This window comes from Bos javanicus, chromosome 11 (genome assembly GCF_032452875.1).
Source record: "Bos javanicus breed banteng chromosome 11, ARS-OSU_banteng_1.0, whole genome shotgun sequence".
In the NCBI taxonomy this organism is placed as follows: Eukaryota; Metazoa; Chordata; class Mammalia; order Artiodactyla; family Bovidae; genus Bos; species Bos javanicus.
The window spans coordinates 72784526-72926855 of NC_083878.1; the positions used below are offsets into that span (position 1 = coordinate 72784526).

General features: G+C 48.7%; 3 protein-coding genes and 1 non-coding gene across 9 annotated transcripts in view; 2 read left to right on the forward strand and 2 right to left on the reverse strand.

The window, feature by feature from the left end:
* Positions 1-24867: 24867 nt before the first annotated feature.
* TRNAE-UUC (transfer RNA glutamic acid (anticodon UUC)) lies at positions 24868-24940 on the reverse strand. Its single transcript has one exon. It is a non-coding gene; the product is annotated as a tRNA-Glu (tRNA).
* Positions 24941-25269: 329 nt separating this feature from the next.
* On the forward strand, positions 25270-78281 carry CIB4 (calcium and integrin binding family member 4). Of its 3 annotated transcripts, none has more exons than XM_061433063.1 (7): positions 25270-25327; positions 27395-27429; positions 36782-36878; positions 69019-69160; positions 75620-75729; positions 76595-76683; positions 78085-78281. In XM_061433063.1, exons 1-7 carry the CDS (start codon positions 25295-25297, stop codon positions 78113-78115), a joined length of 537 nt encoding a protein of 178 aa, XP_061289047.1. In that variant the 5' UTR covers positions 25270-25294; the 3' UTR covers positions 78116-78281. The 3 variants fall into 3 exon arrangements, with proteins under 3 accessions (XP_061289047.1, XP_061289048.1, XP_061289046.1); XM_061433062.1 differs by lacking the exon at positions 25270-25327 and adding an exon at positions 26827-26968; XM_061433064.1 differs by lacking the exons at positions 25270-25327; positions 75620-75729; positions 76595-76683 and adding an exon at positions 26760-26968.
* Positions 78282-79967: 1686 nt separating this feature from the next.
* Positions 79968-97523, reverse strand: CIMIP2C (ciliary microtubule inner protein 2C). The gene is made up of 4 exons (XM_061433060.1): positions 97377-97523; positions 83882-84155; positions 82213-82325; positions 79968-80174 (listed from the first exon to the last, which is right to left on the reverse strand). The coding sequence occupies exons 1-4, from the start codon at positions 97448-97450 to the stop codon at positions 80030-80032; spliced, it is 606 nt and encodes a 201-aa protein (XP_061289044.1). The 5' UTR covers positions 97451-97523; the 3' UTR covers positions 79968-80029.
* A 4125-nt stretch (positions 97524-101648) lies between these two features.
* The window catches only part of OTOF (otoferlin), an 89621-nt gene continuing 48939 nt past the window's right edge, over positions 101649-142330 (forward strand). For 2 of the 4 annotated variants that reach the window (XM_061433065.1, XM_061433066.1), the window contains exons 1-5: positions 101649-101906; positions 116453-116511; positions 128903-128991; positions 136146-136245; positions 138993-139174. In XM_061433065.1, coding sequence (XP_061289049.1) covers positions 101828-101906; positions 116453-116511; positions 128903-128991; positions 136146-136245; positions 138993-139174 — 509 coding nt within the window. In that variant the 5' untranslated portion in view covers positions 101649-101827. The remainder of the gene's footprint in view (positions 101907-116452; positions 116512-128902; positions 128992-136145; positions 136246-138992; positions 139175-142330) is intronic. The other 2 variants (XM_061433067.1, XM_061433068.1) reach the window with 1 other exon arrangement.

The window sequence follows — 142330 nt, forward strand, 5'->3', positions numbered from 1 at the left end:
GGTGGGGAAGGGAGGACACAAACGAAGTCCGACAGGGGTAGCCTCAGCCCGATCCCACGGGGCTCAGGGTGTGAACTCTGCCGGGAGGGGTCGCAGCCTAGACCAGGGGACGACGCCGTGGGTTAGTATGTGCTTTGCTGGGGTAGTGTCTGGTGCACACATTAGCCATGGAATGAACGCCCTGCCTCTAGACCCGCTCCACCGCCCCTTGCTGCCGTGTGATTCTGTGATCCACAGCAAGCTGCGCTTTTCCCGTGCCTTCCCCGTCCTCTCATGCTGGGCCTCTCTGCCCCTGCTGTTCCTTCCTAAAACACAACCTCTCCACTGTTCTCCCTGGAAAATTCTTAGTCATTCTTCAAGTCTCAGCTCAAATGCTGCCCCTATGTCTGTGAAGACTCTCGCAGGACTTCTTGGGGGCTTGCTTCTGTGTAACCTCTGTAATGGTCATGACCACCAGTGAGGCAATTGTTCAGTCGCTAAGTAGTGCCAGACTCTTTGCGACCCCATGGACTGCAGCACGCCAGGCCTCCCTGTCCTTCACTATCTCCTGGAGTTTGCTCAAACTCATAGCCACTGAGTCAGTGATGCCACCCAACCGTCTCAACCTCTGTCGCCCCCTTCTACTCTTACCCTCAATCTTTCCCAGCATCACGGAAATTTGCCTGTTCACAAGCCTGTCTGCCCACTAGGCTGGGACCTCCCTGACAACTTGGAAAGGTTTTTTTCAGCTCTGGGTCTCCAGAATGTTGGACACACAGTAGGGCCTCAGAAAATATTTGCTGAATAAGTAAATGGCTCTGTCACTTAGTAGCTTTGTGCCCTCTGGTGAGTCAAATAATCTCTCTAAGGCTGAGTCTGCCAATCAGTAGTTGTAACTACATCTAAATTATCGTGTCTTTAGGAGGCCAAATGAGATAATGAATATAAACTCTGAAGGATTATCCAGATGTGATTTTTTTTTTAATAAAACGGTAGAAGAGGAAAGGTCCATTTTGGAGCTCAGCATCAGCTGCAGGGACCCCAGGGACCCAAATTGCTCCAGAAGCCTGTGGCTCAGTCTGGAAGACTTCTGGAGAACATTCCAGTAGAAGACCTCTGAGCAGGTGTCAGATTAGCACTTTGCCTTCTCTGACACTTTCTCTCCCATCAGCCAGGGCTTGAAACTCTGGTTCTGAGAAGGAGATATAACACCCATGAATCCTCTTTCTCTGCTTTCAGTAACTCAGTAATAATAATACACATGCAAGCCATTGAAATCAAGAAGAGTAGGAGTTTCTACTCTTGCCAATTGGACACAGGACTCATCTGTGGTCACCACTGCAGATGAATCTTGCACAGGGATGTCTCAACTCTGTAAACCTTGATCCAGCCCATATCCAGTCTCTTCCAAGGCTGTTCTTCTTTTCCTGACTCTCCGAGAAGACTGTCTTCCCTTACCAGGCCCACCTTGTTCTTCCATGTTATCTGCCTGATACAGAAGAACCATCCATTATCCTGGTCTCCAAGAAACCAGAAACAGGACCTTTCCTCCATTGTCCCCTGGCTTCAAGTTCTCCGGAATCCTCAGTGTTGTTTCCCCTTTGGTCCCATCTTGATGCCATCCAGGATTTGGGGGCCTTTATATCAGCACATGGAAGAATTTAATGTCTCCAGAGTCCCTCCCTCAGCCAAGTATATGGCCTAAAGTACTTTCCTTTACATATGAGATAGTTATTTATCCTTTAATATATCATCGTCAAACCACTCCTTAACTCCAGGTGGCCTGTCTTGCTTTCCCACCATTCTGAAATACTTTTCTTGCTCTTTCTAAGATACCTATGAGCTACTCAGTTAATTATCTGATACAGCCTGAGCCTTCAAGTTTTAGACCCACTCCCAAGCCATTTAGCTAGTCCCCAATACAAATGAATCCTGGTGAAGATCCAATATTGTAGAGACATAAATTCTTTCCAAATTAATCTATAAATTCAGGGAAATCCCAATAAAAACTTAATAAGGTTTTAAAAATGGAAATTTACAAGCAAGTTCTAAAAGTCAACTAGAAGGAAAAATGAATAAGAATAGCCTGGTGAATTTTGACACAGTAAGAACAAGAAGGAAAAAGCTCTTCCACATATAAACATTTGTTATAAAGTGAGACCCGGATTTGATCCCTGGGTCAGGAAGACCCCCTGGAGAAGGAAATGGCAACCGACTCCAGTATTCTTGCCTGGGAAATTCCATGGACAGAAGAGCTTGGTGGGCTACAGTCCATGGGGTTACAAAGAGTCAGACACGACTGAGTGACTGACGTTGATAAAATGGTCAATTCAGAGTGATACTGCTATATGAACAGATAATCCAATCAATGGAAGAGAGTAAAGAATAGATGCATGGAAATCTAGTGTATGAGAAAAGAGCATTTTAAATCATTAGGAAAAGACTGAGTATTCAAGAATGGTTTTGAGACGATAGATCACCCACTTTGGAAGAAATTAAATTAGATAGTATATTGGGTTTGGTTTTACTTTCTGAAAAGAGAATTCATTTTACTATTTTAAATCAGAAAGATATTTATGGAATCTATGTATAGCTGCCAGAAATGTAAGGAGTGTTGGAGGAAAAGACTTTAGGATGAGCTTACCAGAATAACTTCCAAAGTCAGTGCAGAAGTGAGCCACTGAAGAGATGTCATTGCTGCAGTCTGGAAGCTGTCAGATAGTAGTAAGTTTTTGCCATGGATGCTATTCTAAAACTACACCATCTCTGCCAGGATCTGTGCTAGTAAAACGGAGGCTGTGCTGCCTTTTTCTCTAGGTGTCTCAAAGTTTCATGTGAGCTGTATCTGCTTAGATCTTTTAGGAAGTAGACATCAAGATGGAGTTAGAAGGCCAGGGAATTTGTTAGGACAATGCATGTAAAAGATAAAGCGGAAAAGGAGCAGGAATGTAGGGAAAACCTTCAGAGTATAATTTAGATGTGACATCTGCGAAAGGAAAGGAAGAAGGAAAGAAGGTTGGGTAGAAAAAGCTTCAGACTTTTTCTAAAACTAAAATCCAAAGCACTGACAACATCAAATGCTAGCGAGAATGTGGAGACGTGGGAACTCCCATTCACTGATGGTGGGAATGCAAGGTGGGGCAGTCATTTTGGAAGACAGTTTGGTGGTCTCTTGCAAAGCTAAACATAGGCTATTGTACAATTCATCCATCCCAATCCTAGGTATTTACCCAAATGAGTTCAAAACCGCAAAAACCTGCACATAAACCTTTAAAGCAGCTTTGTTCATTAACTCAGTAACTGGAAACAAACCCTGATATTAGTATCTTTCAATAAGTGAGTGGATAAACAAACTAGGGTACATCCTTACAATAGAATATTATCCAGTAATAAAAAGAAAGAAGCTATCAAGTCATGAAAGGACATGGAAGAGTCTTAAATGCGTATCGTTAACTGGAAGAAGCTATATACTATATGATTCCAACTGTATGATATTCTGAAAAGGGCAAAATTATAGAGACAGTAAAAAAATCAGTGATTGTCAGAAGTTCTGAGGGAGGAAGGGAAGGATTAATAGATGGAGTGCAGAGCATTTTTAGGGCAGTGAAACTCTTCTGTATGATACTGTAATGTTGGATGCATGACTTATGTATTTGTCAAAACCCATAGAACTATGCAACACAGAGAGCCAACCCTAATGTAAACTATTCATTTTAGTTATTAAAGGTATTGATATTGGTTCATAAAGTGTCACAAATTACCATACTAATGCAAGATGTTAATAAATAGGGAGCCTTTCTGCTCAAATTTTCTGCAAACCTAAAACTGCTCTAAAAATAAAGTCTATTAAAAATTTAAAAGTAATGAATATACTTGGAGAAATATACTTGGCAGTAAATATAACAGATCATAGTATGGTGGCCAAACACTCTAGTTTTCTCAGGATGGCTTTTACAGTTAAAAACTTTGGCTCTGTTTATACCTGCTGTCATGGTGTCCCATCTGCTTTAGCATTTGTCAGTCTCAAGGTGTCTTCTTGGCTTGAGTGATACATTATGTGGTCACTCTAGACAAAAGGCTATTTTACATATATGTGTGTATGTATATATTTATATACATAATAAAATAAATATATAATGAACTCTTATAAAGCAATAAGAAGATACATTGCTCAAGAGAATAATGGGCAAGATATATGAATATGTGTATATTCACATGTATTCATAGTCACACGATTATGTGTATATTGCTAGCTCTGCCATAAGAAATTATCACATATGGGGTGGCTTAAACAGCAGAAATTTATTTTCTTGCAGTTCAAGAGGCTAGAAGTCCAAGATCAAGATGTTGGCAAGTTTGATTTCTTCTGAAACCTCTTCCTTGTGCTTGCAGATGGCTGCCTTCTTTATGTGTCCTCACATGATCCTTCTGAGCACACGCAAGTCTGTGTCCTAATCTCTTCCTATAATGACCTCATCTTACCTTATTTCTTTGAAGGCACTGTCTCCAAATATAGTCACATCTGAGATGCTAGCGGTTTGGATTTCAACATATGAATTTGCAGGTGCAGGGGGTGGGGGGCGAGGGAACACAACTCTGACGATAACAATACACAATTCACAGAAGAAGTACATATGTCCAATGAATAGATGTCAATATGTTTAATATTATAAAAAAACAGAGACATGGAAATTTAAAATAATAATAACTGACAACATCCTCCAATAGAATGACTAAAAATAATAAAATAAAATTCTATCTAGGGTTGCCAAGGAGGTGAGCAATTATTCTTTGTTGGTGGAACAAATTGATACAGATTTTTTGGAGGGCAAATTGACAGACTCCATCAAAATGAAAAAATACATATCCTTTGACCTATAAATTATACTTCTGAACTTGATTATACAGAGATACTCAAAGCACAAAGAGACATACATAAAAATGTTAATTAACAGAACTTTTTGTAATATTGAAAAATTGAAAAAATATTTAAATTCCTATTAATAGTTAAATAAGCTATGATACATCCACATTATGGAATATTACACTGGAGTTAAAAAGAAGGAGGTAGACCTATGGTAAAATGAATAGCACATAATATCCTATGAATAAAGTAGATCTATGATAAAATGGAATCACAAAACACAGTAAGTAGCTCAAAAAAGTGGAAATTGAGAACAAAGAACAGACAGAACACATAGAACTCAAGTAGCAAAATAGTAGATTTAAACTCAACAATATCAACAACATTTACATTAAGTGTAAATAGTCTAAATGTCCCAATTTAAAAATATAGATTATGAGATTTTTTTTTTTAAAGTATGACCCAATGGATATTAAGAAACTCACTTTAATTATATCCATAATAGGTTCAAAGTGTAAAGTTAGGGATTCCCTGGGGGTAGTGGTAAAGAATATGTCTGCCAATGCAGGAGACACCGGTTCAATCCCTGGTCTGGGAAGATCCCACATGCGGCAGAGCAACTAAGCCCACGCACCACAACTACTGACCCTGTGCCCTAGAGCCTGGGAGCCTCAGCTACTGAGCTTATGCGTGGTAACCACTGAAGCTTGCATGCCCTAGAGCCGTGTGCTCTGCAGTAAGAGAAGCTACCACAGTGAGAAATCCGTGCACCGCAACTGGAGAGCGGCCCACTCGCCACAACTAGAGAAAAAGCCTGTGCAGCAACAAAGGCCCAGAACAACCCCTCAAAATAAATAAATGAATAAAAAGATTTTTTGGAAAAGTGAAAGGTTAGATAGATCAGATCAGATCAGATCAGTCGCTCAGTCGTGTCCGACTCTTTGCGACCCCATGAATCGCAGCACGCCAGGCCTTCCTGTCCATCACCAACTCCCGGAGTTCACCCAGACTCAAGTCCATCGAGTCAGTGATGCCATCTAGCCATCTCATCCTCTGTCGTCCCCTTCTCCTCCTGTCCCCAATCCCTCCCAGCATCAGAGTCTTTTCCAATGAGTCAGCTCTTCGCATGAGGTGGCCAAAGGTTAGATAAAGATATACCTAGATCTGTTAATACTAGTCAAAAGAAAGCTGGAGTGACTATATTAATATCAGACAAAGTAGATTTCAGAGCAAAGACTATTTCCAAGGATAAAAGGAGTTATTTCATAGTGATAAAGGGATTAATTTACCTAGAGAACATAGTAATTCTAAGTGTATATGCACTTCATAAAACTTCAAAATGCATGAACTGAAATGCAACTGCAAAGAGAAACGTACAACTCACAGTTATAACCAATATTGCAAATCCTCTTGTCATTATTTCATAATTTTCTACTCTTATTATATAGGCCTTTCTTTATCACTCTAAACTCTTAAGTCACCATTCAGATCATTTTTTTTTAGTCTTTAGTTCCTCTGGTGTTAATTAACCCATTTGTTGGGTCAGTGGAATATCCATCTTGGCACTGGATTTCCTCACATATAATTTTGTAGTTTTTGTCTGTGAGCTCATCTTTAACAGGGGTTATTTTCCACAAGAGTCCTGTAAGTGCTCCCTGCATTATTAAGGCTTCTCTTGGGGTGATTTCACTATTGCTTCCATCTACTCTTTTTGGGGTTTGTCCCTTCTGATGCTCTATGGCTTTAGGTTTGTGTTTCATTTCTGGTGTCTAGAAATTTTCTTTTTTTGCTTTTGAGTTTAGCTGTGCTTTAAAATAAAATTTAAAATAACTATGCAATGTTTCACTGTTTGGAGCAGGTCTGGGAAATTCCCACATCTGTTCATTTGTATGTTTTTATTGGATGTCTTGATATGGCTCCCTTGACAAAACTTTGAAATCAGTCTTCACCAAATCTCTTTCCTTGTTGTCCTTTGTCCTGGAATTATAAAATTACATTTTATAATTTATAATGAGTTTATAATAAGTTGGATTTGCTTTTAAACTGGAAAAAAATGAAATTTTAGGATTGCAAACTACCTGTCTTTTAGGATGGAGATTAAAATTTGATTTATGGAAGATGTTCCTTTGTTTTCAAATGCCCAGTTGAGTAGGCCCTTTTAGTTATGCTAATACAAAGCAAAAATCTATCATTCTTGGTGAGAATGGGAACACACTTATGGGGCCCTAAAGGAGATTTCTTAATCTAAAATGTTAATACTCTTTAGTAATATACATTGAATGATTTGTAGAAGTCTGCCTCTGAGCATTGTTTTGTTTAGAGCACCACCATCTCCTAATTTGGAATCAGACTACACTATGCTTGAAGCTGGTGTGTTCTTGCAAAGTGGTGTGTGTTACTCTGCGATCAGTTGTTTGTACAAGATAAGGAGCTGAGATGGAGAAGAATGTGGGAGAAAGTGCTCACTTCTTCAACTTGGGCTGGAGAAAGCAACTGTGCAAAGAAACGCGACCGGGAGGGCCTGGCGCAGCCCAACCTAGACCCGGGACTTGGCGTCCCTCTCAAAGCGCTGCATTAACCTGACCATTCTGACTTTTGGAAAGTGTTCTGGCAGATATTTTGTTTTGATATTCCTATTGCCAGTAATGTATAGAAGAGGCAAATTCTGGGGCAGGACAAGAGGTCTTGGGAGGCAGATCTTAGCTGGGAGTGAGAGGGGAAAAACTACTTTCAAGAGCTGGGATGAGGGTGGGGTCATTGCTTAGACCTGAACTCCAAGGAAGAGGGATACTTAGAAGGTGCCTGAGGGTGGGAGGAGAGTCAATTCTGAGGGCAATGATAGGATGCTTTCCGGTGTGTACTTCTCTTCCTCCCTAAGATTTCAGGCAACGCTGTTGACTTGTGTTTTGCTGTGATGTAGAGAATTAGGAACGGAGAAAGCAATGGCACCCCACTCCAGTACTCTTGCCTGGAAAATCCCATGGATGGAGGAGCCTGGTGGGCTGCAGTCCATGTGGTCGCTAAGAGTCAGACATGACTGAGCGACTTCACTTTCACTTTTCACTTTTGTGCATTGGAGAAGGAAATGGCAACCCACTCCGGTGTTCTTGCCTGGAGAATCCCAGGGACGGGGAGCCTGGTAGGCTGCCGTCTATGGGGTCGCACAGAGTTGGACATGACTGGAGCAACTTAGCAGCAGCAGCAGAGAATTAGGAAAGAGCTTAGCCCATGTATTAGGCAGAGGGACCAATATCTGCCTGGCTCTGGGTGTAATGGTAACTTGGGGAGAGATCTGGGCAGAGTGGTAGGAGGTGCAGCTGAGCAGGGAACCAGGGGCAGAGCATGAAGGGCTTTGTAAGTCATTTGAAGAAATTGGACTTTATCTTGTAGATGCTGGTGAGCCACTGAAGGATATTGAGCAAGATGGTGATGTGATCAAAGTTGCATTATATAGAAAAAAACCCAGATGCATATCTCATAAATTTGTAGTCAGCTGGGGTGGACTTGTGCTATTTTGTCTGGCCAGTACCTCTCCTATCCTCCTGTGGTAACAGACCCCTTCTTTCCTGTGGGGGAACCTATTCTGTTTGAGTAGGACAGAGCTGATTGCCATCTTCTAGGAAACAGAGAGTGTTCCACTCCTGAAGCCTACACAATCCTCTCTTTCACATGAACCAATATTTTTTTTTCTTATTTAACCAAATATGCCACATTTCTCTTGCTCATAAGGGAGAATTCTCACTGATAGTTGTGTGTTCTCCCTGACTTTCTCTTCCTTAGACTCAATATCTTCATTTGACATTTGAGATGGTTTCTAGACCCCTCCCTGCAGGGTCTTCCTCCTCTAGAAGGAAGAAGTGTCCTCCCCACCAATGTCTCTGGGGATCCCCCCTCTCAGGGTTGTATTACAGTCTAGGACATGATGGAGTCTCCTCTGTAGAAATCAAGATAAAAGGTTGATACCCAAGGATCAGGTTCTGGGGGGAACTTTTAGGGGAGCCTGATCATGGCAATTCATGACTTGAGGCATCTACTTCTATAAAGAATGAAACATCTTCCTGTCACTCCCCTGAATTCCCTGTCAATCACAGGGAATTCTCAGAAGCCAGCACCTTGAATGACTTCAGTTTCTAAGTGGAAAGGAAAATAGAAAGGAGGGTGTCCTCCTGATTGGCCAAAAGGATCCCAAGGCTTGCCTGAAATATAGATGGAACCACTCAGTCATCTTAACTGGCCATTAATGAGCCGATTCATAATTTAAAAGAGACTTCAAGAAAAATCAAGGGGAAGAGTGCAGGGAGACAGGCTAAATGTGTCCATTTCATTATCTGAAGGGGTGTGCGTGTGTGTGTGTGTGTGTGTGTGTAGAAAGGAATAGTGAGCCCACTTCCTTCCAGATCTCACAAGAGTTTCCATAACCCTCTTGGTTACAGTGAGCCAAGGGCCTTCCTTCAACAGAACAGGCTTGGATTCTAAACTCCTAGTTGATGGATCTTCTCAAGAGCCCTTTAGAGACTGCTTGAGCCCTCACCAGGCCCTGCTCAGTTTCTTCTTCCCCATCACTTAGTAAGTTACACACAAGATTAAAACTCTCTGTCTACCATGGTGGGTGTACCCAAGTCCTATGGCCATATGGGGTCACCTGGCCTTCTTTTAAAAAAGTAATTACTCATTTATTTGGCAGCACTGGGTCTTAGTTGCAGGACATTCAATATTTGTTGTATTCTGCAGGAGCTTTTTGGAGAAGGCAATGGCACCCCACTCCAGTACTCTTGCCTGGAAAATCCCATGGATGGAGGAGGCTGGTAGGCTGCAGTCCATGGGATTGCTAGAGTCAGACACGACTGAGCAACTTCACTTTCCCTTTTCACTTTCATGTACTGGAGGAGGAAATGGCAACCCACTCCAGTGTTCTTGCCTGGAGAATCCCAGGGATGGGGGAGCCTGGTGGGCTGCCGTCTATGGGGTCGCACAGAGTCGGACACGACTGAAGTGACTTAGCAGCAGCAGCAGCAGCAGGAGCTTTTAGTTGCAGTCTGAGAACACTGTTGTGGTATGTGGTATCTAGCTCCCTGACCAGGGATCCAATATAGGCCCCCTGCATTGACAGTGTGGAGTCCCAGCCACTGGACCACCAGGAAGTCCTCACCTTGCCCTTTACTCTCCAAAGGAAAATGGATCAAACTCTCAACCCACAGTAGAGGGAAATTCAGGGTTTTCTGCAAGACTTTCAGGGGATTTGTTCCCAATCCCCTCTTATCAGTTTCTATTGAATTATTTGTAATTCCCCTCCTTCCTTGCTTCTTCCCTCCTTTCCTTTCTCTCCCCCTCTTTCTCTTTTTTTTTTTCTATTTTTGCCCCATGAAGCTGTTTTCCTCTCTCTGCCCTGTGTCAAGACAAACCTGAAGCACAGGTACTTTCCCTTGATTTTCCTAAAGTAGCCCTAGCATAGGGTCTCTGTGACACATTTTCCTCCAAGTGGTAAGAATCCACCTGGCAAAGCAGGAGACCGGGAGACGTGGGTTCGATCCCTGGGTCGGAAGATCTCCTGGAGGAGGAAATGGCAACCCACTCCAGTATTCTTGCCTGAAAAACCCCATGAACTGAGGAGCCTGCGGGGCTACCATCCAAAGGGTTGTAAAGAGTTGGATACGACTGAGCGACTGAGCATGCGTGCGCACACACACACAACTGGGAGAGCTATGTTGCATCTTCTCACAGAAACCCCTTCAAGGTGAATATCAGATATTCCCTTGCTCTTCCCCACCCCAACAGCATCCATATGTTTCCAGCCTCACTCCCCCTCCGCCCCTCTGCCCTCCCACCCTGAGCCAGTCTCCCACAGCATCATTTCTCCTAGGAGCAGCTCACCCCAACCCTCTGCCCAGACCACCTCAGGGCCAATCTCTGCCTGCCCAGAAGACATTAAGGGCCAGTTTGAAAATTATCTTTTTCCTCAACACAATCAAATTATTAGTCTTAACTCCTTCCTCCGCTAGTCTCTGCAGGCAGGTAAAGATTCACCATCCCTTTGATATGAATTATGCCACCCCCTTGGAAGGCAGAAGTGCTGGAATAATTTCGTTGGTTGTTTAAATCACAGCTTTTGCCTTCCTGCTGCTCAAGTTTAAGTATAGCCCAGAGATGTTTTCATTGGCTCCACCTGCCTAGTTTGAAATATCTTCCCCGCTCTGGCTCCACCCCTCCCTCGTCAACACCTCCCGAGCCCTATCCTATGACCCTGATACACGTGCTTTCTCAAAACAGCTCAGGCCTGTTTCCTTATTTCCCAGTCCTTGCTGTTTCCAAGTTGGAGAACCAGCTATGGGGACCATAGGAAGGCCCTATTCTCACTCCTCCTTAGAAGTCCTAGGATCCTTGCTGTATACTTGGGTCACTCTGTCTCTATGAGGCTGAGGGTTTCACAGTGTGCGATTCCAACCCAGGGCCCCTGCAGCCTTACATGGCCAAAGAATCGTGAGCCCCAGCAAGTCTCACCACCGGGGCACCCAGCTGATGCAGTCTCAAGAAATGTTCACAGGTCTACATCAGAGCTCCAGAGCCTTCTGGACCCTGGAGGGAAGCAGTCTGAATGGAATTTGGTCCCCCAAATGTTACAGCCACATCCTGAGTGACTCTCCCTCCGTCACGGTGGCCCAGCCACACCGGCCTTCCTCCAGCCCCTCAGAACCCCAGCATCCTAGACCACCAAGGCCAGGAGCCGGGACAGCCTCTGCCTCCACAGGTAGAGAAACGTGCATGGATTCAGGGTATGTTTGGAGGCAGAAATGGTCAGTTGTTGCAACAAATATGGCACTGGTGAGGGTGCTAAGCCGGCGGGAACCCTCTAGTCTAGTCTAGGGCCGTCCTCACCAGCACTCAGGCACTTCTTTCTGGCCCTATACATGTCATTGAGGCTCAGCCAGCCTCGGGGGAAGGATGCTCAGGGAGAATGAAGACTCAACCGAACTTTGCTACCAGTTTCAAAGACTCCCTCACAGTGATGTCAGAAGGGTAAGAACTGGCGGGAGCAGAGGGTGGGGGAGACCGTGGCAAAGGAGTGGCACTGGGCTTCCCCACTGGATCACTGTGGGGGTAGGACACCCCAAATGGCAGTGGTCTCCAGGCCCTGAGCCGTCCTCATCAGCTGCCCCTTCTCTGCATCAGTGAGGAACAGCTCCCAGCTGGGCCCGCTGATCTAATTTCAGGAACCCCCTCTTCTAAGAGACCGTTCATACTCAGCTTGTTCTCCAACTCCCAGAGGCCTTCTGGCTGTTTTCCTGCTTCAGATCTCCACTGACCAGCCCCGGCAGGTGGGTGATTCAGTTGATTGGGTCTTCCTGGAAGGAGACTGGGGGCACACTTTGGGACTGGAGAAGGAGGCAGGGTCAGGTGGGACAGCGGAAGAGACAGAACAGCGAGTGGGGGCTTGGTGTTAGAGGGATGGGCTATTTGCTAAATAAAATTTAAACCCTTGCCAGCTTTTCTGCCAAGAAGAGAGAAGTGGCTGATGAAAACCATATGTCTCTAAGTAAGTGGAAGTGAGGAGCCCGGCTTTGTTGTGCGAGTATGTTGATATGGCTCCTGGTCTCCCGTGCAATGGAAAATCTCTATTTTAAAGAATACAATGTTTAAGAGGCACTCTGAGACAAGCCACATTTCGCAATTAAGTAGTTTACAAGGTCAGCAAAGGAAGGACAAAATAAACCAGCTGAAAAAGGTCTTGCTCAATACCAAAATTTGTTTAGAAGTTCAATGCTACAGTCCGAAACTGTAATATAGGCTTGTTATGGAGTGTTACAAAAATAGCCCAAAAGATGAGGCTCTTTGTGGATGGAGAAACAATTAAAAATGTTTTAAGTATTGGTTCAGATACTGATTTCTTAATGTTTAAAAAAAGTAACTTAAAAATGCAAACTACATCATTTCTTTTTTTTTTTTTACTTTTTCTAAACTGACCCTGGAGGCAAAGTAAACCCAGAGACACAAACAGAACGAACTACTGTTCACTCTTTGCGGAACAAGATTCAAATTTCTTCATCCAGCATTTAAATTCCAGCAGACTGTGGTTCCAACTGGCCTTCTCTGAATTTTTTGCACAGAATGCTGCCGCTGGCCCTGCCAGCCCCACACCCCGCCCTCCATCCTGTTTGCAGGCTGCCAACTGTGAGGTTTCACAGGGCACTTACCTGCCCCTGAGGTGCCCTTCCTTCTGGCTGAATGAAAAAATGTTAGCTGTTCTTCGAGGGTATTAATTGCTGAATTCTATCCATGCCACTTTAGTTTCCATTTGATTCTGGTGTATAGATCGCAGTTCTCTGGTGAAATTCTCCTTCTTGTAATCGATTTTCTTGACCATTTAAATCACAGTTATTTAAAAGTCTATCAGATAACTCCACTATCTGGATCACCTGTGGGCCTGTTTCTATTATAGAGATACTCTTTTTTCGGACTGTGCTGGGTCTTTGTTGCTGCATGCAGGCTTTCTCTAGTTGTGGCAAGTAGGGGCTGCTCTCTCACTGTGCTGCACAGGCTTCTCACTGCAGTGGCTTCTCTTGTTGCCGAGCATAGGCTTGGAGCACAGGCTTCAGCAGTTGTGTTGCCCAGGTTTAGTTACCCCACAGCGTGTGGCATCTTCCCGGACCAAGGATCAAACCTCTGTTCCCTGCATTGGCAGGCAGATTCTTAACCACTGGACCACCAGGGAAGTCCAGAGATATGTTTTTGGCTCTGACCGATGTTGTTTCATCAGAAAGGATTTACTTCGGCTTTCTGGAAGGCAGTTCAAGCATTGGAAGGCCATCTTTATCCAGCCCGGGGATGAGCTGGCTTGAAGCTGGTGATCAGACTTTGAAGGCTCTCTGTTTCTGACTCTGTTTCTGACTCCTAGCGCTTCACTCTTCTGGGGTTCTCCCTGAGAATCTGGTTGTGTTTTAGAGTCCCTCCTCTTGGGTGGCCCTTTGAGTTCCAGTTTACTTCCCCAGCCCCATCTTACTGCCCCAACTCCATTCAGCTTTCTGGTCTCTCAGTCATGCCTTCCACTCAGCCTTCCCTGCTCCAGCCGATGCTGCTTCTGAATCGGCACATGCCTTCCGGGAAGAGGGACTGGGAACTGGGAACCAACCTACTGTGCTTCTGTTCTCTTTCTCAGACATCTTGCTCCTTAAGTCCCACTTGCCTGGGTATTTTGAACTCCAAATTTTTCTCCTTACCCTATGAGATCTCCAAAACCTCTAACTCAAGTTCTCTAACTCAGTTCACCATCACTTTCTGCTTGTTTTTAGTCTCTTGGCCCCATGCTGCTCATGAGCCAGGGAGACCTTAAGGGTAAATGTAGCACCAAATGTCACCTCCATATGCTCCCAAGTCTCTAGGATCCTGACCTTTCAAATCCCAAATGCCTGTAAGTAGATAGATTTTGGATTTTGTCCAGCTTACTCTTGGTGAGAGAACTGGTCTCTAAAGAGCCATCCTGATGTTACAAGAAGTGCATCCTCTAATCGCTTCTTTATAATATAAGCTCCCTGAGGGCAGAGAATGTGTCTCCATCACAACTGTGGTCGCAGGAGGATCTCATTCACAAGATCTGAATATCACCTACGCTGGAACATTTCCAAATGTCTGTCTCCAGCTCAGAGATCTGTTTTAAGCTCTTAGCCCCATGGACCAAACTGCCACTTGTCATCTCCAGGAAGCTGCTTCATAGAAACTCAAGACATCCAAAGTCATGTTCTTCCCCGACATCTGTTCTTCACTGGGGCTCCCAGGCTTGGGAAGGGGTGTGTCCTCCATCTACCCTGCTGCTTATGTCAGAATCCCGAAGGTCCCCACTGGCAATCCGCACCTACCCCCCGCCCACATCCGACCCCCCCCAGTGCTGCTGATTCCACCTGAAAATGTCACACAAACTCATCCAGCTCTTTCTCGCCACTGCTGCCCTGTCCCGGCACTGTTCCCCCCTCCCTCGTTACTCAGGAGTCTCCTCACATTCCTCCACAGAGCCAGGCTGGCCTCCGTCCAGCATGTTCGCCAGCCACCCTAGGAGCAGAATGACCCCTTGAACACAAAAATCTGATTATGTCATTCCTCGGCATAACACCCTTCAATGACGTCCATTGCTCTGAGGAAAGCTTTGAAGATAAACCCTCATGGAGTCACCCACCCCGTGTGTTCAAACCCCAACCCCTCTTCCAGTCTTGCTTTTCCTGACTCTTGCCCTTGACACACATTCCACCCTTAAGCCCTTCTCAACTCTGCCAGCACCTTCTTGAGATCCTTTCTGCCTGGTGGCTCCCCTGCCAGAAGACACCCTTCTCGTCTCCTGATTCTCTTCTGTGCATCCTTCAGGTCTCTGCTAAATGTCCCCTTCTCAAAGGAGCCTCCCTGACCCCTAGGATTGGTTAGGCGTTGTCACTGTGTCCTGCACTCTGTTCGCAGCGCCGGCACGGAAACAACTGCAGAGTTAACCAAGCGATTACTGATTACGCTCCTCCCCATCAGATGCCAATCTCCTTAAGGCCAGGGCTATATTTGTCTTGATCACCACCACACGCTCAGCACCAGCAAAGTGCCTGAGATGTCTTAGAAGATTTGTAAATAATTTTTTGAATCAGGGAATGAAAGATAGAAGTCCGCCGGCACCCCGCCACCCCTACCCTGCCAGCCACCAGGCAGAACGTGGTGTAGGGAGAGAGAGGGAGGCTGGAATGGGGCTTCTAGTTAGCAAGTGTCTCTGAGAGCGTGACTCTAAAAATAAAGAATGCTAAATTACTGTCTAATGCCTCTTCTTATTGCTGGGCTTAACGCACTGGCCCGGGAGCCAGTAGATTCGGGTTCCAATCCCAGGTCTGGCACAAATCATGACAAATAGCATTTTTATAATGCTTCACAGTTTACAAGACATTTCCACAGATAGGATCTCATTAAACCAGCTCGATGACCTCGGGAAAGCGGCTTTTAGAGGCCTGTTGGGAGGGAGGAGACCTGGGAAAGAGCTGGGTTCCAGAACCCACTCTGCCTCAACTCCCCAAGGGATCTCGCGAGAGTTCCCTGCCCAGCCCCAAGTCTACTGTAAAATGAAGGGGACCAGCGAGGTGATCTTTGAGGTTTGTCTATAGGAATTTAGAACTAAAAATTCAAGACGGCTCCCCGGTCAGAATGCAGAATCTTTGGAGTGTCCTTTTTTCTCATGTAGCAGGGCAGCGTCCCAAGAGGTTCCCAACAATGCCTTGGGTGTCCTGGCGAGGTGTCCTTAAAAGTGGGACTGAAACCAGCATTTTTGTGCAGTTAGTTTACTTGAGAGCTGATCCCAGGACACACGAGTGAGGGGCTGAGGAGAGAGATGGACAAAGAGGAAGAGCCCAGTTGGGAGTGTTTGTCCAGATCACTCTGTTTCAAGGGCTGTGACCTCGACCTCATCAGGCCCTGCTGAGAAGCCACAGAACGCTTCCCACAGCTGTCACCCAGCCATGCTGGCAGGGGACCTTTCTTTATCAGTTCCCACCTTGACTGGTGGATGGTCGCCCCCACCTTGGAATGTCACCCTAAACTTCTGGGCTATGCTTACCCCAGGGCAGAGGAAGCTTCTCATTAGAGCAATTCTTGGACAGAAAACAGAGAGTCTTTGAGGCAAGACTCTGAGATGGATCAAGCTCTTTTAGACCTGACCCCAGAGCAGCCCTGGAAGTCAGAGTGGAACCCAGGTCACTAGGGCATCTGATACAAGTTGCAAAGGGGCAGGGGTGCCACTGTCCAGCCCCACGAAGGAACAGGAGCTGGGGCTTTCCTTACATACCTTTCTCCCCAGTCCTCGACCCTCTGAGTGCCCAGGTCCCCCACCCTCTTTTCTGCGAAGTTTTGTGGTGTCCTGGGACATTGAAAATGGGATTGGGAGTGTCTGTCAACCTGAGCAATTCAGAGGGGCTCAGCAGAGCCTTGGGAAACAAAGTGTTGTTCTATTGGCCCCTCCTTGAGTGACAGCTAGGCTGGACCCATGAGTCTCTGGTGTGCCTCCTCCTTCTGGGCAGTGAGTGGTGCTCCCTCAATAGTGAGCAAACGCTTTGTCTGCAGGCTCGAGCTCCCCAGCCTTGGCAGTGGCAGTGGTCCCAGCCCTGCGAGATCTTTGCCCCACCTCCCTGGTGGCATAATACTTCTTCTCTGTCCTTTTATAAACTCTGGACTCTGCTTCCCTCAGCCTTCTTTTGGGATTCTCAAAAGCCTGATTTGTTAATAAGAAAAAGGGATATTGGCTGTTTCTAGCTCTTTTCCTCTACTGTAACAATTTTACTTTTCCCCCAGGCAATGTGAACGGGAGACTTAAAAAAAAAGTCTCTCATGATAAGGTGGAAAAAGAACACAAAGATTTAAATTTCAAGATATTCTCTGTCCACGTTCTTCCTCTGGATAAATCTGTTTAACCCCCAAATAAATTTCACTCTTTCTTTGGGGAGGAAGTGGTCTCTTTCTTTTCCAAAGACTGGGTCTAGTTCTTCAGTTCTCTAACTGTACTCCAACCCACCCCAGATTTCCTAGTGTTGTGTAATAAAGAATTCAGATGGCTTATGTCCGTGGCTCAAGGGAGGGAACTACTATACCCTTCGGATTTCCCAAGTGATAGGAGTGCGTATCTTTGCTCTTCCTGGTGGGCTGTTCAGACCATGTCTGAGCTCATGCTAATGAGATGACTCAGGGTGGGGGCTGGCTGTGCCAGAAAGACCAACCATGCAATTAGAGGGTTGAGTTTTGAGCCAGCTGATGTCAGCCCGACCTCTGCGGAGGAGTGGAGGGCTGGAGAGTAAGTTCAGTCACGTGCCTGATGATTCAATCAACCATGCCTATATGATGAAACCCCAATAAACATGCTGAACTCGGGCTCGATGAGCACTTCCTGCTCAGTGTTACATATCAATGGTCCAGGAGGTGGGTGATGCGTCCTGAGGACACACAAGCTTCTTATTGGAGACTCTCTGAGACTTGACACTCACTCTGTGTCTCATCCTTTGGCTGGTCCTGATTGGTATTCTTTATAATACTAGACATCAGTATACTGCTTTCCTAAGTTCTGTGAATTGTTCTAGCAAATCACCAAACCTGAGGGGATAATGGCCCCTTAGTTAGAAATGCAGATGGCCTGGGAACCCCCAGAATTTGCACCTCATATCTGAAGTGAGGGGAGTCTTGGGGAGGACTGTGCCTTTCACCTGTGAAGTCGGCACGAACCCCAGGTAGTTAGAGTCTACCTGGGGTTTGTGCAAACTTGCACTGTGCCCACATGTGCATACCTGCTTCCTACCTCACCTGGGAAGCCTTGCTCATCTGTCATGGGGCTGGGTCTTCTCCAAGCATAGGCCCATGTCCCAATATCATCCCAGAAGCTGGACCCAGAGGCAGGAGAACTGCCCTTGAGTTGAAGGTGACATGTGGTGTGGTGAACAGCCATCTTGCTTGAAGGCAGTGGGCAGTGCTGGGGAGTGCCTGTCCAGAATTCTACACTCTTCTCTCCTTTCTCCACTGTCAGTGTCCAGGCTCCTTCACTGGGCTGGTGAAGGTCACCAGGGCCCAAGGATCCCCCTCAAGGCTGGAGCTCTCCCTGGCTTCCTAGGTCCCCTCCAGGCACTGTTACTTCAGTGTTCTTCTCCTGGCCTGGCCATGGAGTCTTTCCTGGGTGTGTGCAAGGTAGAGTTTATTCTCTGAAAAATCCCAGATCTTCCTCTTGGACTTCCGTTCCCTAGACTTGCCATTAATCATATTTCAGTATCTTCCAAGTTGGATTTCTTTCCCGTATAAATGTTCCATCTATTTGAAGCCCTACTCTGTTTCAGGTCCCCCACTCTTCATCCCTACATCAGCCCTACTGCCCCGCAGATGATGTAAATGGGAAACAAAGAACAGGTTTAAACAGTCTCTTTGGATGAGCCGGTCCCTCTGTGTAAATATTCAGTGTTTCAGTTGTGGTCACCCCTTTCCCTGGGTCCAGAAGATCTTCTAGAAGAGGGCGTAGCAACCCACTTGAGTATTCTTGCCTGGAGGATCCCATGGACAGAAGAGACTGGTGGGCTACAGTCTATAGGGTAGTGAAGAGTCAGACACGACTGAGTGACTAGCAGTTTCATTTTCTTCTTTCTTTACCCCGAGCTGTATCAGGGTGCTTGAGTCAGGCTCACTGGCCGTGGGGAAGAGTCCCTGTTTGTGCATTTTTGCTGGGGCCCAATAAAGCATGACAGTCACCTCTAGCCTTTGGGGTAATGTGCTGACCCACACTGTGGAGGTCCATGGTTTCCCATTGCTCCTGGGGAAAGTGCTTTCCTGGGCTCTGCATCCTGGCTAGGCCTTTGCCTGAACTCTCAGTACTCTCAGTCCCTCTGGTGGTCTCCTTAGGGCATGAGGGAGCTTCTGGGTCCCCTGCATGGCCAGGGACACCAAGAGCCCTGCTGTGGTCACACCTCCCCTGCCACTGGGGCACCTGTACTCTGCACTGTGCTGGGAAGGGCCGAGACCATAGGCAGAACTCTAGAGACATGCAGCCCTACCACCCTCCCCTTCAGTGAGCTGGAGGAAGGGTGACTCTAATACCAAGATTCTCAGCACCCAGGAGTCCTCACTACTTTCCTCATCCCTTCTGTCCCCAAGACGACAAGGCAGGCCTTCCACCCTTTTTCTTCCTGCCTCCCAGGATGCCCCAAGGTCTGCACCCCCAGACCTGCCTCTTGCCACACCAAAAGAATTGAGAAAGTCCTTTCTCCATGCAGAGGGTGACTTTGCAGTCTGCTTAGCTGTGGGGAATTCAAACAAAAACCTAGCTGATGTTCAGAACTTGGCAGCTTGCTCCAGCAAGATTTCCCCTCCTTGCTTCCAGTGCTGAATAACTACAGTGGGTGGAGCCCCCTGGGCCACAAAACTCTCTGCCTGAGGAAATGGATCTGAAACTATTCCAAAATCTTATGTCTCATGTATACATTCCTTTAATAACATTTATGGTGGGCCTACTATGTGCCAGGCACTGACACACTCCTTAAAATAATTTTTAGTAAAAACCTTATTAAGATCTAATTGACCTTCTATACAGGGAAGCCTGGCGTGCTGCAGTCTATGGGACTGCAGAGTCAGACATGACTGAGCGACTGAACAGCAGCTATACAATTGGGTCTACGTGTACAACTCGATATTTTCCAGTGTATTTACAGAGTTGTACAACCATCAGCACCATCTAATTTTATTTTTAGGTATTTATTTTTAAGAGGAAACAAATGTAAACAATTTGTTTTCTCCTATAAAAGATGACTCTGATCTCTGGCCCTGCTCCACTTTGTCAACTTGGTGGTGCCAACTGGTTGTAAAATGAACTGTTCCAAACAGAAACAGAAAACAAGCACAGATTGCATGATGTGCACACCTATGGGGCCTGCATCCAGGCAGTTTCCTAGAAGAGGATGCTGGTGAGCCCCTGACATCTCATATCCTGGCATGGGTGAGCAGAGAGGGTGTCCCTGACCCTGGGGATTCACAGAACTGTGTCCCTTTCCTTTATTGACTTACCTCTGTTTCTAATACTACATTTCTTAGCACCATCTAATTTTAGAATATTTTTATCATCCCCCAAAGAAATCCTATATCATTAGCAGTAAACCCTCTCTGCCATACTCCCCTCCCCCAAACTCCTGGCATCCATTAATCTACTTTCTGTCTCTATGGATTTGTCTATTCTGGACATTTTATATAAATGAAATCATACAATCTGTGGCCTTTTGCAAATAGCTTCCTTCATTTAACATAATATTTTCAAGCTTCATCCACATTGTACCATGTATCAATACGTCATTTACTTTTATTGTCGAATAACACTCCATAGTATGGATATGTCACATTTTATTTATATATTCATCAGTTGATGAACACTTGGGCTGTCTCTGCCTTTTGGCTGTTACGAATAATGCTGCTATGAACACTCATGTATAAGTTTTTTATGTGAACAAATGTTTTCATTTCTTTTAGGTATATACCCAGGAATGGAATTGGTGGGTTGTATGTGTTAAAAAACAAAATTCATCTGAGTAAGTTTTAAAGTTCTTATTGGCTTTACTTAAGGATTCATGTGGAAAAGGAAATGGCAACCCATTCCAGTGTTCTTGCCTGGAGAATCTCCATGGACCCTGGAGCCTGGGGTCGCAGGATCGGACATGACTGAAGCGACTTAGCAGCAGCAAAGATTCATGAATCAAGTGGCATTCAATCTAGCAGGGAGAAAGGAGATCTGAGGAGCTCTACAAAAGGGAAAGTTTTAAAAAATATTTATTTTATTTATCTGGCTGCCCTGGTCTTAGTTGCAGCACACCAGATCTTTGGCTGTGGCATGTGGGATCTAGTTCCCCAACCAAGGATCGAACCTGTGAACCCTGTATTGGGGGTGCAGATTCCTAGCCACTGGACTACCAGGGAATTCCCAAAGGGAAAGACTTTTATAGGCAGAGGGAAGGGGAATAAGATAGGTATAGTAGCAAAGTGTGGATTGCTGTGCTGCTGCTGCTAAGTCGCTTCAGTCGTGTCCGACTCTGTGCGACCCCATAGACAGCAACCCACCAGGCTCCCCCATCCCTGGGATTCTCCAGGCAAGAACACTGGAGTAGGTTGCCATTTCCTTGTCCAATGCGTGAAAGTGAAAAGTGAAAGTGAGGTCGTTCAGTCGTGTCCGACCCTCAGTGACCCCATGGACTGCAGCCTTCCAGGCTCCTCCGTCCATGAGATTTTCCAGGCAAGAGTACTGGAGTGGGGATTGCTGTGACAAGGTCACTTTTCCTTCAGGGATGCAGGGGTCTGTCAGCCTTCACTGGTGCTGATTCCTGATTGACAGGTTTAAGATTCCATTTCCGGGAGAGCTGAAACTGTAATTAAGTTTCAGTTTGGTGATGTGGGGCTTAGTATGAGCGACTCCATTTTGGGCATGTTGTCTTGCTTTTAACATATGGTAATTCTGCTTAATATTTTGAAGAACGGCCAAACTCTCTTCTAAAGTGGCTGCATCGTTTCACAGTCCCACTAGCAGTGTAGGAGGACTCCAATTTCTCTACATCCTCACCATCCTAGTGGGTGTGCAGGGGTACCTCACTGTGGTTTTGATTTGCATCTCCCTCGTGGCTGATGATGGTGAGCATCTTTTCATGTGCTCCTTGGCCATTCACATATTTCTTCTTTGGAGAAACATCTATGCAAATCCTTTGTGCATTTTTTTAGTTGGGCTTTTGTATTTTATCATTGAGCTGTTAGCTTTCTTTCTGTATTCTGGATACAAGTCCCTTCTCAGTCCTTTTTGAATTTGAAGAGACATCTAAATCAAGGTTGGAGTAGGGGTGACCAATTTAACAGTTGGTGGAGTTCATTGGCAGGTGACAGAAACCTTGCGAAGAATTCTTTTTATCCCACTCAGAGGATTCCTGCAGGGAGGGACCCTGGAGGGGAAGCATGCAGAATTGTCTGGGCAGGACTGGGCCTGCTTTCTGTTCAGTTCAATCGCTCAGTCATGTCTGACTCTTTGTGACCCAATGGACTGCAGCATGCCAGCCCTCCCTGTCCATCACCAACTCCCGGAGTTGACTCAAACTCATATCCAGTGAGTCGGTGATGCTATCCAACCATCTCATCCTCTGTCGTCCCCTTCTCCTCCTGCCTTCAATCTTTCCCAGCATCAGCATCTTTTCCAATGAGTCAGTTCTTTGCATCAGGTGACCAGACTATTGGAGTTTCAGCTTCAGCATTAGTCCTTCCAATGAATATTCAGGTCTGATTTCCTTTAGGATGGACTGGTTGGATCTCCTTGCTGTCCAAAGGACTCTCAAGAGTCTTCTCCAGCACCACAGTCCAAAAGCATCAATTCTTCGGCGCTCAGCTTTCTTCACAGTCCAACTCTCACATCCATACATGACCACTGGAAAAACCATAGCCTTGACTAGACGGACCTTTGTTGGCAAAGTAATGTGTCTGCTTTTTAATACGCCATCTAAGTTGGTCATGACTTTCCTTCCAAGGAGCAAGTGTCTTTTAATTTCATGGCTGCAGTCACCATCTGCAGTGATTTTGGAGCCCCCCAAAATAAATTCAGCCACTGTTTCCCCATCTATTTGCCATGAAGTGATGGGACTAGATGCCATGATCTTAGTTTTCTGAATGTTGAGCTTTAAGACAACTTTTTCACTCTCCTCTTTCACTTTCATCAAGAGGCTCTTTGGTTCTTCTTCCCTTTCTGCCATAAGGGTGGTGTCATCTGCATATCTGAGGTTATTGATATTTCTCCTGGCAATCTTGATTCCAGCTTGTGCTTCATCCAGCCCAGAGTTTCTCATGAGGTACTCTGCATATAAGTTAAATAAGTAGGGTGACAATGTACAGCCTTGACGTACTCCTTTCCCAATTTGGAACCAGTCTGTTGTTCCATGTCCAGTTCTAACTGTTGTTTCCTGACCTGCATACAAATTTCTCAAGAGGCAGATCAGGTGGTCTGGTATTCCCATCTCTTTCAGAATTTTCCAGAGTTTGCTGTGGTCCACACAAAGGCTTTGGCATAGTCAATAAAGAAGAAGTAGATGTTTTTCTGGAACTCTCTTGCTTTTTCAATGATCCAGCAGAAGTTGGCAATTTGATCTCTGGTTCCTCTGCCTTTTCTAAATCCAGTTTGAACATCTGGAAGTTCATGGTTCACATACTGTTGAAGCCTGGCTTGGAGAATTTTGAGCATTACTTTACTAGTGTGTGAGATGAGAGCAATTGTGGGATAGTTTGAGCATTCTTTGGCATTGCCTTTCTTTGGGATTGGAATGAAAACTGACCTTTTCCAGTCCTGGGTCCACTGCTGAGTTTTCCAAATTTGCTGGCATATTGAGTTCAACATTTTCACAGCATCATCTGTTCATTTGCACCCTTTTCAGAATCCCTGCCAAAGAGCAGTTTGAGAGATTTAACTAGCTGGAGGAAGGTAAGGATGCTGGTTGGTTAGTGTACTGGGGCAGAATTGCATGGGGATTTTTCTTTCTTTTTTAAGGAGCATGGGCTTTTATCTCTTGAGCAGAGGAGATGGCATGTAGAAAAGCATTTTGGAATTACAAAGTGATGCAATGCAAATGTGAGGTGACATTCTTGTGGTTACTATTGTTAATTGTAGGAACCAGTGAAAGCCCTTTCTAGGTTGAGAGCCTGTGTGTAGGGAGGGGTGGAGTGGGCAGGAGTTGCGAAAAGGGTCATGTAAGGACATGAAAACTAAAGGAGAGAGGAAGGTAGCAGAGTTTGCAAACCTTGGTTACCTGTGTGTGAAGTGAGGCAGAGACATTTTTGTGATTTCTGGCATATTTCTTCACCACCTGTCTAATTATTTACTTAATATTTTTCTTTAAATTGTCTCCTATTTCTTTTCACCAGGTAATACTTGTGAAGGGAACATATCACAGTTATATATGGCAAGTGAAAGTGTTAGTCGCTCAGTCGTGTCCGACTCTCTGGGACCCAATGGACTGTAGCCCACCAGGCTCCTCTGTCCATGGGATTCGCCAGGCAAGAATACTGGAGGATTGCCATTCCCTTCTCCAAGGGATCTTCCCAACCCAGGGATTGAACCCAGGTCTCCTGCATTGCAGGCAGATTCTTTACTGTCTGAGTCACTAGTGAAGTTTGAATCTTTTTCAAAGTGGAGGAAACAGTATAAATAAACATAAGGAAAGCCAAACAGTGTCATTAAATTCTAGCTGGATGTCGTTGCTTTCTGGGTATGGAAAACTCCACAGACTTAGTCTGGTTCCCTCTCCTTGTGGCTCAGGTCTCTGCTCAGATGGCCGCTCCTCAGGAAGCCTCTCCTGCCCACTTTTCATTCTTGCTTTATTTCTCTCATAGCCCTATCACAATCAAAGGGGTTGTTAGTTTCCCTATGGGCCTCTGGTTCCATCAAGGTAGGGCCTTGTCTGCCTGGCTTAATCATTCTGTTTCATTGCCTGGCTCAACAAAGAGTTAAGTAAGTAAGCCACACCATGCAGCTTGTGGGATCTTAGTTCCCCGATCAGGGATGGAACCTGTACCCCCTGCAGTGAAAGTGCAGAGTCCTAACCACTGGACCACCAGGGAATTCCCTCCAGTGTGTTTTTGCTCTCCTTGTAGTGTGTGCCAACCAGGTGTTAAGGGCACGTGCCAGTGCCTGCCGCCACTTACACCTCCTAGGACAGGAGGGCTGAGAGAGACTTGAGAAGGAAGCAGCCTTCTGGGGTGCAGCCTGGCAGCTCTCCTGGCTCCCAGGCAGCACTGGGGAGACCCCTAGGCCTGCAACCTCAATCCAGGCTTCAGATCCTCCTTTGGCCCCTGGCCAGCCAAATGACCCTACAGCATCACAGAACCTCACCAACTTCCATCTTCCCCAGGGCCTCTGTGAGGACAAGGGACAGTCACTATGGACACAGACTAGTGAAAGAAGCTGCTCAATAAATGAGAACAGAAGCTCAGACGGTTTACCAGAAGGTGAGATGTAATTACTGACTGTGTCTGCTCACGTCCTACCCTTTCTTTCAGGCCCAACTTTAAAAAGTAATAATATTGTTTCCCCTTTAATAAGAATTTATTGTGCCAGGCACCTTTCTAAATTAGAGGTTTGTATATCTATCATTTAATTTTAGCCTTGCAATAATACTGTAAAGTAGAGATTTATTATTCCCATTTTACAGATGAGGGAACTGAGGCTCAGAGTAGTTTTATGACTTGCCCAAGGGGATACAGCAAGAAGTGATGCAACCTGTCCACATTCTTAACTATGACATTGTAACAACCACCTAAATGCCACCACCTACATGAAGATTTCCTGCCTAGGGTTCTCCTCTTCTAAATATTCGTAATTCATATTACCTCTCTGATCACATCTACCCAATCTCCCATGGTGTGTGTGTGTGTGTCTGTGTATGTGGCAAATATTAATTTCTTGAAGGCTGAGACCACATTCACCCGTCTCTTCCAGGGTCAAGCTGAGCACCTGGCATCCTGTAGGTACTTTACTTGTGTCTGTTTAGTAAATAAGGATTGAAGGCTCCTGGGTTTCTTCTGCCAGTCTCCATCTCCATGGAGGGCAGATGGCGAAGAATAAGCAGCCACATTTCCAGGGATATAAACTAGCTCTATGAGAAAGTTTCTGAGCTGTTTACCTGGGAAAGTGTGCGGAATGAGGTGGGTACAAAGACCAGGAAGCTAACACTGGCACTGAGACCAGGAGGAGACGGCTTCGGAAAGATACTCCTGGATAGCAATACTGAGGTCTGTGCTAGACTTCATCTTTCTAGATTCACTTTCCACTCTCCTGTCCATCCCCATGGGAGATTGGAAGAAGTGGAAGGGATGGTACAGGGGTACTGATTCTGTGTGTGTTGGGCCAGGACTGGTAGCGGCTCTGTGGTTACTAGCCTGGATTCTGTGCTATCCTGAGTGGTTTCCACACACCCTGACCTTGTCTTTGGAGAGTCCCTTTAATAGACCCTCTTTGTATCATCCTGATTTGATTGTGCCCTTGGCTTCTGCAGGGAGAGGATGGATGGGGTGGAATGCCCTTTACTGTGCTCTGTGGGCCACTTCTTGATGTCAGAGTCTATGCTTACTCATCTCTGTGTTCCTGCACCTGGCATAGTCCTTGGGCCGTGGTTCTAACAGCTAACACTTATTGAAAGCTTATTATGTACAAGGCGTTGTTATCTGTATTGACTCAAATAATCCTCATCACAATCCCATGACCATCATCCTCAGTTTACAGATGAAGAAACTGAGACACAGAGAGGCTAAGTGGCTTGTCCAGGGACACATGTCTTGTCAGCCTTTGGCAGATCTAGAAGGTTGGCTCATGACTCTTGAACCTGCTACTGGGCTGCCTTTCTGTTCGCTGTTTTGGGGATGATGTCCATTAGCCTCTGGAACCAAAAGAATCTATTTCTTTGCCCACTCAGGGACTCAGGTAGAATGGGCAGAAGGTGGAATGCAGGTTACCATGGCAACAGATTACTTGGTGCACAACTGGTGAGCTCTTGGGGCTGAGGTTCTGCTGCTGGCAGACAGAAGGGTGGGGTTGGCATGGGGCAATGTCTGAGGTACCAGATGCACTGGGAGGATTTGGAAGAATACCAGGTGGGTAGATCAGGCAGGAGATTCTGGGCAGTGGTGGGAGCTTCCTGAGGCAGGTGGGAGGGATGGGAAAACTCTCACTGTGGTCCCTGCTTTCACTAAACTTACATCCATGTGACCCAGACTGGCCCTCAGAGGGCCCCTCCCCATTTGTTTCCTGCTCCAGATCCCAGGGCTTTCGCCTTGTCTCCGATCCTTTCTGTAGGCCTGTACCACTATGCTCCCTCCCAAGGCCATCAGAGACGGGGCACTGTTTCCTCCTCTGCCACCACCTCAGGCATCTGCTGCTGAGGGCTGGGAGCCTCCATTCCCTGGTTGTTCAATGAGAGCATCAGCTTTTCCTCCCAACCCCCGAAGTTTCCCACTCCCCAGAGGGCCAGGGCAGGGCTGGATGGAGTGGGCAAATCACCTGTCTGTGGTTTGTTTCAGGCCTTGACCTTCTTGACCAGGAATGAAATCCTGTGGTGAGTAGAGGGGGCCCCCTTTCCCTCCCCTTGGAACTGAAATCTTACCCTGGTACAGCCTCACTCTGGTCCCTGAATGTGGTCCCTGCCCAGAGCTACAAAGTCCTGGAGACGAGGCTGTCAGCAGACAGGCAGAGACAGACCCCAGTCCTGGAGGGTCCAAGGTCACGATTCCCAGGGCCCTACTACAGTGAAATGTCAGATTGTAGGTTGCTATGGGATCCATGGCAAGGTTTCTTCATAGAACCACAGAGGTGGACAGGGCCTTCCTGGGATGATGAGGACAAGGAGGAGAGGACTTAGGAAACAGGTCTGCAGCGCATACAGCGAGGTGGTCCTCTATCTGGGTAAAGCTGATGCCCCACTGAATCTCTCTTAGTCTTCCCTTCCCTCCCAAGCTTCGCTTCACTGCCTCCAAGCATGGTGGGTGTAACAGTGTGCAGTCCACCCCCTGTTCTTACGCTGGTGATGGCCAGAGAGGAAGGCTCCGGGTCAAGACAGCCAACATGAGGATCCCTCATGGGACCGCAGAGAGGGTAGACAGCATAAGAGATGTGAGAGCACTCAGCCTGGGCCAGGTGCTCATCAGAAACTCGTTAGAGGAGGAAAGGGGGTCTCTAGGGCATTGTTGGTGGGGTGAAGGGAGGTTGGAGTGAGGAGACTGCCCTGAGACCCACAGAACCCTCTCGCCTCTTTGTCTCTGCTGGACTCACCCTCCCCAGACAACACCCAGCCTGGAAGCTGCACTTCCCACTCAGGGTCCCAGGCAGGGCAATGATTCTGCCCCAGGCATGAGACTCTCCCGGCACAGGGGTGGGGGGCTGATGGATGTCCAGGGCACAGTAAGTGATGGAGACCAGGGACAGTCACCAGATTACATCGCTTTCCTTTTAAAATGAGTGTTTGCTCATTTTAGAAATAAAGAAAAATATAACAAAACTCTACATCCTACTACTTATACATCTCATTGATATTTTCTAAAAAAGGAACACTTGCATAAAAATGAAATAAAAATTGAAAGGTTATATGTGAGCATGGCCAGAAAATTCAAATAGCATAAATATCCTAAAAGAAAAGTAAGTGTCCCTCTCCTTCCCAGGCCTTCTCCCTGATGATAACCCTGTTCACAGTTGGTTTCTCATCAAGGCTTCCATAAAAATTTTCATAGATAGATCTAAATAAATATCCTTCAAAAATTTTATCTCATTCACACTGCAGCATTTACCAATTTATAGTGTAGCATTATACTGTTCTGGACCTTTTTTCTTTTTAAGTTTTCATGTTGGCTATCTTTACATAAAGCACATAGAGATATGTCTCATTCTATGACTATGGGACATTCTTTCCTATAGAGGAAATATCATTCATTTTACAACCTCCCCCCATAACATACACTTAAGTTGTTTATGACTTTTAGTTCTATCAATAACGTTATAGTAAACATTTATGTAAAAATAGCTTATTTAATTGATAAGCTTTTGAATTGTGGTGCTGCAGAAGACTCTTGAGTGTCCCTTGGACTGCAAGGAGATCAAACCAGTCAATCCTAAAGGAAATCAACCCTGAATATTCATTGGAAAGACTGATGCAGAAACACCAATATTTTGGCCACCTGAGGCAAAGAGCCAACTCATTGGAAAAGGCCCTGATCCTGGGAAAGATAGAAGGCAAAAGGAGAAGAGGGAAACAGAGGATAAGATGGTTAGATAGCATCACCAACTCAATGGACATGAACTTGAGCAAACTCCAGGAGATAGTAGAGGACTGGGAACCCTGGTGTGCTGCAGTCCTTAGGGTTGCATAGAGTTGGACATGACTTGGCAACTGAACAAAAACAAACCTTATTCAACAAGTGAGAGTAAATCCATAGGAGAGATTTCTAGCTGTAGAAATGGTGGGCAAATGGTGGACATGTCTAAAATGTCAACAGGAAGGACAGGATTGTTCTGCACTAATTTATTCTCTCTCCACTTCAGCATGACCATGCCTGCTCCTCTTTCCATCTAGAAAGTTCAAACATTCTCAGATGGCCTTTTCTGGATCCCTAGGGCCCCTCACATGTGCCCCATTCCCACCACCAATTCGGTGGTGGGAGTTGAGGTGGGAAAATCAGTCAAAAGAGAGGAGGATGGGAGGGAAGCCCTTCCATCTCGTGTGTTCTCTATTGGTCTTTGAGAAAGATGTTCTAGTAGGGAGCTGTCTGTAGGGACTCCTCTTTTCTGAACTGCCCACACAGGCCATGAGACAGCCCCTGCCTACCTCCTGTTTCAAACTTCTCTCCACTCCTATTGAAAGTGAGCCCCTCGTGGAGGGGCCTCACCTCATCTGTTTGTACTGGGGAGGCAGGTCCCAGTGAGTGAGGCCAGCAAAGGCTCCACTTCAGCCCAACTTCTCTAACCAACTTCTCTCAAAGCCACCTCCTGCCAACCCTGTCTTTTGTCTGTGCCATGCCTAAGCATGAGGGCCTGGTGCCTGGCCCTTGGGTAGCCTCTGCCCATGAGACTCAACCCTTTGGGCTCTAGAAGAACAGGATGGGTCAGTGCTGGAGGAAGGATGGGGATGGCAGTGCTCCAGGAAGGCAGAGAGGAGGTGCAGTGGCTGGGTGTCTACTCTGTTTGTGTTTCACCATCATGGAGACTTTCAACTGAGGCAGAGCAGGACTAGCATGAAGTGGGGACAAAAATGCTAAGATGTGTGGGGTGATACCAGGGAGAACTTTTTGCTGCTTCAAACCAAGGTGAGTCTCCAGATTAGGAAGACCACACTCTGGGGAGCAGCTGAGGGTGTAGAACAGCTGTCAGGAGCTGTGAAGAACGGAAGAGAACAGGGGAAGGACTGGAAGCCTGCTTCAGGACGGGAAAGGCACTTTGACCTGGCCATTGCACTTGAATCAAGAGGGCATGGATGAAATAAACGTGGATGGACCCATCCATCCGTGGCACTGTCCTTGGAGAGAAGGAGAAGTTTTATGTTGGGTGTGGATTAGTGTCTTCAAGGCATATTGTAAAGTTAAAAAAGCAATGTGCCATAGTTTCCAGTGAATGTGGAGAACTGAGCATTTTCTTTTATTTATTTTCCCTACTAAAAGGACAGCTAGGATTAGAAAAAGAGAAAGAAACCCATAAGGGAGAACTCAAGAGATGAAAGCAGATGAGAGAGAGAAACAATTTTCAAAGTGGAAAACAAAGAGATCCACAATACGGACTTAGAGCTGAAAGTTGAAAGCAGATTGCTGGAAAACAGGGGTTGGGGTGATGGAGTCAAGGACCCAGAAAGGCTCCTTTCTGAATGCCAGGATGAAGGCTCGGGTGAAAACAAAAAGATGGCTTTACATGATTCTCCTCTTGCCCTGCAATCCACTCAGCACCCCTTCCCCAGCCCAGCAGAGGACAGGAGCTCGCCATGTGGAGAGAGCTAGCCATGCAGGCTTCTGACTCAGGACCACCAGGAACAGAGATGAGCACGGATGAGCTGCCAGTCAGCTCGTTACAGACTTGGCAATTGCACATGAATTGAAAGCTGAGAGACACTACGTATTTGAAGGAAAAAAAAAATGTAAAGCCTACATTAATTTATTTCAGGACACCAGAGGTATTGAGAAGATCTTAAGAATGTTCACAGAGGAAGAAAACAGAATACATACAGAGGATCGGAAAGTAGAATTTTAGACTTGTGCTGGAAGATGGTGGCTGAACAGCTTCAAAATTCAAAGGAAAAAATTCCAATGTAGGATTAAGTCATAGCTAAACTATTAATCAAGAGTGAAGGTGAAACAATACTTTTTGACATGTGACTTCTAAAAACAATTACCTCATGCAGGCAGCTTCTGCAGTGTCTATTAAAATTATCAAGTAAGCTAAGTTCTTCATTAACATTAGTGAGTAAACTAAGAAAAAGAATTCCCTGGTAGCTCAGCTGGTAAACAATCTGCCTGCAATGCAGGAGACCCTGGTTTGATTCCTGGGTAGGGAAAATCCTCTGGAGAAGGGATAGGCTACCTATTCCAGTATTCTTGGTCTTCCCTGGTGGTTCAGACGGTAAAGAATCTGCCTGCAGTGCTGGATACCTGCATTCAATCCTTGGGTTGGGAAGATCCCCTGGAGAAGGGAACGGCTACCCACTGCAGTATTCTGGCCTGGAGAATTCCATGGACTGTGTAGTCCATGGCATCATAGTCCATGGCATAGCAAAGAGTTGGACACAACTGAGCAACTTTTACTTTCAAACTAAGGAAAAAAGAAGACGTAAGAACCAGAAAACAGAGGGCCGCAACACATGGAATTTCAAAAATGAAAGTGAAGAGAAACCCGAAGATGACAATGCAGCAGGCATGAAAAGCAATGCATCCAGATTAGAATTAAGGAGTCAGGAATTCCAGGAGTGATACCTCCAAGAAAACAAAATGAACCTATGGATGATATAAGGTATACAAACATATGAAGAGGAACTTCACAGTTCTGCAGAAAGTTTGGGAAAGAAATAATAATAGAAACACTGAAACCTAAGCAAAAGAAAAACAAACAAAGAGTCTTGCAAGAAAGAAAATGTAATCACGTTGTACTAGGGAACTCAGCTGTGAGCAATGTTTGAATCATACATATATAATATGTAATAATACATACATATAACAATAATATAAATACTGAATTTTGATTCAGGAAAATCATTTTATTTTGGGATGTTAGGGGAAGAACTAGTATATATGTGCTGTGCTGAGTCTCTCAGTCGTGTCTGATTCTTTGCAACTCTGTGGACTGTAGCCTACCAGGTTCCTCTGTCCATGAGGATTCTCCAGGCAAGAATACTAGAGTGGGTTGCTACGCCCTCCTCAAGTGGATCTTCTCAACCCAGGGATTGAACCAAGGTCTCCCAATTTGCAGGCAGATTCTTTACCACCTGAGCCACCAAGGAAGCCTAAAGTAGGTTATGCTGCTGCTGCTGCTAAGTCACTTCAGTCGTGTCCGACTCTGTGTGACCCATAGACAGCAGCCCACCAGGCTCACCCGTCCCTGGGATTCTCCAGGCAAGAACACTGGAGTGGGTTGCCATTTCCTTCTCCAATGCACAAAAGTGAAAAGTGAAAGTGAAGTCGCTTAGTCATGTCCGACTCTTAGCAACCCCATGGACTGCAGCCCACCAGGCTCCTCCATCCATGGGATTTTCCACTCCAGTACTGGAGTGGGTTGCCAGTGCCTTCTCTGTAAGTAGGTTATAGATAGAGATAAATTCTCTCTTTTTTAGCAGTAAGAGGTCACAACATAAAGTCTGCAATGAAAAAATACCAAGTGGCAGTATCAGCACCATCTCTAGAAACACTATGCAAATATTAAGTAAGAACCAAGAGAAATAGAAAAACACTAAAAAAAAATTCAGCTTCTAGAGAGCAGGGGTAAAGAAGTGGTATAGAATACTGTGTATTAATAATATTAATTATAGTGCTGTTGGCTTTTAAAAACCTATTTCACTCTTACTTTGGTAAACTAGTCTGGTACATATAGGGTGCTACTTTTAGTAAAATAAAAGGCTGTACGTGCATGCATATGTACACACACAGAGAATATCTTAGGAAGGATACACACACACATATAAGCTGATCCTAGGTTAACTCCTTGGAGGGACAGGATCATGGATTACATTAGGGTTAGTGTCCATGCCTTGTCTGTAAAGGGAAGGGGCAGCTTGGATATGGGTTCCAAGCAACACCGGCCGTGGCTCAGGAGGCAGATGGCTGTGATGCTCAGGGGAGACAGCAGACACCCTGGGCTGCCAGGGCTAAATCGGGCCAGACTAAGCCCTGATCACTTCTGAACAAGTTTCCAACATCACCTTTGACACTGTGTTGTGATTTTCCTATGAACGTGACAAAGAAATGTGGCTTGGATGACAGTACATCTGGATAGATTTAGCCAGTTGAAAAAAAAGTATCCAAGAGACTGATAAGCAGGGGAGCAGGGTGGCTCTGCCCTTGTCTAACGCTTTCCCACCTCCTTATCTGTGACTTGCATGAGACAGAAAGGCCTGGTCACTGGATCCGCAGATGACACCTAATGAGAGGGGCAGACCACATGTGACAGCTTCTTCCCCATCCAGGGCTGCCCTGATTCAGCTCTCTAAGAAGGGGTCTGTCCACCCTAAATGTCTAATCTGTGGGAGTCTTCTTGCACATCCCGTTGGTCTCTGAAAGAGCAGGGTCCCCTTTGTCCTCAGCTTCCAGGTTAGCCCTCTCCGACTTTGGTTAAATTGCTGTTACATTGCCCCCACCTTCCAGATGTCTCTATGGAATCAGTGCACAGGCCCTCTGGGGCCCTTATCTTCACCTGAGGCTCTGGACCCTGAGTCTGGGACTTGACTCAGGAAGGGCACATGTGGCTTCCTTTAGATCTCCATGTCTGAGGCTGGGTCAGCCTGACTCAGTTCGAGCTATTTCAGGGTACATTACATTGCTCAGGGATGGCTCCTGACATGATCTTGGGCTGGATTTAGGTCTGGTAAATGGGATCCTGAAGCTTTGCCCCAGTTCCTGCTCAGGCTAACCTGACCATGAGGCCCCTGGATCCTCTGAGCACTCTTGAGGTCCCCAAACCTGCCAGTCTCCATGCCCTGTCCTGGCTGTTAGCTCCTGGTCCACCTGGAGCACCAGAAGGTCAGCAGACAGAGGCTTGCTTCCTAGGAGTCAAAGGCCAGAGTCTGAGGCTCAACTTTTTCACTTACTTGCTGTGTGACCTTGAGTGAGTTTCTTACTCTCGCTGAGCCCCAGTTTTCACACATACAAAAAGTATGTATTCAACCTAATTGTTATTAGGTCAGTTAGATGATCAGATCTGCACAGGAATTAAAGCAGTGCCTGGCACAGAGGTCAGTGCTGAGACTGTGGTAGCTGTCATTTTCATGGTATTTTCATCTCCTTTTTGTGAATGAGGAAACCAGCTCAAAGAAATGAAGCTATTTGCCCAAAGTCACACAGCTTGGAACCAGTAGATCATAGAACCAAAAGTTACCTTTCCAGGCTAGAGATGAGGCCATTCATAAAATACCTGTAGGCCACTCCATGGTGAAAGGGACAATTGACTCCATGGGATGGGGGTGAAGCCCAGGTCGGGGAGCCCAGACTGGGATGGAAGGGGTGTAACTGGAGACTTTCACTGGAGCTGTGTTCTCAGTCCTACCTGTACAATTCAAACACAGAAGCATGTAGAACCTATAGGTGCCTGGGCTGACACTAGCCTTGAATGAGAATCTCTAGAGTTGATCCTTTCACAAGCTCCCTGTGTGCTTCTGATGTGGGACCCATCCAGTCAAAAAAGGCTAAACTGGAGTGTCTCAGAGGCAAGGGATGGACCGGATGCCAGAGAAGGGTACAGAATTCCTGAACTGGAGGATGGAGGGAGCTAGCTGAGATTCACTGCACAGAGGGGACCCGGCAGACCCAAGGTCCTGCAGAGTCAGAGCAGTGGAGCTGGTCTCCCCCACTGTCTCAGCCTCCCCGCCCGCAGACAGCCTCTCCCCTCGTCTGGCTAGGTGTGGAAGGGAGACGCAGCTTGGGCTGCTTGCTTTCTGGCATGCGAGATGTGTGAGCTTTTTAAATGGCTTTGACTTTTGAGTCCATTAGTGATTAATTCCGAGTTCCACTTAGAGCCAGCTGATCCATATTTGGAGGAGAACATTTTGTGGCAAGCCGAGAAGCAGCCACGATTCATCTGCGGGCAGCCCACCCCCTCGGCGGCCTGGGAAGACACGAAGTCTGGGCAGGGCCCTCCCCACGGTACCTGCTCCCCGGAAGTCTCTCCAGGGTGGGGAGGAGGTGCTGAGAGTCTTTCACCTGGGACCCTTTAGAGGTGGGCAGCACAGCCTGAGGAGTGTGGCTTAGGGTTCAGACCCCCCTCGACTCCTTCCAAGCTGAATGACCTGGGGCAGACCCCTTCAACTCTTTGAGCCTTGGTCTCCACATCTATAGACATCATCACCCCTATATCTATCCCACAGGGTTGCTGGGAAGATTCATTGAGATAACATGGTTGAATGCACCAGGCACACAGAGCTTAAAAAACAAGAAGCGGGTGACCACGGCAGTGGGGGTTCCCTCTCTTCCCACCCCCCGCCCCCGACCCGCAGCCCTTCTGAGCCCTTCCTCTCTGGGCTCCTGGGGAAAGAACTTTGGCATCTGCAGCTCTGGCTTCACGCCCACCCCTGTGTGACCTTGGGCAAGGTGAGTATTTTACCTCCTTGAGTCTCAATTTCCTTCTCTGTAAGGAAGAGATGATGGTCCCTTCCTTGCAAGATGATTCTGTAGGTCCCACCAGAAATGTCCACAGGAGTCGGCAATGTGCAGCAGGCACTCCTAGTGAGGGGTCAGAGTGGGGGACACCCTGCGTGTCAACCATACAAGTGCCCAGCCTCAGAGAATTCTTTAAAATTAATAAAACATACTGCAAGTCAGTCTGCTTTCTTATTACCCCACACTAGGAATTCTAACAATGACAGTGATCAAATGCTCCTTGGGGCTAGGGGAAGACCACTGCCAGCGCCCCCTCCCCTGGAGGCCACTGGACACACACCCCCGACCCCCACCCTGGGTACAACGGCTTTCCTCTCTCCTTGCTGTCCTTCAGTGTCCCCACCCAATCTTTTCCTAGAGACTATCTCCCTTCGCCCATTCTACACCCCACTTTTCAGCTCCCTCCCCGCTCCCTTACAAGGTTGATATGGTCCATGCTCCAGAGTGTGGGCAGGGAGGGCTCCAGCATGAGGGCCCTGCTCTCCTGGCCTGGGGCAGAGTTCGCTCCTACCCTCTGCCTTGCAGCACCCACACGGCCATTCATTTCCCCCTCTGCCTGCCTGTCCCTCACAAGCTAAATCCCCTGGAGCAGGGAGGAGGCCCGCAGACAGACATTGATTACTGGATCGATGAGGACAGTTGCTCAGTCCCATCGTCTGGATCCAGCTCACTGGCCTCGGATGGCTGTGTGGGTTGCTGGCTGCTTGGCCACACCCATGGAGTGACCTCTTTTTCCTGGGATGAGGGTGGGGCTGGACAGATGGCTTGGGGTGGCATCCTGGCTTCCCCAAGGCCCTGCTGGTTCCTCCATCCGTAAAGGAGGGACTGAAGGAAGGGAGGGCAGAAGTCCTTTCCAGTGCACTTGCAGATTGTGTTCAGGCTACAGAGCATATGGGCTTATCTTTGCATCCCCCACAGCGCATGCGCTGGGCACACTGGAGCCCCAGGCATGTTTCTGGAAGGGCAGGATGATTTATAACTACCAAATGTGTGTCAATCAATCCTCCAAAGGGAGCCTGCAGGAGGCAGGGGGCCTGCTGGTCCCCACCTTCAGCCCACCCCTGCCTCTCTTCTCAGTATCCACGACTCCTTCCTGAAGCTCTGTCCCCCCGGGAAGTACTACAAGGAGGCCACACTCACCGTGGACCAAGTGAGCTCCCTGCCAGCCCTGAGGGTGAGTCCAGGGGGCGGGGTGGAAGGGATGGGGCGGTGTCACTGGGATCTGCTGAGTCTCGGAAAGTGCTGGTCTCAGTGTGCTCACCTGTGAAATGGGCGGGGTGGCGGGGTGGCTGGGATCCCATGTGCTTCCTGAGGCCCGTGTACCCACATAGGCTGTGCTTTGCTCCAGCCGTCAGTGCACCCCACTGCCAATCTCCTAGGGACCGTCCTTGAGCACTGGCTTCTGTTATAAAAAGACCCTGCCCTTCCCCCAAGGCGCCTGGAAGAGCCCAGAGGTGCACAATAAAGGGCTCCTGAAATTTTAATTAAACTTTGTGCAAAGAGGCAGCGTCATATGAACAAATCACAGCGCTGTCAGACTTGCTGATTTTTCATTTGGGTCTCGGCAGAATAATGGTTTGAAAGTGTCATTGTACAATGAAAGTCCATCTTCATTTCTGTCTGAAACAAAACTGGCTCTGAGCGCTGTGGGCACCTCTTTAAAGAGGGCCCCGGGAGGTGGGTGCAGGGATGGGAGTGGGGGGTGGAGGGATCCTGAGGAAGAGACCACAGAGGGGTTGGAGGGGAGGGGAAGGGGCAGCCCCTCCCCAGTGACAGACCTGTTCTAGGGTAGAAACAGAAGGAACACAGAGCCTGGGGCTTGCAATAGAGGCTGGAGCCTAGAAGACAAGGAAACCAAAAGTGGAGGAGAGAGGGGGGCAGGGGATTAGGTGAGCTGAGAGCAGAATCCTCAACAAGGTGACATCCCTGGAAAATGTCCCGGCTACATAGTGGGGAGCCTGTCCTCTTAGGACCCCTGACTCACACAGACACAGCTCTGCACATCCCCACACCCCCAAACACTCCTACTTGAGGTGGGGAACATCTCTCTAAGACCTAGACTATCCAAACAGGGAGCTGGGGTGAGGGGCACCCAAAGGCCAGGCTGAATGGGGAGCTTCTGCCCTGTCATCCAGGATGGGGGACAGTGTCACGGGTCAGTCCCAGAGTACCCAAATGCTAGGCTTGGGGGAAAAAAAAGACTTGTAAATCGCCAGTCTAATCACTGTCAAATGCTCTCCACTGATTTTATCCTTTGGATAACTGAGTCCCCAACAGGGGAACAACTCACGCAGGGCCACGTGACACCGCAGAACCTGGAAGTTAGACAGGACTTTGACCCCCGGGCCGGGCCTCCATTTCTAATCAGGGCTTGGCTCTGACATGTGCCTAGGACTGCCAGGCGCCCTAGGGAGCAGCTGGCAAAGACCCACCCTGGAGGGCTGGCACAGAGGGTGTTGGTATGACTCGTGGCCTCAGCACTCTGCATGGACCCAGCACACCACAGTCACGCCTAGGGGCTGTGATCAGAGCCCCAGAAGAGCAAGCACTGGACTGGATCAGAGGGCTGGGTCCAGGCCCAGCTCCATCACACTCCGCAGATAACGCATCTCTCCTCTAAGTTTAATCTCCTCTCTGTACAACAATATGCACACCCTGTGCGTGTAACAGACCTGGCAGGGATGAGCCATGGTCCTCTGCACCCTCCGTTTTGTTCCCCATCCTCTCCTTTCTTCCACCTGGAGGCTGGGCTGGGGCTCCAAGGCTGGAGAAAACGGACGAGGGGCAGATGGCAGGAGCACATTGGCCATGACCCCGGGTGGTCTGGGGTCTACTTGACCTCGGGCTCGTCATCTGGCAGTCAAGGGCTGGGCGCTGATGCAGCAAGAACGTGAGACTGCTGTAAAGTGCTGCAGTGTGTGAGGGTCTGGGGATGGACAACCGCCCAGGGCCCAAGAGCCCCAGGAGCTTGTTCACCGGACAGTGGCTGGGAGCTGAGTGGGCGGAGGGGGTGTGTCTTGGGATGTGATCACTTTAATTTGACATTTCTTATTTCATCCTTCTAAATGGTCATTATTTTACCCTATCCTACACATAAAAACCAAATCATTGCAGAAAAATTGGAAAGCACAGAGAGAAAAGCAAAAGTGTGGTAAAAATCATCAGGTAGCCTACCTTAAAGAATGACCATTGTGACCATCTTACCTTGTTTCCTTCCATACTTTCATTTTTAATGTGGATCTATACCTGTTTATTGGGATCACATTGACTTTTTTGTATATTGGTTCCCCCCTCCCATTTTGGATTCTTTGTTGCCTTTCCAACTGTTTCTGAACAGCCAGTACCATCTCCTGAATTGAGGACACTGAACCTTTGCCACATGGAGAGAGCTAGGGCGCAGGGCACAGGGCCAGGAGCAGAGGAGCTGGCTTTGAACTTGTTTGCCAGGCAAGTGATCCCAAGCAAGTCACTTCACAAGAGGAATGACTGGTGGTGAGGGGGAGCAAATAGAAGTCAAAGAAGACTGGGAGGCAAAGGGTACAGAAGGCAGCTGTTTTCCTGCAGGTGAAAGGGCTGCTTCTAGGGGCTCCCAAGTGTAGGCCTGGGTCCAAGGACGAAGGTTTCTCCACAATACAAAGTAAGCACTTTGTAATCATCAGAGCTGTACATAGAGGAAGTGAGCTCCCTGTCACGGAAGGGCACCAAGTGGGAGCGGGCCAAGCCTTAGCTGGTGGCATTTCGGCACATGCTTAGGTGTCAGTGGCCACTGGACTGCATGCATTGGTGCCCTTCTCACCCTCTGCGGTTCTGTTTCTGACCCGGAGCTTGGTCTTACTCTTCTTTGAGTCATCTATTACAATATGTCCCAAACTCTGGATGTTCATAGTCCAGTGAAATCTGCTCCCCCTCCCAAAGTTATTATTTTGTGGAAGGACTAGCTAGTGATGCTAACTTTCCAATTTTGTCAAGTAAGGACTTAAGAAAACATGTCATCCACAATCATCATTTCACTTTGTAAAGATATTAATTTTAGAACAAAAGTGTAAGAAGGATCCCAGAAGCAACAACTGTTGTTTCCATACACATCCCTTTTTCATTTTATTTCTCTCCCTCCGTTCTTGGTTGTCAAGAACATTGTTGCTGATCATTCCTGGTCCTCAGACTAGCTTTGGGGGATTAAGATCCAGGACTCAAGTTTCTCTCTGTGCCTTTCTGATCTTGATTGAGGCAGAAAACTGAGTTTCCCAAAAGAAGCAAGGAGAGGTTTGATGGGAGGTAGGGACCTAAGTACCCCCGTGTCCTCTGTGGTCTGAAGGATGGGAGCTGGGTGACTCAGCCTGTGCAGAACACTTCTCTGGAAAAGCTTGGAGAACAGGGCCCAAGGGAGCTCTGGATACCGGTATTACTTGGCTCAGGGTCTTGAGTGATCTGGGAAGAAAGTTCTGTTTTCCTAACTTGGATACACTCGTGGAAAAAGGAGGTTGGCTAACATTGGGAAGGGTCTGCCCATCATGGAAGGCAGGGCAGGAGCAGCCTGAGCAACAGAGTCCAGCAGGGACACAGGAAGGCCCTGTTAAGCCGGGGCTCACTGCCCCCTTTTATCCAGAAGTTTCTGGGGTTTTTTTTTTGTCTGCCGCTCTGTTTGGTATATTTAAACATGAATTAGCTCAATGTTTCTGTTCTTGTAAATAACGATCTTCCTTTCTATAAACACTGATGAGTACTGGCATGGTGTGACCCACGTGGGTTTCTAGTTTCCGGGACTCGGACAGCCAGCAGCAGGACCTGGGGGAACATCTTGGGTTCTGGTAGAAGTACCAAGAGTCTGGTAGAAGCTCCCCTAATGAACAGGGCTACCACATACCTCCGGCCTCTTTCCATCTCCCTTTCTGGGGTTCCTACAGGCAGGTGGTCTGGGCACAGCCTGATCCCTACTACGTTTTATTGCAGCATCAAATCTGAAAAAGCACCTTGAGGTTTGGGAACACGCCTGAGGTGTCAGGAGTTGCTCCAGGTGTGGCTTCTGAGGTTTCAGCCCCAGTGTTTCTGAGACTTTCAGAGGCCTGCTATAGGCTGAGCCCATTTGCTTGAAATATGTGTGTGTGTTAGTCTCTCAGTTGTGTCTGACTTTTTGTGACCCAATGGCAACCCACTCCAGTACTCTTGCGTGGAAAATCCCATGGACGGAGGAGCCTGGTGGGCTGCAGTCCATGGGGTCGCTAAGAGTCAGACACGACTGAGCGACTTCACTTTCACTTTTCACTTTCCTGCATTGGAGAAGGAAATGGCAACCCACTCCAGTGTTCTTGCCTGGAGAATCCCAGGGACGGGGAAGCCTGGTGGGCTGCCATCTATGGGGTCGCACAGAGTCAGACACGACTGAAGCAACTTAGCAGCAGCAGCAGCAGCAGCAGCAGGACTGCCACCAGGCTCCTCTGTTCATGGGATTTCCCAGGCAAGAGTACCGAAGCGTGTTGCCATTCCCTTCTCCAGGGGATCCTCCCCACACAGGGATTGAACCCAGGTCTCCTGCATTGCAGGCAGATTCTTTACCGTCTGAGCCACCAGGGAAGCTTAGAATAGCTTGGAATGAACTCACTCCCAAGGCTATGGACAATGAAAAGCCCTCATGGTTATTCAGCCTCTCCAGAAACCACCAGAGTGGGAGGGGCAAGGATGGGATTGTGTTTTTTAATTAAAAATTATATATATACATACACACACACATATATTGAAGAAGGAAATGGCAACCATGCCAGTGTTCTTGCCTGGAGAATCCCATGGACAGAGGAGCCTGGCAGGCTACAGTCCATGGGGCTGCAAGAGTTGGACACAACTTAGCAACTAAACCACCACTATATAGTATTTAAATAAATTTTTTATGCAGGCTGAGAATCAAGTTGCCCTATGGGGACTGCCCTCCCCCGTTTCCCTTCTCTGGAGGCAACCATTTTCAGCCCCTTCTTGATAACTCAGCCTTTGATTTCTACCCCCGCACCCCCACCCCCAAGAGAAGAGGCTCTTTGTCACTCCCACACCCACCCTGCCTGTATGTAACTCCCCCTTCCTCTGCCCCTCTAGTACAGTTACCTAATGATTTCAGTTCAGTCACTATACAGTGTTTCCATTATCATGGCTGAATGTGCTACTCAGAGCTGAATCATGGGATAGACTATGGTTAGTTTTCCCTTTTTGCACATTTTTTGTTGTCTTTCCTAGATTTAATCACTGCTTTTGCTTAGTTTTCTATGTATTTATTAGTAAATATGACACCAACCCCCTGCCAATCATCTCAATCTCCTCTAAAGGCATTCAGAAGGGAGATCTTTTCTGAACATTCCCTTTTCTTGGCAAAATTTCTCTTGGAGTCCTACAATCCACTCTAATAAAGGCTGGCCAGCCCTCTGGAGCCTGGTACTTGTTGTCAGTCTGGAATCTCCTTCCATAGTCGTCCGGCTTCTTTCACCTCGCGCTTGAATCTTCCATTTCCTATCTTTTCCTCTTTCTCTCTCTACTCCCTTGTTTTGGTGGAGCACATACTCTGGTAGCTTCCTTATGAAGGGTGCATGGGGGTAAGTGTTTTGACACCTTACATATCTGAAAATGTCTTTATTCTCTCTTTACACTTGATTGGGAGTTCAGATGGAGAATTATAGGTTCGATATCAACTTTGCTTCAGAGTTTAGAAAACATCAGTCTATTACATTTTCACTTTCACTGTTGTTACTGAGAAGTCCAAAGCCCTTCTGTTTTCTAATCTCTTTTTTGTGATCTGTTTTTTTTTTTTTTCTTTCTGAAAACTTGGAGGCTTCTCTTTGACACCAGTATTCTGAAATTTCCAGCAATGGGAGTTAGTGTGGGTCCTTTTCTCCCAGTACTGGGCATGCAGAGGACCCATTCAGTACGGAAACTGTTCTTCCATTCAGGGACACGTCCATGAATTATTTCTTTGGTAATTTCTCCCTTCTGTCTTGTTTTCTCTGCAACATTCTTATGCTGTATATCCTGGGTTGGTCCTTTATGTTTCATCTCTTCTCTCATATGTTTCATCTTCATCCCTTTGCTTTTTCTCTGGGGAACTTTACTCAACTGTATCTTCACCTCCAGTTTAGTTGTTCACTTCTGCCATCATGCTTTTCATTCCCAAGAGCTCATTTTTATTCTCTGTTTATTTCTTTAAAAAAAAGTATCCTCATTTTTCCTGAATGTAATGTCTTCTCCAACCTGTAATCCAAGGTGCTGTTTCCCATTAGCTTTGGGTCACCTCTTTCACATCAGGGGCCTTCCTTGAATGCTTAGTAACTGTTTTCTCATAATTAAGAGTTGGGAGGGTTGCTGCTAAAAATGTGTTTCAGAGCTTGAGTCCCTGAGTGTGGTTTATTAACTCGGAGCTTCCCTGAAGGGGCCTTTTTTTTTTTTGAATGTTCACAACCACTCTAATTGTAAGAACCAAAAACTAGAAACAACCCAAAGGGCCATTAGCTGGGTGGCTAAACTGTGTACCAGGCAACAGTAGTCAGTAACATGTGATGAACTGCCGAAACAAGGGTCATGGCTGAATCTGACACGTGATGCAAAGTGGAAGGAGCCAACACAAAACACTAACCCCATTTAATTTCGGGTACGTGGTCTTCTGGGAAAAAGAAAACTCTAGGGCTGAAAAAAAGATCAGTGGCAACCAGGAGTTAGGGTTATGAGAACATTTACTGCAAAGGGAACTTCTGGTGGTAGCAGCAGTGTTCTCTATCTTGGTTGGAATGGTTGTCTCCAATGTCTAAACTCAGCAAACTGTAGTCTTTTTTTTCTTTTTTTTTTTTTTTTAAATTTCAGCTATGCGGTCTCAGTAGTTGTGGCACTCAGGCTTAGCTGTAGCCTATAGGACCTTAGTTCCCCATAGGGATCAAACCCAGGCCCCCTGGCTTTGCGAGCCTGGAATCTCACTAAACCACCAGAGAAGTCTCCAAACTGTACTCTTTAAAAAAAAAAATGGTGAGTTTTACTTTATGTAAATTCCCTTAATAGGGGAGTTTCCCTGGCAATCCAGTGGCTGAGACTCTGCATTCCATTGCAGGGGGGCATGGGATCAATCCCTGGTCAGGGAACAAAGATCCCACAGGCCACACCATGCATAAAGGGGCCATTTCTTGAGGACACGCTGGAGAACAGAAGTAAGTTCTGGCTGCCAGGATTCTGGTGCTCAGTCAGGGAAGAGAACTGGTGGAGGTTCAGACTCCAGCACATGTATATTGATTTAATTTCCAGTTCTCAGCCGTGGCTGACGTCCCCAGAGCAGAGAGCCTCTGTTACACTCTCCCGAACAACTCTCTGTGGGGGGCTGGGGAGGGACAATCACCCCCCAGCATCAAAAGCAAGGGAGGTCTAGAACTCCAACTGCTTCACAACACTGTCATCAGTCTCTTTTTAGCTAACATCTATTTCCAGAGCAACCTGACATTTCGAGGTCCAGAGCCTCTAGAAACTCCTGGAATGTAGAACTGGTTGGTAATGAGTTCCCTGCTGCAGGCTCAGGGTCCTGCCCTCTGGCATCTGCTGGGTCAGTTACCTCTCGTCCACCTGCCTCCTGAGTGTGTCGCTGAGGAATTGCTGCTGTTTCCTTGTGTTCTCTCTGGTTTTGTGGGTCATGCCTCTAAAGACTCGTTTACTGTAATTGTAGTGGGTGTCAGAAGGGAATGAAAATAGATGCGAGTGTTCAACCTGTCATCTTTATAAAGGATTGACACCTGCATTCCTGATATTCAGTAACACGTTTTGAAAACGTTTCAAAAACACCCTGTCCTCATTGATGCTGCCTCGGAATCTTCACACAGACAGCAGCTGTCCCCACACTTTTTCTCCTGCACTCTCTACAGCCAGCCTCCCAAATGCTCCGCTTGGCTGGTATGCTCTGAGCCTTACTCTCATGCTGTTCCCTCACCCTTCCCACCCCTACACCACCCTCCATCCCAGGCAGGCTGCTCTGGGAGCCCCTTCCCTTTCCACAGACCCCTGGGAAATGTCACTCCTTGTCCTATCAATTACCGGAGAACAGTTCCCATGGGTAAGGGACATTTTTTGGAGTCCGATGAATAAGGGTTCTCACTCCTGGTCCTCAGTGATGCACCCTAGAAGCGCTTATGCATTTATCACATGTTGTACACTAAATGAGGTGTTGGGGGCTTAGAAGATCTTTTCTCAGCACATTCAAGGTTAAGAACAAACAGGAGAATAGCAAACCTTGGGGGGCTTTGCAGAGCTCTGATTCTCAACCCCAGTGCTAAATACTGGGACCAGGTGGTCCCAGCCTACCCAGTGGGCACAGTCCCTCTCAGAGACCCAGCTCCAGACCTCTTGGTCACGCTGTTGGCATCCACTCCTAAATTCTGAGGATGCCAAGTGGCTTCTGGGGCAGCCAGGCAAGTCCGGGTGCAGCACCCCTCCCGAGGGTATGGGTGGGACCTCTCTAGTGCCGTCCTGTGACTGGGCCAGGGTTAGTGCTCAGCCCTCAGGCACCTGCACTCAACTCTCCCGACAGCCTTCGGCTGGCTGAGTTATTATCTGCATTGACAGCTGGGGAAGCAGAGGGTCAAAGGGGGTAAGCAAGTCTTCCAGTGAAGACTCTATTATTATAAATGACCATCCTGCTTTGTCTGGCGGAGTCCCCAGCTGGAAGGGGTCCCAAAGGCCCTTAGGTTCTCTTTTTCCATGGGTGATGGCACATGGGGAGAATTTGAATCCACCTGTCCATCTGAGAAGAGATCAGGGTGCGAAGGGCAGCAGTGACTAAGGCGTCTGGGAATTTTCCTAGTGTACTTTTGGATCAACTTTGTCAAAGCCTTCTCATGGCCACCACCTCCCTGCACCTCCCAAGGGTAGAGAGGCCTTGACAGATGAAAAAACTAAGGCCCACAGATGGGACATGACTGTCCAAGGTCAAGGGCCCATCGAAGCCCAAGCCAAGGTTGGAACGCTCACCTCTGGCTCCACCAAAGCTTTCTCCACACTCCATGTTCTGAATTCCCACCATGTCCTCTGATGGGCTCTGTCTGAGGTTTGTTCCTTGATGAGGAACTAGTCTGCTTGCCCCTAACATTCACCACCTCTCGGCTCCCGTGAGCTTGGGGCTGTCCTCTGAGAGCACCAAATTCAGCCAGGGGACAGAGAAGTGGGCATGGAGGGAAGGTGGCAGGCTAGCGGTGGGTGGGGGTGTCTTGATCACCCCCGGCCCAGGCCAGGACAGCAGCGCTCAGTGGTAATCTTCATGCCGTATTTAGGCCACTGCCCTGAACCCCTCCCTCACTCTCAAATAGTCTCCCTGGCTTGTTAAAAATAGCAGCAGATTGGACAGTTACAGCAATCCTACTTTCCAGCCCCAAATGTCCACTACCATTAGTCATGAGCCTCACGGTTACAAGTCCTATTCACGCTCAGCCTCATTGGCTCCTCACCAGGTCTGTGAAGCACAGACCTGCTCTGCAGGTGAGGAAGAGGCATCTAGATTAAAAGCTCTACCCACAGTCCCACAGTTGCAAAGATGCATTTGCACCCAAGACCTGTTTGTTTTTCATACTTCTCCATCTATTGGGGAGGACGAATTCAAGGCCTCCAAGCAGGCAACACATGTGGGTGTGTGTATGTATGTCTACCTGTGTGCACATGTGTGTAATAGGAGGAGAAAGGAGGATGGGAAGAAGCTGGTGGTCTGGACAGTCAGTGATTGAAGGGAGAATGGCTTTCCAGTCTCTGGCTGGGATGCTCCCAGAACCTGCCCTTAGGTGGCAGGTCACACACGTGGGTCTCATATGCGGGGAAGGCCTGCCCTTCACTCCAACTCATTTCAGGAGGGCCCTTCCCAGAGTCCAGTCTCTCAGGCTCCAGTGGCAGGCCTGGGAATTGTCAGATTCCCTGGTCCCCAAGCCAGGCCCCACCCCTAGTGCCCAGGGTTCCCGCGTGAACAAATGTTCCACTGAGAAAGGAGAGAGAACAAAGGGACGGGACTGGCCTGCCAAGCACCCCAGCCCAGCCTCCCAGGCTCCCACCCAAGGGCTCCATCTCACAGGGCCTAAGGTCACTCTGAGCCTTTCATCTGTCCCTCCCAAGATAAATACTGGGGGTGACTCAGGGCCTCCCCAAACGGAGCTGGCAGCTTCAGCTCTCTCTCGCCCAGGGCTGCAGTCAGGGCCACCCCTGTCTGTTCAGCAGAGTTCAGATCACTGGCCACTCTGCCCCACCCCCCACCATCCCAGCCAGCCCTGAAATCTGTGCCCAACTGGGCTCTGTGCTGGGGCATTGCACACATAGCATCTCATTTAATCCTCAGAGTTATCCGCATTTACAGCTGGTGAGCAGAGGATCAAAAAGGGTCACACAGTTGATGAAAGGCAGCAGAGTCTCAGCCTCCAGGGCTCACACCCCCTCCACCAGTGGGAGGGTCCTGACTCCCTGATGTGGAGGCAGGGCTGGGAAGGCAATCTGGCAGCTGGCTCACTCCCCGCGTTTTCAAGCATCATTAGATCTTTTTCTGACAGCTTCATCAGTTAGCAGGGCTCAGAATTGGCAAAAATCCTTATTTAGACATTCAGCCAAAGAATTAAGAAGTGGTTCATTTCAGAAAAAAGCTCAGTGATGTAGGACGCAGTCTCTGCTCTGGCCCAGCAGCAGAGAGAAAGGATCTGGCCTCCAGCCTTGGCCACAGCGCAGACACGGCAGCCCTGGGCATGCCACAGCACTTCCCGAGGCCTCAGTTTCCTTGTCTTCCTGGTGGATGTATAATGCCTCCCGCATAGGTAGTTAGGAGAGCCTGGACAGTGGGGAGAACTCTGGGTTCTGATTCCAGCTTTTCCCTCCTCTGGTTGCCTGGCCTTGGGCCAGTTCCTTCCTTCTTGGTCTCAACTTTCTATGTAGACTCCAGGGCAAGGCACGAGACCTGTGGCTTTTAACTTGGGGCAGTGGGGCTGGAGGGAGCCTGTAGGATGGCCAAGGGCAGCCCGTTTCCTAGTGCATGCCAGTGGACTATGCTATACCTGTAGCAGCCTCTGCTTGGTGCCCCTCAGTTCAATTCAGTCACTCAGTCATGTCCGACTCTTTGCGACCCCATGGACTGCGGCATGCCAGGCTTCCCTGTCCATCACCAACTCCCAGAGCTTGCTCCATCTCATGTCCATCAAGTCGGTGATGCCATCCAACCACCTCATCCTCTGTTGTCCCCTTCTCTTCCTGCCTTCAATCTTTCCCAGGATCAGGGTCTTTTCCAATGAGTCCGTTCTGTGGTGCCCCTAGTAGGGGAAATGTGGAGCCCTTCCATTGCTTCCCTGCGTGCAATCTGCTTAACCCATATTTCACATGGTAACGAGGGCGAGGTGTCGGGAACAGGACTGGAGAGACATTTGGCTTTCATTTGCATAGCGCTTGACCATTTCCCCACCATCTCACATGTCACATCTTACTGGACCCAGCCAGTAAGTGGGAAGTGGCTGTGGTGGCTGTCTGCAGTTCAAAGCAAAACCAGAAACCGGGACCATGGACTGCAAGTCTTGCTCACCTTGCTCCTTCTTCCATCGCTTACTTCTGAGAGGCATTTCTCATCCAGCCACACCCACCCAGTCCTGTAATCACTTCTGTCAGTGACTTGTGTTTCTCTCAAATCTCCCGAGAGCACTTGTCAGGCAGTTGCCCCACCGCCAGAGGCAAAGCAGACTTGGGAACCAGGTGGGCCTGAGTCTGAATGCTTCAGGGCGAGTCACTCAACTCCGCGGAGCCTTGGCTTCCTACGCTTTGAGATGGGAAAGACAAGTCAGTCCGCTTTTCAGAGCATTGGCATCCAGTGAGACGCGAGTCCAGCCCTCCCCAGGGGCACACACTGTCTCATTGCTTCTCCCCAAGAGGGTTACCTGGGAATCAAGGTGAGAATGACCAGCCCATTGCTAGATGAGGAAGTGGAGGCTCTGGCAGGTGGAGGGCCTGTCCAGTGTGGAGCCAGGGATGGCCAGGCAGGGAGCAGGTGCCCTGCAGCACCAGCTCCCCTGGGCTCTGTCCACCGGGAAAGACATTCACGTGGCAGAGGTGGGAAGTGAACCCGGGCTTCCTTCCAGAGGTGGTGCCCCTTCCCTCCCTGCTGCAGATGACACTGATGGGACCATTTAGAGTAGAGCTCACACCCGAATTCCCCGGGGGCCCAGAGGGAACAGGCTGCAGAGGGCTTTGGGACATCCTTGTCCAGCACCCTGGTCCCAGTCCTGTGCTCTCAGAGCACAAGATAAACAAACCCCATCTCAGCTTTTCAAGAGTCCTGGTCCCCAGGGCCCTTCTCAGCTTTGCTGGCTTGGGGCTTTATTCTACTCATGTCTTTTCTGATAACTTCATTTGTGCCCCCAGAGACCTCAGGCTTGTTTAAAAATAGAATAAATAATGTTGTTCCTAAAGTGCCCCCTCCCCGCTTTGGACCTCCTAATGAGGTGCTGGCTGGGCTGACTGGGGCTCAGTTCCCAGGATTTTCAACTCTCTGCAGGCCTCGGGCCCCTGCTGCCTCTTCTTCCCAGCCGCGTGGGTGTGGGGGAGGCCTTGTGCTGCTCGCCTGGAGCTCCAGGCCAGCACAGCTCTGCAGAGCTGGGGTGTGGGGACCCATTCACCCAGGTGGAAGGCCAGGCCAGGCCCGGGGCAGGCTCGACCACAGAAGACCCCGCGAGGGAACTTCCACTTTTCTCAGCTCTGGCCTCAGTCCCTGACATAGAACAGGCCCCTTGTGTGTCTGGGGCTGAATGATGCCTCCAGGTTGCAGCACCTCAAGTCTCCCAGGTGCATCAGGCTTGTTGTTCCAAGTCCTGGACCAGAGTTTATATTTTGTATGTGGCCTCAGTTTTCCCTGCCTGAGAAATGGACCTATGGATAGCAGCCCCACCTACCACAGAGGGTCTGTGTGTAGCCTGCAGGAGAGGACGGCTATGAAAATGCTAAAATGCTGCAGGCGGCTGGATGTGATTTCAGGCAACAGTCAGAGAAGAATAGCACCTGGAGGCAGGGAGTGGTTGTTGCCCTCTGAATGCTGGGACACTTCTGAGTTTGTTTTATTTTTTTAATTTTTATTTTAATTGATGTATAGCTAATTTACAATGTGGTGTTTCTGCTGTACAGCAAAGTAATTCAGTTATGCATATATATATTCTTTTTTATATTCTTTTCCATTATGGTTTATTATAGGCTAGTCAATACAGTTCCCGCTGCTATATAGGAGGATCTTGTTGTTTATGCATTCTATATATAACAGTTTGCATCTGCTAATCCCAAACTCTGACATTCCTCCCCTCCCTGCCTTGGCAACCACGTCTGTTCTCCACGTCTGTGAGTCTGTTTCACAGATATGTTCACTTGTGTTGTGTTTTAGATTCCACGTGTAAGTGATATCAACATGGTACTTGTCTTTCTTTTTCTGACTTACCTTCACTTATTAATAGTATGATAATCTCTAGGCCCATCCATGAAATGCTGCAAAAGGCACTATTCCATTCTTATTTTATAGCTGAGAAATAGTGCTCTTGGGGCTTCCCTGGTGGCTCAGCAGTAGAGAATCTGCCTGCAATGCAGGAGACTCAAGTTCAGTCCCTGGGTTGGGAAGATCCCCTGGAGAAGGAAATGGCAACTCATTCAATATTCTTGCTTGGGATATCGTATGGGCAGAAAAGCCTGGTGGGCTACAGTCCATGGGGTCACAAGGGAGTTGGACACGACCTAGCAACTAAATAATAACAACAACATTACTCTTAAAATCTAGTAGAATTATCGGGAAAAATTAAAGTTGTTCACCACTTGTTAGTTACCAACCCACAGCTGCAGATTCATATTTTGGAATATATCTAGAAAGGTACAGGGAGAGACCATGAAATGACCTGGGGCTTCTTCCGCTGAACCTCCATTCTCATGGAGCGTTTCCTGCCAGACCTTGTAGGAGAAGAGCAGCCCACAGCCTTTGGTCTGAGGGCCAGGGGCCCAGATCTTCCTGGAGTCCAGTCTTGCCCCGCAGGGAGCAAAGCAGGAAAGAGAAGCAAGGTCTTATATCTAATGCCTTTGGAAGAAAAGTTTGTTTGCTTTCAGAGCAAATTTTCCCTGGAACCTTCTTTTTTTGTTCTGATTTTTAAATTTATTGTTAAAACAGTATGTTGGCATTAAAATGCATTTCCTAAAAAGTAATTCCTTAGCACCCAACCATCCTAACAGAAGTTGTCATTTTCTGTTTTCTTTTGCCACCTTTTCCCCCAGGCACACTTCATTTTACATCACTAGATAACCAGATACAATTTTATTTTGTGCTTTTTTTTCCATTAGGCATAAATGTTTTTTTCATGTTGCTATGTAGTCTGTGTTGGTATCATTTTAATGGCTGCATAATTGCATTGAGTTCTGATTTACTCAACCATCCTCTCATTGCAGGCCATTAACATTGTTTCCAGTTTTGGATATATATATTTTTGCTAGTATAAATAATTTCTGAATAAACATCTTCATGTATTGCTTTCCTTGTTTTTAAAAATTATTTTCCTATTTAGATTTCCAGGTTCTCCTTGGAGGCATGAGCTAGGTAGGGCTGTCCACTCTGGAAATTTGAATTATGCAGCCATTAAAATGATAATTATATTGATTATGTAGCAACACAGAAAAACATTTACCTCTTATGGGGGATGCATGCATGCATGCTAAGTCGCTTCAGTCGTGTCCGACTCTGTGCGACCCCATAGACGGTAGCCCACCAGGCTCCTCTGTCCCTGGGATTCTCCAGGCAAGGATACTGGAGTGGGTTGCCATTTCCTTCTCCACTTATGGGAGAATAAAGGCACAAAATAAAAACTGGGCTCTTAAATATCCTTAAACCAAGTCAATGATAAAAGAGAGCCCTGTGACGTCTTTAGAGACCTCTCTCCAAGTTGACACAGATGCACAGAGGTCACTTCCCTGTGGTTTTTCAGCAGGCGCCTGTGCGTGTTCTTCAGTCCAGTCTTCTGTCGTCCGTGAGGGAGTGTGTGAGCGCTTCTCCAGGTGTGCCATGTGGCAGGGGCTGTAGAGCTCCCTGTGGCTCTTGTGACCCAGCATCAGCTCATCTTTTCCTACTCCCTCAAATGCCAGGATTCGCAGGACCCTTTTCAGCCCTCCTCTTGGTCCTTCTTGAGCTGCATCAGCACTGGCCATAAGCATGTTCTTCCCTCTCAGGCTCCACCCACATGCTGACCCAGGAACTTGACATCTCTGTATGCATTTTTCCCCACATTGTGATGTAGCATCTTCCTGGAACACACTCCATGCCAGGAGCTCAGGTCTGAGGATCTTATTTGGTGAAGTTATTTAACCTTCCCACTCCTTGGTTTCCTTCATCTATACAATGAACTTGACAATATCTACTCTTGGGTTGTAATGAGGCAACATGTGTGCATGTGGTTCACATCACATCTGATATACAGTAAATGTTTAACAAGCACCAGTTTCTCTCCTTCCTGACTGTCTCCTTGGGCCCAAGGGAAAGTGTGGATAACGTGCGATGCATAGAGATCCAGCCAACAGTAGGTACTACTGGGAACCTAATAACAGTTTATATGGTTTTTCTGTGGAAAAAGTAAACAAAGTTCCAAATAGCCAATGTGAAAACACGCCAAAACACAATCTGTACCTGTACTTTAAAGGCAGTTTACACAAAGCAGGAAACAGTGACGGAGGCAATGAGGTCAGCCAAGGCAGACCAGGCAGCGGACAGTTTAGGGAAGAGCCCAGAACAGAAGCCACTCTGATGCCTAGGTGATGATGGATCATGGCTGGCTGGCTGGGTCCTTCAAAGTCAAGGGCAACTTGCTGGGGGATGGGGCAATATTCCCAGGATACGGGAGGAAGAGAAGAGTAGGACATTGGGGGTTTCAGTAATCCAAAATATCAGGGATTCAAATAATAAAGGACCTTTCAGTTGCTTCAGTTCAGACTAAGAGTCCCTGAGCATCACAGCAGAGAGAGAGTAGCAGCTGTGAGTGACACAGGGACTGTGCTGTGAGCCCATTTCAGTTTCTATCAGTTGTTTCCAAGTGAGGGGTGAAATAGATCAACTGTTGTGGCTTAGAAGTATTAATAAAAGAGAAATTGTCATCCCAACGCAAAGATACACATCTTACAGAGTTCACAGGGGAACATGTTCCCAGGGCACCCAGGGTGAGTGTCCCCAAACAGCTGCAAAGCAGCCCCAACACCATCTGAGAAGCCCTCCTGCTTACAGACAGGAAGGCAGCTTATAAACTATGGGCCAGCACCAGGAGGGTGGGGGACAGGGCAGCCTGCAGCTCCGCTCCCGTGAGAAGCAGAGTGGCTTCTGTTCTGGGCTCTTCCCTAAACTGTCCGCTGCCTGGTCTGCCTTGGCTGACCTCATTGCCTCCGTCACTGTTTCCTGCTTTGCGTAAACTGCCTTTAAAGTACAGGTGCAGATTGTGTTTTAGCGTGTTTTTACATTGGCTATTTGGAACTTTGTTTACTTTTTCCACAGAAAAACCATATAAACTCTTAGTAGGTTCCCAGCCTGAGCCACAAGTGGACACTGCTCACGGTACAACAGCGTTGAAATTGAGAACACAATCCCACTGCAATACTCTCTGAGTCCTCATGCATCTGGGGGTCTCCCTGCCCCCTAAAATTGAGTTGAAATAGTTGGGATCTACCCTTCTTCCAAGGAGTCTATGCCCTGTAATAGTACAGAGCTTCCTCCAGTCCTCTGTTCTTTTTCTGGGGGATGGAGCAGAGGGTACAGGGAAGAGGGACTCATGTCTTGCTTATGTCCCTTCTGCCTCCATCTCCTGCTCACCTGCTTCACTTCAAATTTACCCAGACAAAGCCTCCAACCTCTTCACTGGTTTCCACAAAACCACTCAGGCCAAGCGCTATACAAATTTCAGTCTCACCACTGAAGGTTGGGGAGGAGAGGTCCTGGGGAGGGTCCCATCTTAGAGCATTTGCACTCCCCACCTCCTCTCTCTCCTCCCATCCGTCCCTCCTCACTCTCTGTCTCCTGAGGATCCCCAGCTCCCCCTACCCCACACCAATCCCTCCTTTATTGGGCAGAAAGCTGCTCTCTCCCTCCAGGCTTCCAGGACCCGGGGCTGGGGGGTGGGGTCTTCCTACCTGCAGGACCCACTTCCCCAGACGCCAGCTGCTCTTGAGTGTCAAGAGCCATTTTTCCCTTGTTGTTCTAGTAATTCCACAAAATAGTAAAGCTGGGGGACTGAACCGGGGAGTCATTTATTCAACAATAGCACTTCACTTGGTGCTCTGGGAGAAGTGGCTTCCATTAGAATGGTAAAGGCAGTAAATGGAAACATTCCCTAAATAAATCTGGCAGAAATTGAAAGAGAGAAGTTAGACGGGAACAGTTAAAGGACATGCTCATAGGAGAGACAGTTTGTCACAGGTGGAATTGCCTGTGAGCGATGAGAGAGCCAGAGAGGCAGCCCCACGTGGGCCCCGGTGATATAACTTGCCAGTCTCAGTGGAGCTGGGCCACAGCCTGTGGAGGGGAGGGTGATGGAGAGAAGTTCTGAGGAGAAGGAAGCTTTGTGAGGTTTCTCTGCAAGACGCATGTTTTGGGGCTGGGTGTTTGCCCTGGGGTGAGACTACAGGTTGTCTGCGCTGTACACCCCACCCCAGTCTTTGCTGATGGGAGGCTGTGTCCCAGAAGGGACAGTCCAGGGCAGGGGAGGGGGGTGGACAGTGCCTGATGTCATGTCTCTGCCATTTCTTAGCACTGTGACTTTGACCAGGTCACTTAGTGTAGCACCTGGGCAGCTTACTAAGTCATAGATTCTTGGGTCCTGCCCCTAGAGGTAACTGACTCAAAGCGGCTGGTGGGTTCAGGCAGGTAAATTTTGATTAAGGCTCCCTGTGGGACTCAGATGCACAGCTGGTGTGTTGCCTTCTCTGGGTTTTGCTATTGTCAACCACAAAATGAGGTTATGCCGAGGTTGGCACTCCACATGTTAGCCCTGTTCTTGCCTTCCTTCTCAGAGATCCTCTCTCCTTTGAGTTCCCTGAAGATTTCACACGGCAGTGATGCCTCTGGCTGCAGTTGACAGGTGTCCCTGCAGACACCCATGGGGGCCCAGACCAACATTTCTGTGCCCATTGGCAGGCAGGGTCAGCTACTGGCAACATGTTGGCCCAAGTAGCAACTTTACTGGGGAGCTTTAAATCGACAGCCCTGCCAGTCCCTGGGGGTATTGGTGATGCACATGGAGGAGTACAATGAAGTTGGGTGGAGAGATTACTAATAGTAGTTAAAGTTTATTGGGGGACCTGCCAGTACTTGGTGTTTTGCAAATATGATCTCATTTGATCTCCATAAAACCCCATAAGCAAAGTTATGATTCTGCCCATTTTACAGATGGGGGAAAGGGGTGGGGGGGAGTTTCAACAATCTGCTCAAGTTTACACAGCTTGTCTTGTTATTCTTGTTACCCAGGAACTTGAATATTGTTTAATGTGCTGTAAGACACTGCAGAGCTGCTCTCAAGTTATTAAAATGCTAACATCCAAATGTGCGTAGAACCTTCTCTGTAATATGGGCAAGTCACACTATTGAAAAATTGAGATCGTATAAACCTCAAAAGCTACAAGGAATCTTGTAGATGTCAAATAAAAAGTTGCAACTCTGTAGTCAGTCTGACCCCAGAGCCTCTGCTCCTTCCACTTCCCACCTCAAGACTCATGCAACACAATGCCAGGCCCCTGGGCCACCTCAACACCCAGGCCTGTAGTCCCCTGAGCATCTTGATGTTAGCAGGTGGCACTTCGAGGAGGATTTTTGGGGCAGTGGCAGGTACCCACGGGCCTAGAATCAGGGCAGAGACTGGTGGGGTCTGAGCCAGGTCTGGGCCACGTGGTCACATGGATGTTTAATAATATTTAACATTTTTACTGCCTTTCTCCCTGATTTGTTCCATTAGCGATGTGCCTCCCGCTGCCGGCGGGACGCATCCTCAGCCTGTCGCTGCCAACCCATCTGTCACCAGGAGACAGCTCCCTCACGGGCCTCTCTGTTTTTAAACTTCAGGAAGGCTGAACATCTGAAACACAGAGACCGTGTCCCTTTCTTATAAACAACTCGTGGGAAGGACGCCTCCAGGGCTTGGCTAACAGAGGGGGTGCATTCACCTAAGCGAATTTCTCAGGTCCACACGCCCTGCCCCCAACTTCCCTGAAATGAAAATGCAAGGCTTCTCGCCACTTGCTGATGGTTACGCAGGCCAGTCTGGGCCTCGAGGGTTCAGGGTCCAGGTTAAGCCCCACTGTTGCCCTCTCCTCCTCAGGAGAACCTGGAAGGGGAGGAGACAACTGGGGAGCCGGTGGAAAAGGAAGGAGCGGCCCTGTTTCCCCAGCTCACCCCCACCCACACTGTGTGCTCTGGCTCTGTCTCCTGGCTGGTTTCTCCTTCTCAGCCCTTGGTTGGTCTGTCTCCCAGCACTGTTCGCTTGTCCTCTCGCTTGTCCTTTCACTCAGCTTGTACTTGATTCAGATCTTCTTTTATCCTGCCTGAGAAAAACCACTGTGGTGCTAGCGGTAAAGAATCCACCTGCCAATGCAGGAGACAGAAGAGACACAGGTTCAATCCCTGGATTGGGAAGATCCCCTGGAGAAGTAATTGGCAACCCACTCTAGTATTCTTGCCTGGAGAATCCCCAGGGACAGAGGAGCCTGGTGGGCTACAGTCCATGCGGTCACAAAGAGTTGGACACGCAACTGAGCATGCACCTACCTGCCTGTGTCTGCAGAGGCTTCTGAAGAGATCTGGCACGTTCAGGGTAGTATGGCCGTAGACTCTGCAGGGACTTCTGTAAGTGCCTAGACTGAGTTTCGTAGAAGGCAGAAGTGATGACTCACTTGGGGGCCCCAGGACCCAGTTCAGGGCCTGTTACCATGGTAACTCACATATGCATTGCTCTGATGGCTTGAAGTTCAGGCTATGAGCCTGTGTCTCATCTCTAGCTGAGCAAGCCGCATCCTTCAGTTTGGCTGGTTTGTTCTCTGAGCAAACACCAACTTCCAGGGGCATGGGACTCAGGATAATACCTCAAGCCCTGCCTGCTCTGTGTGTGCAGGAATGTGATTTTTGAGAACTTTTTTTGGGGGAAAAATGCATACCCAGTGAAATCAAGAGTAGAACTGTAGACAAAGCATTGACTTAGGAGTTTGAGTCCTCCTTCTCTAGGCTTTAGTTTTCACTCTTTGCAAAACATAATATGTATCATACCACCTGCCTGCAACATAGTCACAGCCTTACCTAACCACTTGTACCCAGTAGGTGCTCATTCTTGTTGGGATTGAAAACTGACTGAATGACTCGACTCAACACTGCCACCTTCTGGTAGAGTTACTTTGGTGCTGGGGGGTGACTGTTCAGACCCAGAACTAGGAATTCCTCCTGGGCAGATGGGCCGAGAAGCTCCATCCAAGCCACTGTTTCTGGTGACAAGCTCATCCATTTCTTAAGGGGCAGCACAGGTGCTCCCCAGGTAGCACAGGGTTAGAATAGGCTCCATCATCCACTAGTTGTTAGACCTGGAATTCCTGATCCACTCTTCTTGTAATGACCAACTCCCACCAAAGGGTGAGGGACTTTTTTTTTTTCCATTTAAATACACATATAAGTCCTTTCTTTTTAAATAGAAGTACTTAATGTTGTTCATTTTTCTGTACACACTGCTTTCACTGTATACCACAAATACACAGTGTTGTGCTTTCATTTTTATTTAGTTCAAATTATTTTCTAATTTCCCTTGTGATCTCTTTGGTATTTCCAAGATATCTTTATGTTTATTGATTTCTAATTTAATTTTGTTGGGTCAGAACATATTTTGTGTGATTTAAATCCTCTTAACTTTATTGAGACTTCCTTTAAAACTCAGAATATGGTCTATCTTGGTCTATCCAAATGTTCCAAGTGCATTTGAAAAAGTGTGTATACCACTTTGATAGAAGTGCTCTATGTCAAGTAAGTCAAGTTGGTTTATAATCTTTTCAAGTCTTTTACATCCTTAATGATTTTTTTGTGGATTGTTCTGTCAATTACTGACAGAGAGATGTTGAAAATTCCAGCTACACATGTGGATTTGTCTCTTTGGAAAGGGCTTAAAATGAGGGGAAAAAAAGATATTTTATGTTTTTTCAGATATTTATCACTTCCAGTGCTTTTCATTCTTTTGTGTAGATCCAAGTTTTCCTTCTGGTATTTTTCTTCTCCTCAAAGAAGTTTTTTTAAAAAATATTTTTTGTGGCTCTGATCTGCTCCTATGAATTCTCTCAGCTTTTGTTTGGCAGAAGAAGAAAGTCATTTGCTTTAAGTTTGAAAGATATTTTTGCTGGGTATAGAAAAATTGGATTAGAGTCTTTTTCCTTTCTCTCTGAGAGTAATATTCCATGTCTTTTGGCTTGCTTAGTTTCTGATGACAAATCCAGAGGCGTTTTTGTCTTTGTTTCTTTATGTGTATGTGTCCCCCCATAACACCTCCCTCCTCAAATACATTTCTCTTTATTGCTGGTTTTTAGCAGTTTGATTCTGCTGTGTTGTGCTGTGTTTCTTCAAGTTTCTTCTGCTTGGATTCTGTTGAACTTCTTGAATCTATGGATTTATCATTTTTCCTCATCATGCTTTCCTCTACCTTCTGGAATATATATGTTGCTGCTGCTGCTGCTGCTAAGTCGCTTCAGTCGTGTCCGACTCTGTGTGACCCCATAGACGGCAGCCCACCAGGCTCCCCCGTCCCTGGGATTCTCTAGGCAAGAACACTGGAGTGGGTTGCCATTTCCTCCTCCAATGCATGAAAGTGAAAACTGAAAGTGAAGTCGCTCAGTCGTGTCCGATTCTTCGCGACCCCATGGACTGCAGCCTACCAAGCTCCTCCATCCATGATAGCATATTTATAATTCTTGTTTTAATGTTTGCACCTGCTTATTCTATCATTGGTGTCATTTCTGGGTCTGTTTGTATTGATTGATTTTTCTACAGGTTGTAGATCTTATTTTTCTACTTTTTTTCATGACTGGTGATTTTTTTATTGGAGTATGAACATTGTTAGTTTTACATTGTTAGATGCTTAATGTTGTTGTATACCAGACCACCTGACCTGCCTCTTGAGAAATCTGTATGCAGGTTAGGAAGCAACAGTTAGAACTGGACATGGAACAACAGACTGGTTCCAAATTGGGAAAGGAGTACGTGAAGGCTGTATCCTGTCACCCTGCTTATTTAACTTATAAGCAGAGTACATCAGGAGAAACGCTGGGCTGGATGAAGCACAAGCTGAAATCAAGATTGCCGGGAGAAATATCAATAACCTCAGATATGCAGATGACACCACCCTTATGGCAGAGAGTGAAGAAGAACCAAAGAGCCTCTTGATGAAAGTGAAAGAGGAGAGTGAAAAAGTTGTCTTAAAGCTCAACATTCAGAAAACTAAAATCATGGCATCCAGTCCCATAACTTCATGGCAAATAGATGGGGAAACAGTGGAAACTGTCAGACTTTATTTTTGGGGCTCCAAAATCACTGCAGATGATGACTGCAGCCACTAAATTAAAAGACACTTGCTCCTTGGAAGGAAAGTTATGACCAACCTAGGCAGCATATTAAAAAGCAGAGACATTACTTTGCCAACAAAGGTCCATCTAGTCAAGGCTATGGTTTTTCCAGTACTCATATATGGATGTGAGAGTTGGACCATAAAGAAAGCTGTGTGCCAAAGAATGGATGCTTTTGAACTGTGGTGTTGGAGAAGACTCTTGAGAGTCCCTTGGACTGCAAGGAGATCCAACCAGTCCATCCTAAAGGAGATCAGTCCTAGGTGTTCATTGGAAGGACTGATGTTGAAGCTGAAGCTCCAGTACTTTGGCCAGCTGATGCAAAGAGCTGACTCATTTGAAAAGACCCTGATTCTGGGAAAGATTGAGGGCAAGAGGAGAAGAGGATGACAGAGGATGTGATGGCTGGATGGCATCACCGACTCGATGGACATGGGTTTGGGTGGACTCAGGGAGTTGGTGATGGACAGGGAGGCCTGGCTGCTGCAGTTCATGGGGTCTCAAAGTCGGACATGACTGAGCAACTGAACTGAACTGAACTGAACCCCTGTGAGAAACAAATTTACCATCTAGAGTACAATGTTGGTTTATAGGGGTTTTGTCTTTAGACTTTCAGTACCTGATTGAAACATTATTTTCCAAAGTTGCTTGGTCAGTTCCTCTTTCCCAAATTCTTTCAGTGGGATTTTGTCACTTATTTGTACGTAGTTACTTTTATTTGTCATGACCTACATTTCATCCTGAGTTCACTAACATCCTGCAGTTTAAAATTTTTTAATTTGTAGCCAGTAAACTTCACTCATTGTGGTATACAGTTCCATGGGTTTAAACAAATGTACTAAGGTGTGAAGCTGCCATGACAGCTGCACCATACGGAACAGTTTCACTGCCCTAAGCATTTCCGTGTGAGGCTTCTTTGTCGTTAACTCCGTCCCCTTCCCCCAAATGTTGGCAACCACCCAGCAGTTTTCCATCCTTATATCATAGTTTTGCATTTTCCAGTATGTCTTACAAATGGGCTCATACATTATATATTATTACACCTGACTCCTTTTACTTAGCAAAATACATTTAAGAATTGTCCATATTGTTGCACGAATCTACTTACTGCTGAGAAGTATTACGTTGTATGGATATGCCAGTGCCTGTTTATCCATTCACCTGTTGAAGTATATATTGATTGCTGTGGCTTGCCTTTTCACTCTTGTAATGATGTCTTTTGAACTACACACATTCTCAATTTTAATATATTCCAATTTATGAAGATTTTTCTCATAATCAGAGCTTTGTGTGTATTACTAAAGAATCTTTGCCTCACAGTTATGAAGGTGTTGTGCTACGCTTTTTTTAATTATTGGTTTTCCACATTGGATCTATGATCAATCTTGGAATTGATTTTTGTGTACAGTGTGAGGTAGGAGTCAAGATTCCTTCCTTCTGTGTATGGATATCCACTAAACCCAACATCTCTTATTGAAAAACCTCTTCTTTCCCCTACTCCATCGCAACGTGATCTTTGTTATGCATGAGGCACCCATATGTGTATGGGTCTGTTTCTGGAATTTCTATCGGGCCCTTGATTTGTCTGTCCTTGCATCAGTACCACCCTAAACTGATTACAAAAGTCTTAGCAAGGTCCTGATGTCTAGCAGTGTAAGTACTTCAGCCTTGTTTCTCTGCCTTAGGATTGTCTTGGCTGTTCTTGACCCTTTGTGTTTCCATATAAAGTTTAGAATCAGCTTGTCAATTTCTACAAACACATCAACTGGAAGACTTTAGAACCTTATTAATTCTGCAGGAAATTTGAGGAGAATCAACATCTTAATAATATTGAGCCTTCCAAGCAAAAAACATGGTACATCCAAGAGAAGTTTTTAAAGCCTCTAAAATACAAAAGATTTTGTTACACACCTCTCCCAGGACACAGGGTCTGCTCACCTAGTCTTGCACAATGATGAGTCATCTTTCAGGCAGTGCTTCTCTCAGTGAGAGTCTGCTCCAGTAACCTAAGGGCTCCACTCAAGGTCTAGGAGGGGCTGGCTTCTTGTACAGATACCTCCATCCATGCTTTTCCTTGCCAGATGCTTTACATCCGTTTAAAATTTTAAAAATATGAACATTTGATTTACGAACATAGGAACATTTCAGATGAACATATCACTTGAAAATGATATGATTTATCATTTTTAAAAGAGTTGGCAGCAGACAAATGAGCAAAAAATAAAGCATTATTTTAAAAAAAACCACAGTAAAAATTAAGAAAGATTAATTAGTAATGAAAATATCAAATGAAATAATGCTGTTTGATCTTTTTTTTTTTTAAAAAAATGAGATGTTAAGAATCAAACTGTGTCAATGATGTCAATATTGAGTCACTAGTGTATTTTTGTGTGAATTTTTTCCAGCAACTGCAAAAAGCTCTTCTTGACTATGTGCTAGCTGGAGGAATGGTGAGGAGATATTTTTAAGCTAAGTCCAAATATTTCCCCTCTGACTTTCATCTTCAAATCAAATCTCTTGTTCAATAGCTTTGTGAAGAGCTTTTATTAAAAAAAAAAAAAAAACTTAGTTTTTTGGCAGGGGCTGAAATCTTTTTATTTACAAACTGTAGTTTCTGTTTCCAAAAAAATCCTCAGTGTTTGGAGTTTATTTTCACCTTCTTTAGTTTTGTCATGCCTGGATAGAGACTGTACTACCGTTACCTGTATAAATTTCTACATTGACATGTTTATATTCCCTTGTTCAGAACACCTTCACACTAGGGCATATGTTATTCTTGAAATGGAAGCATTACTTTGTCAATTGTCATCTTCTTCCCTTGGAGGATTGAAGACTGCTAAATGAGTGTGAAATTTTATGCAGACAATAACTCTCTGGATGGGTCCCAAATTTTATTAGTTCAGATTTCAGATTGTTAAAGTAAGAGCAACAAAAATCTAGAATACAGTAAACTGGAACTGAGCTCATTAATGAGCCATGCTCCCTCTCCTGTGTTTTTCCAGCTGTTCTGTCTGCTGCTGGCTGGGCTGGGCCAGACCTGAGGACTCTGGCTGAGTTGGCTCTTGACTCAGGGTGGAGAGATGACAGAGGCATGGAGGCAGCTTCCCCTGGGCCTTTAGAACTCTCCCTGCAGCACCATCAGCAACCCTCTGCAGGGAGCTGCATGTGTGCCAAGCACACCTTGTCATGGGCAGTCTGTGTCGTGGGAACTTTGGAGAGTGATGTGGAAGGGAACCTGGGGGGAGGGAAGCTGCCCTTCTGGACCATAGACAGGCTTGGGACACTCTCCTGGAAGGTGGCCCTGGACCTCACAGAGAACTATACCAGTTTAGAGCTATACCAGTGCCTGGCTTCCAGGGCCCAGACACAGCTCTGGTGACCTAGGTCTAGCCCTGAGACTAGCACCTGCTCTGCTCCTTGCTCTGTTTCTTCCACCATTCCCCAGCCTGATGGCCCATTGCTGCCTCCTTCCAACCCCCAGGGGTTCTCTTTGCTGTAGCGTTTGCTCCTATTGCGTTAGAGCTCTCAGAGACTGGGGGCCACTTTTTTGACTCCAATCTCATCTCCATTTTTGCACTTCTTGTAAAAAAAAAAAAAATTTTCAGGTCATGCTTGGCCTCATCACCACCATTCTGTTTGATAGTTATGTGGCACAGGCCAGCGTGGCAGGAACAGTACCAGGCAGACTCAGAAGATCCTAGGCTGGGCTCGTTGGCTGAATGACCTTGGGAAAGTTGCTCTCCCCATTCCCCGCTTCCCCTTCAGGGCCTCATTTCCACATTTGTGATTATGAGCGGGTTAATCTAGATCAGAGATCTCCAGACATTTTTGATCATGCACCCTCAGCAATAAAATAAAATGGAGTACATACCCATAATAGGCATTTATTCACTTATAAACTTTATGCCTTTACTACAGTACTAAATGTTATGAAATAAACGTGCAAAATTAAAAGTTAAATATGTGATATATATATATTCTTTTGTCTGTACCACACTGCTTATGGGTGTTCTGACCAGAGACTGAACCCAAACCCTGGGCACTGGACGTAGAATCTTAACCTCTGGACCACCAGGGAATTCCCTACATAAAAATTTTTTAAATAAATTCTCCTTTACTTTACATAACAAAATTTCCTCCTTTCACAATTTTATTGTTTGCTTATAATTAATAACAGTGTCGGAGAAGCAATTGAATATGTTTCATTTCTCTTTGGAATCTTGCTTTAACACTTTGAGACAGAGAGCCATTTAGGAGTCTGGTCTAGCTGGGTTTGTTTTTAATGGCTAAAGTAGTTGATCCAAAGAAAAGGATGTATCACTAGCTACATTAAATTATGGTACTCATTTTCAACCCCAACCACCAATTAAAGACTTTTGATTGAAATTAGGCTGGTTGATGCCCATCTTCCGTTACGTGAGTCAGCGGCTCTTACAAGCTAATTGGCAAGCCTTGCATATTGTATATCCACTTGTTAGATTTTTAACAAATGGACTGAATATCCACTCTTAACCTGGACCACTTTCAAACAGATTAGAAAAATATGTTTCTAATATTTTCAGATATGCAGATAGAAGCATCTTTATAGGTGATCACAGGAGATCACAGATTGTCAACAACAAAAATCTCATTTTCAAAAATCTCAGGCATTCTCTTCAAAGCATGAGTTTGTTTGGAAAATCAAACACTTTCTCACTCAATATTATAATAAGTCATCCTTTACCTTGAAGAGTGAGAAGAATTTGAGTTCATATTTTGGTGGATATCTCTGAGGTAGCAAACTGCCAACAGCCACTTGTCCTCAGAAAAGGCTCACCAAATTTCGAACTCTTGTCTTTTTGTACAAGAATACATCTTCTTTAACTCTGATGACTATTTTAAGTGCACTGCCAGAAGATAACCAACAAGCCTCTGGGTGGTTCAGAAGATTTTCATAGTCATTTTCCTTCTGATTATAAATCATTTTATAAGTTTTACTATATTAAAAAAAACTGATGACACCAATGCATCCCACAGCACTTGTATATATCTGGATTTGAGCTCTTGACTACAGTAGCCTGAAGGAAATTCTGCGGGGAGTAGTTTCACATGTATCAACATCCTTGCACCCCTACCCAGAATCCATTTTCATCAGGAAACAGCCACTCTATCAGTGATTACACTCAGACAAATTTTCTCATAAATGATGTCTTTATTAAGGAAGTAATGTACTGTTCAGTACACATTGCCTCTTCCCTTTAGTGGCTCACAGAAATGTGGTTCCTCATGTGTTTCATTATTGAAACAGAATCTAGGAACACCATGATAGAAACAGCCGCATTTTCTTCAACTATTTAATACATTTTGTGAAATTTGTTCTAATGCATATTTCTGTGCACCTTCAGCAAAATTTTCTCTGCATCATCCAATAGAACCTGTGGTCATCATATTGTGTTCACGTTCTATTCTTGCTACCAGCAGGTACCACACCAACAGCCAGCTTCCCAATCTCTATGAGACAAGGTGTGTGTATGTCGGGGGTGCGGGTGTGTGTGTAGGTGGATAATAGTCATGTGATACGGGTCTAAGGGGGAATGAATTGACTTCCTGGCAATTATTCTTCCTCCCCCATCACGCCCAGTAATTCCAGAAAAAACATCTACTTCTGCTCCATTGACTATGCTAAAGCCTTTTTGTGGATCACAACAAGCTGTGGAAAATTCTTAAAGAGATGGGAATACCAGACCACCTTACTTGCCTCCTGAGAAACCTGTAAGCAGGTCAAGAAGCAACAGAACCAGACATGGAACAATGAACTGGTTCACTGGTCACCCTGTTTATTTAACTTATATGCAGAGCACATAACGTGAAATGCTGGGCTGGATGAAGCACATGTGAAATCAGGATTGCCGGGAGAAATATCAATAATGTCAGATATGCAGATGACATCACCCTTATAGCAGAAAGCAAAGAGAAACTAAAGAGCCTCTTGATGAAGGTGAAAGAGGAGGGTGAAAAAGCTGGCTTAAAACTCAACATTCAAAAAATTAAGATCATGGCATCCAGTCCCATCACTTCATGGCAAATAGATGGGGAAACAGTGGAAACAGTAACAGACTTTATTTTCTTGGATTCCAAAATCACTGCAGATGGTGATTGCAACTATGAAATTAGAAGACGCTTGTTCCTTGGAAGAAAAGCTATGACAAACCTAGACAGCATATTGAAAAGCTAAAACATCACTTTGTCAACAAAGGTCCATCTAGTCAAAGCTATGCTTTTCCCAGAAGTCACATATGGGTGTGAGATTTGGACCATAAAGAAGGCTGAGTGTCGAAGAACTCATGCTTTTGAACCGTGGTGTTAGAGAAGACTCTTGAGAGTCCCTTGGACTGCAAAGAGATCCAACCAGTCCATCCTAAAGGAAATCAACCCTGAATATTCATTGGAAAGACTGATGCTGAAGCTGAAGCTCCAATACTTTGGCCACCTCATGTGAAGGGCTGACTCATTAGAAAAGATCCTGATGCTGGGAAAGATTGGGGGCAGGAGGAGAAGAGGACACCAGAGATGGTTGGATGGCATCACTGACTCAATGGACTTGTGTCTGAGCAAGCTCCAGGAGATGGTGAAGGACAGGGAAGCCTGGCGTACTGTAGCTCACGGGGTCTCAAAGAGTCGGACACAACTGAGTGACTGAACAACAACAATCCCCATCACTCCCAGTAAGGCCAAGTAGTAGGGGCAACCCAGGGAAGGGTTGGTATCTCATTCCATGGTTGGATAGATGCTTAGGCAGTGAGCTTATTGATCTGAGTGCAGGTGAACAGAACAGGAGATGGGACTTCCCATTACATCTGATTGTATTCTCATTGTTTCTACCTCATAGAGAAGAACTCTCATTTTAAGTATGAGAGGAATCTGCCCTGACATTTTCTTGTTCACTTGCATTTGCATCGTAAGCATTATCTTCAGTTGTGGTTTCCTTGCAGGAATCTTGTTAAGCCACCTATCCATTTGTGAGAGTTAATTTAGTTACAATTTGGCAAAGTAATCTGTAAAGCCACTTAGCTACGTGCATGCGACCTGGAATACATCACACTAGATAGCTCTTATCAGGATCCATTTGAGGCAGGCAAACCAAGCTTTCTAGGGAGCATGGAAGTGAATGGACAGAGGAAACAGGAGCTAGTTTGGAAGACCTAGCAGCACAGTCCAGATTCACCTGGACTCTGGCCACTCCTGAAACAAATTTATGTATATATATATGAGATTAATTCTGTCAATTGAAAATCTTATTTACAATGCAGATTTCTCAATGTATTGGTTTACTAAGGCTGCCATCACAAAGTATCACAGCTATGTAGATTAGACAGAAATGTGTTGTCTCACTTTCTGGAGGCTGGAAGGCTGAGGATCAAGGTGTCTGCAAGCTTGGTTGCTTTTGAGAGCTGGGAGGAAGAATCTTTTCCAACCCTCTCTCCTAGCTTGCAGAAGTTTTCTGGCAATATTTGGCATTCCTTGGCTTGTGCCTGTGTCACCCAGATCTCGGCCTTCATCTTTATGTGATGTTCTCCCTGACTAAGTGTCTCTGTGTCCAGATTTCCCATTTTATAAAAACACCACTCATGTTAGGTCTGGGGCCCACCCTAGACCTAATATGCCCTTAACTAACCACGTCTGCAATGGCCATATTTCCAAATGAGGTCACATTCTGAGCTATTCTGGGTCATATAAAATTTGGAGGAGATGCAATTCAATCCATTATGCTGGGCTGTGCCTCAGATCTTCTAAAACAGGATCTCTGAGGGCAGGAGTTACAATTCATGTGTTCAAGAAGGACCTCAGATAACCAGTATGCTCATTAAGGCTAGAGATCTACACAGTCATGGGAAATGACTCAGAATGTCCTCTCTTCCATCTCAAGTGCATACACCAAATAGAATTAAACCATAGACTTTCATATTGTAGCTGAGTTCAAAAGAAATGAAACAAAAATGTTCATGATGAATGTCTCCAAAGTGGAGACATTAAAACCAGAGAGCAAAGCGCTGGCTGAAGCTAGGGCAGCTCTGAGGAGTGATAGGCAAGGTCATGGGCCCAGAGAGGCTGGGGCTGGGGTCCAGCGAGGGAGCCGATAGGGTGTGTGTTCTGTGGAACTACTCCTTTTGCAAGAAGCCTAGAGCCTTGAAGAGATACCTTGTCAGTCAAAGGGGACTAGAAAATCAACTAAAGGTTTGTTTCCACTAATCAAAACTTTGGAAGATGGAGAAACTGCTGTGTGAATTCACAGAATCAAATAGCTTTCTTAGCTGAGATGCATCTAAGGAAATGGAATTTTGGTTGATGAGAAGGGAGTGATCAGGGGTCAGTCTGGGACACCAGAAGCACAGCTGGGATCTGATAAGGCCTACCAGTAATAGGGTGAGATTAGACTAGACAGAGGCTGGATTTCTGAGCAATTGTGGGCCAAGGAGTCCCACGAGGTGGGGATGGATAAGAGACACAGAGAGCAGGAGGAGGAGAGTGCCGAAGATGAATATGTTACTTTTAAATATTCCCAAGATTGTTCTGTGCCTTTAACTCTCCTTAAATCTGCTCATTCCCAAAGCCCATCCCACCTGCCCATTCCTGGGGGCTGGAGAGAGAACAGCAAGGTGGCCTTCATGAGCTGCCACTGAGCTGGTTGAGAAATGGCTTAGAACCTTGTGGTGCTGGCTCAGAAGAGCCCTCTCATGAATGACCCTGGCCAGGCCCACTTTAGAGAAATCAGGGTTTCTAAAATCACATGACGCTTCCTTGTTTGGGACTCAAAATTGAGAATTAATTGGTTTAAAAATGAAAACTGCTGTACAAATTATAATATCTTGTAGCGGTTGTATACCAACTTGTAATAATATCTTGTAGCAGTTGTATACCAACTTAGAGCTACCATCTGTTAAGTGTTATTTATTGTGCAACTTTAGAGTTTTCCAGGTGGGGGTAGTGGTAGAGAACCTAATGCCAATGCAGGAATGTAAGAGATATGAGTTCAATCCGTGGGTCAGGAAGATATCCTGGAGGAGGGCCTGGCAACCCACTCCAGTATTCTTGCCTGAAGAATCCCATGGACAGAGGAGCCTGGAAGGCTACAGTCCATAAAGCTGCAAAGAGCTGGCCATGACTGAAGCAACTGAGCACACACACACATACAACTTTAAACCTATCCTGTTTAATCCTCACAACAGACCTATCAAGTAGGTATAGTATTATCCCACCCCATCTTGTGGATAAGAAATCTTAGGCTCTGGAGATTATGTAAAATGATCACTAGTAAACGGTGAAGCCAGATCTGAAACCTGGGTCCGTCCGACTTCTACATCAATATGTTAATAGTAGTTAAACATGGAGAGTGAATCAGGAACAACATTTATCCCATTTTTAATATTATGGGGGGTGTTTTCCAAATTTTACATATAAATTAATAAACATAAAAAAAAAGAATAACAACCGAAAAATGAGGCTTTGGGAAGTACTGCAGGAGAAGGCAACAGTGGGGAGAGTGATGTTAAGTGTGATCCTTCATCCTGGGTACGCTCCATCGTGTCCATGATCCTGGCTCATTGACCTAACATCTACTCCAGTATTTAGGTTGTTGCTCTTGCTTTCTTCCCAAACCCAGGACACTGTGCTTCTAATAGATTAATGAGGTCCTGGGAGGCGTGAACCTGACACTGAAAAGCCTCCTGCCTCTTTCTCCTCCCCACCTACAGGTCAACCCTTTCAGAGACCGAATCTGCAGAGTGTTCTCCCACAACAATGTGTTCTCCTTTGAGGATGTGCTGGGCATGGCGTCTGTGTTCAGCGAGCAGGCCTGCCCCAGCCTGAAGATAGAGTACGCCTTCCGCATCTATGGTGGGTGCTGTGGGAATTGAGTGGTGGGACAAGGGCCATAGAGTAAATACCACATCTGGAATCCATCAGCATCAATGCATTGGTCTGATGCTGTTCGTTGGGGATTACTTGAGTATGAGGGGTATTATACTTCTCAAGTACTGTAGATCTTTGTTTTTTTTAATGGTTGAGAAGTCCAGCTCTAATGGATTGATGACTTCCCTTCCATGTCACCAGAGACAGGCAAATGGAGTCACTGGTGCTGATATTCCATATAGCAGCATGGGCAGGCCAGAAAGAGAAAGAGAGGACTATATATGGGCATGAAGGGGTTATGCTTGTTCTGTAAAAGTTAAGAGATTTAAAACACTGAAACTAGCTCAGCCACTAAATAGCTGAGAAATCTTGGGCAAATCGGTTTACTTTTTAGAGCCTCAGTTTCCTCATCTTAAAAATGAGCAAGTTGAGAGATATCATCTCTGAGGTCCCATGACACTTTTGGGAGCTGAAGTTCTGCTCTTCAGCCTCATGAACCCCTAGCACATCTGGGGCCCCGGAAATTCCCAAAAGGAATCAAAAGGAAAGAAACAAAGCCTTCAAACAGATCACGTGCAAGGCTTCAAGCTCATCTTGCCAACCCCTTGGGCCAAAGGACTCGTCCATTTAGGCTTGTGTGGTCTGTCATCTCGCCTGTCTTCCTTCTCTACCGGCTCCTCCCACCCAGTCCCCACATGGTGGACGCCATCTTATTCCTGCCTCAGCCAAGCGGACTTGGACAGAATGGAGTGAAGGGGATTTAAGCCAGAGGGACCTATGAAGTCTCAGTGTCTCATCTCTCATGTAAAAAGGGCTTAATGATATTTTTGTATTTGATATGTCTTCAGGCTTAGTATCCAGTAAACGCATAGGAAATCATAAGTTTCCCTACAGACACAAGCTGAGTAAGCTCCTATCATACTGTCTCTTCTGCAGAAAGCAACTATAAACTCTAAACAAAATGTAAAAATCAACTACCTCAAGGCACTGCATAGCCACGGAAAGCACAGATTTAACACTTGAAAAAAGGAAATGGTACTGAACGGTTCTCCACCCCTCTCCCCCAACTTTTAGTTTTGTACTTTTCCAGCCTGAAGGTGAGCTTCAGTAAGTGGCATCATACAGGACTAATAGAAACCCTGATCTCTTTCTGACTTGAAAAATCAGAGTTTGGGACACCTTTCCCATCAAAAGTGAAAAGAAGGGAGAGTCCATGAAAGAAAGCCAGAAGGAGCCAAATCTCATTCTGACCTCTAAACCATAGATACCAGGGTGAACTCAAAGCAACGCAGGTAAGGATGAAAGAACTGAATGGAGAATTGAGCTGCCATTGCATTTTACAAGGTCCCTGAGTGAGAGGGATTGCCCACTAGAATAGAAAATTCATCACTGTTTGGAAGAATATAACAGAATCCACAGTTTCTACATAAAACATTTATAATGTCTAAGATACAATAAAATTATTCAGTATCTTATTATTTTTTAAAAGAAAAATGATGCATTCCCAAGAATGAGGACTGACTCTAATATGAGCCAGATGTTGGAATTAGCTGATAAATATCTTCAAACAGTTATTATAATTATGCCCAATGATATAAAAGAAAATGGGCTCCTAATGAATGAAAAGATAGAAATTCTCAGTAGAAAAATAGAAACTATAAGGATCAAATGGAAAACACGGAACTCAAAAATAAAATATCTGAAATAAAAATCTACCATTTGGGCTTAGCAGGAGAATCAAGCCCACTCCAGTATTATTGCCTAGAGAATCCCAGGGATGGGGGAGCCTGGTGGGCTGCCGTCATTGGGGTCGCACAGAGTCAGACACAACTGAAGTGACTTAGCAGCAGCAGCAGGAGAATGAAGATGAGAGAGTCAGTAAACCTGAAGACTGATCAATAGAATATAATCTAATCTGAAGAACAGAGAGGAAAAATATGATGAGAAAAAAGAAACAGATCCTGAAGGACATGTAGGACAATAGGAAGGTCTAACAAATATCCAACTGACATCTCAGAAGGAGAGGAGAGAATAAACAGGGCAGAAAAGATATCTGAAGAGATAATGGCCTCAAATGTTCTGAATTTGATATGAGACACAAATTTACAGTGAACTTTAAGCAGGGTAAGTACAAATGAAATCATAGATCCAAATTCAGTTGGCTTAATAGTCCATTCAGTATTATTCCTCCTTCCTTACCCCAAGTACTGCTGGGAGTCCCCAGGGATTTCCAAGCTATCCACAGCATTCTAGTTCGTGAGCTGTGATACTTTCGTCGGCCCTTCCACCACAGAGCACTTGCTGTGCTGTCTCTAGCCTCTTCTGTCTCCTGTTAGTACTCTTCTGGATGGGCCAGCTCTTCTGGGTGGAAAATGCTGACCCAGACTAGGTGCTCTTGTCTTACCTGTGCAAGTAACATGAAGTTACCTGTGTAAAGGCAACCGAGGAAGAGCAGCAGTATATTAGTTTTCCACTGCTGTGTAATAAGTTACCACAAACTTAATGGCTTTAGATGAAACATACTTATAATCTCACAAGTCTGGGCCCAGCTTGGTCGGGTCCTCAACTTAGGGTTTCACAAGATTGCAATCAAGGTTTTGGCTGGGCTGCAATCTCACCTGAAGAATGACTGAGAGGGGAGGAACCCACTTACAAGTTCACTCCAGTTGTTGGCAGAATTCATGGACATGACTGAGCGACTGAACAACAACAGAACTTAGAGCCCTGGCCTTTTGTTGGCTACCGCCTGCATATTGCCCTCAGGTTCCAGAGGGTGATCTATGCTCCTAGTCACATGGGCCTCCCAACATGGCCAGTTGCTTCTTCCAAGACAGCTAGGGAGTCTCTTGGGCCAGACTGCTGGCAATATAACATATTATATTATAGACATCTCATCTGTTGCCAAATCCTGCTGCTTAGATGTAAGTCCCCACACACACTAGATGGGTGTGTCGATTAGACAAAAGCATGAACACCAAGAAGAGCAGATCATGAGGGAAGGAAGGCACTAGAGTTTGTCCACCATAAGCAGTGTGGAATCCATGGCAGAAGTGAAGCAGGCTTCCTGAGGGCCTCAAATGCAGCTGGAAAGTGCTCAGGAAGCCAGGCAGCTCCTTCCTCCTTTTTTCTCTCTGCCTGCCTAGTCTCTGATCTCTGCTTCTCTCTGTGTACCTTCTCCTTCTGCAGATCCAATTTTTATGCCTCTGTGCCTATGGACCAAAGACGACTACCCCAGCCTTCACGTGACCTATGGGCTTCACTCTGACTGACAGGCCACAAGCATCTCTGTCTCTCATTTCCATTTTCTCGGGAGATGCTTATCGGCTCCGCGAAACCAGAGATCCAGCTGCCCTTGGGTTAGGTGACCAAGCTTGCCCAGTCATCCACAACCAAGAAGAAGCAGCTTCTGAGGCCAATCACTGGGAGTTGAAATGCTGCTCAGAGATGGTAGGGTAGGCTGGGCAGATGTTCCAAAAGATATCTGTCTCAGCTGTCTTCCCATTGTTTCTAGAGCTAAACAAACAAAACCACCAAACCTTCAGGGAACTAGATGAGTTCCCTCAAGACATGGGAGCTCAAATGTCTTCAGCTCACGAATGAGGGGAAGGTCCTCCCTCCTGAGAGGTCAGGCAGAGTCCTCAGGTCACATCGAGAAGCAGACACTCCAGGCCCCTACACTGTCCTTGTATCTTCTCCTCTCTACCCTCCCCCAGGGCCTCCTCGAACAGTTTCCTTCCTTTTTGAGCTCCAGTGCAAAAGCAAAAAGCCCAGAGCCTTCATGCAAATCAGTGGTGCAAATAGATGCCTCGGGACTCGTAAACTCCAAGGCTTCGTCAGCTAGACTCAGGCAAATCTGAATTCTCTTCGGGCTCAGAAGATTGCTACCTTACAGAGCTGTCAGCAGGATTGAAGATAGGACGTGTGAATCTCTGAGCCTGGTGCCTGGCCCGTGGTGGCTGCTCTATAAATTGAGGTGGTAGTGGTAGGAATGAAGGAAGAAGAGGAGGACTAAAAAGAAGGGAAAGAAAAGGAGAAAGAAAAGAGAAGAGAGGATGATGATGTGATGGCCTCAGCAATCATCCTTAGCCAGTCTGAAGACCTAACTCAATGTTCTAACCCCTCACTACACCAATTGTGGTCTAGATACCAGCAGCAGCATCACTGCCAGAGAACTTGCTCGTAATGTAGAATCTCAAGCCTCAGTCTCCACTTACTGAATCAGAATCTACCTTTGAACAAGACTCCCAGATGATTCCTCTGCACCTGAAAGTTTCAGAAGCATGGCTCTAACCCACTGATTTTCCATCGCTGCCAATACTGGAATCGCTGTTGTTCAGTCACTGAGTCGTGTCTGACTCTGTGATCTCATGACTACAGCATGGACGACATTGGAATTACCCGGGGAGTTTTCAAGACCTACCCTTGGGCCCCAGGTGCAGAGACTTGATGTGATGGTGTTGGGTATGCCCTGGTTGGCACGCTTTTTGAAAGCGCCCTGCAGGATTCTAAAGTGCAGCAGGAAAAAAAAAAAAAGTGCTGAAGAGTTACTACTGCTCTGACCTACAATATTAGTTAGGACTGCATTCAGTTACTTGTAAGAGCATCCTTGTTTGAAAAAAAAGAAATCCTGGATTCAGGCAGTCCAGAGCTGAGGTAATGGCTCCAGGAGGCAATCAAGGGCCCGGGCTCCTTCAAGCCTCCTAATCTCCCATCTTTAATGGGACTGCCGTCCTCAGAGTCAATGTATTCTGTGCCTACAGGTATCTCGTCATCCCAGTCAAGGAGAAAAAGAGATGGGAGAGGGGATAAGGACAAAAGGAACATTGAAACACACCGACGACATCTACTCTTCTTTAACAAACTTTCTTGGAAGCTCCACCCAGCAAACTTTGGCTATAACTTCATTGGCCAGAACTGTTACATGGTCACGCATAGCTCCAAGGAGGACTAGAAGGCTGTGTATTTTAAGCTGGGCATAAACATGAATTGCAATTCTGTTAGGAAGAAGGAAAGGGCGAATGGCTGTCGGTCAAGTCCAGCCGGCCAGCCACACCTACCCAGGACATACCTCCTGGCCTCCAGTCTCTGCTCTGAGGGACTGTCCTGGCCTCCACCTGATCGATCTTCTCTCAGCATCTCTGGGGAGACTTTCTACCTGTTGGAGACCAGCTTCCCAGCACTGCTTTTCTGCTCGGGTCAGCACGGCTCCCACCAGCTGTGAATTACCCTCAGACAGGTGCCATAGCACCAAAGGCTGATCTTCCCAGCATCTGACATGAGGATGCTAGTGGCTGGGAGCGGCGAGGGAGGCAACCTCAGTTCCCGTGGGAATAGTGGTGAAGGCCTGCCTTAGCTCACTCATTCAAATGAGCTAATCTTGTGAAAGTACTTTGTAAATTGCAAGGAGTAACATGACAGATCGGGATGATGACAGTCAGAGAGTTTGGGGGACACCTGAAGGCTGAGCCCACCAACTCGCTCATCTCCCTTATTGCTGGGAAACGGCAAGAAGAGCCCTCCTCTCTCCCCAAAGTGGCCAAGAACATGGGTCATGAGGCTTCTGAGGCCACATGGGCTGCCGGGTAGCCCAGAGCTCCCAGCCCTCAACCCTTACCCAGGCTGTTCTGCTCTGGCACCCCCAAGGGAGGAGAACTGTCCAGGACTATACTTTACTCCAGCAAATTATTCTGTTTTCAGATGGCTTGGGATCAAAGCCATGTTGCTTTGCCGCAGTCTCTGCATATGGGAGCTGGGCCAGCAGGACCCCTGGAAACACTGCGGGGGGTGGGAGGAAGGCTCTCAGGAGAGGCTGCAGGGCTTCTCACCCGCAGCGCAAGGTCACTGCGGGGCCCCACTCCCTCTAGTCCTGACGCTGGACCCTCCCAAGCCCCTCTGCCTCTCCCCCACTGGCTCTGATCCATCGCCCGTGGTGTGTCACAGCGGAGCCATGTAGGGAGCGCTTAGATGAACATCATGGGTTTCAGTATCCAGTCCCCGTGGCTGATTACCATTCAGCAGGGGAGAGCCACCTGCCTAAAGAGTGAGGTGCTCAACTGGACCTTTATGTCCACACCCTTCCTTGGAGAACAGAGACCAAGGTCTTGGCTCCACCCCCGAAGGGTCCCCGTGGCTCCAGCAAACTCATTCCTCCATTCTGGGCCCAAGTTAGCTCTAGCTGTCATTCTTCAAAGTGGGATATTACACAGTTCCTAAGGTTGGCATGTTTCATATTCAACGGTCATCACATTGAATTGAATTTGCCTTCTACTGCTGCAACTCCCCACACTTAGGCCTGCCCCAGGTCCCCCTGAGTCTCAGGTTCTAGGCCCACCTGGCAGAGTTGGGCTCCTCGGGGCCTCCCAGAGGCTGGTGGGAGCCTGCAGGTTCCAGCCAGTGTCCTGGCCCAGGACTCCCTTCCTCTGAGGCCCCGCCTCCTCTTGGCAGATTTTAATGAGAATGGCTTCATTGACGAGGAGGACTTGCAGAGGATCATCCTCCGGCTGCTCAATAGTGACGACATGTCAGAGGACCTGCTGACCGACCTCACCAGCCATGTGTGTGCCCAGGGCTGCGGGGGGCGGGGGGCGGGGGGCGGTGGGTCCGGCCATCACCAGAAGCCTCTTGATGGCAGGCAAATGAGGGGCTCTGGCGGATGCACACTTGCTAGAAAAAACTACCCCCAGTTTCTGTCCTTCCTCCAGGACCATGCCTCCCTTCCTGGATCCCCAGAGCAGTAGCCCAAGGCCCCCATCCAAGGGGCCGTCCCACCAACCCTGTAGCCACTGCAGGCAGGTGGGCCAACAGCAGCACAGCCTCAGATGGACACGTCACAATGTCCCCTTCCCCACACTATAACAGCACCACACAATGCCCAGATGTCCTCAAGTGAGAGTCCAAAGGACATGAAGACAGCCCTGGGCCCATCTGTCCTAAGAGCACGAGAACTCTTTGGTCTGGATGGGAACTAGGAGCAAAGATAAAACCACGAGGGCTCCTGGCTGCGTCCCACCCTGACTGTGCACCTCGCAGGGCAGCGCCCCTGCCTGTGACTGGGTGACAGGAGCGGGTGGGGGATGTCACCCTGTCCATCATCCCCACATCCATTCTCACTGCCAAGTTTGTGCTGGAGACACCAAGAGGACTCTTGCCCAAGATGAGCTCAGCCCACAAGGTCCCAGACAGCAGTGCACATAACCTCATCTCTCTGCATCTCTGTGTCCTTGTCTGGGGCAGGACTAGGGGTGGGAGTGGGGGCAGGGAGTGGAGAACCTGCCCCCAGGGGACTCTAGGGATGCTAAGCACCAGGCAGAGAGCCTGGCTTGTGGTAACACTCAGCATGTGGTCCCTGCCCCCCAGCCCTGCACCCCCATCTCACTTTCTGATTCTCTGCATTCTGGCTCCTTTTGCGCCCCTGTCCAGGTCCTGAATGAGTCAGATCTGGACAACGACAATATGCTGTCTTTCTCAGAGTTTGAACACGCAATGGCCAAATCTCCAGATTTCATGAAGTAAGGTGTTCTGGAGTCGGGGGGTGCCCAGCCTAGTGGGGGAGACAGGAAGCTCCCCGCCCCCAGTCTCCCTGAGCCAGCAGAGCACCTCAGTCTTCCCAATGAGGTCATGAGTTTCCAGGGCACTTTGCAGATTCTTTCAGAATCAGCAATACTGGAACTTCTGAGAAATGAGGTAACCTGGAAAGAGACAGGGCATGGAGTTTCGAAAGGCAAAGCGGAGATTGCAGTTCAGGCATTGCAAGCAACGCGGGTGGTCCAGACTTTAGGTGCTGTCCCTCTCCAGCCAGCGCAAAGCCCACTGGGCTGCAGGACTGATCTGGGGAGTCCCCTTTGCCACTGTTAGTCCTGCTCCCCTCCCACTACAACCTCCAGTGGCCACTAGGAGCTGGGGACTGGCACCAAACCCGGGTGGGGGTGGGGCAGACAGTGAATATGCCAGTGATGGAGCTCAGAAGAACTCAGGTGGAAAGGGGCCGTAAGGGTCATATCTGGTCCAGACACTTCTGGACAATTGGCCATCTCCATATTGGCTGTGTTCAACAGTTTTATTTGGGTCCCTCCAGCTGTGGGAAGTACACCACCACTGAAGGCAGCCCATATCAGGAGGACCAGCCCGGTTAGGGCAGTCTTCTCTCACTGAACTACATGTTTGCCTGTGTCTGCTGTTCCTGCACCCTGTTCTGCCCTTGGTCATCAGCCAAGGTGACAGCAAGGACAAATGCCCCTTCAAAATGGTTTAACCAATCAAAAATGAACAAAACCAGCTAGGCCTCATGGAGCACCCGGCTAGGAGCCCGGAGTCTCTGCCTCTGTCCTCAGCAGCTCTGGTCTTTGCTTTACGTGCAACCAGAAATCTCTGCTTTGCCAGGCATGAGACCAAATGTGGCCTCTCCACAGTGGTCAAGTTTATAGCTCTTTGGCTCCCAATGACCCTCAGTGAATGTCCCTCGGCTCTGACTGAATTCCCAGAGAATCTGATTGGCCAGTCCAGGCAGGTGTCTGGCCCTCTTCCAATCACCTGGCTGGAGGAGATGGCCCTTCCTTCCAACATGGCTGCCCAGGGGCTCTTTTAGAGAAAGACAGTCCACACTTGGACCACCCTACTTGATCCTCTTCTTCTATAACAGCCCAGCACACAACTGAGGCTGGAATCTGTCTGCCTTGAGTGTTTTCTTTGAATCACTCCCCTTTCTTTCCACTGGCTCCAGCACCACAAGGTTGTGACTGCCTTAGCATTCTGGAGCTGCTCAAAGGAGCTTTAAAGAAGGCTTTGGGGTGGCTTGGATTGCTGCAAGCTGACCATCGCTCAGACAAAGGGACACAGAGCTGTGAACCCAGGAAGTAGAGGGGATTTTACAACTTCAGGCTTGAGGTGGCTAATGGAATTCCTTCTTTCAGCTCCTTTCGGATTCATTTCTGGGGATGTTGACATGAACACAAATACCTGCTCTGGTGGCCTTGAAGGGGACCCCCTGGAACTTGGAATTCAACCCTCTGCAGGCACTAGAGGAAATCTGACTAGAAGAATGACTTTGTCCCCATCCCTCCCTCACTTCTAGAATATTGTTCATTCAATAAAGCAAAATTAAAGCCTTTCCCTTTTCCCATCAGTTCATCATATTTTGAACTGAACTGAACATTATATTTTGAGTGCAAGGTCATATAGAAGTAATTTTTTATTAAGAACTGCTCATTCCAGGGCTTAAGTTTGCCAGTGTCTGAGATGTGCCAAGACTGAGATTGGCCAGTCTTTTTGAGGCCAACCCATGTCACAGCGGGGACCAAGCCAAACCAGATGAAATTCACCAGGAGAATATACATCTTGCGCTTACTTCCACGGGCCTCCCTTCAGCCTCTCTCCTTGCATCTCGGGTGCAGGCTGTACAGAGCTATGCGCTGAGCAGTCTTTCCAATTGGTGCCTGGCTTCCCAAGACATCTTGGCCCCACTTGACACCCCTGCACCCTTGGGACATGACAGTATGTGACCAGCAATCAGGGTTTATTTGCTTTGCCACTCGGCCAAACCCTTGAATTAATGTGGCCACCACAGGGACTCTCTGGAGCCCAGTTGGTTTGGGACACAGGAGAAGCCCCTTAGGGGGTCCATAAAAGCTGTCAGATGCCTACCTGATGGGCTTTTTTCTTGTTTTTTCTTGTTTACACTCTCTTCAGGGAGGAGGTGTCTAAAGACTGGCTTACAGGGGAAGGGCTGTGCTCACCTTCCCATGAACCTGAATCTGCTGTGGTCACATTGTCTTTTGGGGAAATAAGAACCCATTTCACTCATGCAGGGGAACTAAGAGCCCTTTCTTAACGGAGTCCCTTGATCAGATCCAGGGGGTGCTAGGATGTTGGCATGCACCCGAGGCATGGGTACACACCTGGCCCGAGGTTCCTATCCTAGATCCTGTCTCTAAAGGAGCTCTTGTGACCTCTCCTGCAGGCCGGAGGCCACCTAGGAGGTGGAGGTGGGGAGCAGCACCCTCCACAACCTGAGCCTCTGCAGCCATCTCAGAGTGTGAACCAGGAGCCCAGTGTCCACTCTTGGCTAGGGGCTCCTGACACACAGCGATACCTTGAAGATTGACTTGGCCTCAGGTCCCTTCCCCTCCGTCACTTCTAGAAACAGTCCCGGGGCGATGCCAAAGCAGCCTGTCCCTGCCAGTCAGGGCAGGATGGAGAAAGTGGTTTCTTCCTTCAGACACCACAGGGCCCTCTGGGATCTGCGTCATCCCTGCCCCTCAGCCCCCACTTGGACCACAAGTGAAGAGTGTAGGGGGAATACCAGCAATTGGGAGTCCGAAAGGTCTGGGTCCACATCCTGGCTGTGCCACTTCCCAGCTGCGTGAGTTTGGACAGCTCTCTCCACCTCTGAGCCCCAGGGTCTTTATCAGTGAAGTAGGGACAACACCCCCTCTCTCACAGGCTGTCATGTGAGTGAAAGGATGCTGAGCCAGGGCTCAAGTGGGATTTCCTTAGCATTACTAGTGTGAGTGGTCCAGGACCACTACCGCCTCCTTCTCAGTCATGGCCTAACGGGACCCTTGATTATCCCAGTGGGGGCAGACGGGAGGGCTCACTCTGCCTGAGTGCCTCAGGACCCCTGCAGTCCTCCAGAGAGAGGTGGGTGGGCCCAGCAGGGGACTGACATTGCTTTTTGTTGGTGCTGACACCTGGGGTGAGCATCCCACAGGTCCCTCAGACCCCAAGCTATGTGACCCTCAGGCACTGTCCAGCTGAGGCCAAGTGCTCCTGGAGCTCAGAAGAGAAGAACATGGGATGGTCATGGCTAAAGATTTTATTCCAGAAAGCCAACCTTGTCAGGGCCGTGGCTCTCAGGTGTCACGCTCTGAATTCAAAGTAGCAGTCCCGCCTTTGCCGCTCCTGTGGGGAGACCCTCTTCCCCGATGGGAATGTCTGGTAGGTCCTCAGGTTCTCAGGGGCCACTCTTAATAGATGCCACTTCTCCTTCGGGCTCAGAGGAGGCCTGGGGGGTGAGGGTGGAGCCAGTGTCATGCAGTGAGCCAGGCCACCAGCATGAAAAAGGCCCATTTTCCAGCTCATGATGCTGGCTCTGCTGGCTGCTGGTCAGCTTAGCATCTGGTAAGTCACCCTGCACTCAAGATCAGAAGGACTTGTGTTTGCACAGAAGCTCAGTGGTTAAGGGCAAGGGCATCGGTGTCAGGAAGCTGGGATGGATTCCAACCCAGTTCCTGCTAGAAGTGTACACATGTAAGATGGACTGATGTTGGTACCTCCCTCCTAACTTTGCTTTGAGGAGTAAATGAAATAATGCATGCAAAGCACTAATAGAATGCTGAACAAGGAGCAAACACTCAACACATGTTCTAAGAATGTGCTGTAGTACTGATGATGATGGTGATAGTTATGATGGCGATGGTAGTGGTGATGGTAACGGTGTAGATGATGAAGATGGTGATGGTGGTGATGGTGATGGTGATAATGGTGATGAAGATGATAGTGATAAATAGAGATGATGATGGTGGTGATAGTGATGAAAAAGACAATAGCAATGAACCTCAGGGAAGGACAGGGACATTCCCCAGGCCACAGAGATGATCAGAGTAAAGGCTGAGTGCAAGCAACGACCCTCTTACTCCCAAACACCTCTTTGGTGCTCTGTGTTAGACATGAAGCCGTCAGCAGCAGCACGGGCTGTCAGGCAGTTGGAGAAGGGACAGAGTTAGGGCATCCTGGGGTCCCTCAGCTGTAGGAGATGTAGATGCTGTTCGGTGAGGTCTCAAGAGGAGACTTGTCCCCAGGCGAGGCCCTACAATGTCTCCAGGGATGGACTGGCTCAGAGCCACCCAAGGTGGTGAGATGGCCAATCTAGAATCTTAGCATTGGTGTTGGGAGATCTGGGTTCCCTCCAGTTCTACCTCCTACTAGACTTGCCATCTGTACAAGTCCCCACAGCCATTACTAAGTCAGTTTCCCTTTTTAGAAAATGGGTCCATCTGTCCCACAGAGAAGAATCTGTGCATGCTAAGCTGCTTCACTCCTGTCTGACTCTGTGCGACCCCATGGACTGTAGCCCACCAGGCCCCTCTGTCCATGGGATTCTCCAGGCAAGAATACGGAAGTGGGTTGTCATTTCCTCCTCCAAGGGATCTTCCCAATCCAAGGGTCAAACTGGTGTCTCACGTCTCCTACATTGGCAGGTGGGTTCTTTACCACTAGCACCATCTGGGAAGAATCTATAGGTGATGTTAAATTGTATCTTCAAAAACCATTAAACTCTATGGAAAGGGTTGCTGCTTTATCAGTAAACAACAATGGCAAGACTCGGGGCTCCTGAGGCAAGCAAAGGTCAGAATGGAGTTGGAAACCCAAGATCTGTCCACTAACCTTCCGATGCCCCCTACTCCATAGGACACCTCAGGGCACAGACTTCAGACCTCCCTGCCTGGGCATCAGGAGGGAGATCAAGGAAACAACATGCCTGGGTTATCTCACAGGGCAGAGATGGCCTCCCCTGGGAAAAGAAGCTCTACCAATTAAAAACCGTGATATACTTTCATATTTCTTAGACTGTTGGGCTTTGAAAAAATATGGTCGAGTCCCTAGGAGTACGTTTCCTCTGAGCCTACACCAGGGCTGGAGATACGGTCCCTGTTTTGTGTAGTACTCTGTAGGTCCACCAGAGGGCAGCAGCTCCTTGCTGCACGGAGTGGCTGCGCCTGCGTTTGGACCAGTGTAGCTCCAAGGCTGCCATGGCAGAGGAACGGTCCTGCAGCTTCAGGCCAGCAAAGATGATGCGGTTTGCCGCCAAATTCCCAGTGCATCTGACCAGGCAGATGATCTTCCTGATTCTGCCCATTCAGGTTCCTGGCCTCCCCTCCTGAGGCTCACCCCCTAGCTCTGTTTAACTGTCATCCTGTGTGCTGCAGGAGTTAAAAGTTTTAACTCGTTTCTCAGTCTGGGGGCCTGCAGGCCTGGCAAGAGCCGGCGCCCTGTGGACACAAGCTGGTGAATGCGCGGAGGAGGGGAGGGAAAGCACTCACAGGTCGGTGGGGATGGGGTACCGGTCCCACTCCTTCACGGGCAGCACAAAGTAGGGGACCCGGTGCACCAAGCCTGTCTTGTCTAGATAGTGCTCCCGATGCCGCTGCGCCATCTACAGTCCAACCAAGGAAGAGAGGACCGGTCGTTAGTGCGCGGGAGTGACCGCGGGCGCCTGCTCCCTCCCCGGCTGTACCTTGGCAGGGGCTGGGGTCGTCTCCCCTCATGCCCCCAGAGAAGAATCCCCAGCTGGGTGCCCTTCTGAGCCCCAGTTCCTTGTCTGGCTCCTGGCGATAATGATACACCCCACACCAGCTGTGCTGGTCGAGTCAATGAGGCAGGGGACAGCAGAGGTGAGGTATGTGAGGCCCCGCTCAATAGGCGGCCCAAGTGAGCTATATGCGCGCCCGCGCGCGCGCGCGCGCGCGTGTGTGTGTGTGTGTGTGTGTGTGTACCCCATAGACGGGCTCCTCTGTCCATGGGCTTTTCCAGGCAAGCCTACTGGAGTGGGTTGCCAGAATGGAGTGTCTCCCTTTCCCTCCCTCCTGGAGAGGCTGTGCTCCCTGGGCCCCACAGCATGGGTCCACAGCTCCTCAGAGTCTGACACCATCAACCCGGCCATCTCTCCTGGGGAAGCAGCCTTCTCATGCCGTTCTCCACCCTGGGGACCAGGAGGCATCCGGGTCCCTGAAATCAGGCTAGGAGGGATGTTTGCAAAGATGTTGAGGGGCCATGAGGTTTCCAAGACCACAGCAGAGAGGGAGCCCTGGCCTCCCCAAGGTGAGCGAGCGTCTGTGAGCCTGTGGCCCTCTGGAACCAGGTCTGGGGGAGCAGGATAAGGACAAGATGGGGGTACGGGCAGACACCCCTCCATCTGCCTCTCTTTCCCCAAGGGCAGGGGGGTCTGAAGTCAACTTGGTGCATTCGTACGTCCTAAGTCGCTTCAGTCAGTGTCCGACTCTTTGCAACCCTATGGACAATAGCCTGCCAGGCTCCTCTGTCCATGGGATTCTTCAGGCAAGAATACTGGAGTGGGTTGTCATGCCCTTCTCCAGGGGATCTTCCCCACCCAGGGATCAAACCTGCATCTCCTCTGTCTCCTGCATTGGCAGGCGGCTTCTTACCGCTAGCACCACCTGGCTCGGGCTCATCCTTAAAGAGCCAGTGAAGCAGGAGTTGGTGTTGGGTGGGCACTGGGATCTGGTGTACTGTGAAGAGTAGACTTGGGGCTGGAGCCTGGCTGGGGCTCTGCAGTCCTCAGTGTACGATATTCATACTGTGGGTGAACCTTAGGGCTTTTGCTCAGAAAGGAGGTAAGTGAGGGCCCAGGGGGAGAGGCGATGACTGGGGGGAAGTGATGGCAGGAACACCCCAAAGGCTCCCAGCTCTCACAGCAGCAGGGGAGCAGGGGATGAGCCACTGGACCCCCCAGAGTGGGAAGGTCAGATTTGAGGGGGCAGTCAGAGAAGCAGAGCACTGAGCCCCTCCACGCGCCCAGCCAAACTCACCAGGTTCCCTGCTGGCTCAGGGGCTCTGCAAAAGCTAACAGAGGCGCTCTGGAGGCTGAGAGTCTCCCCGGGCCACCAGCCGTCACTCCCTCCCCATGGCAGGGGAGAGGGGACGTAGGGGGAGTGAGGAAGGGGTGGCCGGAGCCCAGCCAGGACCGCCCACCTGGTAGAAGTGCGAGAGCTCGGCCCAGCGGCTGCTATCCAGGTTGAAGCGGGTGTAGCTGGGGGTGTGCAGCCAGCGGTCCCGGGTGAGGGCGCGGTTCCTCAGCACTTGGGTGGGGTTCGGGGAGAAGATGGTCGGGAAGTGGCCGCCTCTGCTGAAGGCAGTGGAGCTCCTCCCCAGGGCTGCATTGCGCTGGTCCTGGAAGTACTTGAGGGTGGTGGTACCGTAGGGGGAGCCGAAGGAGAAGGCCACGCCAGGAACGTGGCCTTTGTACCTGAGAGAGCAGGGCAGGGCGCGGTGGAGGGCTCCAGGCTAGTTCCTTAAAGACTGCGGGCGAGGTCAGTGGGCCCCGCTGGTCACCTCCTGGTCTCAAGAGGCTTCCTAAGGTGCCCGCCCAGCTCAGGCCTCAGGAAAGGACACATGAGAGAGATGCTGGGCCTCTACCCCCCCACAGAGATCTCTCCAGACCAGAGGCTCACAAGGGGGCCAGGACACCGGGTCCAGTCCTGACCTCCTCAGAGAGGCTGTAGGCAAATCACTTCTCCTTGACGGGCCTCCATTGATGGAGGGGTTGACCTGAAGGTGCGGAGGCCACCTGCAACTCTGAAAAGATAGCGCTAAGCCATGTCTGACTCTTGCAATCCCATGAACTGTAGCCTGCCAGGCTCCTCTGTCCATGGGATTCTCCAGGCAAGAATACTGGAGTGGGTTGCCATTTCCTTCTCCACGGTTCCGAGGTTATGGCTGAAGGGTCAGGGGTCAGGGTGGCCAGGGCTCCAGCCTTCCAGCCTGCCTTCCAGCACCTCGGCCTCACACAGCACCATCCACTTGGCCTGGAGAGCTCGCCCAGCTTCTGGAGCTCCGTCACCCTCTGTGACAAAGGGGGCCAGTGGAAGGGACAGGAGGAGGCAAGCAGAGCCCCTTGGGGACACAGAGCAGAGCAGAACAGACCCAGCATGCTCAAGAGCCCTGGTTAAGCAAGACTCACACAGAGAGCACGGAGACTCGTTTGGGGAGAGGGTGAGGAGAGTCAGTGACATCAGAGAGTGTGGGAATCGGATTTGGGGCAATAATACCAAGAGGTCAAAGCCTCCTCCCCGTCAGCACAGCTCCCCCAACCGCCCCGCCCCGGGCCCTCACCCTCAGAAACCTGGCCCTGTCTCCCTCCCGCCTGGTTCTGCCGTTGGAGTCACTCTCCCGGAGCCGCTGATGGCCTTTCTGCTGCGCTGGACGATGTGGACCACTGTCATCTTGAAACATCACTTGTGGTTTTTATTACACTGCTCTCTTGTCTGCTGTTGGTTTTCATCAACCTCTCTGTCCTTCTCATCATGTCCCTCCTCTGTCCACTTCCTTTGGGGTCTTCTTGGCCGCCCCCCCCTCCGCTGAGTCCTCCTGGCGATGGCCCCCATGCCCTGGCCTTAACCCTCACCAGTGTGTGGAGGACCCCCGGTCTACATCTCCAGCCCAGAAGCTCCCCCCAGGCTTCAGACTCCTGTGTACAGTTGCACACTCTGCGCATCTCCCTGGGATGTCCCCCAGGCCTTACTTCCCACCTTCCCCAACACTCTAGTCCCATCTCAGTGAACAGCACCCTGCAGATGTCCAACACCAAACAAGCATCCGTCTCCCCCAGCTTCATCCCTCACATCCAATCAGCCGCTGAGCCCTGCAGCTCCAATACCCCCACCTGAGCTCAGGCTACCTTGCCTTTCACCTGGACTTCAGCAGAAACAGCCTCCCTGCTCTCCTATCTGCTCTCATACCTCCAGCCCATTTCCCAGACTTCAGCCAGACTGAGCTTCCTGAAGTCAAGTCCTTAGCATGGTGTTCCAGGCTGTCAGTGTCCTGACCCTTGCCTTCCTCTCCCTCTCATCAGCCACTCTACACCCTGGTTGTAGAGAGCACTGCAGTTCCGAAGTGGAACTACTCTCCTGGCTCCCTTTCCCCCTTTTCCTCTCACTCTCCCCACCGCCAGGGTCTTGCCCTGTGCCTCCTGCCATCAGGAATGACCAGCCCGCCCCTCATCCCCCTACCCCCCGCTCTTTGCCTCCAGTACTGAAAGGTCCTTTAAGTCTTGTTCAAATGTCAGTTCTTTGAAGAAGCCTTTTCCTTGTCGCCTCTCCCAGGTGGGTCTAGGTGTTCGAGGTGGGTCCTGCTCCCTGTTCCCTCTGTGACCTAAACCCCTCTCACCCTGTCCAGCTGTTGTCTGCTTACTTCCCGTCTTCCTGCTAGACCGGGAGCTTCTCAAGGGTGGTGTCTGATCCCGTCTTACTCATGTTTTATCCCCAGTTTTCAGACAGGTCGGGCACATGGTCTGGGCAGGAGATTTCTATTGAACAAACAAGGTGAGTGGCTGACACCCTGACAGAACCAATGATGTTGGACCTACAGACATCGAAGGCCAGTGGCCACGCTCCAAGGCCCTCTGGTGCGTCTCCTGGGGTCATTTCACTGCGATGCTCCAAGTCTTACTTCCTCTCAGTTGAGCTCACTCCCCACAACGAAAACACTCACAGGGAAGCCCTGGAAGCATGGGGAGGCTGCCAGGCCACTGCTACATCGACGGCTTCTCCGTTTCAGAAGCTCATCCTGCACCAGAGGCCAAAGCACAGTGAGGCCTTTGAAGTCGTGCTTCAGCATGACCTCTGAGAGCCACCCTGGGCCTCAGTCTCCTCACCAGGAGGATAGGTGTTAGCCTAGAGTTAGGCAGAAATGCATGATTGCATCTTTGGGTGAATGGAGAGCAAGTTAAGCACGGTGGTTACTGACACACCTTCCGATTGGCTTTTCACTGAAGGCATTATAGGAGCCCTTCCAGGTTCCTGGTCCTATCCATCCTCCATGGCTCCACCTTCCTGGGGTCCTGCAGCATCTGAGGATGTCCCTGCCGGAGCAGGGAGCAATGGAGCCGATGAACCGGAAGCAGAGGGGAGACACCCCCACTGGACTTGGGCCTGTCTCCAGCCTCGTCTCTCTTGTCCCTTGGTTTCTCTCTGCCCTGGGGTCCTAACCCTCTCCCTCCTGCTGCAGCGCTCTTCCTGCTGGCCCCACCTGAGTTCCCTGCTGGCAGCCATGTCTCTGGCCCTGGGAAGATGGTGGGGTGGCTGAGTGCTTGTAAGCCTGTGGGGCCACCTTGGCCACTTCCAGAATGGAGTCCTCCTCTTGGCCCATGGCCTTCACACTCCTGGGTCTGGAGCACCCCCTCCTGCCTCACCAAGGCCTCCTTCTTCCAATCCATCCCTCCCTGTCTCTCTTGGCCTCTGTCCATCCTCCCAGTCACCTGAGATCTCTCCTTCCTGAGCGTCTTCCCTTCTGCCTACAAACATGCAAAGCTTTGCCTAGGTTGCAAAACCCTACACTTGGCCTTGCTGCTCTCTAGAGCCCTTTCTCTTCCTTCATTTCCAAATTTCTCCCGGGAATGCTCTGTACTTTCTGCCTTCATTTCTTCTGCTCTCATGCTTTTGTTGACCTCCCTCAGTCTGACTTTTGACCCCATCACTCACATATGAGCTTATACTTCTTCATTAAGGTCATAGAAGATCATCCGCTGGGAAGACATATAACCTGAGGTACAGAGTCCCTGAGAGTTCTTTGTTTTGTGTATGAAATGTAATAAAAATATCAGTTCAATCATCAAGAATCCAAAGACAAGCAGTGGGGAGATGATTCTTCCTTCATCCCGAGGAGTCCTTTGTGTAGAGGGAGCTCTTCCATGTTAGAAGTGGAGGGCATCTCCCTGGTGGGTGAAGCCCACTCTCCTTCCCCACTTTGTTTGGAAGCAAGGAAGTCCACCCTGCTCCTCCATACCCTGTTTTGGGGGATGCCCTCTGCCCCAGCCCTGCCATCTCATTTGAGGGTTCAGTGTCAGCCCCATTCCCTAATGCCAGCTTCCCTCTTTTATCTTCTTTCCCAGGTGGTTCAGAATGCAGCAGATGAAAGAGGTGCTGTAATCTACCAGTTGTTGCCAAACCCCAACACAGAGAAAATAAAGCAACAGAATGAAAATGAACCCCCGTCAACAGCATTCTGCACAGAAGAGAGCGCGACCCGAGAATATGGAACTGGCCAGCCCTCCAGGTGGAAAGGCAGCTGCGTGAAAGAACTCCGGAAATAGAGTGCCCAATGCTCTTCCTAAGACAGTGTTCAGTGATGAAATCCTGCCAATCAGCGATGATTCAAAAGGGAAAAAAAACACTCAGGAATGTAGAACCTCTGTTAGAATGACTGGTGGTTACTTCGCATCTATTTAAGTGCAGAACTAGGAATAGCTACTAGGTGAAGGCTGGTTGCAGAAAAGAATGTAAATGTTATAAAACCTGTCAAAGGAGAAAATAATTTAAGTAAGAAAAATTGAGGGGTGGGTGGGAGGGAGATGGGAATGCACTTAGGATTTTTAAAGCACAGCCAACCCATGGCATCCAAAATTGAAACACGTTGGTAAAAATAACATAATTACTCTAACCCCGTAATGGGTTTTATTCTCTCTCCCTCTCCTGTTCTCTCTGTTAGAAGGAACTTTTAGAAACAAATATCTCTTGTGATGAATTAGCATTTATCTAAAGTCTGTTCTTCCGTTTTACTTCAGTGTCTTTCTCTTCAGTTGAGTTTGAGTTAGGTTGCATTTCATGCTTTTCTTTTTAAAATAGTAAATATGGTATGATCATCTTTTTGTAAAATTGTTGTCTATCTTTCTATCCATTGTCCACACACCCATCCATTTAGCCTTCTTTCTGAATATATACATAAAAAGAAACCTAAAATGAAGGTCAGGTTAATCCTAGGTGTTTGGGTTTGGGGTGATTTGTTGAGTTCATCTTCACTTGAACAGGTAATATTTTTTAAGTGAGTCAGATGGCATTAAGAGTTACTTATGGAGCTCAATATCGAAACAACAAGCAACCCAATCAAAAAATAAGAAGACCTAAATGGCCATTTCTCCAAAGAAGACAACTGGGTGGCCAACAAACACATGAAACGATGTTTAACATCACTATCAGAGAAGTGCAAATCAAAAGTAAAATGAGGTACCACCTCACACCAGCCAGAATGGCCACCATTAAGAAATCTGCAGATAACAAACGCTTAGAGGGTGTGGAGAAAAGGGAACCCTCTCACCCTGTTGGTGGCCATGTAAATTGGTACAGCCACTGTGGAGAATGGCATGGAGGTTCCTTTAAAAACTAAAAATGAAACTACGATATGACCCAGCAATTCCACTACTGGGCATATGCCTTGAGAAAACCATAATGCAAAAAGACACATGCACCCCAATGTCCGTTGCAGTACTGTTGATAACAGCCAGGACATGGAAGCAAGCTAGACGATACATCGATGGTGAATGGATAAAGATATGGTACATATATACAATGGCATACTACGCAGTCACAGAAAGGAACGAAAGTGGGTCATTTTGTAGAGATGTGGATGGACTTAGAGTCTGTTGTACAGAATGAAGTCAGGAAGACAAAAACAAATATATATTCACACATATATGTGGAATCTAATAAAAAGTGGTACAGATGAACCTGTTTGCAGGGCAGGAATAGAGATGCAGATGTAGCGAATAGACTTATGAACACGGGGAGGGGAGAGGGATGGGTGGGATGAATTGAGAGATTGGGACTGGCATATGTACACGTGTGAAATAGACAGCTAGTGGGAAGGTGCTATATAGAGCAGGGAGCTCAGCTCAGCGATCTGTGATGACCTAGAGAGGAGGGATGGGGCTGGGGTAGGAGGTTGGTTCAAGAGGGAGGGGATATGTGTATACTTATAGCTGATTCACTTTGTTGTACAGCAGAAACTAACACAATGTTATAAAGTAATTATACTCCAATTTGGGTTTCCCTCATAGCTCAGTCGGTTAAGAAACTGCCTGTAATGCAGGAGACCTGGGTTCGATTCCTGGGTCGGGAAGATCCCCTGGAGAAGGGAATGGCAACCCACTCTAGTATTCTTGCCTGGAGAATCCCATGGACGGAAGAGCCTGGTGGGCCACAGCCCATGGGGTCACAAGAATTGGACACGACTTAGCAATACTCCAATTTAAAAAAAGAGTTACTTTATCAGGAAGCCACTGTGTGCTGGTGAGATGCTAGGTGTTGACAATGCGAAGGCTGCATCCCTCAGCCTGCCTTCATCACTCCTACCCCTCACTCGGTGTTTACTGATTCCTGGAGTGGACGTGTGTGCTAGGCGTGGTCAAGGATCCAGTGCTATTAAACATGAGGAGGGAAGGCCCGTTCCCATGGGCGGGGTGGGGGATGTTGTATGGGAGGAGAGCTGGTGGAGCTCCATGAAGGGGTCTCCATTGGCGGAAGCTTTTCGGGAAACTTCAGCAGAAGGGAGGACAGACCCAGGCCTGCCGCTCTTTCCCTGCTCTTCTACTAGGCGCTGGTGTTGCCCCAGAGTCCTTTTCTCTCTTCGGGGACCCACTGCCTCTGGGAGAGCTCATTCACATTAGACGTCCAACACCAAGGACACCCAGATCCGTGTCTCCAGCTCCGATCTTTCTTCTGGCCACAGATCCACACATCCAGGTGTCCACCGAGGGCTTGCCGGGGGCATCAGACTCAGCACAACCAAAACTAGCCTGCTGTTCCTCCTGGCTCTCCTTGTCCTGGTTAACACCACCTCCATCTATAGAATCCCCCAGAAACCAGGCCTCACCCTACTAATTGCCACATCGGCCTCTCTGCCAGTCCTGCTTCTGCTCCCTCCTTAGGGATTTCCCATGGCCCTCCACCCTCCCAGGGCTACAAGCCCTCCTCTTTGCTTAACTGGGCAGCCTCGGATCTCATAGTAAGTCCCCTTGACCAGCGGTCCCCAAATTTTATAGCACCAGGTACTAGTTTCATGGAAGACAATTTTTCCGCAGACAGTTGCGGGGGGTGGGGCGGTTCGGACTGATTCCAGCGCATTTCATTTACTGTGCACTTTATTTCTATTATTATTGTATCACCTCCACCTCAGATCATCAAGCATTAGATCCCGGAGGTTGGAGACCCCCGCCCTAGACCCAGGCTCACCCCCTGCAGCCTGTCGTCCACACTGATGACAGAGTGATCCTTCATCATCAGATCCCCACGGTGCACCCCCTCCTCTCACTTCCCCAGAGGTGCCCTATGCCCTGGACACGTCACTTACATCCCTGGGGACCTGCATGCTCTCCGAGCTTTCACACACGTTTCTCTACCTGGAAGGATGCATCCCCGCCCAACCAGGGGGCTCTCACCCTCACTCACAGAGCCAGGCTCCCTGTTGTCTTCCCCGACCACCCGCCTACCCAGCATCTCTGCCCCACAAAAGGATTATGACCCTTCATCCAGCTGGAGGTCCACATTAGGTCATCTCCTCTGCTAATGTGAGTTCTCCTTTACCCCAAAAACCTACAGTGCCCCTGACCCATGACAAGTGCTCAATAAATGTTCGCTGGGAGAGGCATAAGTCCAGAAGCTGGGGGAACTGTGTCCTGGAACATCGGGCTTCCATATGCCAAGGGCACACAGGCACAAAGCATCCCGCCCCCGGAGGCGGGTGTGCATCTCAAAGAAAGGAGCTTTAGAAAGGTGACGTGTCTTTGTGATTCTTCTCTCTGCCACACTCCTCCTCTGCTCCCTGCTCTCCCACCTTCTCTGAATGCCAAGATATTTGCATCCCAATATAAGAGAAGCCCTCTCCTCTGCAGAACCTCCTAAGGTTCTGCCTGGAATCTGGATTCGATTCAGCTCCTGCTGCTCTGGATAGGGTGTATGAGGTGTGCCCGTGCGTGTGTGTGTGTGTGTAGGCACACATGTGCAGGCATATGCACACAGTCATATTTATTTAGCTCTCAGGGGGCACACCTTGACCAGGTCTATGTGCCCATTCTCTTACATTTGTGACCCATGAGCATGATCGCCCAGTTCCATGGTAGAGCCCCATTTTTGTGGAGTGTATGGTGGGCCAAGGTGGAAAGAACAGAAGGGAATGGTATGTTTCACAACTGGGCATCGCATGGTCCCTACAGCACCGTCGCACCTCCTCCTCCTCCTCCATCCCTGCCCCTCACCCGCCTGCACACCACACAAGCTTGGAGACGGTGCTCAGCCTGGTCCACAGCAAAGGCCCACTGTGGTTACTATGTGCACAGAGAGCCACCCCTCCCTCCCTCTTAATAGCACTGCTTGGCCCTACAGCTAACATTCAAATTAATTACTGTGCACCATCGGGGATCCCATGAGCAGCTTATTAACTAATTAACTTGTAACTGTTCAGTGTGTCCTCATTCCATGAGCGCCCTCTTCCCCACCTACTTCCTGCTGAGTATGGTTTTGATCAGATCCCTCCCCGGGCAACAACCTTCACGGTGCCCCACCACCTGGGAAATGAAGAACAAACTGGGCCAGGTGAAATGGGCCCTCCTTGACATGGGCCCTGTGAGAGGTCTTTCCAGTCCAATCATCCACTTCCTTATCCCAGTGTGACCAAGCAGGACCCTATGGGACTTTCCTAGGACACAATCCCCCCCAACCCCGATCCCCCAATCATGTCCTCTGCCTGCTCTTGTCTGTAGAAAAACTGTAGCTTCCTAGGCCTTCCCCGAATTAAAAAGAAGAAATTTCATCAGAGATGTGAGAAAATGCAGAAAGAAAGGGAAAGGGTCAGGCAAGACAAAAATAATACTAGTTTGGCCATTAAACAAAGTCAAGCACCTCTAGTTCCTCCTCAAGGACTATAGATAATATTCTAAGCCATGTCCTGTGAGCCGTGGTGCAGATACTGAAACACCCACCAGGTGGAAGAAGTTAGTTGCATGCTGCCCACAAGTGCGTAGACCCCAGACTGGTTGGAACCAGAAGGTTGATGATGCTGACTCCTGATTACCTCACTACCAACCAGTCAGAAGGATGCCCACAAGCTAATCAGGCACCCCAGAACCCTCCATCCTCACCCTGTCCTTAAAGCCTTTCCCTGAAAACCGTCAGTGAATTGGGGCTTTTGAGCACTAGCTACCTGGACTCCTTGCTTGGTGCCCTGCAATAAACTTAGCACTTCCCTTTACCACAACCCAGGTCAGTAGGTTACCTTTACTGGGCACAGGCGAGCAGACATAAGTTAGGTTCAGTAACAGCTTTGCCACTCCAGGCAAATAGGCCATTTTTTGCTTTCAAAGCACATCCTGCTGGTACCTCCAGTTCATGCCTTTCCCTAGGGCATCCCCTCCATCCAGAAGATGCTTCCTCCTCTCCCCAGATTCTGATCTTATCCATCCTTCAAGATACGTTCATATATCCCCTTCCCATCAAGCCTCTTCTGACCCACCCGTAGCCCATGCCCATCCCCACCATTGAACTGTCTCTCTTCCTTGTGCCTCTCTTATGTCTCAGCCCACACACTGCTGTGTTGTAAACATCTGTGCCCTGGTAAATTCTTCCTTTCTGAATTGCAAACTCCACGGGGAGAGAGGGCTGCACTACTCATACTTGCGTCCCTATATTCCTGGTACTCAGTAGGTGCTCTGGAAATATTTGCTGAATTGATTACCAGCTACCAGAGGCTCAAAAAAAGACTTTGATAGGGTTACAACTTCATGTCCTTGCACACTTGGTGCCACCAGGGTCCCCACGACCCAAGCAGCTGTGCCATATTCACGCTCAACCCTCACTGGGGCAGAGCTGCCACAGGCAAAAAAAAGCCTTGTGTCTATGTACGCAGGGTTGCTTCGGTCATGTTCAACTCTTTGTGACCCTGTAGACTGTGGCCAGCCAAGCTTCTCCATCAGTGGGCTTCTCCAGGCAAGAATACTGGAGTGGGTTGCCATCCCCTTCTAGAGCACTGTATTTCCTGCTGCCCTAGCCGCCAACTCCCCTGTGTAAGCTGCCAGAGCCCCTGCAATCTAAGGAGCTGCACCATCTCCACACCTGGTCCTCACTGGGGCAGACCCAAGTCCTCCAGGGCAGTCTCAGGAGCAAATCCCAGTGGACGACCCACATGCAGAGGTGGAAATAAAACCACAATTGCAACCCAGGTGCAGTATGGCTAAGGAAGAGGACCAAAACCTTCCCACCAGCTATACAAGCTGCAGATTAAATCCACAAGATCAACCAGACAGACTCTGTGTCTATGGAATATATAAAAGGACCCTGAGAGCTCCTACAAAAGCAAACACACTAGTTCTGATAGCTGTGGACATTAGAGGCAAGAACACACAGGAGTAGGACCAGATTAGAGTGTGAGCTGCCCCCACAGCAGGTCCAGAGACCAGCGCAGTGTTGGAGGGCATCCTAGGGAGTTAAGGTGGACTGTGACTCCCAGAGAGGGAAAGGACACTGACAGAAGAGACTCAAGTAAAACATGTATTATTCATATATTTTGACTTGTTCTGTAGTTTATTTTGGATTTTTTTCTTTTTTTTTCCTTTTTTTTTCACTTTTATGTAGTTGTCGATTTATTAGCACTATGAAATCTAATTAAGCGTTTGAGTTTTTTTTTTCAATCACACTTTTTATTGCTGTTATAAACTTCTGCCTCTATGTTGGCCTTTTGCAGTTCTGTGGAGTTTTCCTTTTCCTTCTTTTTTTCTCTTTTTTTAATTTTTAATTTTTTAAACCTATTAAGATTTTTCTACATTTATTCTTTTTTTGCTTTTCCTACTTTTCTTTTCCCCTTGCAGTTAATCTTTAATATTTACTGAATTGAACTGACAAATGGGAGCACATTTCTAAAGGCTGATGACTCTTCTGGAGAGAGGGAGAGTCCCTGTTATGAAGCCTGAGTCTCCAGGGGCCCATCTCCTGTTTTTAGAAAGGCTCCCCAGTCCCTCAGGGCTGTGTGAGTGGCATCAGGTACCCAATAGGGCATATGCATCTCCTACATCCTCCTGGGCAGATGGCCTGCGTTTTGTGCCCAGGGATGTGTTTGGACTGGGAGATGGGTGAGGTGTTGGGGGAGGCAGAGAGAGCCTGGATCTGCCCTAGAAGCAGGAAGCACAGAGTCAGTGTGCTTGAAAAGCCTTACAACCCCAGGGACTCTGACCCAAGAGCTCTCTGCTCACTGCAGAGATGGGACAGAGGCCAAACAATGGCACAATATCTGTGTGCTGGTCCACTAAGGGACCAGATGGAGCATCCTATTCCCCTCAGTACCTAGAATCAGGCCTTGAACACTGTAGGAATCTAACTGATGATAATTGCTAACAGCTGCGGACAGCAGGGTGTTGACATCACAGAGACCTGGCTGGTGAACCTGATGAATGACCTTGGGCAATTTCTCATCTGGGTTTTTGTGAAGAGTAAAAAAAAAAAAAAGTTTGTAAAAAGCCCAGCTCAATGCCAGGCACATAGTAGGTGCTTATACATAGGAGTTCACAGTGCTGCTACAGGGCATCAGCGGCCTGGTGGCAGCCCAGCTGCCTGGAAGCATCCTGGAAGCATCACCAGCCTGAGGTTCAGGCACGTCCCCCCTGCCCAGACCTCAATGACCACGTCTGGAATGGGAGGTGGGATGGCTGGACTACCTGATTTCCGAGGTCCTTAATATTTGTCAATACTCTCTGCCTCTATGAATAAAACTGGTAAGGGGGATGATTTGAGTGTTACAAGAGGCTAGTTGCTCTTAAAATCCTGTGATTAATCTTTGAAAAGGCATATAAAAATAATAATTACCCAAGTGTGGCGAGAAACCTTGGATTCGTTCATTACATTAATAAAATCACCAATGAGGTAGCACTCAGACATATAAGACAACTCAATCCATTCCTTGTTGATGAGAATCTTTAGGGCGAACACATCCCTCCCAGAAAGATCCAGCTGATAAAGTAGCATATATAGGCTCAGCTGCTCATGCTTGAAGCCTTATTTATGATTCACTTGTTATCACAATTTCTAGATCAATCACAGGACAGGGCACTCAAGGGAACTGCAGATAAGTGGTATGGATAGAGAAGCGTCCTAGGATTGCTTCTGAAACATGCAGCTTTCCTCCCTGCAGTCCCAGACAGACTAGGGGAGCTCTGGGGGAGGGTTAGGTTCCAACAAAGACCGTGGTGGGCTTAAGAAAAAAAAATATCAATGTATAAAATCAAATTTCATGCTAAACACCCAGAATATGTTGTAAACACCACTATCCAAGGCTGCAAAGACGGTTTAGAACTAAACCTTCTGTATTCACACCAGACTGAAACCCATCCAGGGCAACCTCCCTCTCCTCATTTGTTTGTCTTAACCCAACATCTGGCCCATCCCAAGCACTCAACATGTCTTTATCAAGGGAATGCCCAAATGATTGAAAGAATTAATAGGAAAATTCTTATTCACCTTTTCTAAGACACCAGGCTTGACTTCAGAAAACAACTGTGACCTGGTAAATCAGCTTTGCCAGGTGGGAGCCAAAGCAGCTTTTGAGTTCCCCAAGAGCCAGGAAAGGCCTTGTCCACAAAGGGACTGGCTTAAAGCTACAGTGCCTGCCCCTAGTCACTGCACCACCTCTGTGTGCAGAAATGACTTTAACATCACAGCTCCTCCATGTCCTGCTTATTCTGCTTCAAGACAATCCAAATGTCATATAAAATAAACAGTGGGACCTCTTCTTGATTTTGTGGTCTATTTGGTTTGCAGAAGAAAGCCTGTGTTTTTTCACCCACACAGAGTTGGTGACTGCAAAACTCTCAAGACATTAATTTCATTCATCCATTCAGTTGGGATGTGCAGACACAGTGCAGGTGGATTCTCAGAACCCAGCCCCCATCCTCAATGCTCCTGTCGACTGGTAGGAGAGAGAAGACCATCTCACACCTTGGAAGAGAAGGTCCGAAGTGGAAATCTCACTTTGAAAGAAAGGACCAGACAATGGAAGGGAACAGTCAGACTTGCACCTTAGAGGTTTGGAGTGTGGAAGGAAAGGTAGGTTTCCTTAGAGTGAGCAAGGAAAGGTAGGTTCGGCCCTGCATCCGATAATGCTAAAGGCCGGGAAGCTTTCGAAGGCAGCATTCTTCGAGGATTAAGTGAGATCAGTGGGGGCACCCACGACGCGTCCGGATTCTTTCATCTCTGCTTCCGGGTGCGCACCCGCAGGCATCCTGGATGCTCGCACGGTGCTGAGGGACAAAGAGCTCACTTCCTTCCCCAGGACACCTCATCCTCTTGTTTCTGCCCAGCGTCTCCAAACACCAGCCCCACATCTTCCCCTCCTCTCCCTGATCCGGACCCCATCCGCTGTTATCCCAGGCAGACGGCATGGAGCCCGCTAGGTACGGACTTCCCACTGAAGGGCAACTGGAGAGCCCCTGCCGCACCCAGACACTGCATGGTCTGAGAGTGCAAGGCCCTGGGGAGACCACCCCACCAAGTGAAAACTTGGCCCAACCTGGTTCCTTCAACTTCAGACTCCGCGGGGGTGGAGTTTCGAGGCGGGAGGAGGGTTTTGTGAAGGGAGTAGAGGAGGGATGCCCCCAGGGACTCAGACCCCCACTCCCACCCCAGGTTCAGGCGGGGCTGACGCGCGGCGGTCTTACCCGGGCATGAGGCCGGGGGGCACGTAAGCGGCATTGAACTCTGTCAGTAGGGTGCCCGCGCTGCGAGAGGCCATGATGGGGGCGGCGAGCGCGCAGCGAGCCCGGGCGCTCCGGCCCCACGGTCAACAGCACGGGTCACCCGGCAACCGTGCGCCTAGCAACGCCAGGGTGGGGCGTGCGTGTCCGGGGGCCCCGCACCCCTCTCGCTGTCCCCTTCTTGGAATAGCCGGCAGGACGCGCCCACAAGATGTCCCCCTATCTCCACGAGCTCTCTTATGTGACCCCAGCAAATCGTCGCTCCCACCCAAGCCTCCGTTTTCTCATCCTTGAATGGATGCATCTTGCGGCTTCACTGCCGGCCCGGATGCGTCATCCTTCGATGCCAGTCCCGGACGCAGGTGGAAATGGCGCACAAAGCCGCAGCCGCAGCGCTGCTCAGCCCAGCGCCCAGTGGCCATGGGGACCCCAAGAGCCGTCGCATCCCAAGGTTGCCGGCTGCGCCTCAGTTCCATGGGGCCTCCAGAGGGGGCTTCAGGCGTGTGTTCTGCTTGACGTTTGCCGAGGACTCTCTGTAATTTAATGTGTGTGTGTGTGTGTGTGTGTGTGTGTGTGTGTGTGTGTGTGTACACGTGTGCGCGCACGCACACACGCAGACGTGCGTCAGAATGAGGGACATTTTTCTCCTTAATCTCTTCTTTCTCCCTGGGAACTTCCATCTCCTCTCTTCCCTCTCAAACTACCCCACAACCCTGGTTTATAGGGGCAAAGCCAATCGTGAAAAGGCCTAGAGTGCGATTCATATTTGCCCCGTCTCTGCAGTTCAGTCCCTCCTGTGAATCCAGGGTTGGGCCTTGCCCCAGAGAGCAAAGCTTCAGAAGGCTGGGGTGAGATTTCTCTGTTATAGTATCTGCCCCCACCACCCCGTGACTTTGGTGCCCCCACATCTGGATTTCTCCAGTGACGCTCACACAGCCCTGGGCCACATGTAGGGCAAGGCGGGGGGCCTTAGGTCTTTAATTGGGGGTGGTGGTGCTGAGTGTGATGATAGACAGCCTTGAAGGCGCCAGGCTCTTTGCATCTCACCCCCAATCTGCTCCCCAGCTCCCCCTGCAGCAGGCCGGGAGTCAACAGTCTGTGGTTCTGCAGTTTAGCCTCGTCCAGCACAATCTCACTTCATCTGTCAGATGAGAGGTGTTACCTTCATAGTTCGACTCTGTCCATGGCAGCTGATGAAAACGTCAGCTTCCAGAATCCTCAGAAGGCCCTCTGGGACCAATGACAATGGAACTGGGGGCCCCAGGCTTCCAAGAGGTCCAAGAGCAGGAAACCTGCGGCCCAGGGAGAAAAAGGAGCTGAAAGGAATGAATGGTTGTAAAGGAGGTGGAAGAGTTTCCACCCATCCTCCAAAATGCAATCATATCTGTTGATTTCTAAATTCTCCATGCAGAATGTAGGCTATGATAAGAACAACATTCGTGAACGTTGTAAAAGAACAGCAATTAGCTCAAGGTGTCACACTCCAGGAAGGTGGTCCTAATGACCCCCACCCCCAGACAAGGTCCAGTGCCCACTCCCCACCTCGATTCACAGCTTCTGAGCTGATTCCGCCCGTGGACCCTTTGCCCTGGGTTCTGTGTGTCTATGTTCTCTTCTTTTGCTTGAGGGCCAGTACTGTATCATATGCACGTCTGAAACCCCGCACCTGGCACTAGGAGTTCAGAACATGTTCACTGAACAACTTTATACTAGAAAGTGAAAGCGCAAGTCACTCAGTCATGTCCAACTCTTTGCCACCCCATGGACTATACAGTCCCTGGAATTCTGCAGGCCAGAATACTGGAGTGGGTAGCCTTTCCCTTCTCCAGGGGATCTTCCCAACCCAGGGATTGAACCCAGGTTTCCCACATTGCAGGTGGATTCTTTACCAGCTGAACCACAAGGGAAGCCCAGGAATACTGGAGTGGGTAGCCTATCCCTTCTCCAGCAGATCTTCCCAACCCAGGAATCGAACTGGAGTCTCCTGCATTGCAGGCAGATTCTTTATCAACTGAGCTATCAGGGAACTAACAGTCAGCCCAATGGGTAATAGTCAGGAGAGTAGAAATTAAAAAGTGGGCTCTGGCTTAGGTATCAGAAGGGTCAGTGGCTCAGCTGACAGGTACTCTGTTCTGACCAGGTGGAATTGCTACAGCTTTATAGATACGGAAACTGGAATTCAACAAGGCTCCAGGCCTTGCTTAGGGCAAGTTCAAGGACTTTTTCCTAAAGATGCACAGGTCTATAGGAGGCCTCATGAAACTCAGCCCCTTCTTGAGAACTTCCAGAGGGCCTAGGGAGAGGATGGACCTTTTTCTCCTGTAATGCACCTACAAACCTTACAAAGATCACCTGTTAGCCTTAGGGCTGGAACATGCTAGTGAATTTACTTTTTTAAAAAAAGAGACATTCAACATCTATTTAATTAGACATTCACTTTTATTGCATAAATACAATATTCTAAAATATTTTTTAACTCAATATGACTGGATAAAAGTGAGAAAGGAGAAGAATTTGAGGAAGGGAAGAGAGAGAAGGAATTAGAACACAAAGAAATAGAAAAAATAAGATAGAACAGGAAGGAAACACCTAGAAGGAAGGAAGCTCTTGCGACATCCTACAGGTCACTTGGACTGTAGAATTCGAAGGGAGTAACCTCTTGTCACATGCTGTAAGAATTTAATATTTCTTTGTTTTTAACCTTTTGACTGTTCAGTTAGGTCACCACGCTCACTCTTTTATCCTGTCAACAGTCACTGAATAGCCTACCATCCTCAGGAGACTGTGCAAGCCTCTAAGGCTGCACAGGGGCAGCGGTCCAGGGTCTCCCAGCTTGGGGGTCGGGGGAGGTAAGTGGAGCAGCCCAACGAAGCAGTGGATGAGAGGGGGTAGGGGCATCACAGACAAGGACCGACCCAGCTCAGGTGCCGTGCAGCTGCAGAGGCACTTCCAGCTGAGTCTAGCCGAGAAGCTAAGGGTGCAGCAGGGCATTCCATGCACAGCAAATCTAAGAGCAAGGGTGCAGCTGGCCCTGCAAAGGCTCCAGGCTCAGGGATTCCAGCCTCCAGTGTCCCTGTCCCCCTGAGCCCCTCCTGGGTGTGCTGCTAGAAGAAAGGAGGGCCAGTTCTCCTTTGGTCCTTAGAAATTCTGCTGCAGACACCCCTTCCCCCACCCCTGGGAGCTGACAGTTCTTCCCCAGCACATCTTGCCACCCTTGGCTGTAGGACAGCGTGGGGTTAGTGCCTGGGACCTAAAGCATTGCCCTTAGTAAAACATAAGCCTCGGAGGCCTTCACAGTCAGGCATCTCCAATCACGCTGAGCCTGGCTCCTGGGCTCCCCAGAAGTACCACTTCCACCCTCCCAGATTCCAAGGGGTCAGGACTGGCCTCTTAGGGTCATAACCTCCGTGAAAGCAGGAGGAAAGCATTCGTCTTTCCTCTTAGGGCTTCCCTGATGGCTCAGATGGTAATGCAGGAGACCTGGGTTCAATCCCTGGGTCGGGACGATCCCCTGGAGAAGGAAATGGCAACTCACTCAGTATTCTTGCCTGGAGAATTCCATGACAGAGGTGTCTGGTGGCATACAGACCATGGGGTCACAAAGAGTGAGACATGACTGAATGACTAACACTTTTCTGAGGGTCCAGCCAGCAGGCACAGCCTGGATGTTGCCTGGTAGATGCTGGTTTTCCAGAGGCAGGACCCTTGGCTGGGATTTCTACCTAGCACAGTGTTACTGCGCCACCCCCCGAACAACCAGGCCTGCCCCATCCAGGCCCCCTGAGCCTGGTGGGCAGCAGCAGCCTTGCTGGCCAACTTGACTGGTGGAGGGACAGCGAGGATCACCCTGAAACTGTGCAACAGCCTAGCTTCCGGTGCACAAAGGTCATCAGGTTCCCTCTCCTCCACGGGAGGGGGTGCCGCCCCACCCCAGCCTACCCCCTCATGCCCACTCCCTTCTGCCCACTCCTGGTGGCAGGAGAGCTGGCCTGGCAGGCCCTGCGGAGGGGTGGGCTGGCAGCCCCGCTCCAGGAGCTGTGAGAAGACACCTGAAGCTGAGCAGAGCTTTATCTGGGAGCAGGCAGCTGCTGAATAATGAATTCAGACTGTCTGCACTGCTAGGCTGCGCTCAGGCGCACACAAGACACACACACACACACACACACACACACACACACAGATACACACACGCTGGGCTGACAACTTGGAGGGGCGGGAGCTGGCAGGGCTATGAGTCTCTGTGAGTCGCTGGAGGGAGCCGCTGGGCTTGGTTGCCTTGGTCTCTGTGGGCAGCATCGGAGGGAGAGGAGGCGGCAGAGAGGAGGGAGGCGTGAGTGTGCTGAGTGCTCCATCCACAGAGCTCGCTCCTTCCCCAGCTGCTCCCTCCTGGCGGTGCCGGGGCTCCCCGCACCAGCATGGCCCTGCTCGTCCACCTCAAGACAGTCTCCGAGCTGCGGGGCAAGGGTGACCGGATCGCCAAAGTGACTTTCCGAGGTAGGGAAGCCCCCATCTTATGGGGACCCCCAGCTCTGGGCAGATGGGATACAGCAGAGAGGGAAGGAGGGATTGGAAAACTTCTAGCACGCTTGGGGCAACAAAGCTTCTCACGGGCAGCCATCTGCCCCTTGCCAGGCTAGCCATTATGATTTCTCGAAAATCATGGTCCCCCTGTTTCAGTATCTGCGTGTATGTCTCTCCCTGCACTGGCCAATGTGCCAGCCAGAGGATTTTAGAGTCCTTGGCCTACAGGAGGTCCTGGGGAGGCAAAAGCAAGAACCCCATCCCCAGGCTCAGGGACCCTGGGCCCCCTCCTCCTCTCTCTCTCCCTCCTGCAGGCTGGTTTCCTTGGGCACAGAGTGGAGGTGGGGTCCCAGCCTGGAAGACCCAGGCTCCTAGAAACCAGCATGATGGAGATACTGTTGGCTTCTTCTAGGTCTGTCTGTGGTCAGGGATCCTTTGAGCCCCACGAGCCTCTCTCACTGTCACTTGTCTTCCTAGCCCCCTAGCATCCAGTCACCATTTACTATGACCTCTGTGCCACAGCTGGGGGCTGGGCATGACCCAGGCCTGGCCCTCGACGAGCCCACATCCAGTGAGACAGGAGGACCAGGGGACAGATAATAGGAGAGGTGCGTGGTACGATGAGGATGGGGACAAAAGTAGCATGCAAGCTACAGAAGCAGCACCCTGACGCAGGCTGGGGGCAAGGTAGTCAGGGAAGGCTTCCAGGAGGAGGTGACACCACAGCTGAAACCCAAGGGAACAGCAGGAAGGAGTAAGGTGAAGAGGTAAGGACACAGCAGACAGAAGGTCAGGAGAGGAGCTGGAACATGGGAACAGACCGAGGCTCCGTGAGCCTGAATCCCAGAGTAGGTATGAGCAGAGCAGATGCGGCAAGGCGGCCTTCACTCTGGGGACAGTGGGCAGTCCCTGAAGACCAGGAGTCCCGGTCTTGGCCCTTGGGCCACAGCCCAGCCTCCTGGGCCAGGAGCATCTCTGGCAGCCTTTGACTGAAAGCCAGGTGCTCCTCATTAGACATGGCCTTTCCTACCCTGGAGAGGGGCCTGAGGGTGGGGACAGGGTGGGTGAGCAGAGGAGGAGCTAAACAAAGCCACCAGACTAAAGAGCAGAATGAGCATCAGGGCCCAGGCTGGACACACGTCTGCACCTGTGTCAGGAGGGAGAGGGGAGACCATGGGGCAGCCTTCCCAGGAGGTCTCCAGCAGCCCCTGGGGCATCCATATCACCCCCTTGGCTAGGCCAGCTCTGGGCACCAGGCCCTGGGTTGTCCTGAGGCCTGCTCTCGTAGGGACAGGCAGAGGTAGAGGGGCTGTGGTGTCCCTGCTGACAGGAGGGAGAGGAACAGGGCCTGGCTGCCTGTTGCTCCCCGCACTCCCCCAGACTGCTTTCTCTGCAGCGCCCTAGATCTCCACGTGCCACCTGCCGCTGGTGCTGCCTTTAGAAAAAGCAAGCATGTCCTCTCAAGGGTCCCTGTGTTGGACAGAGCACAGTATTTTGGCCTTTAGCTACAGGTTGCAATATTGCTGCTATGGCAGGATAGTCCAGGCTGCACACACCAGTCCCATTTGCAGGCAGAGAAACCAAGGCGTAGAGAGATCCGTGTATCCTTGGTGGAGGCACCGAGGCATGGTGGGCCCAATCCACAAGTCCTCACCCCCAGCCCTAGTTCTCTGCCCTCAAGGCCTCTTTATCCCTTCTGGTGAGCTGGGGGTGAGCACCTTGTCTGTCTGATGTTCACCTTTTTCTTTGGGCAGTGGGGCCAGTCCTTGCCTCAGAAACTAGCCTATTTGCAACCTGTACCTTCTGGACTGAGTGGAGGGTCCACTTCTGAGCTCTGCCTCTGGAGTGGGCAGTGGTAGGTAGAGCTCCCGAGGAGGGGGGTTAGGGCAGCAGGAACAGACAGAGGGCAGGTTTCCAGAATAAATCCACTGCAACAAACAGAGATGCCCCAGTCATTCACCTGCTGCTGCCAGCAGTTGACTATAAATGCCCCCATAGACCGACACTAACTATAATTCAGAGGAAACTGACTCACTCTAGACTGTTCCACAACACCCCCTGCACACAACCACTGGTGTCCAGGCAAGTGCCCGGCAGGGAGAAATGAGAAGACAGTGAACAGTAAGAGGGAGGTGCTGGCCCTGAGCTCCCCAGATCCCTTGAGTAAAGCTTAAGGCCAAGTGGTATAAGGGAGCACCAGGTGAGTTATGTATGGCCCTGGTACACAAACTGGTTGAAATACAGCTTGACTTTCTGTGCTGTGCCCTCTAGGACACCAAGGAAAGAGCTCTATGGGACTCTGGTAGAGAAATCTCTAGATATAGGGTCAAAAGCCCCCTGGGTCCCACCTGGGTCCTGCTCCGGACTTAACCTCTCTGAACCTCAGTTTCCTCATCAGTAAAATGGGCATGATAATAAAATTCATCTCATCAGGTTGCTGAAGAAGACAATGGCACCCCACTCCAGTACTCTTGCCTGGAAAATCCCATGGATGGAGGAGCCTGGTAGGCTGCTGTCCATGGGGTTGCTAAGAGTCGGACGTGACTGAGTGACTTCAATTTCACTTTTCACTTTCATGCATTGGAGAAGGAAATGGCAACTCACTCCAGTGTTCTTGCCTGGAGAATCCCAGGGACGGGGGAGCCTGGTGGGCTGCCGTCTATGGGATCACACAGAGTCAGATATGCCTGAAGCGACTTAGCAGCAGCAGCAGTGCACAGCTGGCTGTGGACATGGCTCCATGCCTCTGCGGGTCTCCTGAGGGATGTGTGCCTACCTCCTCCACTCTTCACAGCACTCACATGTGGGTGGCAGGACCTTCTCTGCCAAAAGCCCTTGGTGATAAATGCCCCCCTATGCCGACCCAGCCAGACCAAACCAGTGCAGACCTCGGAGAACAGCAGAGCATACTGGATACTGCCCAGGCCTCTTATGCCCTGATGAGGAGGAGATCATTTTATGATGTTGAAACGACCATAAAATTGGCCTCTACTATAAACGGCCCTCAGCAAAAATGCTGCTGGAAGGAAATGTGCTCAAGATCAGACTTGCAAATAATTTCCCTGAACTGCCAAGTCTTGGTTATCTTATCCACCTTTACTGATAACAAAAAAGCTATATCCCTTCCACCTACTCCCATCCCTGGGTCCAATCTTTTTTTTTCATTATTAACTTTTTAGAATGGAAAATCTCAAATAAATACAACAGTAGGGAAAATAGTACAATTGCCCTCAAGTTCTCCCCATGCAGTCTTAACAGCTATCAACTCATGGACAACCTTGTTTCATCTGTACCCCTTCCTACTCCCACCCTCCAAATTATTTGAAAGTAAATCCCAACACCACACTATTTCCTCTGTAAATAGTCAGTATATAGATATAAAAATCAAGGGCTAAAAAACCCCACATATCATTCACAAAAATAACAATAATTCTTTAGTATTCAAGTATTCAGTCAGTGATCAAGTTTCTAATTGTCTCATTGATGTCATAAACTCTTTCCCAGTTCATTAAAAGCTATATTTTAATGTGTTTTGTAAGTCAAGTGTTTAGTCATTTGTTCACTCCTTTCATTCATCCAGGTAATAATATTCATTGAGAACCAATTATGAGCTAAGTGCTATTCCAGGCAATGGGGTGACAGCAGTCAATGAGACAGACATGGTCCTTGCCCTCAAGGGGAAGACAGCCATTGTACAGGTCACTGTGAGTGTGATGAGTGTTCTGGAAAGGGAGTGACAGGTGCCAGGCAGCATGGGGCGAGGGAAGCCCACTCAGACCAGGAGCTCCCGAAGCCTCCCTAAGAGGGTGAGTCAATGACTTGAAGCTGGAAAAGCACACAGGCCCAGGGAGGAGATTTGCTGAGCAGGGGGTGGGCTGATATCTAAACACCCTTGAGCAAGGATAGTATGTTGGCAGAAATAACACTCACAAAAGGCCCCAGTGCAGGCAGAGGGGCTGCTGTCAGTACAGACATAATGGTGTGGAACTGTGTCAAGGGCTTGGGGAACACTGCATGCTGGCAGGGCCTGGGCTGGGAGTGGGTGGAGGGGAGGCTGGACTCAAACACAGAGGGTTTCAGCGTCACACCCTGGAGTCTGAACTTTGCCTTGTGAGTGGGAGTCACTGAGGCTCTTGGCAGGAGAATGGGGTGGGGAGATCTGATTTGGGGAGGCACACTCTGGAGGTCAGAAGCCGAGGGAGGGGCAGTGGCACAGGCAGAGGGTTGCACCTCAACAGGGGGCTGTGGGTTTGGAGAGAAGGGGTGGCATTGGTTCAGAGAGGGGGCAGCTCTGGGGTTGTCGGTAAGCAAGAAGGCAGGGCCAGTGTGCCTCTGGATTCCATACTGAGTACCTGGGTGGACAGTGAGGCCATCAATGGAGCATGCAAGGAAGAGCAGGTTTGGGGCACACAAAGAGGATGAGCTTGCCTGCAAGTCATTCTAGTGAGCATGTCCCCCGGGAAGTCAGAAATTTAACTCGGTACCCTGTATACCCAGGAAAGGGGTTGGAATCCAGTGGTTGGGAATCCAGATGGTAAGGTCTAGGAGAAGGTGAGATATGCTTGGTTCTTACGGGACTGCTGTGGGATCAAATGAGAAAGTTGATATACATGAAAGGCTCTACAAACTAAATTGCTGTGCAACGTAAGGATTATGCTAATTATTCCAGGGCCCCTCATGCTACAACCTTCTATAGAGAGAGAAAGAGAGTAGACTGTGACCCTGGGGACCCCATGGACCCAAGGATTGGTGGGGCAGGAGTTGTCCTTTGGACTCCTGCCCATTGTTGACACCCCAAATTCTGCCAGACATGAAGATGATGGGGTGAAAACACCTGGAGCCATCACCATCCTGGTGGGCTCCTACAGTGCAGGTACCTCACCAGGTTCCCTGGGGCCAGCACAATGCACAGAACAGACCCCAAACAGGAGAGACAGGGAAGCAGTACAACTTATAGGTGCAGCAGGAGAAGCCAAGCAGTTAGCAGCGGGGGATACTGAGGCCCCGAGCCAAGCAGCACCAGTCAGTGATCTGTTTCCTCCACTGACAGTTCCAGAAAGGGCTCCTGAGACAGAGAATACCACGTGATCATTTCTACCTTTAGCCTCTTACCTCTTTGCTGCCTGGACTGATCTACCCCCAAGAGGTTGGCTCAACAGTCATTGCTTCTATTTTATTTTATATTTCTAAGCAAACAGGCTCATCAATTTAACTGGAGGTCAGTTTTCACTCAATGGCTTTTTTAAAAAGCCAAGGTTTAACAAAAAGTCAGGACTGCAGTTTTAACAGTTTTACCCCATTTAAGGATGTAAAAAGAGTCACCTTTCCATTATGCTTCATTATCTTCCCAGTGCCTGACACCGGGAAGGTACTCTGCACAGCTTGTGGGTCACTGAGACCTCAGCCTCTTCCATCTGTAACAGAAAGGGAGAACCTAAGAGGCACCAGTTGCTGAGTGTGTAGCTGGTTCTGTCCTAGGCGCAAGGGGAAACACCACACTCTCTCTACCTTAGTGCCTGGGTCTGAAAAAAATGGGAACCAGAGCCATCAGTCACACAGAAGAATCAGTGTGAGGCAGCACCTGCAAGGAAGTACAGGTATATCCCTCTGAGCCAGAGGGATGGGGTTTACAATCCCTGCCCTGCCCCTGCCTCTCAGGTGGATCCCTGACCTAAGCCTGAGTTACCACTGAGTCCCTGGGTGTTAATAGGGTGAAGGAAGGGGAAATAAATAAGTGGAGGTAAGAAACTATATTTGAGTAAGATTTGCGGAAAACAAAGGGTAAGAGGTAGATGAGGCCTCCATCTAACTGAGAAATGGGGCAAAGGAAGGGACAACCTTCCCTGCGGGAACCCCAGGGACTCTACAGAACCCAAACCTGGCTCTCTGAGTTGCTGGTGATCTTTGGAGAGCACACACTATTTAAGGAACTGAAGGAATAGCTACTTTCCTGGAAATTTTTTTTCAATAGAATTTCTTCATTCTACTGCACCATCGGTTGTCATTATAAAGTTCAATAGAATGTGTTCCTCATAGGTGAAGAAGTGTTATTACAGGAGAGAATCAGAAATGACTGAACAATAAAGTCCTTAGAGACATGGAAGTTTTGACAGCATCAACAAGCACTTTGACCTAACTGACATTTCTAGAACCTTTCACTCCCAAGCTGAAAAAATACACATTCTTCTCATAGGTACACCGAGTACTTATCAAAACAGGCCATATACTAGGTAATTAAAGTCACAGTATATTTCAAAAGACCAACATCTTACAGAGTAGATTTTCTGACCCCACTGGCATTCAATTAGAAATAAAACACATAAGAGATCTTTAAAAGTTCCAAATATTCAGAAATTAAATAATACCCTTCTAAATAACCTGTGGCCAAAGAGAAAACAAAAGCAAAGTTATGACATCTCTAACTGGAGGTTAATGAAAATACAACGCATCAACATTTATAGCTTTAAATACTTACAGTAGAAAAGAAAAATACATACAATCAATGATTTAGGTTCCTGACTTAAGAAACTACTAAAAGAAAAGCAAATTAAACCCAAGAATAAAAACATTATGCTAAGTGTAGTAAGCCAGGCTCAAAAGACCATATATCATAGGATTCCATTTGTATGAAAAGGTCAGAATAGAAAAAATATATAAAGAAAGAAAATGGATTAGTTGTTGCCAGGGGCTGGAAAGAGGATGAAGGGAAGTGATTGCTAATAAGTATGGGGTTTCTTTTGGGGTGATGAAAATATTCGAGAATTAGTGATGAAGGTTGCACAACCTTGTAAGTATACAAAACTCACTGATTTGTACACTTTCAGTGAGTGAACTCTATGGTTTGTGAATTATGTTTCAATAAACAAAAATGCAATCTAAATGATTAAACCCACGGATAATAAAAAGAAGAAATAGAAGACAAACAACACAGAAAAATAACAGAGTTTTTTTAAAAAAAATAATAAAATAGGACAGAGGAGCCTGGTAGGCTGCAGTCCATGGGGTCGCAAAGAGTCAGACACGACTGAGTGACTTCACTTTTCACTTTCATGCATTGGAGAAGGAAATGGCAACCCACTCCAGTGTTCTTGCCTGGAGAATCCCAGGGACGGGGGAGCCTGGTGGGCTGCCGTCTCTGGGGTCGCACAGAGTCGGACGCGACTGAAGCGACTTAGCAGCAGCAGCATAGCAAGATTGAGCAAGAAAAAAAACAAGAAAACACAAACTACCAATATTAAAAAGGAAAGAGGGGATATAATTACATTAAAAGGAAAATGAGGGAATATTATGAATAATGTTATCTCAATAAATTTCTACAACTCAGATGAAAGAGACAAACCCCTTGGAAAATAACTGACCAACATTGACACAAAAAAGTCCAGTACCTATTAAAGACATCAACTTTGTATAACAAGGATAATAATGATGTTGATGGTGGTGGTGTAAACTGCTCTTCCATAAAGAAGACTTCAGGTCTGGATAGCTTCACTGGTAAATTCTAAAAAATACTTAAAGAAAAAATAATGCTAATCTTACACAAACTCTCAGAAAATAGAGAAGAACAAACACTTTGTAACTCATTTTTGATACCAAAATCTGATAAAGATTTTGTACAAATAGAAAATTAGAGCCCAATATGCCTCATGAACAAAGATGTAAAAATACTTAACAAAATATTAGTGAGTTGAGTAGCACTATACAAAAGAGATAGCACATCGTGACAAGTGAGCTTTATCCCAGGAATGCAAGGTTGGTTTAGAATTGTAAAAATAATGACTGGCTAGAACTCTAGTACCAATGTTGAATAAAAGTGGACAACCTTGCCTTGCTTATGATATGGATACAGAAATGGCCAATAAACACAGTAAAATGTGATCGTCATCAGTCACTGGAAAAATTAAACTCAAAAACCAAAATCAATTACAACTTGACATGCACTAAAATGTAAAAGTCTGACAATAACCAAATGTTGGTGAGGATACAGAACAATTACATTTTTTTACATTGTGGATGGGATTATAAAATAGTATAATCACTTTGCAAATCTGTTTGGCAATTTCTTCCAAAGTTAAACATAAACATATGCTATAACCCAGTGATTCTGCTATTAGATATTTCCCCAAGAGAAATGAAATGATAGTTGCACAAAAATACTTTTGCAAGAATGTTCACAGCATCTTTACTCACAACATTTCATGACATTGAAAGCATTACCAAAAGTATGAACAAGAAAATGGATAAACAAATTATAATCTATTCATACTACAGAAATTGCTCAACAATAAAATTGAATGAATTAAGATATATGCAACCACAAAACTGCATTTTGGGTGAATCACAAAAGTATTACATTGACTGCAAGAAGTCAGACACACAAAAGTACATTTTGTATGATACCATTTATAGAAGTTTAAAATCAAAAGTTAGAAATCAGAGCAGTGGTTTACCTATGAGGGGTAGAGATTGATGGAGTGGGGGTAGGGGGGCAGCGCAGGGAAGGAATGTCTTGAGAATTGGAAATGTTCTTGATCAATGTGTCTTGATTATATGGTGAGCACAAAAGTATATGCATTTATCAAAACATATTGAGTTGTGCACTTAAGATCTGTGAATGCAATACTGTAAAGCAATTATCCTTCAATTAAAAATAAATAATTTTTTTTTAAAATCTGTGAATGTAAATTTTACCTTGTTTAAAAAAAGAGCTAATCATACCTAAAATACCTAGACTTTGAAAAATATTACATAAGATGAGGTGTAAAATTGCTCCTGATTACATACTACTAAAAATAAGCTACAAAATGTGATTCATAATAGAGGAAACCATTTTTATATTTAAGACACAACTTAAATGTCAAAGGAAAAAGCAGGACTCTTTAGCAGAAATAGCCATCTTTTAATTGGGTAATGAGCTATGTACTACGCGTGTAAGCACTATCATGTTCTCCATTTCATGGATGAGGAAACTAAGACAAAGACTGGTTAACTTATTCAAGGCATACGGCCAGCAAGTGTTAGAGCCGGGCTTCGAACTCAGGGAGCCTGGCCCACGAGCCTACCATCCCATGGCCCCTTGTACTTGTAAGGGACTTGATGCTTTACTCAGACTTTCACAGAAACAATCTCTTGCTGACCCTCACAGTGGTTCCAGGATGTAGGGTTGTCCAGGTTAATTGCCCCCAGTTTAGAAATAGTGGGCTTCCCAGGTGGCACAGTGGTAAAGAATCCACCTGCCAGTTCAGGAGGCACAAGAGAGGTGGGTTCAATCCCTGGGTCAGGAAGATCCCCTAGAGGAGGAAATGGCAACCTGTTCCAGTATTCTTGCCTGGGAAGTCCTATGGACAGAGGAACGCAGCCGTCTACAGTCCATGGGGTCACAAAGAGTCAGGCACATTAGAGATGATGATTCTGAGACCCCAGGGGTGGAGTAGCCAGCTCCAGGCCTCCAGCATGAGCCTCAGTACATGGCCCGAAACCTGGGCTAGACTTGGCTCTTTTTCTGCACACAGGGCCCTGCCTCCCCACAGTCATAGAAGTAGCTAGCCTTTGAAAAGGAACAGGCTGACTGGAACTGGGGGGAATGAAAATAGCAGTGCCACCCCTCCTGAGTTGCTGTGGGGGAACAGGGGGAGAGAAGATTCTGGGGCCATCACAGCAACGTGATAGGGAATGGGGCCAGGCCACCCTCCATACAGTCCATACCAGGCAGAGCAGACGGTGATCAGATCAGATCAGATCAGATCAGTCGCTCAGTCGTGTCCGACTCTTTTCAACCCCATGAATCGCAGCACACCAGGCCTCCCTGGCCATCACCAACTCCCGGAGTTCACTGAGACTCACGTCCATCGAGTCAGTGATGCCATCCAGCCATCTCATCCTCTGTCATCCCCTTCTCCTCCTGCCCCCAATCCCTCCCAGCATCAGAGTCTTTTCCAATGAGTCAACTCTTCACATCAGGTGGCCAAAGTACTGGAGTTTCAGCTTTAGCATCATTCCTTCCAAAGAAATCCCAGGGCTGATCTCCTTCAGAATGGACTGGTTGGATCTCCTTGCAGTCCAAGGGACTCTCAAGAGTCTTCTCCAACACCACAGTTCAAAAGCACCAATTCTTCGGCGCTCAGCCTTCTTCACAGTCCAACTCTCACATCCATACTTGACCACAGGAAAAACCATAGCCTTGACTAGACGAACCTTTGTTGGCAAAGTAATGTCTCTGCTTTTGAACATGCTATCTAGGTTGGTCATAACTTTCCTTCCAAGGAGTAAGCGTCTTTTAATTTCATGGCTGCAGTCACCATCTGTAGTGATTTTGGAGCCCAGAAAAATAAAGTTTGACACTGTTTCCACTGTTTCCCCATCTATTTCCCATGAAGTGGTGGGATCGGATGCCATGATCTTCATTTTCTGAATGTTGAGCTTTAAGCCAACTTTTTCACTCTCCACTTTCACTTTCATCAAGAAGCTTTTGAGTTCCTCTTCATTTTCTGCCATAAGGGTGGTGTCATCTGCATATCTGAGGTTATTGATATTTCTCCCGGCAATCTTGATTCCAGCTTGTGTTTCTTCCAGTCCAGCGTTTCTCATGATGTACTCTGCATATAAGATAAATAAACAGGGTGACAATATACAGCCTTGACGCACTCCTTTTCCTATTTGGAACCAGTCTGTTGTTCCATGTCCAGTTCTAACTGTTGCTTCCTGACCTGCATACAAATTTCTCAAGAGGCAGATCAGATGGTCTGGTATTAGCATCTCTTTCAGAATTTTCCACAGTTTATTGTGATCCACACAGTCAAAGGCTTTGGCATAGTCAATAAAGCAGAAATATATGTTTTTCTAGAACTCTCTTGCTTTTTCTATGATCCAGCGGATGTTGGCAATTTGATCTCTGGTTCCTCTGCCTTTTCTAAAACCAGCTTGAACATCAGGAAGTTCACGGTTCACGTATTGCTGAAGCCTGGCTTGGAGAATTTTGAGCATGGTCTGGCTAATTTGAAACAATGCAAAGAAATAGGAGTGGCAGGTCTCAGTCACAAGCAGAGTGCTTAGCCCTTCTTCTCAGCTCACACAGGGAAAAGAATAATGTCAGGTGCTGACACGGCCCAGAGGGCTAGGTCCTGGGCAAAACTGCCATGTCCCTGAAGCTTGTCCTCAGGACATTCTCTTTCCCCTTAATGGTCCACTCCCCCCAACCCCAGGCCCTCTCAGGATCCCAGGACACCCCCCTTCACTCCAGGTCTTCCTTTGGGGGGCTGCTCCCTGAGGGGACAGCCTTTTCATTCTTCCCTTCACCATCACTATCTCTTGTCCTGCATCCCGCTCCTTCCGGCTCCATTGTCTGCTTCAACCATTCAAACCTTTGCTCACTCTGTTCTCTGCCTGAGTCCATTCTCTCTCCCTTTCCCTCAATCTCTCTGAATTTCTACATTCCATCTGACCTTCCAGTGTTAACTGCCCATACTTCTACAATGTCTCCCTTGACCTGCTAAGTTGAAGTCATTTTTCTTTCTCCTGTGTTCTCAATTTATTTTCACTTTTTTGCATGCCAGCAACCAAATTTTGCCTTATATAGTAGCCTTTTACATGCCCGACCTATCCTCACCTTTGGATAGTAATAAGGTTCTTCAGATCACATCCTGATTCTAATTATCTTTGTGAAACACCTGGCCCACCCTCCTCCATGGCCAAATGACTGTGCTTTCAGCAGAAATAGAAGACCCTTTTGCATGCGAGAATGAGTGAACATACACCAGCTCACAGCCCAGTCGCTACATGCCTGCCTATTCTCAAGGTCGGCTCTAGCAAGGTAAACTGGAAGAGAGGGCTGTTTGGTACAGATGGGATGTTTCGCACCCTTAAGTCACATTGCATGAAAGCTAGTGCTCCATCTCGCATGACGAGACAAGAATCTCATTTAGGATAGTAGTGGCAGCGTGGATATTTCCAAATGTCAAATGATATACAACTTACTTGGATTAAGCTTTGGACTCCTGGTCCGCTCTATTTGGATATATCTGATGTCATGACACTCATTACAGTGTGATCACAGAGTCTGCTATTCAAACTTCATTTATTGACTCAAGGAGGATTTTATTTCAAACCAAAGAGCTCAGCTCTATCCCATAAGCCTCCAAAGGAATGAAGGATGCTGTTCAATTTTCCCCATCTAATCTCCTGCTCATTCTATCCACAAAAGCCTCTCACCTGTAGGGAACAGCCATATCCTTTCTCTCAAGCCTTATTCTTGATCTCGGTGGCAACAATGGTGATTGCATATTGGGATTTTCAATGGTTTTGTCTGAAAGTCATTTAAAATGGAGCTGAAATGTCAATAAGACTGGTATTGAATAGACGTGAAGTGGAAATGAACTTGAAATGAGTGAGTAATCCCCACTGATAACTTGGAAAGGGGCTCTGCTCTAGTGAATAGAAAAGGACCACCGGCATGATCACTGCCCCTGTACAAATCCTCCTAAAAAGTGAGTTTCCAAAACTGTTTAATGACATTCTCTTTTCTTAATAAGTTGTCCTTTACACTGTTCTGTACCATTGATTTGATTTTTTTTCCAGAAACTTTTTTTTTTAATATCTAGAGGCAAAATTTAGCTCATCCTGTTTGACAATATTCAACCACATTTAAATCCCCGGAGCCTAAGGCAATGAGGTTTTACTGCTTTTCAAAACAGAGTCCTGATGTTTAAATTCTGCAGTGGCTGATTTCATGGTATTTTATATCTTTTCCAATGGGGCTGTAGGAAATAGACAAGCAGTGGAAGGTTTGAACCCTGGTGGCTTCAGGCATGTTTGAACCCTGATAGCATCTTGCACTGTCCCTCCCACCCGCCCTCACCTCTGGCTGGGTTGCTCAGTTTCACTCCAGGAATCCCTTGAACATCCCTTGAGCCCATATCCAGGCTTCATTACCATCTTCCAGGATGAAAAGGCCTTTGATTATTCCGAGCAGCAGGTCCTTGGGGGAGCCCCAATGCACAGATATGCTCACCTGATTCTCAATTTGTGTTGCATATTGCCTGCGGGAAAAATTAAAAGAGGCTCAGGTACCATCCTTCATGCTTCCCTCTCCTCTCCCGGCTGCCTTGGGGTTTGTCGTTGAGATTTTTCTTTTCAGTTTTTTGTTTTGCTTTGTTTTTGTCCCGGGTTAGTGCTAAAGAGTCTTTCTCTCCCATCTGTCTACTCCATATCTATTTTTTTGTCTATAGCTTTTTCTTTATAGCTTTGTCCCCATTATGAGATGCCCCACATGCCTCCCCACATGCACCCATCCTCCAAGCGCACACACACACACACACACACACACACACGCGCGCGCATGCACACATACATACACACACATAAACACACACACACCCTTCCTCAGACCATCCACCTAGACACAAACACCATGGCTGCCTCCTTGTCAGCTCCATTCTGAACTAAGACTTGCTTCTAAATTCTAAAAACCAGGCAAGCCCTGGAGATCTCTGTACCAAGCCTCATTACACAGATGAGGCCACCAAAGCCAGAGGAGAGAAGTGGGTCCCAGGGGACTGGGGCCCCCTCACTGTGGAGGATCAGAGGGCACTCACTCCAGCGCCTCCCTGGCTGGGTGCTGATCCTGCCAGGTCTCCAGGTATTTCCAGGGAAAGGAACATGGCGTGCTCCCCCACCACCAAGTCTCACTTGAGTCCCCAGGTTGCCCACCAGAGACAACCCACACTAACCTTCAGAATGGGGCAGATTTCAACCTGGAAGTAGCGCTTCAGTGGAATGGTCCACTGATTTAGGTTTGTTGTTGTTCATTTGCTCAGTTGTGTCCAGCTCTTTGCGACCCCATGGACTGCAGCACACCAGGCCTCCCTGCCCATCACCAACTCCCGGAGTTGACTCAAACTCATGTCCATTGAGTTGGTGATGCCATCCAACCACCTCATCTTCTGTCGTCCCCTTCTCCTCCTGCCTTCAATCTTTCCCAGCATCAGGGTCTTTTCCAGTGATTCAGCTTTTCACATCAGGTAGGCAAAGGATTAGAGCTTCAGCTTCAGCATCAGTCCTTCCAATGAATATTCAGGGTTGATTTCCTTTAAGACGGACTGGTTTGATCACTTTGCAGTCCAAGGGACTCTCAAGAGTCTTCTCCAGCACCACAGTTCAAAAGCACTGATTCTTCGGCACTCAGCCTTTTTGATGGACCAACTCTCACATCTGTACATGACTGCTGGAAAACTGTGCCACCTGGGCAGCCCTGGTTTAGGTTGGCGGGGACTTGAAAGCATTCTTTAAGTTATAAAAGTGAAGCACAATCACTGAAAATGTCAAACTCAAGTGGTAACAGTAAAAAAAAAAAAAATCAAAGCATGATGCTTTCAATATCTTCTCACTTCCCCTGCCCACTGATGACCACTTTTAATGGTTTGAGATCTTTGTCCATTCACAAATAAAAGAACAGTGTTTGGGGATTTTTAAATAAGCAATTTGCTGTCCAGGAAGGGCTGACTATAATTTCCTCTTTTCCCCACCAGGGCAGTCCTTCTACTCCCGGGTCCTGGAGAGCTGTGAGGATGTGGCTGACTTCGATGAGGTAGGAAGCCCTTGGGGCAGGACAAGTCCCTGCCCAGAGGGGAACCAGCATCTCCCTGCTTCCTGGGTATGCACTGGGCCACACAATGGGGGTGGGGGAGCTTAGGTGGAGGAGCTCCTTGCTTCCTGGGAGGAGGCAATGATGGGAGTTGTGGAGGCATCTTCCTCTCTCCTCCACCCAGATCCCTCTCAGGGACCTCTGTACAGGAGAGCCCCATGTGGAGTGACTGGCTCAGACAAAGGCCAATGGGCCCATTCAACAGGCCTAGAGCAGCTTCCCTTCCCATGTTCCCTGGGCATAGGAAGCCCTTGCTAATTGACCTGGCTTCCCACAAGTACAGTCTCACCCAGACCTCACCCCTTCCTCTCCAAGAGTCAGTGGACTGTTTCTCCCACTGTGTCTTCCCAGGAAGTTTTTTTTATTCTTTGGAACCTGGGTTGGGAAGATCCTTTGGAGAAGGGATAGGCTACCCACTCCAGTATTCTTGAGCTTCCCTGGTGGCTCAGACAGTAAAGAATCCACCTATAATGCGGGAGACCTGGGTTTGATCCCTGGGGTGGGAAGATCCCCTGGAGGAGGGCATGGCAACCCACTCCAGTATTCTTGCCTGGAGAATCCCTATGGACAGAGGAGCCTGGTGGGCTACAGTCCATGGGGTCGTGAAGAGTCAGACACGACTGAGTGACTAAGCATAACACACAGTTATTTCCCTCTTTTTATTCCATATTTCATATATTCTTGTCTTCTCTCTGTTTTTCTTGGTCAGAAAGAAAGAAAATCTTTTGCTAAAGATTTGTTTATCTCATTAATCTTTATAAGGAACCAGCTTTTGGCTTCATTAATCTTCCCTGTTGTTGTTCTCCATTTCATTGATTTCTGCCCTTTTCTTAATTATTTCCCTTATGTCTATTTATTTTATTCTACTCTGTGGCTCTTTTCCTAACTTCTTGAGTGTTAAGCCTTTATTTTTAACTTTTCTTGTTCCTTAATAAATGTATTTAAATCTTGGTCTATGTACAGTTTTAACTGTATTCTATAAACATTTACATATAATATCTTCACTATTACTCAGTTTTAAATATTTCTTACATTCCCTTATGATTTTCTTTTTAAATACAAGAGTTATACAATAATATGTTGTTAGTTTACAAATATATTTATGAAATTATAGCTCCTTATTTTATTCACTTCTAATTTTATTGCATTATGATCAAAGAACAGAGTCTGTATGATATAGATCCTTTGGAATTTACTGAGACTTTTATTATGGCCTTAATTTGTGGTCATAAATGCTCCTTTTGTTTAAAAGGAATTTGTTCAGTGTGGGGTTCTATCTGTAACTCAGTATAAACTTGACTGTATATTATATAAAGTCAAGCTTATTATTAATATTATTCAAATTTTCAGAGGTCCTGGTTATTTTTCTCTGCTTGATCTGTCAATTTCAATAATGATGTAATAAAATCTACTGCTACAATTATTGATTTATGTATTTCTCCCTGCAGTTCTATCAGTTGTTGCTTGATGTGTTTTGAAACTTAACCAGTTGCCTGTTACATTCATTATGGCTGTATCATCTTGCTTACTTTTCCTTCTACCAGTATTTAATGGCTTTCTATGTCTTTTATGTTGTTTTTGCATTAATTTCCATTTTATCAGATATTCAAGTTGTTATCTCAGCCATTTTGTTTCGTTTGCCTGGTATATCTTTTTCAATCATTTTAATTTCTTAGTATGTATTATTTTATGCTCTTATTTTCAATCATACTATGTTTTTAATGGAGAAGGCGATGGCACTCCACTCCAGTACCCTTGCCTGGAAAATCCCATGGACGAAGGAGCCTGGTAGGCTGTAGTTCATGGGGTCTCGAAGAGTCGGATATGACTGAGCAACTTCACTTTCACTTTTCACTTTCCTGCATTGGAGAAGGAAATGGCAACCCACTCCAGTGTTCTTGCCTGGAGAATCCCAGGGACGGGGGAGCCTGGTGGGCTGATGTCTATGGGATTGCACAGAGTCAGACATGACTGAAGTGACTTAGCAGTTAGCATGTTTTTAAAGTCAAATGTGTCTTCTTAAGGCATATTTTATTAGATCTTATTTTTTTCCTCCAATCTCTATGATTTAATTGATTAGTTTAACCCATTTACCTCTGAAATTGCTATTACTATAAGGCTTATTTCTACCACTATCTTATTTTATATTTTCCATTAACTATACTTTCTGTTTCTTGTTTTCCCCTACTTTCTAGCTTTCAATTGGGTAAATGGAATTTTTCTTGTTAATTGAAAAGCTATGCATTCTATTTTTGTTTTCAAGGTAGTCACCCTTCCATACTCATATTTATGTAATCCTACTGAGTGCTCAAACAAATAAGTAATTATAATTTTTCTTAATGTGACAAGTATCTTAATACTCCCTCATGCTTCTTTGATTTTCCCACTTCAGCCCACATCCTCATGCTGATATTGTCTAGGTTAGAATTTTAATTCTAGTTTCTTAGGATTGTGTGTTCTCTTTTTCCTTTATTTGTCCTAGCCGTCTTTGTTCTTTTGGAAGACAATAGTCTTCACCACGATACTTGATCACCTTTACTTCTCATGTCTCTTGAAGTATCTCTTGGAATTGTTTTTCTTCTTATTTGAGTACCTCCTCCAAAAGCATTTTTAATTTGAACCTTTATGTAGCAAACTTTCTAAAGCTGTATAAATCTGAGAACGTATTTCTTATTTTTTCAAATTGGAATGAGAATTTCACTAGATATGAAATTCTAAGCTTGAAGTTCTTTCCTTCACAACTTCAAAAATATCATTCCCTATTACTGGTGGGAAATCCAGTGGTCACTGATTCTTGTCTGTTGGTGGGTGATCTTTTATTTCTCTCTGGAAAATAAAATACAATACATTTATCTTTGAAGTTCTTACGTTTTATTATAATGTGTCCAGTTGTGGGTTTCCTGATATTTCCTGTTGTGCACTATTTTGTGAGCTCTTTCAAATCTAGGGCCTTTCAGCTTTCACTTACCATGGAAAATTCCATCTCCATTATTTTTTCCAAATATTCAGTTTTTATAGTGTCCTTGCCTCTTCAGTTCCTATGATCAGATGTCAGTACTACCTCTAGCTCCATTTCTTAGCTTTTCTGTTTTGCTGTTGTTCGGTCATCCTTTCCTGTTGTCTTCTGAGGGAGTTCTTCAGATGGATCTTCCCGGTTACTGATGCTCTTTTTCCTTATGACTCCTTAAACTTGTTTCATATTGTTGATACCTATTTTTATGGATCATTCATTCTAATGATTCTGCTCCAGCTGTACAGTTCAGCGTGTTGTCTTTCTTTTATAGACGAGGTACTCGCCCCATCTCTTTACTTTGCTCTGTTTGAGCTCCCTTGGTATCAGCTACCCTGGCTGGTAATGAGTACTGAGCAGCCATCAGAGGCTGCTGTGTCAGTCTCTAGGGGCTGAAGGGCAGGCGAGAGCACCGGGGGGCCCAGTCACCACAGAAAGAGTCAGGGTCTCATCTCTAAGACTTAAAGGAGAGACATGGTTGACAGAAGGCAGGCAAGACTTTTTAACAAACTAGCTCTGGGGGTTCAATGAAAGGAGGTATGAAGCAGCTGGTCTATCAACAGCTATTTGTATTAAACCTCATCCTAGTAGGGTTTATGTCACAATTTTATCAGTCAAGGAGCTATCAGCCATCGCCCCAGAGTAATGCCAGGGAGCGATAAGAACAGAACTTGGGAAGACTTCCTCCAACCTGCTCTCCCATGGCTGCTTCCCCTCCCTCTCCCTTCCCCCCAACTCATGTGTCAGCTCCACAGCCTTTGATCTCCCTGGGCTTCCCCCATCTGCCTGTCTGTCTGTCACTTCCTAGAATCCATATTTCCCTCTTGCCTCTCCAGTTCCTACAGGGTTGACTTTGGGGTGAGAAGCAGCCATCCTAAGTCACCATCTAGGCTCAAAGCAGAAGCTCCACTTGACTCCAGAAGAACTTACCCCATCTTTCCTGGTCTTGCCGCTCACTTCTGGCTCTGCTTGGACTGGGCAAGGCCTTGTGGCAGCCTGTTCCCTTTGAGATTAGCGTTTAGCTAAGCAAACTCCAGGTGTGCTAGGAGAGCTGTTGTCTCAGCCTCACTCTGGGCCCATCCCACATGGCAAGCTGTGTCTGCAATCCCAGAGCTGTTGGCACCGGGAGCACGGACTCAACCTCCCCACCAGGCTCAGGCCACCAAAGACCATCGCAGCCCCCAAGCTGTACCCTCCCCAGTGAGAGCTCTGCCCTTGCCTTCTCTGCCTCCTGGCTGCGTGACTTTCAGCCTCACTTTCTAAGCCTCAGTGACCATATTTGTCAAACGGAGCTGATAATGAGTATGAAGTCTCTCTGTAAAGCCATGATCAAAATGAGGCATTATTCCCTGGTGGCTCAGATGATAAAGAATCTGCTTGTAGTGTGGGAGACCCAGGTTCAATCCCTGGGTCAGGAAGATCTGGAGAAGGGAATAGCAACCCACTCTAGTATTCTTGCCTGGAAAATCCCATGGACAGAGGAGCCTGGTGGGCTACCGTCCAGGGGGGTCACAAAGAGTCAGACACAACTGAGCAACTAACACACACACACACAAGCCTGGTGTCTCGGCCTCAGACAAGCCCCACCGTACAACCCCCTGTTCCTTCCCCTCACTCCCTCCTCAGGCAGAGCCCCAAGGTGCAGGGCCTGGTTGGGTTAGGATGCAGGCAGCCTGGCTCCATCTCTCAGCTCTGCTTCTCTAGGCCTCTGCCCCCCCACCCCCATCAGCTGGGCAGAGCCTGTGACTCCCTCCTCACCAAATCTCCCAAGGGACATGTCCACCCGGGCCTCTAGCCTGTGAGCAACCTGATGCCCCGTCTAAGGACACTGTCACTCTTTTCCATTAACTGTACCCTAGGACACCTGAGCCCTGGGTATACATGACATTCCAAGTTAATCACCATGTCCTTCCTCCTCCTAGTGCTGCCCAGCACGGGGCAGGGGCGGGGGAGTCAGTCCTGCTGCCCTGAGCCCAGGACCACGTTCTGAGCACCTGGTGTGTGTGGGTCGAAAGAGATGCCCCCAAAAGAGTGAAGCAGATGCAAGAGCACACACAGATCCCTGCAGAAACCTGGGCACTGGGAGCCTCCAGGCCAGTGTAGAGATACCAGGAAGGGGTGGAAGCCAGGGAGTTATGAGTGAAAGCATGTGCCTGGATCAGATAGCAGCCTCAAGGTGGGGAGAAGTGGTTCTCACCTGGGGAAATTTACACCCACCATGGGTCAATAGGGAAGTTGCCAGTTATCACAGTGGGGGACGCACTGGCACTTGGTGGAATGGGGCATGGATGCTAAGTGACCTGCAGGGCCCAGGCCCCCCCACACGAGAGGGACTTGCCCATCACTTCCCTGGTGGGCAGCCCCGTGGGAAGATCACAGCAGCAGTTTCCCACAGCAGCACCGCACTGCGTCCTTAGCAAAGCCTCATCCATCCAGTCTCCACAGCAACCCACAGGTGAGGAAACTCGGGCTCAGAGAATATGTCTCCTTCCCAAGGTGACAGCTGTAAGTGGCAAAGACAGGGCTCTAAATCCTGGCTTAGATGAGATTCTAAGCCCCCTCTGAAGGCAGAGTAGAAAGCTGCTTGGCCAGCCCCCCATCGCCCCTGCAAGGCCTTACTGGCATCTCTCTACAGCCCTGTCTCCGTTTCTCCTTCTAAGAAACAGTTCGCAGCCTGGCTACCACTGGTCAGCAGAGCACACACAGAGCAGGGGAGGCTACCCTCCCACCTCCTGCCAGGCAGAGCCCAGAGATCTCTCCAAATAGCCTGGACTACACCCACACTTGGACCTGTCTCCCCATCCTGGAGTAGACAAGTCCTAGACTCTCCTGGCTGATTCCTGAAAGAACTGGCCTGTCAGTGGTTCCAGAAAAAGCTTGAGAAAGGAAACCTCAGCTGCCCCTTGCAAAACCTCCAAAGGCCTCTTGGCTTCCCAGGAACTCCTTTTTCTCACTCTGATTGTGCCCAGGGCCTTTGGGAACCAGCTCAGTGAGGTATAAACACATTGGCCTGAGAGTCATGAGCCCTGGACTTGATTAACACTGAGATCTTGGGCTGGCCACTCAACCTCTCCAAGCCTCAGATTCCCCTTCAGAAAAATAGGAACAGACTCCTTGCTCTCTCTGCCTTACAGAAATGTGGCATGGCTGAAAATGAAACGAAAGATGTGAAAACAGATGTCCCTCCCTCCTCTACTCAGAAAAGGATGAGAGGGCCCGCAGCAGGCGGGGCTGACGAGCCTGAGTTGGGGGACTGGGGGCTGACAGAAAGACAATGCCCTGTTCAACAATGGTGGAAATAGAGCCTGGACTCGGTGTCTTCTTTCCCAAAGGCTGGAACCTGAGATCCTACATTTAACCTACAACCATGGAGAAGCTAGAGAGAGGGATTATTCTCTGGTGGACCAGACACACCTGTCTTGTCCATTACTGGCCTGGCACAGGGCTCAGGGAAATGTTGCTGAGTCAAAGAATGAACAAAAGAATGAACCCAACCTGAGACTTGGGTTTAACTTTCCAAGTTAAAGAGAGAGAGACAGCCTTTGTGCCAGGCCAGCAGCCAGCGGAGGCCCCTGGGAGGAGGGTGGGAGGGGAAGGGGCATGGCCACCCCTAGCCTATTTCTAGCCATCTTGTTTTGGCCTTAACCATGCTCTCTGAGGGCCAGACTCCCTAAGAGAGGCCAGAATAACAATAGTACTTGTAGGAATAGGAGCCCCTGTGATGTACTGAGCCAGGCCGAGAGCTCACTGAGCCTTATATCTCACTGCAATGCACTGAGTGGGCATTTCCCTAGGCAATGAGTAGCACATGAGGATTCAAACTGAAGTCTAATTCCAGAGCCAATGGCCACTTACAAAGTGGACAAGGCTCAGCCCTGCCCTCAAAGGGCTCAATCCAGTGGGGAGATGGACCTAGAACAAAAGAGATACAGTATGAGCCTTCTGAGCCCAGAGAAGGAGAGGTCATCAGCCTGGGGGGCGTGGAGGGTCAGATCTCATTTTCCTATTTTGCCTGTACCTGGAAGACATGGGCTGTGAGCAACATGGGTCAGGAACACACCTGTCTGTTCCATTACTGGCCTGGCACAGGGCTCAGGGAAATGTTGCTGAGTCAAAGAATGAACAAAAGAATGAACCCAACTTGAGACTTGGGTCTTTAACTTCCCAAGTTAGAGGTCTCTTTCCATTGCACCCTACAGCTTTGCAACGCATCCTAATATCCTCCCCCTAAAACTAGAGGACTGTCCCTTTAAGGACATTACCTTGCTGATTTAAGACGGTTTCAAACTTACTTGATGAAGCCCAGGATAACCCAGATCATTCTCCAGCCCACATCAGGGAAACCTTTCCGTGGAGTCCTAGATCGCTGGGGCTGATAGGATGCAGAACTCCGCCGCCCTGGCCGTCACCTGCCAGGTCACGGCCAAACCTAGAGCAGGTGAACTGGGTCACAGTTCCACACTCCAGACAGAGGTCCTCTTTCCTCGTGCGTGCATGCGTGCTAAGTCACTTCAGTCGTGTCCAACTCTTTGTGATCCTGTGGACTGCAGCCCACCAGGCTCCTCGGTCCATGGAATTTTCCAGACAAGAATACTGGAGTGGGTTGCCTTCCTCTGGGGGATTTCCCGACCCAGGGATCAAACCTATGTCTCTTTTGTCTCCTGCATTGTCAGGCAGGCTCTTCACCACCAGTGCTCTTTCCTCTTCCCCACCCATCCCTAATGCTTGCCACCTTACTTCTGTCAAGGTTCCCATCACAGGCTGCAATTTCAGGTCTGTGTCTCTCTTCAGAACTACTCAGGAGCTCCCAAGAGACACCCCTGCTTCCCCACACAGAGCCCAGCACAGAGGAGGTGTTTAGCAAACATAGAAGGTACTCAGCAAACATTGCCCCTACGTGGGGCTTGCTGGCTCATGACAACTGGAGTGGCAGTATTTGGCTCAGCGACTACCTGGAGAGTTTGGAGGCTGACATGAGATGGGACCTTAGATGATACATGGGCTCCCTTGGCTGAGTCACTAGGCCACTGATGTCAAGGCATCTCCAGAGTTAGCAGGTACAACCCTCCACGGCTGTGGCTGCAGGAAGAGAAGCATGTTGGTGCTACCTCAGGCTGGAGAGAGGCTCTGTCCCCAGCAGGCCCATGCAGTCCCTGCAGTGTCCATCTCCAGGATGCCAGGCTTTATCCCGGCTCCTGGAAGGAAGAGTAGCACAGTAAAAGTCACTATAATGAAGCACCATGTTGATTAGGGTTCTGTGCCAATGCCTCACCAGCCTCACGGGAACCCCCAGAAGCAGTCCTGGGACGTCACCCCCACTCTCCAGAGGAAGAGGAGGAGATGTGGAGAGGGGAACTAGCCCGGCCATACCCTCAGGCCAGCAAGGACAGCCCTGCAATCAAGGCAGCTGTGTGAGGCCTGTTTGTTGAGCACCCTCCATGTGGCAGGCTGAGTGCAGAGAGACCCCCAGGGAGCCCTGCAGCCTCTGCTCAGGCTCTGAACAGCTGAGCGGGACAGTCACACTATCCCAGGAATTCTGGGGACCATGGGAAGGGAGGGGGCTGGCGTGTGGAGGAGAAGGCCCAGGCAGGAGCCACTGATGCCAGACCTCCCCGACGTGAAGCCGCCTCCTAGAGAGAGCCACAGATAGCACGGGGGCTGTCACAGTCAGCGGGGGCTGCGCAACAAACCACCCCAACGCTCCGTGACTCGAATCATCCACATTTTCATGTTTCTCAGGCTTCTGTGGGTTGTCTGGGCTCAGTGGAGACTCCTTCTTGGAAATGCTAAATGTGTTCTCTCAGCTGAAGAATTCCTGAAAGGGCATCCTGGTGGGCCTCCTCTGGAGTCTCACCTCACATCAGGGCTCCCCAAGGCACCCCTCCGACCCTCACTGACTGCCCTCCTCTTTGCTCAGCAAACGGGTCCATCATGGTGGCCTGCTTTTCTCTGTTGGCCCTGGTGACCCAGTAAACTGCACCCTGACCACGAGGCAAGCCAGCGCCTGGAATGGGCAAGTGGGAGCCACAAGCTGTGTCCCCCTCTGGCCCCCTTTTGTTTGAAATGACTTCCTGTTTCCCAGTTCCTCTGTGTGTGTTGTGTATGCTTAGTTGCTCAGTCGAGTCCAACTCTTTGGACCCAATGGACTGCAGCCCTCGAGGTTCCTCTGTTCATGGGATTCTCCAGGCAAAAATCCTGGAGCTGGTAGCCATTCCTGTCTCTTTGTATTCACCACGTCACTCTTCAACACCCTCTTTCACAGCTCCTTTTTCTCCCACCCCTTCCCTCCTTCAGGTGCCAAAATCCAACGCACAGACCCTCAGGTGACTCAAACACCCATTCCCCTTTGTTCTAAGAAAACCAAAACCTTGGTGCCACCCCCCAGGCCCTCTCCTCCCTGCACCGTGGCTAATGATTAGGGCTTTGCCATGCTGGGTTATTTCTCTGCAGCCCAATAACAGCAACTTCATTAAGAAAACCACACCCTTGACTGAGTTGGAAGCCTCCAGATGCAGGAGCAAAGCAGCATAATGGGCTTGCTGACAGCCAGGTTGCCTCCCAGCCTCCCCTCCCCACTCCTCTTCCTTCTGTGTCCAAGACCTCCAAAGTCCTCTCCACACCCCTCTCAGAGCCCTCTCCCGGCCCACCCCCTTTTCCTTTCCTTCTCTGCTTCTTCCTCCCTCATCTGCCCGCTCCAACTGACCATGGGGGTGTCAGGGGGTCTCCCTGGGCCTTGGCCAGCCCCGGAGAGAGGGGACATGAAAGCTGTGACAGGCCCTGCCCACACTGGGCGGTGACCTGCCAGGCTGGCCTGGTCCCCTCCACCAGCCCCTGAATCCCCAGTGGAGAGTGAAGAGCAGCTCTGGAGCGGTAAGCTTATGGGGTGGACCCTCAGGAGCCTCCCCCAGAACTTGCTGGGCCACTAACAACAGCATCCTGTTACTTCTCTGAGACCTCGTTCCTCTGGCTGTAGAATGGAGAGCACATCACCAGCCTCTTGGGTGTTGTGATTACTCATGAATTAACACATGTAAAGCATTCAGACCCACATAATGACAAGTTCTCTACAAATTATTATTACTATTGTTATTCTTTTTTACTAGCCTTTTGTGCATTCTGAATTTCATGGGCTATAAAAATGAAATTTAAGTCACTGCTTTCCACCAGCTCTTGTCAAATCCCCCTAGATACCATCCGTCAGTGACACCTTGAGCAGACCTCAGAGCTTTCTGGTCGTTTTGTTATTCAAATCCAGTCCAGAAGCGTTTACTGCTCCACCCTGGCTCCCTGTTTTCATCTGGTCGTCTTTCTCTCAGGCTTACAGCTCAAGACGCAGAGTGGGCCAGGAAGGCCTACTCTGGCCTCCACTTCCTCCTCCTCCCACTTCAGCAGGGGACGGGGAGTGTGGCCTGATCTGATTCTTGGTCTCTGCTGTGAATGTGGACCCTCCTGGTGGTGTGTCAACTTCTCTGCATGCCATGTGCTCAGTCGCTTCAGTCGTGTCCGACTCTGTGCAACCCCCTGGACTGTATGTAGCCTGCCAGGTTCCTCTGTCCATGGGATTCTCCAGGCAAGAATCCTGGAGTGGGTTGTCATGCCCTCCTCCAGGGAATCTTCCCGACCCAGGGATCGAACCAGCACCTCCAGTGTCTCCTGGATTGCAGGCGGATTCTTTACTGTTGAGTCACCAGGAAAGTCCGGCAGCTTCTCTAGTGAGCTCCAATCAGCTCTGGAAGCCTCTGGACACATGGTAGACCTGATGTCTTACAGGACACTGGGTGGACAGGTGCTAGGGGTGGATTTCCAACCTACGACACCTGGCTCCGCCCCACCCCCAGCTCCTGGCCCGGCCTCCTGGGAGTTGAGGACCCCTCCCCCAAGCAGGCCACCGCGGGTGGAGGGTCCACGGGCCACCTTGACCCTAACTTCTCTTCGCAGAACCCACTTGACTCAAAGAGCATAAGCCACATAGTCAACACACCCAGCAGTGGCATACCAGGCTCCTGCATGGCCACTGTCCTTGCCTGCAGGTGCTGCATGGGTCTCCTGAGAGGTTGAGGGGACAGGCCAGCCAGTCCACCACCGGGGGCAGAGGTCACTGGGAACTCGCATACCAGGCTCCCCTTCCTGCGCTACCTCCCTCTCTGAGTTGTTCTCCCAGGGATATGCCACAAAACACTGTGCCTGGGATGAGACACTCCAGCTTTCCCTTCCCCCATCTTCTTTTACATGCCAAGAAGAGGAAAACTGGAATGATGGCTGGGGTAGCCCACCTTTGAGGCAGCCCTAGGGAGGTACCTGGCTTTGCCTATTAGTAGGAGAAGGCAATGGCAACCCATTCCAGTACTCTTGCCTGGAAAATCCCATGGATGGAGGAGCCTGGTAGGCTGCAGTCCATGGGGTCACTAAGAGTCGGACACGACTGAGCAACTTCACTTTCACTTTTCATTTTCATGCATTGGAGAAGAAAATGGGAACCCACTCCAGTGTTCTTGCTTTGAGAATCCCAGGGATGGGGGAGCCTGGTGGGCTGCCGTCTATAGGGTCGCACAGGGTCGGACAGACTGAAGCGACTTAGCAGCAGCAGCAGCTCTCTTTAGTGAGTGGAGTACTTTGTAATTTTGGCCTCTGTTTTGGGCTCTCCTTGCCATTTCTAGGGCATCAGGGAAAAAAATCTCACTGAACTTCTTGTTCATCCTTGTGATTCAATAATTAAGTCAAGACACAGTGGTGAGGGCAAATTTAGAAATGATGAATGGAGACCAGCTGTTCCCTCTTTGTGGGCCTGACCCTAATCACACCAACATGCTAAAATCTGTCCCTGAAGTTAAGATTGCCAGGGGGAGAGGGGGTGTGACCTGAATGAGGGAGCTTGGGACCTCCCATTCAAGGCAGGATCAGAACCATCTTGACAGGAGAGAGCCAAAGACTTACAACTTCCCTTAGCACACAGCAGAACCCAAACTCACAGCCCACCCTGGTTGCCTCATCCATGCACAAGCGCACCCAGGAGCTGGGAGGCAGCTGGGAGACAGTGGAAGGAGCTCCGGGCTGAGTCAGAAGCCCTGGTTGGCTCTGGGTTCTCTCACTGACCACAGGACCTTGGGAAGATTGTTGGACTTTACGAGCACCATCTTTGACAAAGGACTGGGCAGTACCCACATGGCAAGGTGGTGCTGGAATTAAATGAGATTCCAGGTGTCAGCTTGGTCCCTGTGAAGCACGGGCTGATGCAAGGGGCTGTCTTAGCAGGGGCCCCCTCCCACTCCCCTCACCCCTCCCTGTCATTTCCACCCAAGGCCACAGCTGCCCCTCTCTCCCCAGACCTTCCGGTGGCCAGTGGCCAGCAGCATTGACAGCAATGAGATGCTTGAGATTCAGATCTTCAACTACAGCAAAGTCTTTAGCAACAAGTAAGTGTGGGCCGGGGTGAGAGAGGTGGGGCGCTGGGGGTGGGTCGGGGGAGAGGGCCCTTCCCTGCTCCTTGCACTGCCCTCTCCTTTGAGTTTAAAGGAGGACCCACATCCTGGCCTGGATTAACCTTCAAAGACCCCCCTCTCTGCTCCCTCATGTTGTCCTCAGAGTCCCCCAGCCCTCTCACAGCTTCCTGTCCCCTTTCTCAAGTCTTCCTCCTTCCGCCATGCTGGGCAACAGTTACCTGCCTGAGAAAGTAATGATATCCTCCAACAGACCATCTCTACCTGTAGCTCTGAGAGTGAATTTGTCACACCTGCAGAAAACTAGAAGCTCAACGAGAGTTTGGTTCAATGGTTTAGTAGTCAGGCAAGCCTGCTCTCAGATCCCAGCTCAGTTACCTACTGTGTGACCCTGGGCTGGTTGCATAACCTCTCTGAGTTCAATGTATGCATGTGTAAACAGGCTAAGTACTTACTTCAAAGGGAAGCTGTGAGAATCAAGTGAGATAGATGTTCATTCATTCATCCAATCCCTATGTTTACTAAGTGCCTACTGTGTGTCAGGCACAGACTAAGTGTTGAGCATGGAAGGTTCTTTACTACTACCACCACTTGGGAAGCTTAAGAATACTGAAATACTGTAATGAGTTGCCATGTTCTCCTCCAGGGGATCTTCCTGACCCAGGGATCAAACCCACATCTCACGTCTCCTGCATTTGGCTAAATTTAGTACATGTTAGTACTCTTGCCTGGAAAATCCCATGGACGGAGGAGCCTGGTGGGCTGCAGTCCATGAGGTCGAGAAGAGTCAGACACGACTGAGTGACTTCACTTTCTCTTTTTACTTTCATGCATTGGAGAAGGAAATGTCAACCCACTCCAGTGTTCTTGCCTGGAGAATCCCAGGGACGGGGGAGCCTGGTGGGCTGCCGTCTATGGGGTCGCACAGAGTCGGACAAACTGAAGCGACTTAGCAGCAGCAGCAGTTCCTGTCTTGAATTCAAAAGCCAAATCCTCTTATACAAGCTAGAGAGAGTCATGATTGAACCACAAAACATGTCAAAAAATGCAAGGGAGGATTACTCACTGAGAGCTCACTATGACTCAACAGTGAGAGAAGACTACAAATGAAAGAAAAGCTGACTTAATCCTGCTGCTGCTGCTAAGTCACTTCAGTTGTTTCCGACTCTGTGCGACCCCATAGATGGCAGCCCACGAGGCTCCCCCGTTCCTGGGATTCTCCAGGCAAGAACACTGGAGTGAGTTGCCATTTCCTTCTCCAGACCTAATCCTAGGTCATATTAATAGAAGTAGAGCCATCAGAGCAGGAGAGATGAGGAGCGAGGGTTCCACTATTCCTCATGCTGATTGTAGAGAACATGAATAGGCACTGCCTTGTGCCCGGGGGAAAGGACTTTAAATCTTGCCTACTGACAAGGAGCTGAGAGCCTGGAGGAGAAAATCGCAAAAGACTTGTTCATCCATCCATCCTTTGTCCATCCTTTCAGTCACTCATCAAACATTCACTGAGAAACACTCTGCACCAGCCAGACACTGTGCTAGTCATTGGAGGTGCTAAGATGAGGGGTTAAGACATGCCTGCCCCTCAAGAAGGATTCCTGCCACGTGAAAGAGGAAAGATGTGTGCCAAGAAGCAGGACGAGGACCAGGCTGCATTGCCAGATGACAGCCGACTGCTGGGAGATCTGAGAGCTCTCCAACCAGTGAGCTGTCTTGGGAAGAGGGCTAGCAGAGAGTGGACCATGATGCTGTAGAGGGGTTTCTGAGTCAGGAAGGGCGGAACCACATGGATCCAAGGATTCTGTGGTTTTTATCTCAGGCCCGAGAGATCTCAGCTGAGTACTTGGAGTGGGCATCCCAGGATGGCTGGCTCAGGGCATCCCATCATTCAGGCAGCTGCCTCTGACACCCACAAGAAAGTTCGTAAGACACTCTACTGGGGCCCCTAAAGTAAAGCAGGATCTTCTTCCCTGGGATGAGCGACTGGGTGACCTGTGAGGACAAGAGAAACAGGAACACGCACAATAAGGTGGATGTGGGGGGGGAAGCAGAAGCTGAGGACCGGCAGGGGCTCTGGGCCCCCCAGCAGGACCCACAGTAGATGGTAGAGCACCCGGGAGCTTTACAGCTCAGTTGGAGAAACCCTCACTGTGCAGATGGGGAAACTGAGCCTCGGAGAGGAGACCGGGGCCACAGGGATAGACAGCGGTGGAGGGGGTGCTAGGATGCTGGTCTTCCCCCTCCTCTCCTGATCCTCAGACTCCCAGAAACCGGGCTATGTGAGCAGTGATGGTGGAAACCAAGGACGTGTGAGAGACTGCTAAATCATCTAAACAAGAGCTGCTAGATCAGCCACTGAAATGCTGGAAGCCCTTGAAAACATGAAAACTCCTGCTATAAACAAATCAGAAGTATTTGATAGATTGTTTAGGAAATTGACTACCCTCACAAAGAATATGCTGGAATACAAGGCCTCAATGAGTTGTTCTAAAAAGCCAGCAAGAGGGGAGACAGCAGGGGGAGTGCCTACTCTGATTCTCCTTCTTTCTTTCTCTCTGCCTTCCTTGCCCTCACCTAAGAAAAGGCAGGAAACCCCCACAAGGGGAGACATGGGCCTGGTAGAAGAGAGTCTTGCCATTCCTTAGAAAGCCTGGAGAAGGTCCAGGGAGCTGTCAGCGGCAGAGCTGGGGTGGGGAGGAGTGGTGGTCTTGTGGACAACATAGAACCCACCCTGAGACAGGCCAGCTCTGGGAGTCAGAGAGGTAGGGCGGGTACTTGGAGTCAGGTGGGACTCAGTCTCCCACCCTGGAGTCTGGGCTCTATTTCCTGAGCCAAAGAAACGGTCCCTCTGGTGGGTGCCCTCTGTCCCCACTGTGGTCCAGATCAGTCACCAGGCTCCCTCTGATGAGGGAGCCAAGCCTCTGGGGAGCCTCTGGGCAGAGCAACCAGCAAAGCCACACCCACAGCTTGGGACAGTGGCCTACACCCAGCAGACCCCCATTACTCTGTGGAATGATTGAATGAATGAATGTCCCCTTTGGTCAGGAGGAGATAACGTACAGGGTGGGAGCATCTGGGAGCCCAAATCCAAGTGGTCCTTCTTCTCTGAAGAACTTAGGGTGCTCCAGGAACCCAGTCACCTGACTGGTGCATTTGGGAAAACTGAGGTAAAGGAGGCTGGTGTGAGATTTAGAACCTTGGGACTTGCCCTAGAAGCAGAGGGCAGTTTAGGAGTGGCCCTTCACCCAGCAGTTGTAGGGGCTGTGGAGAAGAGGAGACAGGGATCGAAGAAAGAAAGTGTCCTTGTCAGGGGCCAGGAGATCTGGGTCTGCTCCATCCACCTAGAATGAGGTCCTGTTTTGAGAGCCTTGGGCTTCCCTACGAGGACTCAGTGAGTGTTGGATCCAGAAGATCTTGTACGACCCCCTCTGCCTGTCCAGGGCCCTGTGAGAGGGGGTTGGCCTGACCCAGGCACCAATCTCCTGGGACTCCTGAATAATTCAGGAGCCAGGAGAGCAGTGGAGGCCCTGCCAGGCCTCGGGCACTTGACACCAGCTCCCAGGGGAAAGCAATGAATTATTGACAGGTCCTGGAGCCTGGTTGCAGCTCTATTGTGGTCAGTCTGCGGGCCCAGCTGTGTGAAGGCCCCCTCCCTGCTGGCTGAGTACCCGGGGATCCTGCCTCCACTCAGCCTGCCCAACTGTGGGCCTTGTCGGTAGGATGGGTGGGAGGGGTACTCTTCTTTGTGGTGGGTAACCCAGATGAGCTGCATAAGGGAGGCTGTCCAAAGATGGATGATTCCAGCTCCTTCACCAACAGCTCAGGGATAACTGAGGCCCAGAGACTGTCCTTGCCCAGGGTTACACAGCAGAGTCAAGGCGGAACCTAGTCTTCAACCCAGACCTCCTGACCCAGGGTTAGCACTCCTTCCTGAAGAATGGATGGCCTCATGCCTGCACCTTCCAGGGAAAGGTCCCAGCTCTCCAGGGACATAGGAGCCCACCTGGGCCCCCTCCCAGGCAACTCCTCCATGCGGACCTACCCAGAGGAGGAGAAGCAATAGGCACACCCTGCTGAGCTTCCAGCCAGTCCAGACAGAGGGCAGCAGGGGTCGGGGTTGGATATGGTCTCTGGGGTCACCAGACAGACCAGACCCAAGGCTTCTTTCCTACACCAGCTCCTTCCCCAGAGAACGTCTATGGAAGGGGTTGAGGGCAGTGTTCTGCTAGAAGCAGCATAAGGGCATATGTTTTGAAATTGTGTTTTTATAGCAAGCACCCTGGTTTTGCTTAAACAGTTCAGACGTGTGAAAGGAGGAAAGTTTTATAAAAATGTTTTTCTTTATTCTTTACATAAGACTAAGATCACATCAACTGTCCATTTAAAAGAATGCTATTGCAGGACAAACTCTCCTCTTATGTCCCTTGCAAGACTAAACTCTGAAACCTTGGTTAAGCTGGAAGGCCAGAGCCTTTTCTGAGCACTGGTGGGGCAGTAGCCCCATCTTGCCCCCTGGGGGTGTCTTGTCACACTGCAGCAGCTCTACAGCTCTCTGGGCTTCTTCTAGGGAAAAGTTGTGCCTGCACATCCAGCATTCAGCAGGTGCTCAACTGGCCCTGCTGCTGCTGCTGCTGCTAAGTCGCTTCAGTCTTGTCCGACTCTGTGCGACCCCATAGACAGCAGCCCACCAGGCTCCCCGTTCCCTGGGATTCTCCAGGCAGGAATACTGGAGTGGGTTGCCATTTCCTTCTCCAACGCATGAAAATGAAAAGTGAAAGTGAAAGTGAAGTTGCTCAGTCATGTCCGACTCTTAGCGACCCCATGGACTGCAGCCTACCAGGCTCCTCCATCCATGGGATTTTCCAGGCAAGAGTCCTGGAGTGGGGTGCCATTGCCTTCTCTGCAACTGGCCCTAGTAGGGCCAAAAGGACCTGAAGTTCCAGTCAGCTGTGGTAGAACAGGGCTTCTCAAAGTAAGCTCCCCAACCTCCATTATCAGCATCACCTGGACACACGTCAGAAATAGTCATTCTGCTAAGTCAGAGCCCCGGCGTGGGGCCCACTCCCAAGGGCTGATGGTACACGTCTCTCCCGACTCTGTGTTCAGTGAACTTCACATGGGAAGACTGAAACTGACCTTGGTGGGGGTATTTACACCACGGAAATGGGCAAAAGCTGCAAGTCAGGACTGCCCTTCCCCTCCCTATTTGATATTTCTGTTATTAAACAATGGCCAGCAAAACCACGGGTGGTGGGTTCCAGTTGTCTGAACTTTAACAAGCCCTCCTGATGATCCTGTTCATGCTAAAGTTTTAGTCAGTTCAGTCACTCAGTCATGTCTGACTCTTTGCAACCCCACTGTTTTAGAGCCTGAAGAGATGAGGCTGCAAAAGCCCAGTATATATGTTCATGCCTAGAGTCTACTCTTAGAAGGGCTACACAGGACAGAAAGCTAAGAACCCACCTAAAGTTGAGACTCAGGGGCAGCGATGCCTGGTCTCCTGAACACGGCCTGGCACTTCGGTCTGCACTGCCCAAGCTGAGGAGAGGCCAGGGTGCCGTGGGGGAGGCAGCTGCCAAGGGGCTGGTCTGAGAAGAGTCTAGAAGCCTTGGTGGGCTCTAGAGTGGAGGAATAGTGTGAACATTTTCACCCTGAGGGAGGGTGGGGCGAGCTGGCAGATGGAGCTCTGAACTTCAGAGGGAAGCATGCATTCTGACTGCTCCTGCTACTTCTTCCTCTCACACAAACAGGAGGCTTTTATAAACAGTGTCTGCCCTTCAGAGCCCATCAGGAGGATACAAACATCAAATACATTAAAGTCAGATTCCACCTGATACCTCATCTCACCCAGAGTGGCCATTAAATTAACTGCATCCCTTCCTGCTTTCTCAGCCTCACTTTCCTCCCCTATAAGCCAAGAGCAGCACCAGAGGACCCCAAGAGCCCCTCCTGTCTCACACCCTGTAGATGCCCGCCCCCCCCACCCGAGCTTTTGTCCCTTCAGTCAGAAGTGGTGTGTATGTTTTCATCTACCCAACATGGAATCACCATGTGAGAACATCTCTCTGAGTACCCTCTTCTCCCAGAGCAATAACCTTCAAATTGTGGGGCAAAGTGTGGGACAACTCGACTCAGTCAGCATTTATGGGGCCCCCACTGTTGTTCATTAATTCTAGCCAGTAGATTTTGAGATTTCCTGTGAGCCAGAAATATCAACTAGAGGCTGAAATAGGAAACTAGAGCCTTGGAAAGGCTCACAGACTAATGTCACCCCCTTGACAATGACCAGACAGCTTCCTGGAGTGCTGACTTTGCACTAGGTGTGCTGATGAGAACTTGGTATAGAGCATTTCTGTTGGTCTTCTAAGCAGTAAAGTAGAGGTATTAGCTCATCTTAGGAGAAATCTGAGACTGAGTGAGCCCAAGTTCGATGCCCAGGTAGCAGATAACTCTCTAGTAAGTGTCCAAGCTGGGCTTCCGATCCTCTCTCTCTGACTCCAGAACTGTGCCCTTTACATCACTGCCCTGCATCACTCCGCTAGGTACCTAGGGGGATGGGGAACCCACAGTCAGATGGGTTCTTGCCCCAAGGAGCTTGCAGAATGCAGGTGTGTATGGGCATCACTAATGATTCAATCTGAGGATGAATGAGCCAGTGGTGCTCATTTATAGAGATCTTGGTCGTCATTAGGGAGGTGGAAGCGGGTGGAGCCTCCAGTCCTTCCCCACAGCCTCCATACTGGGCATCTGGAAGCCACTCTGCGGAGGATGAGCTGAATCCCGAGACAGCACAAACCTGAGGAACACAAGCCCCACCAGGGTATCACAATCCCAGTCTGTGACCATCCCCCCGGGTGCTCACTGCCCTCGAGCTCTCCCAGGAAAATGGCTCTCATACATACAAATACACACAGTTGTTGGGGGTCACAGACCCTCCTGGACATGCCTCTCTGGCCAGCCCCAGCTCCTGGGCCACCTTCTCCAACCCCAGCTTGGAGCCCAAGCCAGCCCTCTCCTTCTCCAGCCCACCGGTGTCTTTCACAGCCAGTCACAGCCTCTTGGGATGTCAGCCTTGCTCTCTGACCTCTCGATGTGAAACCATGAAGACCGTGCCCCTCTGCCGTTCACAGGCTGATCGGGACCTTCCGCATGGTGCTGCAGAAGGTGGTGGAGGAGAACCACGTGGAGGTGACCGACACGCTGATGGATGACAACAATGCGATCATCAAGGTTGGGGTGCCCAGAGAGTCCCTGGACGTGCCCATTATTGGGTCACCTGGGGGCCTGTTCACCCCTGCCCCCGCCTGCACATAGCATGGTCAAGGCTGGGTGTCCTCGTGGGTAGAAAGGTGCTGTGGGAGGAGGAGACTCAATTCAGACTGCTGGAGGCCGTGGGGGGCCGTGGGGGAGCCCTTGAGGGTGGCAGACACTGAAGCCCTTTCTGCAGTGAGAGTACAAGTGATGGTGACTAGGGGACTCCCTCCCTTCTCCATCAGGGAGCCTTCCATCTGGACCCAGGTCAGGGGTCACTAAAGAGGTATCCTCGTCATCTGAAAGCCAGCCTGAGCCCTGCTGGCCTCTACAGGGCATGACCTTCATGCCTGCCTTGGCATCTAAGACTAGCCATTCTATGGGGGCAGGGACCTCTTTCTATCTGTCACAACCCATCCCTGGACTTCCAGCAAACACACATGCACCAGTGATGCACAGCCTGCAGGGACTTAATACACATGCAAACAAAGGAAGGAAATAAACCAGTCGAGACGCACAGTCCCCAGGCTCTGCTCTGATGCATCTGTCCCCTTGAGCTCATTCATGCCCACCCCTGGGCAGATGAGCCTAGTGGTGAGGAGCATGGCTCCTGGATACAGACCTTCGCTAGGCCACTCAGTAACTGTGTGTCTTGGGCCGGTTACACATCATCTGCAAAGTGAGCAAAATTATAGTATCAACTTCACAGGACTCTTCTGAGGATTAAATGGAAATGCACAGAAGGGGCCTGGGACAGTTAAGTATATAGTAAGTGCTCAGTAAATATTAGGTTGGTCAAAGAGTTCGTTCAGGTTTTTCCATAACATCTTACAAACTTTTTGGCCAACCCAATAAGATCAGTAGCTATTATTTCCTGACCTCGGTTTATACATATGTAAAATGGGGCTGCACCAACCCTGGTCCCACGTATGATCCTACATAGTGGTCAGCAGAGTAACCTCAGAAGTAAGACTGCAGCCACAGGGAGCCAGAATGGAAGGAACCCTCTCCGAGGAACCCCAAGGGTGGGGCAGAAATTCCCACAGTGCCGTGGTGGCTCGAGACACTTCCCTGCTGAGAACAAAGGGCTTCTCCACTTGGCCCCAAAGAGGTCATTCTTCCACATGTAGGCATAGGCAGGGGTGGGGGGACCTCTTGAAATCAGGTGGGTTGGGGTCTCAGCAACCACAGCAAAGGGAGAGAGGGTGAAAAATAAGCTCCAGACACTGGTGGTGTGGAGGACTTGGAGAGGAACATAGATGTCCAGAGGAAGAGCATAGAATGTGAGAAGTAAAACATGAGAGAGAACTGGGGGAATGGGCAGGAACAGATGGCACAGCCCAGGCCTTGTATTTCTAGAATCAGATGTAGGAATTCAGTTGAGGAAAGGACTTACAAATTATCTAACTCACCCACCACCTACCTCTGCCACCCATTTTATGGATGGGAACTCTGAAGTCCTAGATGAAGAATGGATTTGACCAGCCAAGGTCAAACAGCTGGTCAACAGCATAATCAACTCTAGGACCCCGGACCTCTGATTCCAAGGCCACCATTTTCCCACCATAACAGGCCTGGTCTCACCAAACGGACCACATTTGCTCAGTGGGAAGGATGTGGTGCTTGAAGTCAGCCAGGCTGCGCTTACATCCCAGCTCCATCTCTTGTTAGCTATGTGACTTGAGCAAGTAACTTAACCTCCCTGATGTGTTAGGTAGGGCAGGTTGACGTATTGGGAAGATCAAATGAGTTTACATCAAGCATCTTACCATGATGACTAGCGCAGTGAGGATTCAGAAAATGTGTGTATCTTTCCCTTTCCAGGGGAAATGGAAGGCTGGCATCCCGGGGCCCACTCACTGAGTGAAGGCTGCCTGTGGGGGTCCCCGGAGCAAGCCAACCCTGACTTGGAGAGGGGGCAAGTACGTCTAGAAGATGTCCTAGCACCCATGTGGGTTGAGGAAGGGATTGGAATGAGTCCTCCCTGTGCACTAGGGAGAAACCAGAGCTGAGAGGAGGGCAGTGGCCCAAGGATACAGAGCAAGACGCCTAATCAGGATTCTCAAGTGCACAGCATGGCTCCAGGTTTGGGGCTCCACGCTCCCCTAGAGAAAAGTCCAGGGTCACCCGATGGTACCTCCTCTCCAGAGTAGGAGGGTAGGTGCCAGACGGGCAGGAAGAATTGCTGAGACCACGCCTTTGGAGGGTGCCCAGGGTCTGGGCTCCTCTGCTGAAGGGTTCATGTCATCACATCCCAACGATCATCAGGAGTGAGGGGACATCAGCTGACTTCAGGCAGACCACCCCTTGTCCCTGCAGGCAACCCTCGTTCTGAGGACGAGGGGGTGACCTGTGCCCTGGGGACACTGGAGGATGCCCTTGATTCTGTGCACAGTGGACTCAGAGAGCCCACCCCCAGCCCAGGCCCAGGTGTCCAGGTGGGCCCCCCACCCCCTACCTCAGGCACCAGGGCGGGAAGAGAGCCATGCGCAACGGGATCTGGAGCCAGAGCCCGTTCTGTCGACTGAGTCTGCGCTTGTCAGTCTTTCTGAGCCTCTGTTTGCTCATCTGCAAAATGGGAACATAGTGGGAGGACTGTCCCCAGCTCGCCCTCCTTCAGTGAGTTAAGGGTGTGGAAGGACCTTGTAAAATCATGGAGCAGCAGAGTCCATGGGATTACAATTGTTCCTGCCATCTCAGCCGCTCAGCACCCCTCTCTCCTCCAGACCAGCCTGTGCGTGGAGGTCCGGTATCAGGCCACAGATGGCACAGTGGGCTCCTGGGATGACGGGGACTTCCTGGGAGAGGAGTCCCTTCACGAGGAAGAGAAGGACAGCCAGGAGACGGATGGGCTGCTACCCGGCTCCCGCCCCAGCTCCCGGCCATCAGGCGAGAAGAGTTTCCGGAGGTAACAGGCTGGGCCCTCTCTCCCCAAAGACACAGGGAGTGTGCCTGGGCCCTGGTGCCCCTGGAAGGCCCCTCTAGGCCTGGCTGGGCTCGGAGCACAGAGCCGAGTTGCTGGAGAGTCAATACAAGAGGAGAGAAGGGGTTTCTGCAGCCTCCCCTCACCCCCAACTCCAGAACTCACTGGGGAGGCAGCAGAGTATCTGGAATCATGGCCAGGGGGCAGGCTTCCCCCTGTGCTGAGGGAAGCGACATTCTGGGAGGGTGGCGTCTAACATGAGAAGAAGAGGCTAGACCTCTGGCCTCCTCAAAGGAAGGGAAAAGTGGACAGAAGGAGGCCCTGATCTCTCTGGCCCAAGACCCAGCAGCGCCAGACTAGCCCCAGGCAGCCTGGCTCGGTGAAGATACAAGGGAAGGGTGGGGGTCCCTTCCAGCCGGGGTGAAGCCAGCAGTCCTGGTCAGGACCTAGCCTCTCTTCCATTGAGAGGATGGCATCCGGCACCCTCAGTGTCCAGGAGTCACATCTGCAAAGTCCAGCCACATACAGAGGACAGGATGCTGGGTCCAAATGCATTATGTTTCCAAAAAGGGAAGTGCAATTGTACTACTCTTAGGGCCCAGAGAGGCAGACGCTAGGCTGGTAAAACATTCTCCGCAGGTAACTGGAAATCATGTGTGAAACACAGGTAAGTCAGCGGTGCCTCAGAAGGATGGGGATGGGTTTGGAGAGAGGGGTTGTTCCCCTCCCACTGGAAACATCTTCCTCCCATTTCCTTCCACCCTGTCCTTTCCAAGTGAAATTTATTCAGTGCTTGTCCTGAAAAAGACACAGATTCTAAATTAGGGTAATTTGACTTTATATTTTAATTACATGAATACATTTTCCTTTTTTGCCCTCAGACCACTCACCCCCACCTGCACACAGACAGACAGACAGACACACACACATATAAGCTTAAGACCCTGGGAGCCAAGTGAGGAGTAACAGTAATAAGATCAAAGGAACATGCCTGCAGCAAATGTCACTGGCCCTTCGCCTCCAGGCCAGCCATGGGGTGGGCGGTATCACCCAGGCCAGTTTGCAGCCAGTCCTCCTTAGACTCCAGGCTGGGTGGCATGGAGAGGACATACAATCTGGCCTCAGGAGACACAGGCCCGAGTCCCAGCTCTGCCATTTTCCAGCCTGTGACCCTTGGCCCATCACTGCTACCTCTACAAGGGGGCCCAGGACAATAGGAACCCCTACCCTATTGCTGGGAGAGCCAAGGGGTTGATGGAGGGTCAGTCTATAACTGGGGTGCCAAGTGCTACCCCACATGAGGGCTGGTGACAAACAGGTTGTTGGCTGGACAGTGCAGAGGGTTAGGAATTGGTCTGAAAATGGTGAAAAGAGAAGGGACCCAGGGGGGAGCGAGCATGGGGACAAGGACACTAAGGGTGCCATCAGGTCCCCATCTTCTGTCCCCTTAGAGGAAAGAGCTTGTCTGAGACTACAGTGGGCTTTAAGAAAACTCTTTAAGAAAGGGCTTTCTGGGGACAGACTGGATGCCTCTCGAGGGCCATCAACTTCAGGAAGAGGAACGCTGGCTCTGAATCAGGGGAGCTGAGCCCCAGTGAGTTGCGTCCTGCTGCCACTAACTGACTGAGTGACTTTGGGAAAATCACTAGCCTTCCGGGTCAATAACAACAGTGGGTTGAGCATCCTGGCCCCCCGCCCCCAGCTCCGACGTCCAGAGGGAGGCAGAGGTTCTCTGGGTCCTGTGGGGCGCACACACGGGGAGCCATTCTCCAGAGTTCTGGGCAGCCAAGATGGCAGCAGGGTTGCTGCAGCTCAGGCAATGTTGAACGAGGCCCTCTCTCTGCCCACGAGTAGGCCAGGGTGCTGCTGGAGGGAGCAGTGAGACAATGCGGGCAAGCCTGCTGGGCTTTGGTCCTGGACCTGCAGACGGTCCTGGGCCCCAGGAATTCGGAGACAGAGGGTGTCCCATCCTTCCTCAGGCCGTGGCCTGGCTTTCCCACCTCTCCTGACCCTCACACAGCCTCTCCCAGGGCAGCGGCAGGAAGCAGGAGTGAGAAGAGGGGTTTACCCTGGGGATTGGGAATGGGAAGAGGTTGATGACTGCAGACCTGGCCAGAGAACGCGTGGCAGCGACACCACGGGCGTTCTCAGGGTCTGTGCTGGCGGCCCCCACGCGGCTGGAAATCCATGCTCACACTCACCCAGCCCCTCCAGTGCAGGCCGGTGGCCCCGGGAAAACCAGGAGCTCTGTCTGCAGTCGTCAACCTCTTCCTTTTCCCAGTCCCCAGGGGTGGGTATAGAGAACCTGGGCTTTGCTGCAGTTTCCTGTAGCTGCCTACAGGGGCCCTTGGGGCCTTAGTCAAGAAGTGTGGGGTACTGAGGAGAACCTGATTTTGGTCTTGCAACCCTCAATGTGTCTCATCCTCCTTACGTAGGTGCGGCCAGCCAGGCCTGTCAGCTGTGGGGTCTGGGAGGAAGCCACCGGCCAGAGAGCCCTTCTGAGAGAATGAGGCCAACACAGGGACAGGGAAAGGAAAAGGATGCATGTGTCTCAGCTCTGGCCCCAAGCCCGCCCTCGCCTGCACCTGCCCTCCAGCCCTCAGCCCCTCCTGGGAAGGCCCATCCCCTTGTAGGTCAAGGTGCCCAAACTACAGGGTGTCCCTCTGTTGTTTTCCCAACGACTCATTGCCGGCACTCAGCAGTGTCTCGCCTGGTCGTCTGGACCCACAAGGGTCTGGTGTGGGAATCCACTCCTCCCTGTTGGTCGTGGCTGGGTGGGGTGCAGGCTGGAGAGGCCGGGGTAGGGGGCTGTGGAGTGTGTGTCAGGAAACAGCCTCAGGCTCAGGACTGGTGGCAAGAGACGTCTATTCCTTGGAGGGCAGAGGCGATGATGTGGGGGTCTTCTTCAAGGGCCTGGCTCCCCCTGCTGGGCTCCTGCCATCTCACCCTCCCTCCTGGAAGGGACCTCTGCAGTCACTCCTCTACACTGCCAAGGCCGTAGGGATCTTCCTGGAAGTTCCTCCCATTGGACCTCAGGGAAGCAGCTGGCAGCTCTGCCCCCAGCCCCCAACCTATCACCACCCGCACCCCTTGCCTTCCATCAACCCTCTCCTCCTTCAGTCCATCAATCCCAGGCCCTGG

Coding starts and splice junctions, on each gene's coding strand:
- CIB4 (XM_061433062.1), top strand. CDS start 26,915: ATGGGGCAATGTCTGAGGTACCAGATGCACTGGGAGGATTTGGAAGAA. Junction 26,969..27,394: donor AGGATTTGGAAGAATACCAG/GTGGGTAGATCA, acceptor GGTTTGTTTCAG/GCCTTGACCTTCTTGACCAG. Junction 27,430..36,781: donor ACCAGGAATGAAATCCTGTG/GTGAGTAGAGGG, acceptor CTCTCTTCTCAG/TATCCACGACTCCTTCCTGA.
- CIMIP2C (XM_061433060.1), bottom strand. CDS start 97,450: ATGGCCTCTCGCAGCGCGGGCACCCTACTGACAGAGTTCAATGCCGCT. Junction 84,156..97,376: donor CCCCCCGGCCTCATGCCCGG/GTAAGACCGCCG, acceptor CTGCTCTCTCAG/GTACAAAGGCCACGTTCCTG. Junction 80,175..82,212: donor TACCCCATCCCCACCGACCT/GTGAGTGCTTTC, acceptor CTCACCCCCCAG/GCCTCCTCTGAGCCCGAAGG.